Source organism: Cnephaeus nilssonii, assembly GCF_951640355.1.
Source record: "Cnephaeus nilssonii genome assembly, chromosome: 3".
Taxonomy (NCBI): domain Eukaryota; kingdom Metazoa; phylum Chordata; class Mammalia; order Chiroptera; family Vespertilionidae; genus Cnephaeus; species Cnephaeus nilssonii.
In genome coordinates, this window is record NC_137074.1 from 16,035,862 (window position 1) to 16,160,166 (window position 124,305).

Sequence of the window (124,305 nt, forward strand, 5' to 3'; positions counted from 1 at the left end):
TAAAAGCAGAAATGTCCAAAATCTTGAAGCTATCTTTTTGAGGAGTTTTATGTAAAACCTGGTGGAAATGTTACAATCAATATGACTTTTCTTCCATCTCAGTCTGTTCTATATTGACTCTGTTAAGATAGCTACAACACATAAGCATTAATCTTATAATCAATCATTATCTGTATAGAGCTGATTAGCATGTCTTATTTCAAATCAATCTAGTATGAGTAGATAGGCTTTGTCTTCAGCACTAATGTCTTATAACCTCATTTAAACAAAATAAAAATCAGAGATAAGTACTTCCAAGGTTTTAATAGGACATGACATGTGTATATTCTTGAATGAATGAGATTATCATGCTCAATAACAAGGGAGAAAGAAATCAAAGCCACGTGGATATTTTAAAGCAAAAAAAACGAACAACAGGAAGACTAATTTTTAAAATGCTTTAGAATATGCTGCAAATAGTCTCTAAATACATCAAAGGATTTCACATTTTAGCTCAATATCAGCACTTCACAAATTAAACAATATTATCTCCATGTTATTAATGATAGAGATAAGTCACAGTGAGACAATGTCTTTAAGAGACCACTGCAAACTAGGATATGCCACATTGGGCTCTCCAAGCAAATGCCTTATGTTAGTAATACGGCCACCTAGTTCCACTGTCCAAAGGATATGTAAAATGATTTTAATTTTAATCTAGAATATTGCAGAAAACTAAAGATTAAAATGGGATATAAAGACTTTTAAATTGTTTTATTTAAATAATAAAAATTAGGAAAAATTTTTAAAGAAACAAAGAAAAAACTTACATGGATCTCTTAATTACTATTCTTGTGGAAGTCACTTAAATTTAGAACTAATACATTCTTCCACTGGAATAATTACGGAAAAGAAAAAAATGTCATTAAAATATTGTCATTAAAGAATTGTTACTCTCGAATAAACAAGTAGCACTTTCTAAAGAAATTCTTTTTAAAGTGTTTTAAAGCACACCATTAATTAGATTTAAATTTTCTTTATCACAACTCATAGTTAGTGTTTTTCAATACAATATCCACCCCCTACTTTTATCCATAAGGAATATGTCTCAAGATCCTCCAGTGGAAGTCTAAAATCATAGATTGTACAGGAACTATATGTAGTATGTTTTCTCCTATATATACAGATCTATGATAAAATTTAATTAAAGAATTAGACACAGTAAGATATTAACAAAACAAATAATAATAAAATAAAACAATTATGATAATCTACTATAATAAAAGTTATGTTAATAGCTTTAAGGCCATTATTAAGCAAAATAAAGGTGGCTTTAACACAAGTACTGCTATAGGATAACAGTTGATCTGATAACTGAGACGGCTAGTAAGTGTCTAGTTGGTGGGCCTACAGCACGGATATTCTAGACAAAGGGTGATTCATGTCCTGGGAAGGACAAAGCAGAAAGCCACGAGATATCATCACACTATTCAGATCAGCACGCAGTAGAAAACTTATGAATTGTTTATTTCTGGAATTTTTCATTTAATGTTTTTGGGCAATGGTGACCAGGGGCAAAAGAAACTATGGATAAGGGGAGACTATTGTAAAAGCAAGGTAGAGGAGTAGTAAGCTGATTAAATAAAATGGATGTTGGTTTTAATCTCGCGTAATAGTGCAGATATGAAAAAGCCAGGGCATGTGGCTTGGCTCTGCCATTCACAGCAAATACCTGCTCAGTCGCTTTTCCTCATTTCACAGCCTTCAGAAGAAAAGCAGGACATTCCAGCAAGCGTCCTCACAGAGATGGTCCAGAGGCTGCACAGACCTTTTTCTCCACACCCCGTCGTCCCTGATCCCAGTCATATGGGCACCAAACTGAAGAGAAGCCTGACAACCATGGCTGTCGCTGGTGCCCACGGGTAACACTCAGGGCGTCCCATCACCATGAGGACGAAGAGAGAAGGATCAGCACAATTACGTTCACATAAAAGTTTGCTTGTTTTTACACACTTTCCCCAAGGATCTAATGTAAGGAATTCCTTGTAACATGTTATTATCCTGTTTAATTCCTTATGTCTGTCTAACTGGCTTTTCACCAAGCGCGTGCCTCTCTCATTGATTGTATGGTCCTTAAACAATGACTTAACAATAAAGTTACATTTCTGGTTACTGTTACTTCATTGTGAATCTTTATTCCCCACTTTTAGCAGTCACAGCAGCATTACTTGAAGCAGTCATTAAACCCACAATTCTGGCTACAGTACAACATTATTTAACCAAAAGCACACTACATACCAGACCACTTTCATGTAGGAGCTGACACTCTTAGTAATAAAGAAGAAGCAGACAAGAGTGGTATAAAGAAGCCATGCATTTACCTAGAAAAAATAATATACGGTAGATTTATTCAGGTGGTGTCTAAAGAGACATAGTCATCAAAACCAAGAGCAAGTCTTAACTGGGGAATTTTGAGGCCCAGACCAGCCCAGGAAATTTCAGTTTCCTAACTCTGTGATCTTTTAATTGGATCTTATCTTTATTCTTTCAGTTAGGGAAGAAAAAAAAAAAGCATGAGCTTTCTGGAACTCTCTTTATGATAAGACAGTGAAAATTAGGCATGCTGATGTGGAAAACTTGTCCTATGGAAAAAGCCACACTTGAGACAATACTTTGGCGATGATAGCAGGGCAATTAGACAAAGGAGCACTGGGAAAATTTGACAAGTAGACAGCCTCTCATTCAATACAAAAAAAAAAAAATATTTTGACCCCCAGGCACTAGTATGATTAAAGTTAAAAAGTAACATGGTGAGAAGATAAGTCCTGCCTGCGCTATAGTTGTGGCTGACACAACAATATAAAATCGTGGGGCTGTGAATTGGTTAGAATCCTGTATACACGGGGGGTTTCTTTGAAAATGACCTAAACTAACAACTGATAGGGAGGAACATGCTGATATTTTTTCAAAGCTCCCTACTAACCAACTAAGATGCTATAAAAAGGGTGGTAACCCCCCACTAGGAAAAACCAATCTCTCCTAGCCTCGTCCATTTTTCTTTCCTGAAATGCAGGTCTATTTGTGAATACCGCCATGAATAGAGATTTCTCTCCGAAACAGTTAAGTGTTATGCAGTTCAGCATGTTCTGGTATAATATGCCTTTTATCCAGAAGTTTCATAATCCACTTTACAGACAAAAGTAGATTAGAGAGATAGGTTTGGTGAGAGTGACTTTCATGTGGCCAGGTAAGAAGCCACCTGTGGGGTGGGAACAAAGGAAGAGGAGCTAGGAAGCAGCATTTGCATTAGCCCTGGAAGAGTAAATATGGCTTTACTGTCTCAGACAAAGGAAGGATAAAGGGAAGCCTCAATGAGAATGAAAGGTCAGTCACAGACATGAAGGAAAAGATCTTAAGAAAATGTCTTGAAAGACATTGTCTCACATGGGTGATTGTTTAGGTGAATATCTGAAAGAAATCTGGCGAAGAAAGGCTTTTTAATGTGAAGAGACATAAATCATATACTTGCCTTTGGAAGGGACCATGGAAATCATAAAGTCAGAACATTTTAGAAATGAAAGCGATTTGAAGATCAATAACTTTATTCTCCAGCTGAGAAAACTGAAACTCAAAAAGAGTTTGAGTGAAATGTCCATGGTTGTCAAGGAAGGGACAATGTCCATATGTAAAGGAGGCTCTACGGTCTACTCATCTAGTGCTTTTTCCATAATAGCTTACTACCCTCTCTGCATGGCAAATACATTTTCTAGCAATTCAAGGAGTGCAGTTTTGCAATTAATTTCAAACAGAATATTCCACTAGGAGGCATTACATACGGCTTTCTTTATTATGAACCTGAAAGTAGTAGAGGAATCCAACTCTCCTTAGACAATGCAAGAGATTACTATTAATCCAAAGGATTCTTAATCTGTTTATTTTGTTTTTATGCATCCTTCTGCAAAATAGTATTCAGCTGTTAAAATAAAAAAGACAAACGCATATCAACCTTGAAAATTCCCTGCACAGACTAATCAGTAGTCATAAACAAAACTTAATTTAGCTTATTTTGCAAGACTAACTTGACCTGGGTAATTTCTTGCTTATGCTTCTGGAAGTATCAGCAAAACTTAAACTGTTTCCCAAGGTCAATATGAGGTAAGCACTGAAAAGTGTAATAGGATAACCAATCACTGTGAAGAGTAAACAGTCACTGCTTTCTTACTATACGTACTGCTTTATAAAGACATACCCCTGAGCCTTCTCCAGGTTTTGGTTTGAGTGCTCCCAGTTTGCAAACTGTCTTCCTGGTGTATGCACAATAAACTTTTATTAATTGCTACCTCAGTGATTCATTGGTTTCACTGCAGCTATCTCTGAACTTTTGAAACAGCTGAAAATATTTTTACATAAATTAACTAATTTATATTGTTTACGCAGACATGTTCAGAGCCAGGAAGCTTTAATATGACATGTAAGTTAATTTTCAGGTAGAGTTTTAGTTGAATAAAATTGATGTGGTCTTTAGGTCATAAATTATATTGGATGGATTTGGGGGAAAAGTCTAAATTGAAGCTGAAGTTTAAAGCATCATTCTCTAGAATCATTTAATTAAGTGACTTATAAATTAGTTATAAGGTGGTCAAAAATTCACCAGCTGGAAAAATAAAAGCACAAGCAAAACAAAACAGAACAACAATAAAAACAAAGTTCATGGCACAAACTTTGTCCAATACAAGGATATTAAGAGACCCGTTATGGCTCTTTTTCTGTCATTCACCTACAAACTCTTTCTTCCCCCTCAGTGTGTTGAGAAGAACTCCAAAAGGTTCTAATTTTCATTAGTACCTTGCAATTTGTAGAAAAGTAGGTCCAATTGGTGAGTAGGCAGCCTGAGCAAATATCAGGTCTAGCAACCCTTAATGGCTAGTGCCTGCTAGGGGATCTCAGTAGGAATGAGAGGAAACCAAAGGGACTTGTGATTGTCTCAATGTTACTCATCAAATGGTAGGGAAGAGTGTGCAGCATAGTGGCATCCCACACACATTCACGAACAGAAAATTAGTGCAAGGAAAAGGTGTTTAACAAAATTGCAGGCGAGAGAAAGGAATATGAACCATCATACAAAGGTTGGGTATAGCCTCACATGAGTTTGTCCTCCTCCCTCACCACCTTCCCCCACCACCTCAGATTACAGAGAATAAAAAATAAAAAAAGCTGCCCTGGCCAGTTTGGCTCAGTAGATAGAGTGTCGGCCTATGGACTGAAGGGTCCCAGGTTCAGTTCCGGCCAAGGACACATGCCTGGGTTGCAGGCTCGATCCCCAGTGGGGGGCATGCAGGAGGCAGCTGATCAATGATTCACTCTCATCATTCATGTTTCTATCTCTCTCTATCCCTCTCCCTTCCTCTCTAAAATCAATAAAAATATTTTTTTATAAAAGCATTAGTATGCATTCCTCAAACTGTAGCTTATACGAATGCAAGGAGAATTTACCAGCTCTATGGGAAAACCACAGGAAAGCTAATCAGTTTCTCTAAGTGAAGCATGAACCAGAGAAAAGAAATAGCATGGAAGCCATGTAAATATACCTCAAAAGGACAGAAGCAATGAAGAAAGGGAAGAAAGAATAAAAATAATCCTATATAATAAAAGGCTAATATGCAAATTGTCCCCTCAACAGGAGTTCGACTGGGAGTTCGATCAGGGGGCGGGGCCAGCCCGCCAACAGCCTGCAGCTCCTCCCCCCAGCCAAACCTGGCCCAATTGGCCACGATTGGGGCAGGCTGGCTGGACCCCACCCATGCATGAATTCTTGCACTGGGCCTCTAATACTGTATAAAATGCTGCCAAAAAATTTGATTCTAGAAGAAAATTTAACCAAAGGAAAATTTTCTACCTTACTATTTGTTATAAAATATGTCAATAAGAAAATGAGTTCAGGACAATAAGAATTCAATAATAAGATAATAAAGTAGAATTAGATTAAAACAAAATTATTATCATTAAGAGAATCAGTTGCAATCCGAATCAGCATCATTATACAAATAATCAATATATTAGAAGCAGCAGAGAAAAAAAGCAGAGTTGAACATCACATATAATTAAAATGTATGAGGTAGTTACAGACATTGTGACAATTAGATGAAAAGTATAGATATAGAGAAATTACTAAGAGAATCCAACCTAAGGAAGATTGGACCTCAACCCCAGTAAGATATCTAGTAAATCTATAATAATAAAAGCATAATATGCTAATTAGACTGGATGTCCTTCCAGACAAAGCCAGGGAAGAGGGAAGCCTGGGTCCCAAATGCCAGAGGGAAGCCAGTGCCGGCAGCCGGAGGAAAGAAGGCCTACTCTTGCATGAATTTCATGCATCAGGCCTCTAGTTGAACAATAAAATTCAAAACTTTAATAAGGAAATAATTTTTAGATAAAGTGAAAAATATAAAAGGTGCACCACATTTCAAGAAAACTCAGTTCAGAATAATCAATGCCAATTTATTCTCTATTGATGCTCAAATATAAAGAAAAGAATTATCTAGGTATTCAGGCAGACATAAAACATGTCACATACAAAATAAGATATAGGGTTAGTTAGCTTTAGACATTTCCACAATAATGTTCTGTGTCAAAAACAACAGTATTTTTAAAATATCTACAGAATTCAAAAAAAATGTCATTTGCCCATGCATATAATCCCCATAAGAGTATCATTCAAGTGTAAATGAAAGAGAAATATTTCTCACTTATGAATGAACTCTATCAGCCTTTCTAAAAATAACCTCCTCAAAAAATAAACTGGTTGATAATGATACACATGAAATCAAAAGACGAATGGAACACTTATAAAGAGAACTAATTCAGTACTCAATGCCAGAGAACAGCAGAAGAATATCTACTAGATTCTTAGGGAAAGACAATATGGCACCAAATTTTTATATCCAGCCAAATTTTCCTCAGTGACAAAACAGTAATATACAATATCCAGTAAACAAATCTCAGATGATAATACTTAAAGGTCCTCACTAACAAAGATAGTTAATAATGTTTAAAGGCCTACCCTACCTTTTTTTAACCCAATAAGATATTTCTCAATCTTCAGACTTTGTACAAAGGAAGATTACCGTCTTCTAGCAACAACTAAAATTTAAAGAGGTTTACCTATTAGATATTAGAATAGTATATAAAATTATATAGGAAGTCAAAGAAAAGAAATATACCAGCCTTAGAGATAAGCAAATGTGTATTTCGTAAGGGTCTGTCATCTTCAAACCATGAAGCACAGGAGTAAGCTCAGTGTGAATTGACTTAATAATGCTTTTGGGCCTTCGGACACAATTTCAGAGAGAAAAATCACTTGTAGAATTTCCAAAAATATTCCAAAAATCACTTGTAGAATTTCCAAAAATATTAATAAGCAATATAGATTTTTTTGGTATTTTACAAATATGTTTAAAGGCAATATTTCATTTGAATTCTATAATTACTACCAAATTTAAACATTTACTAAAGTTGAGTACCTAGAGACATTTGAGAGTTCATTTTGTTTCCTTGGGGGAGGTTGTTTGTTTTATGTTTTTATTAATTGCCTAAAGTTTGTCTTTTATGTGTAGGAATTAGTAGGAATTCTTAATATTCTCCTTCCTGATTTGTCCTTTTTTCTTTTAATTAAAAAAAAAAACTCCTTCAGTATCCCATTATTAGAAAGATACCTTCCTACATTTTCTTTAAATTTTTCTGTACTTTTTATGTAACTTAACCCACCTGAAATTTGTCTTTACCATGTGAGATAAGGATATAATTTTATCTATCATGAGAGAGATAACCAAGCAACCAGAATTATTTATTTCATAGTCATCCTTTCTTCACCCATTATAAGTAACACTGTCATGATACATGAAGTTTCCATACGTCAATCATGTTGTCTGTGGGCCCTTTAATCTATTCCACAGGTATTTTTCTATTCCTGGGCCACAATCACATACTCTTTTTTTTTTTTAACTTTTTTTTTTAAATATATTTTATTGATTTTTTACAGAGAGGAAGGGAGAAGGATAGAGAGCTAGAAACATCGATGAGAGAGAATCATCGACCAGCTGCCTCCTGCACACCTCCTACTGGGGATGTGCCCGCAACCAAGGTATGTGCCCTTGACCGGAATCGAACCTGGGACCTTTCAGTCCGCAGACCGACGCTCTATCCATTGAGCCAAACCGGTTTCGGCACATACTCTTTATTATAACTCTGTAATGGGTTTTGTTCTCTGACAGGGCAAGTTCTGTTTCATTTTAATAACTTTTAAAATTTTTAAGACATATGATTTGTCCTTTTTCACATTAACCAGTTTGTTTGCTTTTGGTAGGTCTTTCATAATTGTTGCATTTTTTAAAAAGGAATTTATTCTTCCACTCATTTATTTGAATGTATGAAGTACACTCAAAAAATAAATAATTTGAGGAGGATTTATGCTGATTTTATTTCTGAGCCTAACTATATAATTTTTTGGTTTTCAATCTTATATTTAATATATTATTACCCTGTGCTTAGAGCGGAACATGTAAACTCATTTTTGCTATCTTCTCCTTCCCTTATAAATATTCAAAAGAAATATACTAAAGTTTTTCTTGATTTCCCGAACAGTAATTGCAACTGCATCATCTATAAAGAAGAAAATAGTAATTGCATTTCCATCTTTTCGGCTTCCCAGATTCAAGGGTCACTGTCCAGTTTCCAATTATAGATGGTCTGTCATCATATAGAAGTAAAATGAGCCTCTCCCCTCTCCACTAATGGTATCTCTCATTCCTGTATATTTTAAAGTAATAATATAATTAACATTAACCTGGTTAAATAAATATATGTGTGTATATATATATATATATATATATATATATATATATATATATATCTCCTATGAGATACATTTTTAAAATTTATATTCTGCTTTTTATGAGTGGGGATTTTAGACTGCAATGCTCCAGTCTCTTCTTTCAATGGTAAAGAAGCAAGAAAGGTAGCTATTGCTCATTTTAGCCCATTGTAATATGGCACAATTTTAGTGTATTAAGCACCTGTGATCTGGGACTTCATTACCCGCGGCCACTTTTGCTTACCAGAGCAAAAGGCTAATGGGATTACTTCAACATAGGTTTGATTTTATTTACAGGAAGGGGAGTGGGGGGGGGAGCAAAAGTAAAGTTTATTATTATTTATTATTTTCCATATGAACAACTGTAAACCTACTTTTGCCCCACCCTGTATTTGTTTTTTTTAATTCTAGACTCATTGTTAGTCAAGGTGTGGAAGTTCCAATGATAACCTGGTTGTAACTCGTCAGAAAACAGTCTTGATATTCCCAGGAAGTCTAGGTCTATAGTTACGAGTGCAGTTATCATAACCTGTTCTCTTGTTCTAATTGGCGTGTTTACCGAGATAAGGTCCAGGGCAAGTGAGCAATACCTCCCCGACCCAGGACACTTCCTTAAAATAGAAGCAAATGCTTGATTCTTCTGGCAACAGTGACACTCATGGTGGATAACTGCACGAAGCCATAAAGTGTTGCCATTTGATGCCTTAAGTGGACTTTCCTTTACATTAAATCAATACTGCTTTACATTGCATAACTTCACTTGCGTGATATAATGGAGAATTCAAAATTTGTGATTGTTTCAATAAGAAATACACACACAAATGTAAATATTAATATATATGTTAGGCTTTCTATATACCTGTGCATAAAAGTTATTTTTAGAATGTCTACACCGACATTGAACAGGAGAAATGCCTTAACAATGAGTCAGAGCATGGAATGTTGATCTGTTAGGAACTCTCTACAAATATCATACGCCTAGTGACTAATTTGTCCAGCATGAATATTATATTTTTCCTAATGGTTTTCAAAATGATGAAGTGCCACTTTTGTTTACAACACGCATTTACTGCCATTCATCTCAACAAATGTCCTGTGTAGATGATTAATATTTACAACTCTAGGTATCTCTTTGCTCATTTATATCTTCTTAAAGATTAACTTCCCTTTTAAATCTGCTTAATGTATAGAGACATAATATTGCCCTTTGGGCACGCACAAAGGCATTTACACTGACTAGTGAGACTAGTGTAGTCTTTCGCTGTTGCTTTCCCAATCTTTTTTGAAAACTTAGATTTTCCTCTTCAGTGGGTGCAGGTTTATATATTCTCTCACAGTGTTTAGATGAGCATTTCTTCAAAAGCCAAAAATGGTGTCAAAAAGAAGCGCTCCTTCCAGGCATCATCCTCTCAACACCTATGAAGTCACGTTTGTAGCTCTCTTTGCCATTTTGCTGGTTCTCTGTGCTGGGTTAATTGCAGTGTCCTGGCTGGCAATCAAGGAATCAGAAAAAGGTGAGTCCGAGGGAGCTGGCTACCGAAGGCACTCTCAGCGGAATGTGCCCACTTCAATCTCGTTATCCTGTCAGGACCTTGTATTCATTGCTGTCTTTCATGACAAGATATTTATTTGGTATTCAGATGCTTTGCTGTAGTTCACTTCATAGAATATTAGAAAAATTATTTGGTCTATAATTAAAAACTTACTTCAGAATTCAAACATGAAACTAAATTTTTTAAATAAAAAAATGTTAAGTATGTTTCTCAGTTTCAACATATAACAAAGTAGGTTTTATAGCCTGTGGGTTAATTCTGATAGGACTTAAATCACAAACAATTAAAGTGTTGTTGACTATACAAATTGATAAATAAATAGTTAAAGAAAAGTACTATTTATTTCTGGAGAATGATATATTCATCCTCTTTTTAGGCTAACAATTTTCATTGCAACAATATAAGGGAATGTGGATGTAAATGTAGAATTATAAAGATCTGAAGCTGCCTGAGTAGCAAACTGTGATAAACAGGAAAAAAAAAAAGAAGAGGTAACTATTATTTAGAGCAGTGGTTCTCAACCTTTCTAATGCTAGCAGGCAACCCTAGCAGGCTAGCAGGCGAACTGCTAGCAAGTGACCCACAGGTTGAGAACCGCTGCTGTAGAGCCTAAGACCATTGGAAAACACAGATATTTACATTACGATTCATAACAGTAGCAAAATTACAGTTATGAAGTAGCAACGAAAATAATTTTATGGTTGGGGGTCACCACAACATGAGGAACTGTATTAAAGGGTGCTGGCATTAGAAAGGTTGAGAACTACTGATTTAGAGTGAAATTATATGCACCAACAACTTTTTAAGGATCTCCAAATGTATTCTGTCATTACAACAAATCTATAAGTTACCTTCACTTTATAGATGATGAATCAGAGACAGAGAATTTAGGTAACTTGATTAAATTTGCATCATTACCAGGTAGTGGAAGATTCCAAACTAGACAATCCAAATCTAGGACTTATGCGCTTATGTACTATTTACTCATTTATACAGTAAATTTTAAAATAGTGACAGCACAGCAACAACCTGAGTATTGGATTCATTTTTTCGGAGAAAATTTTTACAGTTTTTAAGTTATGAATTTCTGTATATATGATTAGATTAATTTTTTTTTGAAAACTCACAAAGGTAAAACCTTTTCAAGTGAGTGATTTTGGTTTTACTAAGAAAATTCTCAGTCTTTGAGTAGCTGTTTTTCTCTAGTAGATAAGTTTAAGTAAGAATTTTATAAATATAATTTGTAGTTTTACAAAATAATTACTAGTTTATTTAAATACTATAGTTATATATGAGGGATATATTTTAAAGTGAAAGAGGTCTTGTGGATATTTATATGATTATATGAACAATTAAATAAATTATAGACCTTCTCTTACACTTATAGAAAAGCAGCTACTTTGGTCTTATTTAAACACTGTGAATAACTTCAAGGATATATAATCATTTGGAAGTCCACTGGACTCTTAGATCTCAAAAAATAAACAAAAGTAAGTTATCTTACAAGTAAAATAGAAAATAAACATTTATAAATGTGAGCATGGCCTAATAGTGAACAACTTACAAAAAAGGATTCGAGTTAAATCTATAGTAAAGCACAAGAAGACATAAGACATACTACTTTTAATACACATTGTTTTGCTTTTTATTGGAGATCATTTTAGAGTTACAAAAAGATTGTAAAATGGTTGAGTTTATATAACCATTGCCCAGCTTCCCCTAATGTCAATATCTTGTATATTCATAGCACAATTGTTATGGCTAAGAAATGAACTTAGTACAGTTATTAACTGAACTGCACATTTCATTTAAATTCCATAGGTTTTTTTTTTTCATTAATGTCCTTTATCTGTTGAGGATCCAGTGCGGACTCCTACATAAGATTTAATGATCATGCTTCCTCAGTCTGATTCATGACTTATTTTCTAGCCTTTTCTTGTCTCAGTTTTTCCTTGTCTTTCACATTTAAGCGTGAAAATCCCAATGTAATTTTGAGTATTAAAAAGACAAAATAGTATAAATAATGTGTTACATCAATTATGCAATTATAACTATTTAAACTCAATGTGCATTTATTGTTTGAAATATTATTTCTAGTGTTTCTACTGAACTGGGAAATTTGTTGTTAATATATAATAGATTCTGGCTTCTAGAGTCAGCCAATTCTGTGCCCAAATTCCATACCTGCCACTTATGACCTCTATTAGTTTGGGAATTTTTCTTAGTGAATCTAAGCTCCAGTTTTCTCATCAGGGAAAAGAAGAAATAACATCTTGTCATAACAGATCAATGTGAGAATTCGTATCATTGTTATTACATGTATAATGATTTCATTGTTGTGCAAGTTTTAATTGAACGGATTCATTTTAAATATGAATCTATAGCAAAGGGAGTATTCTGATAAAGGCATTATGCAGGACACTTTTAATTAAAAATTTTAATGTTGACATTATTGTAGGTGTCCACCTTTTGCCCCCCCCCCCTTTGCCCACATCCACCTTCCCACACCTCCCCCTCCCTTGGCCTTCCCCACACTATTGCCCATGTCCATGGGATCTGCATAGAAGTTCTTTAGCTAATCCCTTCACCTTCTTTATCCAGTCATCCCCACGCCCCTCCTCTCAGGCACCAGCCAGTGTGTTCCGTGTATCCATGTTTCTGGTTCCATTTTCTTCATCAGTTGTTTTGGTTTTTTTTTCATTAGATTCCACATATTAGTGAGATCATATGGTATTTGTCTTCTTCTGCCTGGCTTATTTTACTTAGCATAATACTATCTAGGTCGATCCATGCTGTCACAAAGGTTAAGCATTCCTTCTTTTTTGCATCCACATAGTATTCCGCCGTGTAAATGTATTACAGCTTTTTTATCCACTCATCTGTTGATGGGCACTTGGGCTGTTTCCAGATCTTGGTTATTATAAACAAGGTTGCTATAAACATAGGGATGATTATATTCTTTCTGATTGGTGTTTTGGGATTCTTAGGTTATATTCCCAGAAGTGGAATCACTAGGTAAAAAAGGTAGCTTCATTTTTAATTTTTTGAGGAATCTCCATATTGTTTTCCACAGTGGCTGCACCAGTCTGCATTCCCACCAACAGTGTATGAGGGTTCCCTTTTCTCCACGTCCTCGCCAACACTTGCTGTTTGTTGATTTATTGATGATAGCCATTCTGACAGGTGTGAGATGGTACCTCATTGGAGTTTTTGTTTGCATCTCTCTGATGATTAATGACCTTGAGCATCGTTACATGTGTCTACTAGCCAATTATTCAGGCCTTAATGGCACATTTTAGTACCCATGTTTATATTCAATTTATTAGCTTTAATTCCTTACACTTTTAAATATTGAGATAATATATTTTCTGCAGCTTTCTCAATAACTTCCCTAATAACAACATTCACCATCTAATGGCAAAAGGTCACACATGCCAATTTTGTAATTATTAGAATGAAAGAAGTAGCTTCAAAGTTATGTTTCAAAGTAGCTCACACAGAAATATGCACAGCAGTCCACAAGCAGAAAACCAGCAGAGACCCTGGATGCTAGGTGTTCAAGAAATAACTGAAAGCAACTACAAAACTTTTAATGGTCCAGTTCTCACCATGTTTCCCTGAATCAGTATCATAATTGGTGGAAGTTGATCATCCCTGTATTTTCCAACAAGAATCTCAATAGCAAAAAAAAAAAAAAAAAAAAAAAAAAAAAAAAAAAAAAAAAAAAGCTTGAAAGCGTGGAGTATAGGTTAGACTTCAAAGAACGTAAAAAAATAAATAGGGCAGAGAAGTTTAATATTTAATCTTTTAAAATAACCAGATAGGAGGGAAAAAAGGAGCTGATTGTGAAATATGAAGGCTGCAAAGTAAACCAGAAAAACTACAGCACAAACACATCAAGCAAGTACTTTATGTCTTAACCAGGATGTGCATATTCTCTTATACTTCACATTTTAAGTATTTTATTTCTTATTAATTTATTTAGATGCAGTATTTGGAAACAGTTATGAAGCCAGAGGGACTCTGAAAATAACATCAGGAGCTACATATAATCCTAATTTGCAAGACAAACTCTCAGCGGATTTCAAAGTTCTTGCTTTTGACTTTCAACAAATGGTAGGAGACTGTCTCTCTTCAGCTGGTTTAAAATTTCGTAACATAGTTTCACTAACTACTTGCCAAAAGACACATGATCTCTAAATGCATAATAATCTGGCCACTCAGTGTGTGTGTGTGTGTGTGTGTGTGTGTGTGTGTGTGTGTGCGCGCACGTGTGTGTGTGTGTGTGTGTGTGTGTGTGTGTGTGTGTGTGTGTGTATTAGAGGCCTGGTGCATGAATTCGTGCATGGGTGGGGTCCGGCCAACCTCGCTTTCTTTCTTGCTTTGAAAAAAATTAGTAAATAAATTTAATATGCCCAGGATGCTTAAATGTATGAGCCTCATCACTGAAGAGAAGGAAATTACCCCTAATCCAGTTCTACGCAGAACTTAACAATTACTATTTAAATTTTTAAACAAAAGTTCAAATCTTAAATTTAATATATTTTTTAAACCCTTTCTCTTTTTAGATAGATGAGATCTTTCAATCAAGTAATCTGAAAAATGAATATAAAAACTCAAGAGTTTCACAATTTGAGTGAGTACAGCTCAAATTTTTCTGTTGGTAGAAAAGGAAGCACAGCATCACAAAATAATGATCTATTTGCTCATATTTGTAAAATAATGTCACTACTTTTAGGAGAAAAGGGAACTGTCAACATTGTTATGAGGATTGATAACCTTTCATATTAGTAGCAAATAATAATAATTACTGAATAATTGATCTTACGTTAACATGTTTCTCTCTCCTGAGGGTGAAATCTGCAGAGACACATGGAGGGTGCTGAGGTGAAGGTGTGCAGATACAAATACAGTATCTGATTTGCTATGAACGTATGGAGGAAGCTTGCTTATTTCACTTCATTTACACTTTAAGTCACAAGGGACCTGTTTAGTTGTATCCAGAGAACATAAGACTGTGCCTAGAATATAGTTAAGTGCTCAATAAATGAATGAATCTTAGATGAATAGGACCATGACATAATTCTTCTGTGGATGCTTGTATCAGGAGTTTTCTTCACTGCAATCTACCAAAAGGCCTGAGGAATAAGAATATGAGCCAGCAGGAAATTGTGATGCCAGTTAGAATCTATAAAACCAAGTTAATAGGGAAAATTCAAAGAGAGGGAGTTTCATTTAAAAAGAAAATAGAGGAAACTTCTCTTTTCTACAGAAATGAAATGGAGGAAAGCAAGCAACGAAAGCCAAGCTAAGCCTCAGGGAACCTGACTTTTGCCCTTTAAACACTTAAGTAAGCCGGGCCGACGGCAGGACACCTTAGTTACAAATGTCCATCTCACGTTTTCTTTCACCTGGCGGTAAATACGTGTTAGCTTTAGGGCTGCTGGTGCCCTGCAATTGAAAGTAATTATCACAGTCAGGGAAGATGGGCAATGAGAAACCTCCAAGCCTACAACTTGAAATGAAATACCAATGGAAGACTTCCAGACCAGAGAGCAGTGGCCTCATTGTACGTTTTCGTGACAACTCAAAGTCACTGCCTATAAAACGTAAATAGCCATTCATTTTACTTTTATTCATGTATCATTTAATACATGTGCATCATTATAAAGTGCTAACTAATGTTACTAGGTAGCTATACACTCAGTGGCCAGATTATTATGATCTCTAAATGCATAATAATCTGGCCACTCGTGTGTGTGTGTGTGTATTAGAGGCCTGGTGCATGAATTCATGCATGGGTGGGGTCTGGCCAGCCTCACCAGGGGGAGGGGACATGGGCGGTTGGCTGGCCTGCCTGCTGGTGGAACTCCTGGTCGAGGGGACAATTTGCAAATTAGCCTTTTATTATATAGGATACACACTGAGTGGCCACATTATTATGCGTTCAGAGATCATAATAATCTGGCCACTCAGTGTATATACAGAGGTGGGCAAAAGTGGGTTTTAGTGGTTTGTATGGAAAGAGACACGCAGGTTATGATTATTACAATAGTTTTATTAACTCAAAAGAATGTCACAATATAACCATAACCCTCCTTTTGCCCACCCCTGTACAATGTGTGTTGTAGGCATGCAGGAGAAAGAAAGATCTTAAAGGGACATAGTCTAGTATTTGCTTGCCTGCTTTGGCCAGGAATACCCACAGCCTCAGAAGGAAGTTCACCCTCATCCAACAAAAAAAAGAGATTCGTCCTCTTTAAAATAGTTCCTCATGTGAAGGTATCTGAAAAAATTAGGAATCCATTTACAAGGTCACTGTGAACATCATTATTACTACTGTTTTATTTTTTCTTTATAACTTCAGTTGCTAGAAAATTATTTCATATTCTCAATGAAGTCTTTATTTTCTTAGCTCTCACCCACTGATCCTAGTGGTAGTTATTAATATTTTATAGGAGAGAGATATTTCTATTTTCATATCTCAGTCTTTCAAATACCTGAAGACTATTTCCAGAGTTGTTATACTAAAATTAGGTACTCTCTCAGGTTTTGCCTCAAAAACTCACTCTCGCCTTCTATTTCTGCTTCCCCTCCACCCCCGCAAGGGGTTTCAACACCAGACCTACCTGTACACCCTCAAAAGCATCCTGCCTACTTCTTCACTGCCTGGACCTCATTTCTTCCTTATTATCTACTAGAGGCCTGGTGCACGAAATCCATGCATGGGAGAGTGTCCCCTCAGCCCAGCCCCAATCCAGGACCCCTCGGGGGATGTCTGACTGCTGGTTTAGGCCTGATCCCAGGGATACGCCTAAACCGGCAGTCAGACATCCCTCTCACAATCCAGGAATGCAGACTCTTAACTGCTCACCTACCTGCCTGCCATATCACTCCTAACTGGCCCCCCTGCCAACCTGATCACCCCTAACTGCCCCCTCTTCTGGCCTGGTCGCCCCCAAGTGCCCTCCCTGCCAACCTGGTCACCCCCAACTGCCCCCCGCCAGCATGATCACCCCTTACTGCCACCCCTGCTGGCCTGGTCGCCCTCAACAGCCCCCCTCTGCCAGCTTGGTTGTCCCTAACTGCCCCGCCTGCCAGCCTGATAGCCCCTTACTGCCCCTCCTGGTGGCCTGGTCACCCCCAACTGCCCTCCTCTGCCAGCCTGGTTGCCCCCTGCCGGCCTGGTCGCCCCTCACTGGCCCCCCTGCCAGCCTGGTTGCCCCACGCAGCCTGCTATTCAGTTGTTTGGTCGGCCCTCACTAACCCCTCTGCTGGTCTGGTCGCACCACTCAGCCTGTTTGGTTGTCCATTCGGTTGCTTCGGATGCGATGGCCCCTGGCTCTTTATATATAGAGATGATAGATAGATGATAGATAGATAGATGATAGATAGATAAATAGATAGATAGATAGATAGATAGATAGATAGATAGATTGCATTATCCTTAGGATTCGTCCTTACATGCCATTAAGAACCAGTCCATGTTGCCTCCTCAGGGGATGCCCATCTGCCAATGTAGTCCTGGTTAGCACCTCATACCTACAAATAAAGTAACAATCCTCATACTGTAATGTAATTGTCAGTTTGCCTGTCATCTTACTAGACTATGAGCTCCCTCAGGGCATAGAATGTGTCCTTGACATCTGTATTTTCAGAATCTAGTTAATGTCTGGCTCAGAGTATGGGTTCTATAAAGTCCTAGCAAATGAATGAGCCATTTATTTAACACCTGATTTTGATATATTGAGTACTATGTTAGGTGTTACATGTTTTCCTTTGACCCGTGTTTGATAGATATAAAAATCAGTATACTCTTACTTTGGCTTTAACTTTCTGTTAGAAAATAATCCTACATAATAAAATGGTAATATGTAAATTACCACCACTCCGCTACGCCCACGATTGGGCCAGCAGGAGGCGCAGGGGGCGGGACTCAGGGTGGCCGGGGTAGCTGATTGGGCCAGCAGGACGCTGAGCTCGCGGCGCCACTGGCGCCGCAAGCTCAGCGTCTGTGCCATGGCTGCGCCGGAGGCTTTCGGAAGGCCTGGGGCACCGGCGGACAGCCGGCCAGGTCCCCCGCGATCAAAGGCCAAAGCGGGGGACCTGGCCGGCTGTCTGCTCCGGCGCAAGGCCTTTCGAAAGCCTCCGCAGCGCCGGAGGCTTTCGGAAGGCCTGGGGCACCGGCGGACAGCCAGCCCGCTGGTGCACCAGGTGCATGATTAAATCATGCACTGGGCCTCTAGTTTTAATTAAAAAAAAATAAATTCTAAACTAGTTCTCATTGTATATCCATGACAACTCAGTGCAGTAGGCAGCCAGCCCTATCCCCACCTACTATATCTGCAATGCCGAGGCTTCTGCTCCTGTTTGCCAGGGTTTATTATTGCTGATAGCAGCCTCTTTTATTGGCCCCCTGTCACGGCTGGGCGGAGACACCTGGGCTCTCAGGAAAGGTTAACTTGTCTTCCTCAAAGTGCTATTTTTTTCTTAATATTTATTCAATATTTATTCTGTGAGGGTAAAAGCATGCATGCAAGATTTTTTTAAAAAAACTTTAAGCTATTTGCCTACTTTGAAGTGAGTGGAACTAATACCTCTTTTCCAGTTTTGTAGAGGATTGAGTGTGGAGATCTGCATTAAACCATCAACTCAGACTTATTTCTCCAGTGTGAATGCTCCTTGAGGAGAGGTATCTCAGGCCCTGGCCTCTCCTTCCCTGGGTTCTGCACAGTGAAATCTTTACAAAGCATGATATCCATCGCAGAGCTCATTGGGATAGTTTTCTGAATGGGACTTTTCATTTCACATATTATAATGTGCCGGGTAACTTTATTTTTACTAGATTGAGAACATTTGCTGAGTATAGACATTTATATATATTAGGCCTGGTGGGTTATTAAAACCCCAGCCTTTTCTTCAATATTTAATAAGTAATGTTTATTTCTCTGGATGCTAAAGTCACTATATTTGAAACTACATTATTTCAGCTGAGGAATTTTTTTTCTCCTTCTTTATAGTTACCTAGGAGACCAATATAGTCCCTAAACCTTGATGCACATTTTATAATGGTTCTCAAATAATATACTTCATCCGTGTAAAAATACCTCTCTTAGTTGTATCTGAATGACTTTTAAATCAGAAGTGAGTTTTTAAAAGATGCAAAGACATTTTATGCAAATGTCTGTAAGATACTGTAAATTGCAGGTCAGTACTTTGGGAGCCTGAGAAAGATAGGGAAAGTCAGAAGCAGGGAATAAAGTAACAAGCAAACATGCAAACATTTAAGTTTACTTGGAATAACTCACATGCAAAATGGCATATTTCACTCACAGGAAAAGTGGCTGATTCCTAATTAGCTTTATAAATTATTTTAATTTTAAATTCCTATTGATAAAATCAAGAAACCAATAAGTGAGGTCTGACCTAGCAATACCCACACTCATTGTGGAAATGCATCTAAAAATCCTTTAAAATACCTATTTTCTTTGTTGTTACTGATTCTAATTACACTCACACCACATGCTTGTGTGTGTTTCTGTGAGTGTGTGTGTGTGTGTGTGTGTGTGTGCGCGCGCGCGCGTGTGTGGCCACTCCGCAGGTCAAGCAAATGGTTGGCTCCCCTGTGGGAACACTTTCTGTTATTCTGCTGTATGGGAAGTGCTTTGACTCAGAGAGCATTTAGCAGTGGGTTCTTTTAATGAAGCGCTGTTTACCCTCAGTGGCAATACGCCGCTTACTCTGCCCTTTGAGCACAGATGAGTCACAAAGTTAGCAAAGAAAAGACTTCTGTTTAGTCAGCAACCCCAGAGGTTATCAATGTCATTAAGGAAAATAAGAGATAAGAAACATGTTGATTTATTGCACACAAGCTCTCTGTACAATGATAGGATTTATCTGCTTTTACAAAAAAAAAAAACCCTCAGATATTTTACTGGAACAAGTACTTTGAAGTGAAGACGGCTATTGTTTCTTTGTTATTTTCCTAAAGGAAAAATTCTCATTTACCATAATAAATAAAATCAATCTCAGAGCTGTGCTATAGAGATCATTACTAAACTACTAAAATAACAGCTTTAGCATTCTTATTGGGTGAAACACAAATGTTTATTATGGTTTTCCTATTTCTCCTATATACCTCTCTTATCTCAACATTTCCATTGAATAAGAAAGCAAATGTTATAGAATACAACTATAAGTGGACATAGGATCTGTAACTCCTGTCCTTGCAAAGCATAAATTATTAAGTGCAATGTATAATTCACAAGTAAGAAAACACATCTTTCATACAAAGGTGTTTTATGCCTGAGGATGAACTAATCCAGTTACTTTCAAGTCAGTGAAGGAAAATTCCATATTTGTACTTTCTCTACCAAAAATATCTTCCCTCTCTTATTGCCTTAAAAAAATAAAAGCAAGTGTTCAGTCAAATTAAACATGTGGAAATTACATAAAGAGAAAACTCAGATTCGGTCAAAATAAAACTACTGTGCAACCAAGGAGAAGGAGACATGGAATTGAAGGCAGAGAAATTAATGGATTTGTTCACTCTCATTTTATTTTAATCATATTTAATCCTGTCCATTTAACTATTTGAGGGGTGAGGATGTCAAAGAGACAAAAGAAGAAGGAGAAGGCAAGGAGGGAAAGGGCTGGAGACAGGAAGGAAGAGAGAAGAGGGAAGACTCTCTCTCTTGAAAGTATGGAGGTTATCTATATATAAAAAAAGCCTATCAACCATTAAAGCAGAATGACCAGAACTACCAGTCACAATAATGCTCACTGACCACCAGGGGGCAGACACTCAACGCATGAGCTGCCCCTGGTAGTCTGTGCACTCCCACAGGGGGAAGTGCCACTCAGCCAGAAGCTGGGCTCATGGCTGGAGAACGCAGCGGTGGTGGCTGGAGCCTCTCCTGCCTCCGCAGCATTGCTAAGGAGCAGTGAGCCGAGCATTAAGAAGCAGTGAGAAGGTGGGTGGAAAGGAGCAAGGGGTCCTGGACTGCAAGAGGTCGCAGGCCAGGCTGAGCCTCCCCACCAGTGCACGAATTTCATGCGCCGGGCCTCTAGTAAAATATAAATATATTTCGCATATGGGTAAGTTTGAGGAACCCTCAACTAAATAGGTACTAAGGAGCCTTGTAGCTTGCAATATTTGGTTACTATGACTTAAGCAAATAATTGGAAAGTTAAACATTGTAAGATTTTTAAATTATTCAATAGAGGTGAAATGTGTAATTTATTGTATCAGAGTATCCTGTTTACTTCAAAAATGAAAAACCACCTACATAGAAAGGAATCACTTCTGCTAAACTGTGAACCTAAATAGCAGCACAGACATTAAGAAGGAATATGCTACCAAGTGCAGATGCTGGTCTACCCTGATTTTGCAGGAACATTTTGATTCTGTGTATAATCATGGAGGGAGAAAACAACACTTATTCTAAGTTCTACCAAGATAGATATATGGACAGATGCATAAAGAACTCTTCTGGAGTTGACGAACTCCTTCAAGAAGATCATTAACTTGATATAGTAAGGATATGAGTGAGGCTGCCTAAATTTGAAACTAGTAAACATAACTTGCAAAATTTGGCTCTCCCTGGTCTAGCTTTTAAGGTTCCAAGTATACCCTGAGTGCCCCCATTTTACCAAGGGCTACAGAATGAAAAGCAGCTAAAGTTTGTCTCCCAAGTGGTAGTATCCTGAAAACAGAGCATGAAAGCAACAGAAAGGTAGGCAGGAGAAGAAAAGTCTCTCAACTATCCCTCCTGGGCCAAAAATGTATTCTTTTGTTGTTGTTGCTGTTGTTTCTTTAAACTGTAAATAACCAGTGAATAAAACTTTTTAAGTGCATGCTGCAGAACAGGGGATAAAATAAAAAGGAAGGTGAATTGGGCTGTATAATTGAACTCTAATGTTATGGTCTGAGATGGTGTAGGCCAGGTAATCCTGACCCTTGACAGTAAGAAAGAATACCTGCAAATCTCTGATAATCCAGGTATGCTTAATGTCTTTCTCTCCCTTAAAAATAGAGCATATTTGGATATCTTCTGTTAGAATAGAGTAAAGTATAGATACAGGTTCGTTGCTATAAGCTTGCTATCAGGTCTTCATAAACCATACATGAAAATTTTCTCTGAAATCAGTGAAACTACCTTAGACTTTTCTCTACTAAGAAATTATCTGTGAGAAATCACAAATCCAGACTCTCCATTCATTCAAAATGTAAAATAAGAATAAATCTCACACAAAAAAGGAATAAATCTCACAAAACTACTTGATTTGGCTTAATTTAAAACAGGGGACCCTGGGAAACAGCCGGCCCTGAAAATTTGTGTGCTAATGTGGAACTCGGAAAACTCAGATTCCCATTCTATATCTGTCTGTGTTGTTGGTAAAATATGTCGACTTTTAATTCATTTTTCTTCCATCTGTAAAATGAAAATAATATTTGATATTGCCTACCTTGTACAGTTATAATGAGGATTAACAAGGTGATAAATGTAAAGAATTTCAAAAACATATTACATGAGTTGAGCACAAATCACCCCCAAAATGCTGACTTTTTCCTCTTGTGTCATTTTTTGCTTTGCAGAAATGGCAGCATTATAGTCAAATTTGACCTTTTCTTTGACCAGTGGGTTTCAGATAAAACTGTAAAAGAAGAACTCATTCAAGGCATCAAAGCAAATAAATCCAGCCAACTGGTCATTTTCCATATTGACTTGAACAGCATTGATATCACAGGTATCTGTGAACATTATTTGATTTCTTTGAATCATTAAGCTATGAAATTAAAATCCTAGCGCTATACCAGGAAGCAATGGGATCACCCTTGACTTCAGGAACATGTCTTATTGCTTGAAGTAACACATTTATCTGAGAAATGTGAAATATGGAAAAACCATATTTGAAGAAACATATCAGTGAGGGAAAGTTTATAAAATATAAAATATCAAAAAAGGTCCTATAAATATTGGCATGCATAAATGTTTATGGGTCTCATCATATTCTTGGCATTAGTCTGGCACACCCTGATTTCCCAGAAACCCTTCCTCAGAAAGTGATACTCATTGGTTTCTGAGTCATAGACATTAGATTACAAAGTCAGGTGGCAAGTGCAGTCTCTAATTGAGAACCTAAAGGGGGAAAGGAACATGAGGAGTCAATGAGTTTCATTCATCCTTGTTACTTATTTATATAATAAGATTCTATTTTCAAAATAACAAATAATATAAGGTACTAATAAGTCAAAGGTGAAGAAGATTAGAGGTTCAAAAATAATAACAGACTATATATCTATCAATGCTTATTCTAAATTTTTCATTCTAGATATCCCCATTCAATTCAACAAGCATTAATTACACTGTGTGCTTATTTTGGCTGAGAACAGTAATAATGCCCCGGCCCATCCAGGTCCACAATCCCTCATGTGTAAACCTTGGGGCCAAGTATGTTTTTGGAATTCAGAAGTTTGGGGATGTTAGAAAACTAATCAACATACAAATATCCACATCAAGTGGAATAAAGGCAAACTCCAAATAGCCTAATGTCAGTTGAAAAAGTTTCACAACGGAATGAGATCAGTCAATATAATTTTGCCTCTGAATCAAATATATAAAAACATGCAGAATTTTTAAAGTTTGTTTTATTTCAATTTTGTAATAGTAGGTATGAAATTATGGACCTTGCTCTCCTTTACAACATCAACCACAGTTTCCTCTTTTATTAAGTTTCCAGCTTTATCCTGTGGTACTGTTCAGGGAGAAGACAGCCAATGTTAGTGCCTCCTCTACTGATGGTTTGGTACCCCGGGGCACTGCTGCCTGAGCAGCGACTGTTTTAGGTATTTGTCTGCTTCAGATGCACTGAAAACCGCCACTATTATTAGCTGGCACAGATGCATTACCTATCAGCACATTTATTCCTCATCTCGATCCTATTACATGATGTCTTCACTACGCCCATTTTGCAGAGATGACCAACGCAGATGTTGGTAAACTGCCTTAAAGCACACAGCTCTTTAGAATTGTATCAAGGTTTCTGACCCAGGAGATTGAACCCTTGTGTCTGTGCTCTTAACCATTATATTAGAGTTTGTTCATAATGGTTTGATCTTTGAACAATGTGGACTGATTTTTTTTCAATAGTCTATTTTCTTCTAGAAAGTTAATTTCTTGCTATCTTTATTTGAATGTGCATCAGTTTCTGTAGGTCTACTGTGGCAAAGGAATTGACAGGTGTGCTTAAAACTTACTTTCATGACTCCTTGCAGTTGGGCTATTTGAGAGAGGAAAGTTTGTGGTTTTAAAAGGTATTTATTTAGTCAATAAAAACCATATCCTTTAAGCTAACTTAGAATAAGTACCATGAATACAATCAACTATATCACAACATCAACTCAAGAATATACTCTTGAAATTACATTTAGTTTGTTGAATTATATTACAACATTTCATAAGCTTAATTGTAGGTATTTAAGTTCAATACTCACTTGATCATATGAATTTTCCAATTTATTACATTTTAAAATTGGTTAAGATTTTCACAAATACCGTGGATCTTTACATAGTATACTGTGTAACTACACATAATAGAAATTAAAATATATTCTTTGTGAAAACATGGTCTAAACCTTGTTATCTTCTTCATTAATAAGCTACCATGTATCATTTATAAAACTGTTATAGCTCTTATGAAAATAAGACAATGCAGAAATAAAGAAATACTGTAATAAACAGCATAGTTAGTAGAAAAGAACATACCCCTTTACACACTTACCATAAATACAGTTTGGAACAAAAACAAATTCATCAAATGAGGGGTTTTCATAAGACATGCTTTGGTTTCCTTCAGGTCTTATGTAGTTGTCATAGTTTTGTTAAGGAAAAAAATACATATATTTTTAAAACTATTAAATATGTTAAAGGGTGAAGAAATAGCTATTTTTTTAAGTGAAAAGCACTGTATATTCAGTCAGGACTTAGTTCCCAGAAGATATTATGTACAAGATTATTTTGGTGCCTTCCATAAGTTTCAGAGCAACACCTTTGGTTCTATGTCTGACAAGATCTGGTGTGTAATATCATACTAGCTACCTTAAATATAAGTTATTCTATATAACTATGATAAATAAACAGATATTTTATTAAATGATTAAAATAAAGCAAACTTTTTACATAAGCAAATTTTACAGAGAAAATATACAGATTCTGGAAATTTATCAAATGTATCACAATCAAATAATAATAGCGACATTTAACATGAGATAAGATAAAACAGGAACCTTAATTGAATGAATATTCCAACTGCACTCAATGTTTTGTAAGTCCAAGCTTCAAATCCACTTTGCTTTATTATAGCATCTTCGGAGAGTTTCCCTACGGTGAGCCCTGCAACACCTTCAGGTCAGTACTATGACATTTTAAAAATGAACTTGGTGACCATCAAACTCCATGACATTACAGAAGGATTCTTCTGTTTTTTTAGTAGCTGTTTCTGAGACTCTTAGTCTTTATATTAAAACTAGAGGCCCAGTACACAAAAATTTGTGCACTGGAGGGAGTCCCTCAGCCCGCCCTGCCCCCTCTCACAGTCTAGGAGCCCTCAGTGGATGTCCTACTGACAGCAGTCTGGCCTCCCTCTGTGGGAGGCGACCAGGTCGATCAGGGGAAGACACCGCCCCCATCACCCCACTGCTGCTGCCACTGCCGGCCACCATGGCTGCCTGCCCTCCTTGGCCCTCACAGCCGCTGTGGCTTTGTCTGGAAGATGTCTGGTTTATCCTGTCTAATTAGCATATTACCCTTTTATTAGTATAAATGTAAGAAGCAGACTTTGGTAAGAAATAATGTAGTTCATAATATGGCAGATTTCCTATCGCCTAGTTATATCTGCCAAGGATATGCATTTCCAATTCCATATTTTAAACTCTATATATATTGGTATACATGTATGGGTGTGAGTGAGTGTGTGAGTCACTGAGCATGTCTCTTTACCTCTCTGAAAATCTGTTTCTCATAAATCATGAATGACATAATTTTTCTGAATATTTCAGAAGTCATCCCAAATATAAAATTTCTATATGTGATTTTTAAAGTGAAAAGTGTGTGTGTGACCCCAAAATAAAGCTCAGATCATACAGTCTTAGAGATGAAAGCATAACATTTATGCGGTCACTAGGAATGAGGGAAAGAAGGTTTCAAAATGAATTGCACAGCTTGGAAAGGACACTGTAAGTTTGAATGTTAACTTTGCTCTCTTCCAACATGTTCTTCACCCCATCTTTCTAACTACAATTGGTCACTACTGCTCTTTAAAAGTAGAACTTGGTTTTATCAAGATCACACCACTATCAAAAGAGTTTGCTTTGGAAAATTATCAATAATTTTAGAATTAACTGAGTTATCTTAAAATGTAAAATTATTATTTTATAGAAAAATCACTTAAATTGAAGTCATAGACATGAATATTAATCCTGGCTCTGCCAACTCTTTACCTCTCTGAAAATCTTTTTCTCATAAATTGTAACTAATACAATTTTTCTAAATGTTTCAAAAGGAATCCCAAATATCAAATTTTATATAAATGATTTTTAAGTCGAAACTTGTTATAGAACCATAAAGACACCAATAATGTTGGTATTCTCTATACTCATGACCATTTTTGTAATATTTGAAAGCCCCTTTTTTTAAAATATCTACTTGGGCCAGGTACTATATTTTACAAGCATTACTTCATTTAGTTCTCAAAATGATCCTGTACAGAAGTAATAATTTTTTCACTTAAAAAGAGTCACACAGCTATTTAGTGTCAAACTCAGGAACTGAAAGCAAGTCCTTTGTACTCCAAAGCCTATGGTCTAAGCATATCCCAAGCTTCTATTTCAAATAACAGCAGATTAACCTAGGACATTTAAGTCTACAGCCAGTACAAAATTAATGAATCCCATATTTAACTACTATTAATAACTTTAAAACATCATCTTTTATACTTAAAACCTCAAAGATGGCCTTGCCAGCATGGCTTGGTGGTTGAGCATGGACCTATGAACCAGGAGGTTGGGGTTCAATTCCCAGTAGGGACACATGCCCGGGTTGCGGGTTCGATCCACAGTGTGGGATGTGCAGGAGGCAGTCGATCAGTGATTCTCTCATCATTGATATTCCTATCTCTCTCTCCTTCCTCTCCCTTCCTCTCTGCAATCAATAAAAATACATTTTTTTAAAAAATAGATAAAAGATAACTTGAAAAATCTAATAACTTCCACTCTACAATTCTAAAGATCAATGAAAAGACTTATTCTTAGATCCAGGAATAAATGATATATTCTCAAGTTAATAGGTACTAATAATTCAAAGTAACTTAAAAGCTGTCGAGTTGAATGTTAAACAGGAAGAATATACAACAAATTCCTAATAATCAGTTTAAACTATAATAGTTGTTTTAATGTCATTTCTTTTATTTACAGGCAAGCTAACAACCAACAGTCCTCTGACAACCACAGGTCAGTTTTGATAATATTATCTTTTTTGTTTTAAAAAAGTTTTCACTAATGTTTCATTCTAGGCTTCTGAGAATTCTCTGATAACATAGTAGTTAATATTACTCCTTTTATAGATAAGAAAACCAGAGCTTTAAAATGTGCACTTTTAGCTTTAAATTTCACCAAAAGTTAACAACATATTTTATGCTAAAGCCTAGATTGTCTGACCTCACTCCAGTCCTCTATGAGAACAGAGGTTATTATCTATTGCTAAGAATGCCACCAATGGGATAAAAATGTAGCTTTCAGACATGCTTGCTCCCTCCTATGTTAACTTTAAAAGTAAAACAGTCAGTTATTTTTACACAAAATTGGCTTACACGGGAATTGCAATTTGGGACATGCAAGCTATGACAAAGCCAAGAGAATGTTACTTTCAAAAAAAAAAAAGGGGGGGGAGGAGCTGTAAAAACAAGATGCCATTGGAAGATAGGGGAGTTTGAAGTGTAGTGGCTTCCCATTGGCTGATTCATGGTGGTTTATTATTGGCTGAGCCTGTTGCTAGACAAGGAGAAAATCTTTCTCCTGCTAAAATCTGCAAGGTACATTGAGTGGTTGTGTGTGAGAGAGCTCCTCCTGCAGGGCTTTCTGACTTCATCTTAAATGAGATTTTTAATTTATCTTTATTGTTAAAAGTAGTACAGCTGTCACCCTTTTTTCCCCCATTGACCCCCTCCACTCCAGGCCTTTGAGGTGTGAAAATACAAATACATTTTAAATGAGATTTTTTTAAATGTATTTGTATTTTCACACCTAGTAACACCCACAGGTACTGGTTGCCAAACCAGGACCAAAGTAGCCTTGATTCACTCATTCAACAATTTTTCATTAAGTGCCTATTTTGTGCAAACTCTCGGTGTGTATCTTTGATGTGACAATTTATCTGAATTTCTAGCAATTATCTACTGTGCTTTTGTCTATCTGCTGGTTCACTAAAGCAACTTCTCTGGTCCTAACTTAACCGTCATATGGAATGGCCTGTGTGTGTCCCCAGTCTCATCCAGTAAACTCCATACAGGCAAGATTTCATAGATCTTCAGCTCCTAAAATAATAATGCCATTTTTGTGTTATTGTTATATACTTACATGAAGAGGACATTTCTGTGTAAATACCTTTCTGAGTAAGATTGAATAATTCTTGTATGAAATGGTTGATGTGATGTTTGAAAACCAAAGTGATACATAAATCATTAGAATACTTTATGAAACACACTATCACACCTCCAAACCCATACAGGTCTTTCATGGTAGGATAAACCTGCCTGCTGTTGTATTTACTTGTTATTTTTTTTTTTTTTTAAATTTCTTTATTGATTAAGGTGTCACATATTTGTCCTCATCCCCACATTCCCATCCCACACCCCTCCCCTTGGATGCCCCAACCCTCTGTTGAAGTTAAGCATTGGTTAGGCTCATATGCATGCACACAAGACCTTTGGTTGATCTCTCCCCCCTCCCCCCACCCTCCCCTATCCTCCCTCTGAGGCCCGATAGTCCGATCGATGCCTCCTTGTTTCTGGTTCTGTTCTTGTTCATCAGTCTATGTTGTTCATCATTTCCCCTAGATGAGCGAAATCATGTGTCACTAGAGATATACTTATAAGAATTGAATGTGCGACGAGCAATAATAGTTATGCTGACAGGCAAATGAATCAGTCTGTAGTGAGTTTCTTTCTGGACCAACAGTTCTTTTGAGACCCAATATCAATGTCCACCAGTTTCCTATGAGTACATGTCGGCACTGACCCCTCAGCTCTGGATGGTGGACAAATGGTGGTAATGCAGGTCCGACTCCCTCTGGTTTGGTCTCGGCCGGACCCAGGGGCACTGCTTCACCCGGATCCAGGGGCCCACGGCCTCACCCGGACCCGGGGCCCAGGCCCACCCGGATCCAGGGGCCCATGGCTTCACCCGGACCCGGGCCCCAGGCCCTCCCGGATCCAGGGGCCCACGGCCTCACCCGGACCCGGGGCCAGGCTCACCCGGATCCAGGGGCCCACGGCCTCACCCGGACCCAGGACCCAGGCCCACCCGGATCCAGGGGCCCACGGCCTCACCCGGACCCGGGACCCAGGCTCACCCGGATCCAGGGGCCCACGGCCTCACCCGGACCCGGGACCCAGGCTCGCCCGGATCCAGGGGCCCACGGCCTCACCCGGACCTGGGGCCAGACTCACCCGGATCCAGGGGCCCACGGCTTCACCCGGACCCGGGACCCAGGCTCACCCAGATCCAGGGGCCCTCGGCCTCACCCGGACCCGGGGCCAGGCTCACCCGGTTCCAGGGACCCGCGGCCTCACCCGGACCCGGGGCCAGGCTCACCTGGATCCAGGGGCCCGCGGCCTCACCCGGACCCAGGGCCAGGCTCACCCGGATCCAGGGGTCCGCGGCCTCACCCGGACCCGGGGCCAGGCTCACCCGGATCCAGGGGCCCGCGGCCTCACCCGGACCCGGGACCCAGGCTCACCCGGATCCAGGGGCCCACGGCCTCACCCGGACCCGGGACCCAGGCTCACCCGGACCCAGGGGCCCAAGGCCTCACCCGGACCCGGGACCCAGGCTCACCCGGATCCAGGGGCCTACGGCCTCGCCCGGACCCGAGGCCAGGCTCACCCGGATCCAGGGGCACACGGCCTCGCCCAGGCGCAGGATTCAGCCTCACCCGGACCCAGGGGCGCATGGCCTCGCCCGGACCCAGGGGCACGTGGCCTCACCCGGACCCGGGGCCCAGCCTCACCCTGACCCAGTTCCCAGCCTCACCCGGACCCAGGGGTACACGGCTTCACCCGGATCCGGGACCCAGCGGGGTTTCGTCTTCTTGATCCCAATTCCTGTTGGTCAATTCCCTCTCAGCAATTCCTTCGGCCATTTTCTCAGAGTTCCAGGGCAGCCACCGCAGAACTCGTTGGGCGGCGGGCTCGGCGAAGCTCCGGTGTGCCCGGTGCGCGGCGGCGGGCTGGTCCGGGGTGGCTGCGTCGGCCCTTGGGTCTGCAGCGGTGGCCGGTCGCCGAGCGTGCGCACCTGGCCGCTTCCGGGGCGTTGAGATTCTTGAAGGACTCGGAGGTCAGCAAGCGCGTAGTCTCCCGCCCCATGTCTCCCAGGGGCTCGTCTGTCCGTGCTCGGCAGCGAGTGAAGCCTTCCCCTCAGCCGGAGACCGCTGGGGGAACTGCGCCGAGCACGTTCCAAGCCGCCATTGTGTCGCCTGAGCCGTAGTTTTTAAAGTGTGGTCTTTGGGTCACCGGCATCAGCTTCATCCCGCGTACCCCTCTCTTTTATTCTAGTTGTATAGCATCCGCTCAGTTAGCCCTCCGGTGGTTCTGGATGGTGTCCGCTCTGCTCTCCCGTTGTAGTCTCAAAACCGTTGTGGTAGGCAGCAATCAGGCTTCTGCCCTATGCCTCCATCTTGGTCCTTGTTTGTATAGTTAAGTCTTGATTGTTGTTGGTGTCACTGGGAGGAATTGTCCTCCAGGCCTATTGGCCGTGCGGACCCTCTGTGTCTATAAAGAAAGAGTTGCTGTGCGGGAGACACGCCTATGTGCCGGGTCTTGGTGCAGCAAGGCTTCGGCGCTCACTGTGTCTGCCTCTTGAATGTGTCCCTTATGGGAGTGGTCGAAATCTGGTGTCATCTCACACCGACCACTAGATGCCCTCGTTTCTGGGTCTCCAATGGAGTGTAGGTCAGCTACTGCCTGTGGCCCCTCAGCAGGAATTACATCATCCCTTATATTCATGACCTGTTTCGGTGTCTTCCCCTTTTGGCTGCCTCCCTATCGCTCAGCTTCCCCAATCTCCCTAGGTGGTCGCTCTTTATACCCCCCTTTGTGGGCTGAGTGCAAAGTCTTGGTGTTGTTAAGCCTTGATTGCTGTTGGTACACTGGGAGGATGTGACCTCCAGTCCAATTGGCTGTGAGGATCAGCTGTGTCTATGCCGGGAGACAGCCCCATTCAACTAGACTTGCAAAATTGTAAAAGCCTCTGTGTTCAGCTTGGATGGGGCGGAGTTACAGGGCGGAGCCTTCCGCCGTGGCTTCCCTTCAGCCCCGCCCTATGAGGTTCCTGTGTCCCTCTGTACTCCCAGCAAACACCTCTGAGAGAAAAGCGCCCTGGAGTTTCGCGCGCTGCCAAACAGTCTAGTCTCTCCCCCAATGAATCTGGATTCCCAGATTCTCTCCCGGAACTGGGTTTCTGTGTAGTCAGAATTGGGGCTCACCTCAGTCTGGCGCTTTTGTCTCCTTCCCTCCAGGGCGACTCAGCGGCACAGTCAGCAGCCCATCCTCCTCGCACAATCCCCTGCGCGCCTCCGGTGCTCTGCTCTTCGCCGCCTCTCTGCATCTCTGCCTTACAGCCCAGCTTTCCCCAGTATGAGCATGGCTTCCCCGGGTCTTTCCCAGAACTGGGGTTCAGTGCAGTTGGAACTAGGGGTTCAGCACAGTCCGGAGCTTTTGTCTCCTTCCCGCTAGGGCAATCCAGCGGCACAGGCAACAGACCCTCCTCTGCGCACATTCCCGTGCGCGGCTCCGGCGCAGCTCCTCTGTGTCTCCGTCCCACCGCCCAGACTCCCCCAGCCTGAGCCCGGCTTCCCCGGGTTTCGCCGGGAACTGGGGTTCAGTGCAGTCGGAGCTGGGGTTCAGCACAATCTGGCGCTTTTATCTCCTTCCCGCCAGAGAACGCCAGCCAGGCCGCCAGCCGCCCCTTCCTCTCCGGCTCCGTCTTCCCCGCAGGCGCGCGGGCTCGTGTCTCCGCCCGTGTCTCCATACCTCAAGCTTTTACGGCTTCTCTGATTTTCCTTGTGGTTTTCTTTTTCCTTCTAATTGTGGGCATTTCAGTCAGCCAGCTTTCCCGTGGTTCTGGATGATGTCCGTTTTGACTTTTGGTTGTGTTTTTTATATTGTTGTGCCCGGCTGTAGGTTAGGTGTTTAACCTATGCCGCCATCTTGGTTTCTCCCAGGAGTTCTTTTCTATTTACTTGTTATTCATATAGTCGTACAACATATCCTCTCTAATAAAATGGTAATATGCAAATTAACCATCACTCCGCTACATAAGCCACGCCCACCAGCCAATCAGGGCGAGTATGCAAATTAACCCAAATCCAAGATGGCTACAGCCACAGAGAGCAAGGTTTCCCAGGTAACAGAGGAAGCCAAACTTTCCATAGCTGTTGCAGGCCTAAGCCTCCACTCAAGCTACAAAGTTTCAATTATAGAAGGTAAACAAATTCAAACAAATGGCGGCAGAATGGAGCTTGAGAGAGCAGGCCAGGGTTGCCGGCAGCAACAGGGGAAGCAAAGCTTTCCGCACACCCTGGCCGGGCTCACCCGCTTAAGGCTACAAAGTTTCAATTGTAGAAGGTGAATTAACTGCCACAGAAATGGCTGCCGCCCCAGAAATGGCTGCCACCCCAGGCTACAAAGTTTCAATTGTAGAAGGAAAATAAATTCCAGATACCAGGGCCTCCCCTTGGGGTGCCAGGAGGCGTGGCAGGCCTGCAAACCACCACAGGCCCCTCGCTCAGGCCGCCCCACACCCCAAGGGAACTCCCACCCTTATCTGTGACACCCTTCAGGGCAAACCAGCTGGCCCCCACCCCTGTACTAGGCCTCTATCCTATCTTATAAAAGAGTAATATACAGATTGATCATCACTGCAACACAATATAGATGCCCCCATGTGGTCAAAGATCCTGCCCCCATGTGGACACAAGATGGCCACTACAAGATGGCCAGCAGGGGAGGGCAGTTGGGAGGCACCCGGCCTGCAAGGAAGGGCAGTTGTGAGGGACCAGGCCTGCAAGGGAGGGCAGTTGAGAGGGACCAGGCTTGCAAGGGAGGGCAGTTGGAGGTGATCAACCCTGCAGGAGAGGGCAGTTAGGGGTGACCAGGCTGGCAGAGGAGGGAAGTTGGGGGCAAACCGGCTGGCAGGGGAGCAGTTAAGCATCAACCAGGCTGACAGGGGAGTGGTTAGGGGGTGATCAGGCTGGCAGGCAGAAGCGGTTAAGGGCAATCAGGAAGGCAGGCAGGCAAGCAGTTTGGAGCCAGCAGTCCTGGATTGTGAGAGGGATGTCCGACTGCCCGTTTAGGCCCGATCCCACCAGGATCGGGCCTAAACGAGCAGTCGGACATCCCTCCAGGAGTCCCAGATTGGAGAGGGTACAGGCTGGGCTGAGGGACAACCCCCCGCCGTACACGAATTTCGTGCACCGGGCTTCTAGTAGAAAAATAAAACTGCACTTCAGGCCATAGTCCCTTCTCCAAAGTGAAAGACTATGGCATCTACAATCATCTTTCAACACACTTTCAAAGCATGGTCTTAGAATTGATAAAGGTTAATTTGTTTAGCCTAAAAGTAAACTGGAAAAAACATTGAATATATTAAGATTAATTTATTTTCAAAACGTTGAAAGTCAGCAACAAATATTCAAATTAGCGTCCTGTTTTCTATTTGTCTGTCTGTGTATTGATTCACTGAATGATTCATATAATCCAAGTTATTGGGGACCACTTAGGTTTATAAAATATCCAAAGAGAAATATGTGGAAAGACTGAGGGGAGAAAAATCAATGTCAAAGCAAGAAATCCTTGGACTCAACTTTTTCACCCTTACTCTCCTGAAGATATACCCATCAAAAATATAAGAAGTGGCTGAACCATATGCCCAGTTTTCTCTGGCCAAAGAAATGATGAATGGGGGGGCAGAGAACATAGGGTAATACTCCTCCCACACTTTTCTCTCCTGGGGAGTAGAGCAGAAGTCTCCTTTCCTACAAGAAAACCACAGGAGCGGGTTAAGCATACAGTTAGTCTTAGCTTTCACATTTTAAACAGTTGTTATTCAAAATGAAAAGGAAAGAAGTAACATACAACTCTCAGTCACTAAAAAGGCATGGTAAACCCACCACTATCTAAATTCACCACTTACTCTATCTGTAGTACTTGGCAAGCTACCTAGTCTTTTTAAACTTTATATTAATTGTCCGAAAGATAATTAAAATACATGTCTTAGAGAGTGGTCATGAGAATTGAGATAAAACAGATACCACAGTACTGTCTCCATTCATGCCTAGCATAAAGAGGGACACAACCAATGTTACATCCCCTCTCCCTTTCCCATTCTGAGTTTTTAAAAAAATACAGTTGGATACATTTTTAACAGAACTTTCAAAAACTAAACTAAGGTTAAAATGAGATGATTATACTCAGTAATATTCATTTCAATCTGATCATTTATTTGACCAAAAAAATAAAAATAAAACACAAAAAAAAACAAACTCCATTTCTGAAGCTTCCTGTTATTGGAGACTGTATAGAATTACCTTAATCAGTCCTCACAGAATTATAAGGTAAGTAGGTGGCAAAATATCATATTTCCTCTTTTACTGGATCCACGAGTTCCAAATCATATTTCCCATTTATTCCTCTCAGCCGGCAAGATACTATAGATTTATAGAGGGGAACGAGGCAATTAAACTTGAAAACCGCAGTTTCCAAGCCATAATATATTATGAATATGCTTTTCAAGGATGTTAAGTTTATTCTCATGTTTGAGAAAAATCAACAAATGCATGCATCATATACCTGCCGTTAATACTATTATAAATTATGCCAAAGAAAATTTTTGTATGATAGCGGGTTCAAAGTCCATGAAGACTATGTTCTATTGTTCAGCTGCCTTTGTTGTCAATTACCATAAAGTTTTACTAACCCATTTGGAACACTAGAGGAGAGAGATAAGAACTAAAGTTACATTTCACTGGTTGATTTCTGGGCTGCTAAAGAGTACCTAGAGGGGTGGTTTTGGGCAATTGTTCAAATGCTTGCAGGGTTTGTAGCATACAGCTTGTCCTAGTCTTTGGTTACTTACTGTGTAGGCAATTACTGCAGAAAAACAAAGTTTCGCTATCATGGGCTTTCTCAGCCTTATACAAAAAAATGCAATCTTGCTACCATTCCACTACGTGCAAGAGTTTTGGGACTGAAGAAAAATAATTGGCTGATTTAATGAAATTGGGTCAGGAGAAGCTAAGGTGGAATTATGTTCCTCAGTTGAATTGCCCCAAGACTATATATAACACAGGGACTTTTTCTGACACCAAATGCATTATGACTTTAAGTGTGCTTCTTTCTCTACATTTAAGAGAACAATATTAATATATTGCTAAGCACTGAAGACCCTTCTGTGCACGTGATATCAGAACTGTTAAAGTACCTTTCCACTGTAATTTCATTTGGATTGACCCACTACGGTCTTGCTGAAGAGATTAAATTTGTTCTATCAAAGTGGATGAGAATTTCTGTAAGGTGATAGCTATTTTTCCAATACCGTGTAGTGAAATGCAGTTGGTCTCTAAAGGCAGGTGTTCTAAGATTCAGATTCTACTGCCACTGCTAAGCAAGCTATAAGGCTCTTGGGCTCAATTTGTCTCAAACAGCATCGCTTGACTGCTTAGTATTATTACTCCCATTTAAATAACAGGGAAAATAGCCCAGCCAACATGGCTTAGTGGTTGATCATTGACCTATAAACCAGGAGGTTGAGGTTCGGTTCCTAGTCAGGGGGCTGTGGGCTTGATCCTCATTGGGGAGCATGCAGGAGGCAGCTGATCAATGACTCCTTCATCATTGATGATTCTCTCTCTCTCCCTCTTCCTTCCTCTCTGAAATCAATAAAAATGTATTTTTTAAAAATAAATAAATAACAGGGAAAATAAAAATCTAGGATTTCCAAAATGTGATTTTCAAATTATTATCTTGCATTAACACTTTTTATAACTGGTTTGAAAGGAAAAAAATGGATTTCAGTCTTTCATCCTCCATATGCCAAGCACAGGGCCTGCCCAAGTAGGCACAGGAGGTTCCTTACCCCAAATCACTAGAAATTATTATGACTTTGGAGCACGCTGAAGTAATCACACTGAGTTTATACTGAATCTTTCATGATACAGATGTAAATGGATAATTCGAATTTTTCATTTGCAGAACTCCAATTAATACTAGTTTATTATTGGGTTTTCATAATATGCCAGGAAATTAACATCCTGAAGATAAAATATCATATAGATATAAAAATATGTGCAGGTGTTTTTCCACTCAAGATAACAGTAACTAATATCCAGGGAATTTGATCAGCCTCTAATAAACAAAACCAATTAATATTCTCTTAAAATATAATTATTTAGCCCAGTCAGCATGGCTCAGGGGTTAAGCATCTACCTATGAACCAAGAGATCAGGTTCAATTCCCAGTCAGGGCACATGCCCAGGTTGCGGGCTCAATCCCCAGTGGAGAGCATGCGGAGGCACCTGATCAATGATTCTCTCTCATCACTGATGTTTCTATCTCTCCCTCTCTGAAATCAATAAAAATAAGGAAAAATCACACAATTATTTAACTTCTTTCCTGAAAATTCTCTATTGAGAAGTACAGTGCAGACTTAGAAAAGGAGAAAGACCAGAGTAAAAATTAAGGAATGAAATGGCAAATAGAGTAGTCCACAACTCAAAGAACTCTAGTTTTAAAAATGAAAGGTCATTTTTTAAAAAACTGGCATCTGGCTAATTTCTGTAACAGTTAATGCTTTAATCAATTATTTTGTTGGAAATTGTCACCATGTATGTGTATGTAAAATGAGGTAAAAATGCAATCTAGTAAAAAGCTAAACCATACTGCCCTTATATAACAATTATATTTTCCATATTGGTTTCAAAATGAGGAACTTCTCGCCTTAGTGGTTTGGCTCAGTGGATAGAGTGTCGGCCTGCAGACCAAAGGGTCCCAGGTTTGATTCTGGTCAAGGGCACAAGTCTCATATTTGATTCTGGTCAAGGGCATGTACCTCAGTTGCAGACTTCTCCCCAGCCTGGGCCCTGGTCAGGCTCATGCAGGAGGCAACCAATTCTCACATTGATGTTTCTCTCTGTCTTTCCCTTTCTCTCCCACTTTGTCTAAAAATCAATGGAAAAATATCCTCGGGTGAGGATTAAAAATACATACATATTCTCTTTCTTCATTGACCAAGGCAGCTGAAAAGTGTTTATGAAAAAATCTATAGAAATATAATACAAAATAAGCTAGAGTTCCTAATATTTCCACTTTCAAATCAAAATACTTCAAACTAGAGTCATTTTCTAATCTCATCAGCTGTTGCTCTTATATTCACTACTAGGGGCCCAGTGCACGAATTTGTGCACCTTGAAAAGAACTGTGGGCCATGAGGCTGCAGTGGGCACAAGGGCAGGTCTTGGCCCATCCTCCATGCCCCGCCCAGCCCCTCCCACCACAGCCCCTGTCCCCTGTCTGCTGGAAGTCCCGCTCATGCAGCCACTGCTCCCACGCACTGACAGCACAGAGCAATTGGGGCCGGCGCCAGCAGTGGGTGCAAGCCAGGGCCGGTACCATCAGCGGGTGCCAACGGCCAGCGGGACTGCGGTGCACAGGAGCAAAGAATTTTCAGTAACCACCAGAGGCTCGCCCCAATGACAGCAACCAGTGCCCCACCTTGGTCTGGCACCCCCGCTCACCTGCCCCACCATCCTGCCACGGCCGATGCCCGCCATGTTCCGCATGCACCCTGTGGTGGTCAGCACACGTCATAGTGACTGGTTGTTTGGTTGTTCCACTGTTCAGTCTATTTGCATATTAGGGTTTTATATAGAGAGATATATATAGATATAGATTGTAACTAAGGACCCTTAGTAATTTAACTGGCCAATCCAGAATGATGCCAGTGTAGGTATCATTCTTAACACCCCTTCTCCCCACCCCTTTGGTCAGGAGCACATCTGGCCACTAAAGCTCACCAATTTTATTTGTAAAATAACAACTGAGTCCATGTCCCATCTCCTCTGCTAGCACAAGAGTTCTAACCCTCACTAACTTTCTCCTTGATTATTGTAACAGTTTATCTTGTTCTCTTTCTACATGACTCTGACTCTCCAGGTGGCTCCAGAATTGTGTTATTGAGACATAGACTGGTCATATCACATAGATATCTAAAAACTTTCCATGTCATTGCCTATAGAAAAAGTATTTCTAACATTTTACAAAGACAAAATCAGTCCCCTAGTATTTGGCACCACATTCCCTGCCTTCTGTGGCTTTCACTAACATCCTACCATCTGGAGAAGTTAGATTCACCTGTTGTTCATATATTGTTATGCTCCTAACACACAGTGTATACATTCCATATGCCTCTCGTCCTGGGACATTTCTAGGCATCCTTCAAAACCTACTTTATGTAAAGATGTTTATAACCTCTATCTCAAAAGGAAACAAATTGCCTAATCCTTGGTGTTCCCATAGCACATTTTTAGATCTCTTTTTAAAAACTAACTAGAGGCCCAGTGCATGAAATTCGTACATGGATAGGGTCCCTAGTGGCTGCCAGCCACCAGCCGGGACCTTCCTTCGTTCCACGCCAACCTCTGGTGGTCAACACACATCATAGCAAGCGATCGAACTCCTAGTCAGTCGAACTCCCTAAGGGACACTTTGCATATTGGCTTTTATATAGAGAGATTAGTAATGACCCAGTCTCTCACTAAACTCCAAGCTCCATGAAACTAGAGTCTCTGTCTTACTCTTCCCTTTACCTCCATCCCTTAAAAATGTGTTACACAAATAAATAGACAATAAATACTTATGGGGTGCGTGAATAATCGCTAATGACATCAAAGGATCCCATGTGTTTTTGAGGTTGGATCTACAGCATTTAATAGGTCATAGATAGAGATATGGAGCATCAGGGAGTGAAGTTCCCAGGGGAAGTATTAGGACAGACAAAGTATACATCTTCCTAACTATATCCCCAAATCTGAATAGCTAGAATTCTATTAACTACTATTAAAATGAGACCTATAGTGTCTAAAATAAAACTTTTTTGTTGTTTATTTATTTAGCAAGCATTTATGGCATACTATTGACACTCCACCTTTCATGGGTCAGGGACTTAATGATTAAGGACTTTTTGATTATTATCTCATAGATATCAATGGTTATAGTATGCATTTGGATTTATTCAGTATTCTTTTTATCATTCTTTTTTAATGTCTTATATGAGAATATTCTGTCATTTGTGAACAGCTCTGATCTTTATCCTGTTCTATTTTTAGATGTTAGGTGATCCATGAATTTCCCAAATGTTTATATCCTTTTTAATTGGAGATAATTATAAAAATCTAATTTAGTTCTATATAGACTCAGCAACTCTGTCCATAAATGTTCCAAATTAGGTATTACCTTAGTAGATTCATTGACATAAGCACTTTTATTTTTGCAATTAATTTCATAGAGCATTAGGAGACATTTCAGTGTAAAATATGATTTTAGAGCCCAGCAGATGGCAGTGCAGTGCTGGTTTTAAGGTTAAGAACAATAACCCCAAAAAAATGCTATTGAGTTTAAAGATTTTCAAAAACTTTAAACCATCATTGTCATTCTAATCATAGACGAAAATAATCAGATTATCACACTGATCTGAAAAATAGAAACGTATGTCTTTATCTAGTGAGCATAAAACATGTCATTTTTAGAATCACACCTAAAATTTCCAAGTTAATTTCTAGAGTAAAATGTGTTTCTTGCTGTACCTCTATGTGTAGGCTGAGAAGTGCACATTGATCAGATCCAGGCAAGAGATGGCATAGAACTCTTCAGGGGCATGTCTTTCCTGTAAGAACCCCTGACCCAAGAAGCAAACAAATATTGAAGGAAATAGTCATTGGATTTTTTTCCACTGTTCAATATAGCTTTGTGCTGGGAATTTTAAGTATCTTATTTTACTATAAAATGGCTTTCGTTGACAAATTTTGCTCTACAGAATGCAAACCTTGATTTCAGCCACAATATTTTTGAATAATATGTTTACGAGTAAATGAAATGATTACCAATGATGCAGATGCTGTGGAAAACATTCCAACAAATTGTCCCATATAACATATATAACAATCCTAGGAGTTGTAAACATTAAGGGCCAAATGTCAAAACTGTAGTGTTGATTTATCAAGGTTAAAATAAAATAAACATTCATATTTAACATCTATGAAGAATTTGTTTAATATAAAGTTCTAAATTTTTACAAATAACTGATATATTAAATGAAATAAATATTTCCAGGGGAAATTGAAATATGTGCTTATAAGTAAGAATCTAAATGATAAAAATGCATAATAAATATCCAAACATTGTACATATGGTAAGGAATTAAATCTGATACGTATGCAGTACATTTACAAACTCAATCTTTTTTCCTTAAGGCAATGTCTCAGTGAAGTGTCCGCCTGGTTCAAGGCCTTGTGCTGATGCTCTAAAATGTATCGCAAGTGACTTATTTTGTGATGGAGAATTAAACTGCCCAGATGGTTCTGATGAAGACAATAAAACTTGTGGTAAGTAATATTCTCTCCCTATTCTCTTCCCCCCTTGCTTGGAGACCATGTACACATACTGTTGACCTTAGAAACACCCAAACCTGTGGAGAATTTCTAGAAGAGTTTATTTGAGCCAAATTGACAACATGTGCAAGGGAGCAAGATCTCAAATGCTCTGGGGATGAGCAGTTTAGTTTTTCAGTGTCTTTCATGCATTTGAAATGAAGGAGGGAACATAAGGAAGATGACACAAAAGTTGGAAAAAGCAAGCCAGGCATTGATTACAGGATAGTTACAGTCATGTTTTTCTTGTACTTGAGAAGAAGAGGTTTGAAGGAGAGTCACATATTAGGAAGAGTGGTCTGAAAGAGGGGTAATTTCAAAGGTATATACACTGAGTGGCCAGATTATTATGATCTCTGAACGCATATAATCTGGCCACTCAGTGTATATCCTATATAATAAAAAGCTAATATGCAAATTGTCCCCTCGACCAGGAGTTTGACCAGCAGGCAGGCCGGCCAGCCAACCACCCATGTCCCCTCCCCCTGGCCAGGCTGGCTGGACCCCACCCATGCACGAATTCATGCACCGGGCCTCTAATATATATATACATATATATGCATTCAGAGATCATAATAATCTGGCCACTCAGCGTATATTAACTTAGGTGCCCAGAAAGTATGGGCAGGACTTACTTAAGGCAAAGACAAGCCTTTTACTAAAGAAGTTATATACTAGGGGTAACTACCCACTGTGACCTGCCCAGTTATGAATTTATAATCAGATCATCCTGTGAGGTTACTTGCATAGAACCCCTTTTCCCATCCACAATACATAGATCCAGACCATATATATATACATCATGCATATGTATGTAGACTATATACAAGTACATAGATCCTCACTGTGTGTGTGTGTGTGCGCGCGCGCGCGCACACACACACACACACACACACACACACCTCAGATACCAGAAACTATTGGAGAATAAGATTTCCCTATAGCCATGATTATAATTTAACACAAAATCTAAAACATAATTATACTATTTTCCTAAACTTTATTTTATACAATATTAATATTAATAAAACAGAATTTCATTTGATGATGATGGAAAGGATGGAAAGGATGCTGTGGTTAGAAATGACTGTCATAAGTGGGGCAAAAGAATGGCATTCTTTTCCATCCCATATTAAACTATTCCAAAGTGATTGTTATGTATTTGAGTGCTTTTCATTTTTTTCCACCATCATAATATCACTCTTTGTTGTCCATTCTAATGGTCCCTAACTCAGTACTTGCTATTCTTTCATTTTGATTGTTGCTTTTATTTGCCTTTTGCATAGAAACAACAAATAGACCCCAAAAATAATGTACTTGAGCTGTAGATCTGTGAATAATGGAAATCAGTTGTGAATAAGATCTTAAAGTCTCATGAATAAAACATCTGTGTTTTATTTGTAAATGTTGGCATCTGTTAATAATAACAGTTTCTATCATTATTAATTAGCACTTAAGTAGTACATACTATATGCCAAGCATGCTCCTAAGTTATTTAAACATGTTTACTCTTTGACTTATTTCTTCATTGTATAGTTGTATAGTTGAGTAACATATACATGAAAGATTACCACATAAATATAGATTAATAAGCAATGTGAAGACCTATTAAATAATTCTAACTTATAATTTGTTTTTGAAAAATTAAACAGAAAACATGAATTGAATAGTTTTTGATGTGATTCATGATCAATGTCAACATTGATCCTGAGAACAATTAGCTCCTGAAGTGTGTAAAGGCTGTAGTTGCTATTTGCTACACTTTGCTTTCCTAGTATTTGTTTTAATTTGCTCTTCTTGGGTGCTATTAATTGAAGATGAACACTCCAATAATAACCAAAGTTTTAAAAATTACCTATCCACTTGAAACATACTTTAAAAGATAGGAAGTTGGTCTGTTTCCCATCACCAACTCAAAGAGAAAAAAAAAAGAGGCAACTTGACCAAAGAGGCTTCTTTTACTAAGAAATCCTAATTCAAATGTTCTTGGATAAAATTCAAACCTTCAAAGTTTAAGTACATACTTTGAAGTGCACTCATAGCATATTGGAAGAAAGTGCAGGCTACAGAATATTTTTAATCTATTTTATGTAACTAAGTTACTCAAAGCAGAAGAAAGAAACCTATTTTTCTTTTGCTATGGTTTCCAGGCAGTTTTCAAAACCTTTTCAGAGAGAATATAACACAAGTGTGCCATCATGAGGTAATACAGGTGATGTTGATTTACATTTCAAAAATAATAGTGTAGGCCAAAGTGAGACACATGTCTTTAAGTCTGTATAATGATGATCAATAATTTTACATTGGGGGAGGGAGGGTGGGTGTATATAATCATGAAATGAACCACACCTATAATTTGATCTTTACTGTCATGGAGTTAATAATTTTCATGATAAATTAATAACAATGCATATCAAAAAATCACCATAGGTAAGTATGAAACTTGTCCTAAAATAAGTTATAAAGCCATGAATTACTTTTCTGAGCCACTATAAATTCATGGCATGAGCCTCACTCACTATTAGAACTGAATTAATTCCCTAAATTTGTGTTAAGGACCAAATGCATTATTACTTTTCAGTCTCTTGGAAATTTTGTGTTAATTGAACTTTAGTATCAACTTGCCATTTGTATCACTAACTTTCTTAATACCCTCAATTCCCATTTTCTGTTTTTCTTGATTCTCTTCATTATTTGTAATTTAGCATTGTATTGTTAGTAGAATTGTATCTATTTTGGAAAATAAATATGAAGAATTTATAGATGAGGAATTGGACAAATCAATCAATTAATCTATATTAATCCAGCTAGAATTCAGGTATATACGTTATTTTATTTATCATTTAATTATTAAGTGGTGAGCCCAAAAGCAGTGACTTCACCTCAGCATCAAATCAGGTAGCATTTCTGCCTGAAAGCCCTGGTCCATCAATCTACATTCACAGCAAAATTAATTTAAGGGAATTCTTTCCATATGAAATTGACCTATACTCTCCCTCTATTTCTCTTCCCCCCACCCCCAGTTGTGAGCTCTATTCTAGTTTATGTTATTAAGAGAGTCACATTAATATTGACTTCCCCACACAGCTTCCTCGTTTAGTATTTAGTTATTTAGGCTTGCACAACTTAGAGCTGACTATAGCTGAACCAAGATTTCTTTAAATTGTTTTTTTCCTTCCGATTAGAATCACATCAGCAGGAAAGTTTACTTTTTAGCTGACTCACAGCCTCCAGCTCAATGTTCAGGTCTATTTGGAAGTTGGCAAGTGTCTCCACAGATTGTTTGCATGCTTCTCTGTGTGTGCACCACAGACCAGACTGAGGGTCATAGAAGCTATCCACCAAAGTTGGACTTGAACATCCTGGAGAATTCAATGCCCTGCACAAACATGTAAATATTGAGCCTACAGAGGGCGCTCTCAGCAGGTCCTAAGAGTATATACCCTTGTAAATCCCATCCCACCACAGACATTTTGGTAGCTCAAAAGAACTGCTGATATTACTTGACAGACTCATTTATCTACCACTCAGAGTTTTTTCTGATACTGCCCTGGAAAGCATTTTGTAGACTAAAAAGTTATTACCCTGAACCCCCAGTAATCCTACTCAGCCACAGCTGCGTTATACCTGTTTTCCCAAAAGGTTATCTTGCTTCATTGCCTTATGTAAAATTAGGTTCTCTAGAAACAGCCTGAAATTAACTGAGAGAATACATAAGAAAGTCCCTAGCACAAACCTCTACCTTGAAATAATATTTTGACATTGTGAGCTTTGCTATTATGAGTAGTTTAATCATACTGTAATTTTATTTTAAATATTATAAAAAATATTCTTCTCCACCTTTACTTGCATGCAAGAATTCACCGAAGGCCCTTCAGTGTAGAGTGTCCCTCCCCACTAACACTCAGCACTTGCATAGACCACTGGACAGTCAGATTGGAGAGGGTGCAGGCTGGGCTGAGGGACACACACCCCCTGTGCACGAATTTCGTGCACCGGGCCTCTAGTCCTATATAATAAAAGCCTGATATGCAAATTGACCAAACGGTTGAACAACCGGTAGCTATGACATGTACTGACCACCAAGTGGCAGACACTCAACACAGGAGCTGCCCCCTGGTGGTCAGTGTTCTCCCATAGGGGGAGTGCCGCTCAGCCAGAAGCTGGGCTCATGGCTGGTGAGTGCAGCAACAGTGGCGGGAGCCTCTCCCACCTCCACTGCAGGCAGGCAGTAAGGAGCAAGGGGTTCCAGACTACAAGAGCCCCAGACTGCAAGAGGTATGTCTGACTGCCAGCTTAGGCTCGTTGGCAGACATCCCCCGAGGGGTCCCAGACTGCGAGAGGGTGCAGGCTGGACTAAGGGACCCCTCCCCCAGTGCACAAATCTTATGCACTGGGCCTTTAATGACTTTATAACTGTCTGGCACACAGAAAATTCTTTATACATTCCAGCAGTGATATTTTAGGGCTGGTAGGATTGATCGCCCCACCTCATTAAATACCAAGTATTTACAATAGCAGTGGACTGTCTCACATTGCTTATAATCTTGGAGTACATAGATTTCTTGACAAACTGCAATTAAAAAGCTCTATATATCACATAAAATACAGGCAGACAGTATTCTTACTTTTACGGTCATTGAAGATAAGTGATTCATCGTCCCAATTGTTTGGCATGAATTGTGGTGGGCAGGGTTGAAAGTGAAGGAGATTTTCTTTTGTGTCTTGAAAATTATTAAGCTCTGCATTAAAAAGTCACATATTTTACTGTTTATCTTTAAAACATATAAATTAGCTCTACGTTTATACAAAAGGAGATTTCATTCTCTCGACAGGCCACAATTTTCTCTATTTCCTTTCCTGATGTCTGTGACGGCCCGTGCAGAGTTGAATCCTTGCACTTGGGTGGTTATCTTTTCTGTTCTCAGTGTGTTGTTATTTTTTGTTGTTGTCTTCGGCTTGGAATCAGGCTATCAAGTCATAATCCAATGCAATCAATCCCTGGGTCATTGTTATTAGAAATACTTTTAGTCTAAACATTTATTTACCAAAGTATTTTTTATGCTTTATAAAAATGATACCCCAAATTGCTAAAAGTTAACCAAAAACATTTGATTTTTTTTTACCAAGATTTTTAAGTGCTGGTCAATTCTTTAATTCTTTTGCCCATTAAATTATCTTATATCATATCATAGCTTGCATTTTATAACTTAGCACCGTTTCTGTGTAATATTACAATGGGCTTTTCCATCCTTACTTTAGAATTAGCTTATTCAGCACTAAGATTCCAGGGATAGCGATTTAATTTTGTTAAATTTATTCCATTTCTATACCCCCTGCCAATGCTTCTGGCATATAAGGAATTAACAATATACTAGGAGAAAAGGACACATTCTAGGAGTCATTTGAAAATAGCCAGTGGATTTTAAGCATGAGATCTGATCTCCTGTTGCATCATTCAGTTTTATAAAATAGCCTCGCACAGATTCAGTCATGAGCACTCTATAAAGTGTTCATTAACCTATTTAAATCACATTTCATTTGGGAAATCCTCCCAAGATGGTTTTTGTATAACATTAATTGTCATTTTAACAGCCACAACTTGTGATGGAAGATTTTTGTTGACCGGATCTTCCGGCTTCTTCGAGGCTACCAACTATCCAAAGCCTTCTAAATCAAATGCCGTTTGCCAGTGGATTATACGGTAATATGCCATCTTCTATTCCCCATTCTTAAGTCGTAAAGTCACTCTCTGATTCAATAAGTCTTACCACCTTTAGCAATGTATTAATTTTTCCAAAAATTGTTTTCATTAGCTATGAAGCAAAGCCTTCCCAACTGATAATCTGCCCAAGAAGTTTCCTTCTTATTCTTAACCTTTTAAAAAGGCCTCCTGCCAGCCCAGCGGGCCTGGCTCAGTGGTTGAGGATCAACCCATGAACCAGGAGGTCATGGTTTGATTCCCAGTCTGGGTTGCAGGCTCAGTCTCCAGTGTGCTGCATGCAGGAGGCAGCTGATCAATGATTCTCTCTCATCATTGATGTTTCTATCTCTCTCTCCCTCTCCCTACTTCTCTGAAATCGATTTAAAAGAAATAATAACAAAATAAAAAGGCCTCCTGTCTAATAATTAGGCCATCTTATGGGCCCTGTAGCCAGTTCTTTTCTGTGGTTGCCACAGATCAAGTACTGCCAAATTAAACAGTACATGTGTATGTCTGTGTATCACAGGAAATGGTGAATCACATCACATGCATCCTGATGCCAGACTAGTTCCTTTCTCTTTATGTCAGCATCTGTAGGAAAATCTCCTTTGGTGTGACTCGGTCATGGGAGATAAAGAGCTGCATACAACCTTTTCACTGTATCTTGAATAATACTTGGACCCGTTGCTATATATTTGACCTCCAAGCTTATAATTCAGTTAACCAATCCAATCATTATGATGGTCAAAGTAATCAAACTGCTGATGGATGGTCTACCTTAATGTTCACCTGAGCGTTTTTCACAGAGGAGTGCTACCTGATGTTCCTCCCAGATATTCTAAGGAACAAATCATTTTACTCAAATATAAAGAAAATTGAAATAAACACCTTGCAATTTTTTAAGTGTTCAGGACTTCTCACACATGCTATGTCAATCTCCAAAAAATATATATTTCCTATTAAGCCACTGAACATTTTCTCCCCACAGCCTTCAGTCTAACTGTTCTATGGAAATTTACTTTGAGAAATGACTTTCTAGTTAGTTCATTTCTCTTAACAGCTGGATGAGATAATGGATTCACAACCTACCTACTGTAAAATAGTTTTAATCATTGTAATGATTCACTAGAAAACTAGGGGAATCAATATAACAGCTGATTAAAGAAGATTAAAAGGCAGAGCTTCGGGTTCTTGCCAAACCAATGGTAGGAAATGGCCCCATAAAGATTCACTAGGGTTGTTTCCCTATGCAGACACATCCCAGAGATGAGATGGGCTGTGAAGGGAAAATTGTTCTAAACACATTTAATTGGCAATATTCAGGGAAAGAGCAACGTCCTGTCTCTTTAAATAATTTCTATTTTGGAGCTAAGCTCTATGGAAGTCATGTAATATGACTGGAGCATAATTTCCTCTGTTTTCATGTTCTATACAACATGTTACTTGTGTGCCAAACATATGATTTTGTATTTAAAATGGCATTGTTGATAAAATGAAAAATATCCTATTCCTTACTCTAAAGGTCATCAGAAAGCCTTAGAAAAAAATCTTAGATTACTTCTGAAAAATCCTAACTGTCTTCATGCAATCTTTCAAATTTTATTAATGCCAAATAAAAATAATGTAATTGTTATAGCCACTGAACATCTTAATAAAGGTAGGTCAAATTCACAGGGCTTATAAGCAGAGCCCAATAAACTTTTACTATAATCATAATATCCTTTCTGACACTGTTAATTAAGGAATTGTATGGTTCTGTTCTTTTAACTTCCTTTCCATTACTTAATTTTTTTAAAAAAAAACTATTTTTAAAAAAGTCATCATTGCCCTAGCTGGTTTGGCTCAGTGGATAGAGCATTGGCCTGCGGACTGAAGGGTCCCAGATTCAATTCCGGTCAAGGGCACATGCCTGGGTTGCGGGTCAATCCCCAATAGGGGGCGTGCAGGAGGAAGCCGATCAATGATTCTCTCTCAACATTGATGTTTCTGTCTCTCTCTCTCTCCTTTCCTCTCTGAAATCAATAAAAATATTTTTTAAAAAGTCATCATTACTGCATAGATAATTTTAAAATCCTAAGAGTCAAAAACATTACCCCAGCAAATACTGTACTTCATGATAAAACTACGATTTAACTAATTATGTAAATAATATAACTATTTTTTCTTCTCAAAAATTGACTGTCAGATGAGAGGCACATTGTACCAGGTGGTTTCTTTTCCCTATTGGTGATGGAAGTCGGAGTAAGCACAATACTTTTCCCTACAAGCTTAGGAGACCAATTAGGCCTTGTTCAGGGCACATTCCCACAGCCACAACATCAGGAGAACATCTGGTCTTGGCTCACTGCTTCTCACTGGGAAGGAAAGAGAAGAGTGGAGCATGCGTCCAAAAGATTAGTTTTTCCAAGGGCTGCCGAAGTCTCTTTGCCTCCTGGGGAGCACTGAGGGAACCATAGTTCAGATGCCTGGGGGTGCTGAGAGCCAAGGGGAACTGGGGCGACTTGCTGTGGCCAGCATGGCTTGACGTAATTGGGAGATGGCGCGCAATCAAAGCTTCTCCCTGAGGATGGACGGTGAGCAGTGCAGCATGCTTCCAACATTGCAGCTGTTCGAAGGGCTCTCCCAGGGACTGCCATGCGTCTCCCATGGCTCAAGCTGCTGAACCTGCACAGTTTGAATGGCTGGGGGCCTCAGGGAACCAGGGAGAATGGGGTGGCTTGCGGCTATAGAACCAGAGAACTTGCAGTGCCACATATAGACACCAGAGGGAGCAAAACATTAGAAACTCCTGAAATAAACCTGCAAGCCTCTATGGCTTTTGAATGAATAATCAATGGGTCTTAGAAAATTAGAAAATATCTTTAGACAAATGAAAACAAAGGCACTATATACTAAAAATAATGGGATGGATAAAAATCAGTACTAAGTGGAAAGTTTATAACAATAAATGCCTATATTAAGAAAGAACAAAGATCTCAAATGATCAACTTAACTTTATACCTCAAGGAACTGGTAAAAGAACAAATTGAGGCCAGAGTTAGCAGAAGGAAGATACGATTAATATTAGAGAATAAATAAATTAAAAGGGGAATAGGGAGACAACTTTAAATAATGACACTGAGTTGTTTTTTAATATTAACAAAATTGACAAACATTTAGCTAGAGTAAGAAAAAGAGACTAGTTGAACAAATAAAATAAAAAATGAAAGAGGAGGATTACAGCTGATGATGCTACAGAAACTAAAAGAATAATAAGAAACTAGTATGAATAATGATGCACCAACAAATTGGGTAAAAGAAATGGATAAATTCCTACAAACATACAATCTACCAACACTGAATTATGAAGAAATGCAAAATTTGAACAGACCAATTAAAGGAGATTGATCAGACATAACACATCCAAAGTATTCAAACTCCTAGAGAGAGAATGTAGAATGGTGATTGCCAGGGACTGGGGGAGGGTAAAATGGGGAGTTACTGTTCATTGGGTACAGTTTCAGTCATGCCAGTTGAAAAAGTTCTGGAGATCTCCCACACGACATTGTAATAGCTATCAACACCATACCATGCACTAAAAATGTTATTAAGAGTGTTGATCTTAGGTTGTTTACTATGTACAATGAGAAAAATGCATTCAAATTCTAGACTGCATTAAGAGTTGTAACAATTGTTCAACCTATTTTTTGCTTTTACTTTAGTGTGAAACAAGGACTTTCCATTAAACTGAGCTTCGATTCCTTTAACATATATTATACAGATATATTAAATATCTATGAAGGTGTGGGTTCAAGCAAGATTTTGAGAGGTAAGTTAAAACAAAAATACAATCCATTATTAGAATGAAAATGAGAAACTGGAGGGATGTGTTTTCTCTTTATTTTGAACTACATGTAGACTCAAACTTCAAGTTTCTGAAATAAACAAAACTGGTCCTCGTTAAAAAAATTAATAATTTAGTGCTCTATGCAATCAGTCTTCCTAGTAGTAAAATAGTTACTATCTCACTTGATTCTATTCTATTTTATGTTATTTAAAAGCATGTAGAATTTTCCAAAAATATACATGATTATATCTTTGTACTATGCTTTGTTTGAGTGTTACTTCTTTCCATTAAGCAAAACACAGGCAAACACTAAAAAATACCATGGTATATTTTTCTGACATTGCCTAAGTTATAAATTCATGGAACTCTTTTTCCTATTTTCAATATGCACTGTGTTCCTCTGTGTCTCTTGGGGCTATTACTAACAAAGTGGGTAAGACAATGACTAGCAAGGATAGTAGGCTCAGTAATTGGTAGATGTGGCTAGTGTTGTTATCACATAACCTTTTGTCATTAAATACCTGGGTATTGATGGAAACTGAGGGGAGGGCAGGGAATGCACTAACTTAAATGTACCCTCCCCACTTTATTCTATATAACCCCAAAATGGTAGCCAACAAAGGAGTGAAATTCCAAGGGGAAATAAGCATGAAGAAGAGAATATGGAAGTGGAGTGAAAGGTTTCCTCACACTTTGGAGGAAAAGTCAAATAAAGAGCTAAGATGAGGTTGCAAATGACTCCTGTTATTATAACTGCATTAATTTTAAAAATTTCAGCTTTCAAATTGTGCTTGTAGGACATGAGAAATGGATTCTATCTAATGAATGTTTTTGATTGATATATATAGACTTGAGAAATATTTAAGATATGATAATAATATGTATTTGTTCATCCTCACACGAGGATACTTTTCTATTGATTTTTAGAGAGAATGGAAGAGAGAGAGGGAAAGGCAGAGAGAAATATCGATGTGTTTACATTGATTGGTTGTCTCCTGGGGGAGGAGCCTGCAAGTGAGGTATGTGCCCTTGACTGGAATTGAACCCAGGACCCTTTGGTCCACAAGCCTACACTCTATCCACTGAGCCAAACTGGCTAGGACAATAATATAGACTTTTTATTGGGTATTATTGGTGTAACACTCATGATACTGAGTGCTGTTTGTGGGTATTCTTATTTAGTATTTTCAATAAATATACAAATATGCATCACAGGAGAGGAAAATGAGGTATAAGAAATTAAGTAACCACAGGTCCACGAAGCTAGTTAACGCTGGAGGCAGGAATCAAACCCCAAATCTCTGACTTCAAACACAATGCATTTCTTCATTGTGCTTTAAAAGTCCCAAGTACAAATTCAATAATGAGCGTACATAAAACAGATGAACTCATGGTAAGTCACATTTGGTTTAATAAATGGGCCAAGCCATTTCATAATCTACTTATTTCTGTAGCTGATAAATCCAGTTCCTTAATATTATGTCAACATAAATATTTACTTAGATGGACAAATAAGCCAGTTCATATAAAATTCTCCAAAGGCTAATGTGATAATAATAATAAATTTTAGTGTACATCAATCACTGGCAATGTGCAAAGTAGTATTCTCAGCACTTTAATTTAACTCAATAAATGTTCTCTAAAACCATATTGTGTAGGCGCTGTAAATGCTATACATGATAAAAGCTAATGTTGTAGAGATTAGCTGCCCAAATGTGAAAGGTGTAAAGAACTCTTGTTCTTTTACTCTTCAAATACCTTGATTTGCCTAAATGATATTTTTATTTATTTCATATGGTTAGATTATCAGTCATTCATAAATAAATCTTGGAATCATTAGGCATAATGATATGAATAACACACAATTATAATAAATACAATAAAGAAACAAATATCCAAATATAAAAAAATATGACAGTATATCCTATCTAATAAGAGTAATATGCAAATTGACTGTACCTCATCTACATCCACAAGCCACGCCCACCAGCCAATCAGGAGCAAGTATGCAAATTAACCCAACCAAGATGGCTGTGGCCATGGAGTGAGCAGGAGGCTTGGGTTTCCTTGGCAATGGAGAAAGCCAAGTTTCCTGCACACCCTGACCAGCCCAAGCCTCCGGTCAAGGCTACAAAGTTTCAATTATAGAAGTTAAATAAATTCCAACAAAAATGGCTGCGGCCACAGGGGGAGCAGGAGGCTTGGGTTTCCCTGGAGATGAAGGAAGCCAAGTTCCTAGCCTGCCCTGGTCTCCGCTGAAGGCTACAAAGTTTCAATTATAGAAGATAAATAAATCCCAGATACCAGGACCTCTGCTTGGGTCACTGGGGGGCGTGGCCTGCCTGCAAACTACCACAGGCCCCTCACCCAGGCTGCCCCATGCCCCAAGGGAACCCCCACCCTGATCCAGGACACCCTTCAGGGCAAACCAGCTGGCCCCCACCCGTGCACCAGGCCTCTATCCTTTCTAATAAAAGAGTAATATGCAGATTGACCATCACTCCAACACACAGATGGCTGGCCTCATGTGGTCAATGATGGCTGCCCCCATGTGGACACAAGATGGCCACCACAAGATGGCCAGCAGGGGAGGGCAGTTGGGAGGGAACCAGGCCAGCAGGGGAGGGCAGTTAGGGGTGACCAGGCTGGCAGAGGAGGGAAGTTGGGAGCAACTGGGCCTTCAGGGAAGGGCAGTTTGGGGGGACCCAGGTCTGCAGGGGAGGGCAGTTGGGAGGGACCAGGCCTGCAGGGGAGGGCAGTTGGGAGGGACCAGGCCTGCAGGGGAGGGCAGTTAGGGGTGACCAGGCCTGCAGGGGAAAGCAGTTAAGGGCAATCAGGGGAGCAGTTAGGCATTAATCAGGCTGGCAGGGGAGTGGTTAGGGGGTGATCAGGCTGGCAGGCAGAAGCAGTTAGGAGCAGTCAGAAAGGCAGGCAGGTGAGCAGTTGGGAGCCAGCAGTCCTGGATTTTGAGAGGGATGTCCGACTGCCTGTTTAGGCCCGATCCTACTGGGATCGGGCCTAAACAGGCAGTCAGACATCCCTCGCGGGGTCCCAGATTGTAGAGAGTGCAGGCTGGGCTGAGGGACACACACCCCCATGTATGAATTTCATGCACCAGGCCTCTAGTATTTAAATAATAACAAATAGGTAGTTTAAGGTCTTTTTGAAATATAAATCTATTTTAAATTTTTGAAAGCTAAATAATTTAATTTTAACTTGGAAATTACATGAGAAATGACATTGACTACTAAAATTACATTTAAAAATTTTTAATTATACCTTTTCTCAAGAAAGGCAATAATATCTTACCCTAGCATCTAGCACAAAGCCTGACAAAAACTTCATATATGTTGATTTGAGTTTAAACAACAGGTTTATATATAATGATATTATTGTATGTAATTAATGAACAACAATATTATTTCTCATAACTCTGAAGTTACTTTTAGAATAATGCCAAGACCTGCATTTCTGATTCACAATCCCATATTTTTCTAAATATTTTAGCAAGTTTCTTTATGTAAGAGATGCATACAAGATTCACTTTCATTAAAATTCCAGTTCAGAATGTATGTCTCAAATACTATTATTATCCTACTCACATTGAAAATATATAAATATTTTCATTAAAATCAGGAAAATAACATTGTCTAGAGAAAGTACAAGAAAGTATAAGTATCCAGTACTGTAAAATAGTTCTTATATATTTGATTAGGAGTAAGTTAGTATAAACAAATTCTAAAGGCATTACTCAGTCATTATTACATGAAATCATGATGTAAAAATTCTCTAACTGGTAAAAAAGTGTCAGAGGAAGGTAGGCATTAGATAAAAGAAGATGATTTTGAGTGCAGTAGAGTTTTTCTAAATAATTATAGGAATTGATGTAAGTCAGAATAGGTTGATGGAGAAGTATTTCAAAAGTGTTTTAGGTGCAATATTCTATACGGTGATGGTAATAATTATCAATACTGGGTATGAAAGTGGTGGAAGATTATAAGTTCCAAGTGTGCTAATTTAATGTTTTGTTCAGAAAAATACATAGATATTTTGTACATCCTCAAAGAAATTGAATAAAAATAGCCTGGGTGAGCACACTGAAATTGATTTCAAATTGCCAAGCTGAGAAAATGTATTTCTGAGTGTGTGGTTGACATGCCGTTCTTTTTATCCCAAGCACTTAGCTGTCATTCAATTCCCAAATAATTGCTGACAACATATCCGTCCATCTGCCAGCTTAGGCCCGAGGGGATCAGTCCTAAGCCGGCTTAGTGGCGCTCCCCCTGTGAGCAGCTCATGCATTGAGCATCTGCCCTGACCACCAGGGAGCAGCTCTTGCATTGAGCACCTGCCCTCTGGTGGTCAGTGTGCGTAATAGTGACCGGTTGATCCGCCATTCGGTCAATTTGCATATTAAGGTTTTATTATATAGGATATGAGTGAGATGATGTGATATTTATCTTTCTCTGACTAGCTTATTTCACTTAACATAATGCTCTCCAGGTCCATCCATGCTGTTGCAAATGGTGAAAATTCCTTCTTTTTTACAGCAGCGTAGTATTCCATTGTGTAGATGTACCACTGATTTTTAATGGACTCATCTGCTGATGGACACTTAGGCTGTTTCCAAATCTTAACTATTGTAAATTGTGCTGCTATGAACATAGGGATTCATATGTCTTTTCTGTTTTCTTGGGATATATTTCTAGAAGTGGGATTACTGGGTCAAATGGGAGCTCCATTTTTAATTTTCTGAGGAAACGCCATACTGTTTTCCACAGTGGCTGTTTTTAAAAGTTAAGCACACATGAGTATAATAAACATAGTGGATCTTCCTGAATTGTCAACTTACCCTACAACAAAAATAATCATATTGCGGATATGGGATTAAATAATACATGCAAATATTTTTCAAAGTCAAGCATTTTGATTGACTTTGTACTTTGATTCAAACACTTTTTTGTTAACTTAGAAGTGGCCATTCACTCACTTCTGTTGATAGGATTACTTATATAAAAAAGTTTAACAAGCACTGATTTAAAGTGTTGGTCTTCCCAGAGGCTCTCAAAGACTCTCCAATCATAGTTCCCCGATAAATTAAAGATGATTTCCTCATACACCTTCTTGATGCCCCTATGGCATTTTTCCCATATAGATTAATTCCAAAGTTATTTTCCTATAACTCACCAATCTGAACTTTTCTAATAGGGGGACTTGGTTATTTCTTCCCCATGTCACCGGCACTTAACACCATACCAAATTAATCATGAGCACTCAACAAAATGTTTATAACGTACAAAGACCATACTCCAATGGCAGAATTTCTTCTCTTGTAGATTGGATGGAATCAATATTTTGGGGCTATGTCTTTAGACTCATACTCTGTAGAAAGTGTCTTTCCTGCCCATTGCTCTCCTTTCAAATTCCCTTGTATCTTATTCATGCTTCCATGCCGTTCTCTTTCACAAGACCTACTCTCCAGGGGCTTTGCTGTTAAAAGACAAATGATGAGTTTATTCATATTTAAATATGACGGTTTGGCCAGTATATGGAAATTAATATTTATAGACGTGTAAGATGGTTTCAGTAGAAGCCAGTGGATTTTTGTAAGGAATTATTGTCTAAAAATGTATTTGCTCTAGAAAAATCCAGCCTTTAAAAATCACTAGGAAACTTCTTTTCTTTCAACTTCAGACCTGATTCTTTTATGTAGGCAAACTCTGTCACTCTGGTTACTCATATATTGATCTGGCACCCAAATTTGCTTAAACGTTTCTGATGCTCTGGCAGAATGGCAGAGGCACGGAAAGCATTAGGTATAAACTCTGTGTTTTCAGGGCTTACAACCCATTTAGGGAGAAGGAGGCACGATAGTATTTATTGAGCATTTACTATACACCAGTCACTGTAACACAGGAAAGTTACTCGTTTCCTTTTTATTGCAAACCTCTATGGGAAGCATTACGATGTTATAACAGAGGACCCTGAGACACGGAGAAGGCTAGTAAGATATGGAGTCAGAACTAACTCTCCTGCTGACTCTGGAGCCCCTCCTCTTAACCACTACCTGCTGCTATCTTCCTGGAGGCATCGGGTACGTGCCTTCCACTGGATCCACGTTCTGAGATTCCTTCTAGTCAAGGAGGCTTTATGAATCTGATGGAAGTTTATAAAGTCTCTACAGACACAAACAAGCTACACCATTTCCAGAAGTGTGTGTGTATCTCTGGAGCATGGTAATGGACCTCAAGGACATAAGTCTCTGAACTATCGAGGCTAGTACAATACCATTAGAAAGCCTGAGGATCCACCACAGTACAAGCATCCAGGGTGCCACTGAACCGCATTCAGACCCAACCAGAAGCCATTGTCCAAAAACAGTCCCATTGCTAAGCAAAGGAAAGCCAGAAAGAGAGAGTTAGATGGGTTTGAAGCAAAGTTTCTAGGAGAGTCGCATCCTTTAAGCAACTGGACACTTATGGACTACCAAGATTTTCAATATTAGGGTTATTTGGGTGGTACAGTTATATAAAAGTCATGGTGGGAGGAGTCTAAATCAATGTAGTTCTTTGTGAGAAAATACTGGAAGAGTGACATGCAACATTTTTGAGGCAAAGAGCAAGATGTGAATCAACACTTGTCCATGATGTTCTTGCTTTTATTTCTATTGAAATCATCATTTATGTATCACTTTCTTTACTAAGTTCTACGTGATAAGCACAGAATTTTCAATAGTTCATAAAAGGGTCTTTCTTTAGAACTCAATAAGGTGCTTTCTCTCTAACCTGCAGGTGTGCTACTTTTCAGAAACCTAAATCAGATACCCAGTTCAGATTATCAAACAAAAATGCTAAACCTTTATTTTTAACCTAGTTGCTCTCCCATGATAGTTTGATGTTTTAGATAGTCTGTATATCTGTTTACACATTATATGCATATCTTGGCTTCATACATTTAAAAATTCAGATTTTCCCCCTGAGAACCAAATTTTACCCCTTTAGAAGCAATATCATCCCCTTTGTGAATGTATATGTTAAATTATACATTTGCTTAAAAACAAATTTCATATAACAATAATTTTTTTAAATCGTCATATGAGTATTTTCTATATCCCAAGCACTATTCTAACTCTTGAGAATCACAAGTCTGTAAAAATATTCCTTACATAGGTTAAAGTCAAGACAAAAAAATGATAAAACCAATATGCAATAGAAATAATGTAATCAATGTAAGTCAATATTACAAAATCAACATAAAGTAGAAAAAATCCTGAAGTCACCACGTAATATTTTGAGGTCCTACGTTTACTAGTATATGGACAGAGATCCAAAGAAGTGCTCTTGTTTCTATTATTGTGACAGAGTTTAGCCCCTGTTAGCATAGCATGTTTCTTAGAGAAAATTTTTTCAGTAAAGAATGCATATATTTATGTGTATGTGGTGTAGCTAAGTAATTAAAAATTAAAATGTGGTTTTTTCAAGCCATAAACATGTATAATAATTTGTTTTTCTAATGTTTAGAAGAAGAGTCATTTAAAATAAAATTAATTAATCCTATGATTAATTTTTTTAGTTACCTGAGTGGCATTAGATAGATTGATAGTAGATTGGTAGATCAATAGGTGCATGGATGGATGGATAAATAGATATGTACTTTCATTTTCTTTTGTAGCTTCTCTCTCGGAAACTAATCCTGGCACAATTAGAATTTTTTCCAACCAAGTTACTGCCACCTTTCTTATAGAATCAGATGAAAATGATTATATTGGCTTTCGTGCAGCATACAGTGCATTTAACAGCAGAGAACTTACTAGTAAGTATTGTTTATTCTTTAGCCTTCGCATCTCCAGATACTTTAATATTGTAATGGAATTTTAAAAGTAGCAGAACCTAACACTTTAGAACAAGTTTGTAATCTGTTTTATTAGACAAGTTTTTTAATGAATATCTCTTATGTATACCTCTCTCTACTAAATACTTAGAAAAGAATGAGCAATTAGAAGATAGTTAATATTCTTCAAAAAGAATCAAATAACTAATTTGAGGAAAAATAGAAATCAATAAAATAATTAAATTTTATATACTGCAAGAATTCAAAGTAAAGTTTTTAAATTAGCTTAAAACTGATTCTGTGGATGTTCTACACTAACTTCTTTTTTACTAGAGTACCAAAGTTAGTAATAGGGAGAAAGCAAAATATGGGACAAAGTTTATGTAGGTAAGCCAGTGGAGGTCAGATGTAAAATAAAAAACCAAGAAGCTTATCTTTGCTAAAGTTTTAATGGAGTATAAGAAAGATATTATTCTAAAACTGTTGGCAAAAAGCTGGATTTTTTTAACTAAAATGGAGTGAAACGGAGTTAAGAAAGATTTTGTGCATGCCACTTAATTATAACCTCTATAAGTTTAGATTATTTTCAATGCAATCTGTTACAACTAGTCCCATGTGGACTAAATTTGAAATGTTTTCTTTTTTTTAATTCACAGATTATGAGAAAATTAACTGTGATTTTGAAGATGGCTTTTGTTTCTGGATCCAGGATCTCACTGATGATAATGAATGGGAAAGGGTTCAGGGCAACACCTTTCCTCCTTTCACTGGACCGGATTGGGACCACACTTTGGGCAATGTTTCAGGTATAATTCATATTTAGTTCATAAACCAAGAGGAAAGTGCTGTGTGTTGTTTACTAGTGTAAAATGCAAGACAGTCTTTTCAGATTTTCTTCCGTTTATAAATCATAAACTAACAAATGCATTTAAATGAAAATGGTTACCAAATATTCAGGCAAGTAAAAGTGGGTGTTTTCAGAATATATTATTTTCCCTATATATGCACAAGATGTTGAAAAGTGTACAAAGTCCATTAGAGACAAGGAGGCTTGGGTTGTCACCCTAGATTTGGCCCCTATTATCAATTAAGTGGACTTGTGGTCATTAACTTTTCTGAACTTTGGTCTACTTTGCCTTAACTTCATTTTCTGATTGTTCATTGTTAGCGATAGAAATACAATTCATTTTTATATCATCTTGTACCCTGTGGACTTGTTGAACTTACTATTAGCTGTAATAGTTTTTAAGAATGCTTTAATAGTTTTTAAGAATAGTTCTTAGAATTTTTAATGTACTATATCATGCTATCTTAAAATAGAGACAGGTTTACTTATGAGAAGCTGTTTTAGTCCTTTCATGCTGTTATAATGAACTAGAGGCCCTGTGCACGAAATTCGTGCATGGGGTGGGGGTGTGTGTCCCTCAGCCCAGCCTGCACCCTCTCCAATCTGGGACCCATCAAGGGATGTCCAACTGCCCGTTTAGACCTGATCCCGGTAGAATTGGGCCTAAATGGGCAGTTGAACATCCCTCTCACAATCCAGGACTGCTCGCCTGCCCGCCTGCCTTCCTGATTGCCTCTAACCGCTTCTGCCTGCCAGCCTGATCACCCCCAAAACACTCCCCTGCCAGGCTGATTGATGCCTAACTGCTCCCCTGCAAGCCCATTTGCCCCTAACTGCCCTCCCCTGCCAGCCTGGTCACCCCTAACTACCCTCCCCTGCAGGCCTGTTTGCCCCCAACTTCCCTCCCCTGCAGGCCTGGTCCCCCCCAACTGTCCTCTCCTGCTGGCCCGGTAACCCCTAACTTCCCTCCCCTGACAGCCTCATTGCCCCTAACTGCTTTCCCCTGCTGGTCTGGTCCCCCCCGCGCAACTGCCCTCACCTGCAGGCCTGGTCCCCCCAACTGCTCTGCCCTGCAAGCTTGATCACCCCCAACTGCCCTCCCTTGCAGGCCTGGTCCCTCCAACTGCCCTCCCCTGCTGGCCATCTTGTGGTGGCCATCTTGTGTCCACATGAGGGCAGCCATCTTGTGTGTTGGAGTGACAGTCAATTTGCATATTACTTTTTTATTAGATAAGATAGAGGCCTAGTGCACAGGTGGGGGCTGGCTGGTTTGCCCTGAAGGGTGTCCCGAATTAGGGTGGGGGTTCCCTTGGGGCGTGGAGCAGCCTGGGCGAGGGGCCTGTGGTGGTTTGCAGGCCAACCACGCCCTCTGGCGACCCAAGCATAGGCTGGAAGCAGGTATCTGGGATTTATTTATCTTCTATAATTGAAACTTTGTAGCCTTGAGCGGAGGCCAGGGCAGCCCAGGGTGGGGGAAGCTTGGCTTCCTCCATCGCCAGGGGCAACCGCCTCCTGCTTGTTCCAGCTCTGTGGCCGCTGCCATCTTGGTTCGGTTAATTTGCATACTTGCTCCTGACTGGCTGGTGGGTGTGGCTTGTGTGTGTAGCGGAGGTACAAGCAATTTGCATGTTTCTCTTTTATTAGATAGGATACCACCAGTTGATTGACTTAAACAACAAACATTTATTTTTTACAGTTCTGAAGTCTGGAAGTCCAAGGTCAGGGTGCCAGCATGGTAGGGGTCTCGTGAGAACCCTTTTTCTGGTTCACAGACAGATGTCTTGATGGGGGGGGGGGTAGAGGGAGGGAGGGGGGAGGAAGAAGGGAGGGAGGAAGGAAGGAAGGAAGGCAGGCAAGGCAAAGGCAAGGCAAGCTCTCTCCCTGTCTCTTTCTGTAAGACACTGATCCCACCATGAAGGTTCCAACCTAAAGACTTAATTACCTCCCATCTCCAAATACCATCATATTGGGGATTAGCTTTTCAACACATAAATTGGGGGGCAGGGGAAAGCTGGGGATACAATCATTCAGTCCATAACTGAAGGACTAGGGAAGGGCTCATTCTAAAGAAGTGTTGTGATTTGTACGTACATTTTTCATGTGAATGTGATATTAGAATTGGACTTCTGGTGAGAACATTAACATTGGAGATAATAATATGTGACTGATAAAACCAGAAATCACAAGGATTATCATGAGATAAGGAACTCATAGTAGAAAGACCACCCATAAAAACCTTGGAAGCGTGTACTCATAATACCAAATGTAATCACTGAACAGAAAGTTACAAATCTAGGTAATGTAGATCTTACAAAGTAAGGAAAATTACAAAACGAATGGAAATTTGTGCATTTAGATAATTTTCTTAGACAAAATTCCATCTTACAATATGATTTGTGTGTAGGTTACTGATTAGAGTATGATTCAATTAAAAAAGCATAAAAATCTTCATCTAATCATGCATTAATCTAGGCATCAAGGACACAGATTATGTATCACTACTTTTAAGAAGTCTGTCCAGCCCTGGCTGGTTTGGCTTAGTGGATGGAGCATCAGCCTGCAGATTGAAGGGTCCCAGATTCCATTCCAGCCAAGGGTGCATGCTAGGGTTGCCGGCTCGATCCCTCCCAGTAGGGTTGTGCAGGAGGCAGCCAATAGACTCTCTCTCATCATTGATGTTTATATCTCTCTATCACTCTCCTTTCCTCTCTGAAATCAATAAAAATATATTTTAAAAAAGAAGTCTGGTCAGAACCTCCAAGTTAAAACCCTCCTTTCTGTTAAGTATTATAAGCACCTCTTTTGTTTTTCTTATTACATGGCATTATATTTGCTTTCTTATTTGTTTCTTTTCACCATAGTGCTCTTTTCATGAGCAAGAATATTGTCTTTTTTAAATCTTTTAATTCTTAGTACATTTTCAGTACCTGACTCTAATTAATATATATATATAATAATTTTTGAAAATATAAATGAATGTACAACTTTGACTCAATAAATCATTTCTGAATGAGTGAGTTATTGACTAAATGAAATTGCTTATAACATAAAAAGGATCTGAGCATATGTGCATTATAATTGATTATCAATGCCCACTTCTTTTACAAAGATCAATAGTCTCCTTTTTATAACCTGAAAAGTAAATGGCTGATTTAATGTCAAATGTGAATTTCATCTAGTAAGAGGACACTAAAGGATTAATTTTCTTTCAGGGTAGAAATATACCTGACTAATCTGTATTCTTTAAACAATGGCATTCCTAGAATAACACAATATGGTACATCACACTACTTCAATTTGATCATCATATTTCTTAATAGAAAATAATTACTTTTCATCTATTTCCATGCTCAAAGCTAAAAGACCCATTCAAGTTCTTCTTCTACTCCTTTATTCAAGAAGAATCTGTTGAGCCCCAGGCCCTATTCAGGCTCTCAAAATATATCTGTGAACAAAATAAACCAGCTTTTCTGCTGTCATGGAACAGATTCTAACAAAGAAAATGAGAAAATAAGGCATATGCATGACATCTGATTACATTTTGGGGGTATATTAAACTTGAATGAGTACTCTGGGACAATATACAGTTTTGTAAGGGCAAGGGGGAAAGGCAGGTGTTAAGGTGCTATATTGCAAATTTAAATAGGGTGATCATGTGAGGGCTCATGGAAAAAGTGACATTTGAATCAAAACTTTAAGGAATTGAAGGAATTAAAAATATAGATTATTCCAGACAGAGGGACCAAACCAGAGCAAAGGGAGCATGCCTGACCAGTTTGAAGAAAAGCCAGAGGACATGCAAATAGACAGAGCCCGTAGGCTTCAGATAAAATGGGTCTTCCGTGGCTTTGGCTTTTTTCCTCAGTGAAATGGGGAGCTATGGAAGGTTCTTGAGCATAGAAGTGACAAGATTCACACTGACTGGTAAAATAGTTTGAAGGGCAAGAATGATGTCAGAGAGACTAGTGGAAGGCGATTGCCTGAGCCCGAGAGGAGAACATGGGATTGTCAGATCAGTGGGAGCAGATATGGTGAGAAGAAGGTCAGATTCTGTACAAAATCTGAAAGTTAACAGGATCCTGCTAAGTGAGTTACCAGTGTGGACCTATGAACAAAACAATATGTACTCTGCATAGATGGGCAATCCCAATAAACCAAACATGTTTAATATTAAAAATTATGACATTCATAGTCTTAATTAATCTTCTTTGAATAAGTTATTTCTCGGGGCCCAGTTCTCTGTGGATGCATTTGTCATCTACACAGCTGAAGACTAACTCTGAAGTGATAATCACCCCGACTCTCTAAAGACTGACCTAAAACAGTCAAATAATTGGACCACTTTTTCCCTTTACTATAATAAAAAAAGTCTCTCCCCCACTTGAACAGGAGTAGTTAGAGGGAAGTGCAGAAAGCATTTATAGCTATTCACAGTGACAGGCGCCTTTTATGTAGTTGAAATCTTTGATGTTCAAATTATGATTTTTCTACTTTTATGTCATCAGAATAAGAGATAAAATAATTTCACTGATATGTGAAGACTGTAAGTATGTTACAGGAGAGACATGGTGCGGCTTGCGAACAGATTAAATAACTGAAGAAACAAGATGAAACTGACCAAAGTGAAGCAGGTCGAATGTCAGGTGGAGGTTTTAAATAGTCGGGTCAGAAGTGAAGTCTCTGGAGAAAGTCGTGTAGCGGGAGTTATTTAAAGGGAGACCAGTCGGAGCAGTTCAGAGCCCAACAGAGGCAGCCGTGTAATGAGAATGGATGAGAGGGCTTAATAGGTCTTCTCCAACGCACAGACCAGCGATTTTCTAATCTACCAGTCATTTCCTCCCCACCCCACCCACCCCACTGGGGCATTTTTCTTCCAACCTGCTTTTTATGTCAAAACATCCTACCTCTGAAGTGGAAGAGAATTCAGTCTCTCCTGCTGTGTGTTCCCCTTATCCTTGCAGGGGTTTTTGTTCTCTGCCTCCACTTCAGATGACAGGAACGTCTGAATGGAGCAGATAACCTTTGAATTGACATTGCTTTGGGGAGGCACTTCGAAGCCCCTTTACTTTTGGAGTTTTTGTGAAGCACTCTCTCCTGGTGGAGCCCCAGCTCCTAAATCTCTGCACTAAAGACTCAGCGTGCCTCTGACCCTCTCAGAAGCAAAGGGGATTGATGGAGACTCTGGGCAGCATCTCGGGATGGTCCGAGTAGCCCATTTGTTCAGAACAATTAAAGAAAATGAGGTTAGTAACGTGAAAACTTCTGAAATGTAGAGGTCACTAAAGAAGACAGACGTGGCTGGCCTTTGTCAGTGAAATCACAGTTGTGTCTGGTGCTGGGAGGTTCGCAGAGTGTAGTAGGAAAGATCATTACAATAGAGAGCCTGGAGTCTTAGCGAGGTTTAAGTCTCAGCTCTGCCATTTCAGCGAGTTATCTGTCTTCTCTTCTCAGCTCCCTCATGGGGACAGTGGGGCTGATGGCAATAGACACTGACTTTAGAGGCATGTTATGAGCATTAAACTGATTATTATGTTTTAAAAATAGAAAAATACCTGGCACGTGAAATGTACTATATAAAATTTTGGTATTATGATGAGTTTCTTTTCATGCCACAGGACTCAACAGATACATATTAGCTGTGGTATTGTTCTAAGTGGTGGGCTGGGGAGGAAAATATTATACTGTTGAATTTTTAAAAATAATTTAAGTCATTTAGGTATCTGCATTTCATTTAGCATATAAACGTTTTTATAAAATAAGTATAACTCTGGTGATTTCAAAGTAATTATCTTTATTTCTTTATGTGTCCTGTAATGTTGAATTTTAGAAAATAATATTACTTTTTAATATGAGTAGAATCTAAATTTGGATCATTCTCCAATCTAAAACTTTCAATATTTATCTACTGGGTTCAGTTGGTTTTACATATGCATTCACAACTTACAAAGTGGTTTATATCAACCTATTTTCTTCTTGAGAAGGATTTCTAAATTTCCAGAAAGTTCTACTATCTCTTGAGTTGCTGCTGTCTCTACATCAGCTTCAGCATGTATCCTGTGCTTTTTCTCTTTAATTGGGATCCTGAGCGGGGGAAGGCTAGAGTCAGTTCATGGACAAATTAGCAGAAAAGAGAGAAGGAAGACCCAATGGCTCAAGAAAGCGGTTCACTGTGTGCTTAAATTGACAAAATGTTCAATTTTCTGGGTTTTAAGCTGACTCTCAGTTAATTCCAAGAGCTCTCAAAGACATTTAAGAAAGTTGAAGGATTTTAAAATAAATTATCATGTGAGTATAGAAATGCTCATATAGTAATGAAAAATATCTATTTAATCATTGTGTATTACTTCAACAAATTTAAAAATGAAAAAGCAAGTCAAATTAGTGTGACATGAATCTACATAGTATAACATGTAGTTACAGACTCCTTCCTTGGTTGGAACCTGTGTGGGAGGCAACCAATCAATGTGTCTCTCTCACATCGATGTTTCTCTGTCTCTCCTCCTCCCTTCCACTCTCTCTAAAAATCAATGGGAAAATATACTCAGGTGAAGATTAACATTAAAAAAATTACCAAATGTCTTTCCTTTTTGTAAAGTTTTAGCAAATTTAAAAAGTCACATTTGGACATAAACATACACGAGTTTTAAGTGACATCAGAGAAGTACACTTGTAACTGAGAATCAAAAAAAAAGGAGTGGCCACATCTAATTACAAAGACCAAGAGAGGCCTTCTGAAGGAGATAGTAATCTGATTTAAATTACCTCAAAAATTAATAGGATTTGACAGGTACAATTGGAAGAGAAAGTTTTAGCCTTGATAAAATACTTACTGTCTCACTGTTCTAAATATACTCCGATATATGTATTGGTAGTTCTACTAGCATTTTTATTCATGCCTTGTCCTTTTTATGTGTGTTATAAATAAATGTCAATTTTATATACCACATTGCCTATAAAAAATTACGTTAGAAAGCACAAGAGAGAAGATGCTTGATTTCAAATAAACACTAAATTTTAGCATTTTACAAAGAACTAGAGGCCTGGTGCATGAAATTCATGAACCCAGGGAGGTCCTTCAGCCCAGCCTGTACCCACTTGCAGTCCGGGAGCCTTCTGGGGATGTCCGACTGTAGGCTAAGGCTTGCTCCCTGGGCCGCAGCCAGCAGTCAGACAGCCTTAGCACTGTTGCTCACCAGCCGTGAGCATCTGCCCTCTGGTGGTCAGTGCACATCATAGGAACCAGTCATTCCACCATTTGGTAAATTTGCATATTAGCCTTTTATTATATAGGATTATATTTCAATAAAATTAGATTTATCTAATATTTGTTTTATATTTTGTTATATGATTCTTATTTTCTGTCATAATGTCTGAACTACAAACTAAGAATTAAACTATTTAAATTCCCCTAAAAAAATGTTCCAAGTTAGTCTCACCCCAAAAACTCTTTCCACACTTCATATGACTAAAATCATTGGTTGGAATAATAAATTTCACATCTGAGAGTACTTTTTTCAGTAACCTGAGCTATTTAAAAAGCTTTTATGTGGATTAGCATGCTATCTGCTTCTCTGTGATCTGATTAGTTATCATTCAAAGGAATATGGAAGATGAAACCATTATAAAATTAGGTAATTTCTTATTTAGAGAAATACAGTATAGTCGATGGACTAAAAATCTGATGGCCTTTGAAACTCTCGACTTTGTCTTCAAATTTGTAAATACTTGCATGTATCAGGAGTTATTCCACTGGTATATCTAAATGCCCTCATGGATTGATGGTCTCTAAGGAGTGAAATAATTAAAACATCTAATAAATGGGAAATAAAGAGGTATCTGGACGTGATAATATGATGAAACAATCACATCAAGCCAATCAGTAAGTCAGACTTTGATATATTCTTGGTAGTGCTCCCGTGCAAGGCTCTTGTTTTATAAATTGGAAGGTCCAGAGTTGAGAAGTGACTCTCCTAAATAACTATTTGTTATGCCAGAGACAGTGCCTTCTGGGTTTCAGTCTAATGTCCTTTGTGCTCTACCTAAATATATTTTCTCAGATTTTCACTTTAAAGTTGTTCTTTTCTGCTTATGAATATCTCACATAATGAAAATACTAATATTTAAGTGAAGAAAAACTATTTTTGTTGGTTTTACAGGATTTTACATTTCCACCCCAACTGGACCAGGAGGGAGACCAGAAAGAGTAGGACTTTTAAGCCTCCCTTTGAACCCCACTTTGGAACCAGTCTGCCTTAGTTTCTGGTATGTTGTAGGCCCATGTTAAATACCATATTATTTAATGAGTAGCATTGCCTTTCTCATGTTGCCAGGCTCAGATTTCTCTAAGATGTTATCCCAAGTTTTGATAAATTCACCATTACTTTTCCAATTGATAAAGAAGTAAGATGTTGGGAGACTCTCCACCCTTTCTCCATCAACTCCCTCACAAGGGAAAAGGGGGTATTTCAAAGATAGTTAAGGATTTAGAAGAACCCATAAATGCCTTTATTCTAATGTTGTAGAAATCGAATCATTTTTGCTTGTTTCCAAACTAGGTATCACATGTATGGTGAAAATGTCTATAAATTAAGCATTAATATCAGCAGTGACCAAAACATGGAGAAGAACATTTTCCAAAAGGAAGGAAATTATGGGAATAATTGGAATTATGGACAAGTAACAATAAATGAAACCGTGGAATTTAAGGTCGGCAAAATATTTTCTGTTTTAAAATCACTTATATGTATTCTAAAAATGGTGATATGATTATAGTTTATGGTGATATGATGAAAAACTTAATTTATTTTCTAAATATAGCGAAGACACTTTCCTTTCCTAATCCACCTTCTATTTTTAATCTTTGAGTGCCTCTATTTTTACTTATTCATTGACTTATTAAAAACCACTCATTGAGGAACAATTTGCTTCAGGATAGTACTAATTATAAAGAGCCATACAATCCATGGAAACTTTGTAGGATAGTTCAGCTTTTTTCAGCAATATCCTAGCACAAGCTGACCATGTCCTCCTATGACCCTGCCTAATTAGACTTCCAACTTTTTACAAATACCACCCATATCAGCCATGCATTTTTCTGGGAATGTCCTTTCCTATCCGCATATCCACACCTGTCAGTATCCATCCACCCTGCCTCCCTGTGACTTAATCTGCATTTCCTTTAAAAACAAACTCTATGGGCTGTGTCATTGGGAAATCTCCAATCGTTTATTTCACATTAGGGTGAGTTAATTTTTCAGATAACAGCTTCATGTGTTCTCTTCCTAAGGGCACTTGCAATTAAAATATGGGGTGATATAGGCTAATAGTTTGACCAAATTAACAATGTTTTAATTGGGCAACTTCAGACAAGAGAGTGTAACTTTTAGAAGATGTATTTTTGGATCGAGGTTGTCCTTGAAAGCCTTCAGTTTTCTCCTGTGACTTTGTATAAAGTGGGCAATAATCAATGACCCTCGCCTGTATTTCTTCCATTCTTCTTTCCTTTTTTTGGAGTCTATCCTTCCATTCTAAGAAGTCCTTTTTTTCCTCTCCATCTTTGGTGGCTTTGTGGTAATTTAAGGAAGGATAAAGAAAATGGAACCTCAAGGGAACACAGAAACCAGCAGAAGCAGGGACGTAAGCACTGCAGTGGCCAGTTCTGGCTCCAACGCACTGAACATGTTTTTTTAAAGTAATAAAACTGGAGCCACTTTTTCAAAGGTAGCTCTTCAAGCAGGGTGACAGCATGAAACTTTATAAATACTGTCACCTTGGTCTTGGCACTTTGTTGTGACATCTTGAACAAATCACGTACGTGTCTTTGAAATTCAGCTTGCACAAACATGAAAGGGACAGAATCATCTTGATTTGGAATAGCACCTGCCATGAAGTAGGTGGAATGAATGAACGAATGAGTGAATAGATGACTGTATAATGTTGGGAAAACGAAATACGATGAAGTATAAAGTATGTACCTTGCATAGCAATTAGCATAAAACAGATATTCAGTTATATTTATTTATTTCATATGGACCTTTCTCTCCAGTCTAGTTCTATGTCCTTTGGGCATCACCCTCACGCAGTGTCTCACACTTTTTGGGGTAAACTACAACCAGTATCAGCTGGCCCTAAATGATCAAATTGTACTCAGATTTTCCCTTGTCCCCCTCTTCCCAATGTCAATGATCAAATCAGGGCTTATATGCTCTGAGAAGGCAGACAGCTACTTGGATATATAATATTGTTGGAAGAATCTGGAAGAAGTTTGCTTCCCCCTGTCGGACATTGTATATACAATACAGAGTACAATGGAGTAGGACAACATCATGAGAGAGAGGGGAAGAGACAGAAACTGTGGCAATATTACCTAACTCAGAAGGGAAAACACTATTGAAAATTTAGACTAGCATGAACACAGAGTGAGGGAGCTGGTTGCAGAACAAAGACCTTGAGAAATATGATCCACCAACGTTTCCCTGTGCAGTAACCTGTTCTCAGATATTTGGAGATGGCAGTATTGGTTCTGCAGAAAATATTGGGCCATAAGAAGAATCAAGTCAGAGAATGTTAGAGTAGAATCCTTTCATATGCCTCTCTGAATTACAGGTGTCTTTTAATGCTTTTAAAAACAAGTTCCTGAGTGATATCGCATTGGATGACATTAGCCTAACATATGGGATTTGCAATGTCAGTCTTTATCCAGAGCCAACTTTGGTTCCAACTCTTCCACCAGAACTTCCTAGTAAGTAACCTTAATGTGTATTTTCCCTAATTAAGTCATTCATATTTTCAGGAAGATCTTTTTTGACTTATTTTTTTAAACTTGGCCTAGTATTTTTCACTGGAGATTTAAGCTTTTGCACTCGGATGTCGAGTGTGACTCGACACAGTTAGCATTAGAATAAAGGAATCGAGAAAAAAGCAAGCGAGTGCAAAGGGTTAAGATTTTAAAATATAAGTAAAGTGGAAGCCAGCAAAATAGTACATATGATATACATAAAACCATAATTAAAATCACTCAGTACATTGTTATGCATCACCTTTATGATAATTTTGAGACGTTTTTGATTTTGAAAACAATGAAGGTGCTCATTCCCAGTTTGTTTTCACTAAAATACAAGCCAACACTCTATTGTCCATGTGGCATGGCCTATAGTCTTTTGGGAAGAAGCTTTAAGATTTTTATACTCTTCTGGAGCAGTAAAGTCCTTAAAAGAAGTTTGATTTAGCCTGAAACCCACCAAGCCTATTTCCAGTATAATTTAATTGTAGTGAGTGGGCCTGGACTCTGACTATACAGACCTAGGTCACAGAAATGGTGACCGGAAAGCCTTGCACTGTGCTCCTTCCACGAAGCCACTAACATGTGCAGTTGAGCAGTGACCAAGCTTTCTGATGCCCTAAGGGATCTTTTAACTCAAAAGAATAAAAAGGCCCTGGCTGGTTTGGCTCAATGGATAGAGCATTGGCCTGCAGACTGAAGGGTCCCAGGTTTGATTCCAGTCAAGGGCACATGCCCGGGTTGTGGGCTCAATCCCCAGTAGTGGACATGCAGGAGACAGCCGATCAATGATTCTCTCTCTTCATTGATGTTTCTATCTCTCTCTCTCCCTCTCCCTTCCTCTCTGAAATCAATAAAAATATTTTTTTAAAAAAAAGAAAAAAATGGAGCCTCTTTGTACCTTTGCTCTTAACACAAACTGGAAACACAATTTAGAGGCAAAGGGACATCACCATTCATCTTATCCATGTCAAAGGAGACAATCACTTTCAGACTATGGTATTTGACAGGGAAATAACAATAATAATAATGGATGAAATAAAACACCCGTTTTCCCTTAATTGGGATGTTTTCACTGCATTGTAGTTTTTTTTATTTGTTTTTTTATTGTATTTATAAGAGGCCTTCTTGGGAACATCCAGCGGTTTTTTGTTTTATTTTTTTTAATATGTTCTTATTGATTTTTTTTTTAAGAGAGAGAGGGATGGAGAGATAGAAACATTGATGACAGAGAAACATCACCGATAGGCTGCCTCCTGCACACCCCCTATTATGAAAAATCAACATAAACACTGGTGATCAAGCCTGCAACTCAGGCCTGTGCCCTGACTGTAATCGAACCTGTAACCTCGGATCACACAGGCCGGGCCGCATTGTAGTTTTAATGTAAAACTTCCCTTTTGCGTTTGGAGTACGGTGGTTGGAAGCTGCTCCGGCTCCACAGCTTTGCTTGTGTCAAACTGTATGGATGTTTCTGTTCTGTCATGGAGCTGAGCTCACAACCAGCACTTGTGCCAATTCCCATTTCCTTCCAAGCACACTTGAAACTCTCCCCGTGGTCACATCAGCAAAGCGATTTGGCGAAACTGTCCAAATCTGGTTTAATTCCAAAACTATATGTTTTCCTCCTTTCCAATCTTAAAGTTAAAAAAAAATAGACTTTTTAGATGAGTGGTGTTGACAACTCAAAAGCTCAAAAGGTAAATGACTGCTATTGGAGAACACATTACAAATGAGCTGCTGTTAAGATGAGGCTAGTATTTACATGGTCATACTGATCTCCTGAGACCATATCGAAAGTGCACTTATATCCCACCAGAAGGCTAATTTATAATTACTGTCCTGTGTATTAACATGTTTAGATGCTTGTAGGGGTTATACGTAAATTCCTTAATAGTTCAAACACTCTTTCAAATTTTATAAATATCTACTATGTACAAAGTACCACATAAGAAATGTGAAATGTAGCAATAACCATTGATACATGGAAAAATAAATATATAATTAATATAAATAAAAATTAAAAGCAATATATAGTTATGTGCCCTTAAAATTAATAGATGAGAGATGTAAGTGATAGAGGACTTTGGAAGAGAGCGACTGGAAAAGGCTTTAGAGAAGCATTAAATAAGACACAGAAAGACACTCAAAAAGTGAAACAAAAGCAGAAAGTACCATGCATCCTCACTTAATAATATTGGCCATAAACTTGTGGCAAGAAGTGAAATTCTATTTTTTTAAATATATTTTTATTGATTTTAGATAGGAAAGGAGAGGGAGAAAGAGATAGAAACATCAATGATGAGAAAAATCATGGATCAGCTGCCTCCTGCACACCCCCTACTGGGGACTGAGCCCACAACCCAGGAACTGAACCGTTACATCCTGGTTCATGGGTCGACGCTCAACCACTGAGCCACACCAGCTGAGCAGAAGTGAAATTCTTGGCAATGGGGATAAGAGTGGAGAAAATATCAACATAAACACAATCATTTGGGCTTTGGGACATTGTTTAAAAATTACTGTCTCACTTTATTTTGTGTAGGTGCCCCACACCCAACTAAAACATTTTCATGCAAAAAACAAATTATAATTATTAAAATCACTGCTGGTTTGATAAATAATTCTTATGGATACCAAGTATTAGCAATATCTTGCTATTTTGATATTAGAATCATTTAAAACAATGGATTTCCTATGTAATCCTTTCTGCCAGCATTTTCTTCTATTCATCAGTAAGTCGTCAAGAAGAAAACAATTTTAGGTGGAAGCAACATAGCCATAGGCTTGATATTTTAAAAGTAACAAATCTCACTACCTAAAATAGGAAATTTGAGATCATTTTTGTACATAATATTATATACATAAATAACACTTTAAATATTATTTCCCATTTTAAAACCTCATACAAGTCATGCTGTCCTCATATCTATTCCAGTCAAAAGAGAGAAAGAAGATACCTCAATACCAAGGAGCTAAGATATCCCTGCATATTTTAACAATAGGGAAACGATAAGGGTAGAATAACCCATCTGATTTTAACATATAAACTTCAGAACTTTCCCAGAGAATACTCGTTCCAGTTTCCAAATGCTTCACTGCAGGGCAATATTTAGCACAGCAGAAAATGTTAATTACCATCAAATGCATTCCGAACAATTTCATCCTAATGCCATTTGCAATTGGTGCGGTGAAATTCTGATTTGAGCAGAGCTTTCCTGGTTCCAGATCACTGATTTGTTTAAGCAGAAAGAAAAGGAAACCTTGGCTGACTGGCTAATAGCCTTTCTTTAGCTCTTATTGTGCATTTAAATAAGAAAGTAATCCCAGACAAGTAACTGAGTAGAAAAAAATCAGTTTCCTCCTGTATTTCCAGTTTGGGGACATGTAAGTTCCGTTTTCATAAATGCAGGAATTCTTCCATTTTATGACTTCAATCACTCTATAATCCATCCTTGACCTCTGACACTGGCACAATTCATTCAAATGTGGGTATTGTATGGAGAACACTTTAAAAAGTAAACATGTTATTGCACAAATATCAAGCTAATTTGCAGCACAATTGGGATGATTCATGACAAAACACCTACTAAATAGAATAGGTACATACAAAAAGAAATACACATTTTAATCCTCTGACTTGTTTTTGTGACTGTTAAAAGTAATTAAGGGGGAAAAAAGAAAAAAAAAAACTATAGTTTTAGCTATTTTAATAGTCACCCTTTATTTCTACAGGTTTTGCTCTACTTGGTCACTCTTAAGCCATTTTCCATTTCCCAGGACAAAACAAATGTTTACTTGTAGAGTTTTATAGGAATGACATTATACTTAGAGCTAAATAATCTAATTTTAGTTCTTCATGTAGAAATGAATCAGTACCTATCTACCTCTCTTATAATTGACTAGAGGCCCAGTGCACAAAATTCATGCACAGGTAGAGTCCCTAGCAGCTGCTGGCTGCCAGCCAGGGCCTCCCTTCTCATATTTCAGCAGAACTGCTTGCCTTTTTTATTATTAGTGTGACTTGATATTCAAACCCCTAGCAAATGCATGTTAAGTTTACTCATATACTTTGGTATAAGTGTGTTTTGCGCTACTTTATTTTTTTATCTTTTTACTTTTAAAATGAATTACCTACTTATTAGAGCTATCATTGGCTGCATTGCTATTACAAGTACAATGTAAACCATAAGGAATGACAATTGAACTTTATTGTCATAAATTGAATACAAATATTACCATTATGGTTGGGCCCTAGAACCTGTTCATAGAAATATTTATTGTCATAAACTAAGCACAGATTTGGATGAGAGATTTTATATTGCAACTTTAAGTTTCAAAGTATTTTCTGCAATACTGTATGACTGTGTATTACTATGATAATGATGTTTATTTTAACAAACATTTTTAATTTGAACCCTCTTATCTTAAATGAAAGTTGGGCTCTCCACCTTTTCACCTGATAATAAATGTCTCTACATTGACACATATCTCATACATGTCAGAGGCCCCTGTTGGCATAGTAAGAAATTAATCAAAAGAACAGCTCGAAGAAAAAAGTAATGAAAGAGTTTAACAAGTGTAGTTGAATTGAGTTCCCTGTACCAGACAGGCTGTTTAACTCTTTCTCGGGATGGAGATGGTTTATCTAATAACACAGCATGACTGTGATATCCCGAATTACATTTCATGAGTCTTTGGCTCCTCTACTAAGAAGCACAAGCTGCATTTCCATTACAGCAACACCCCATTAAAATAAATGGTGTCATCAGAAAGAGAATGGCTGAAAGTGCTTTTGTCAATTCCTTGCAGTTATTTGTATTCAGGGTAATTGAAACTTGTTATCAAGTTAAGGATCAGAGATGTATCCCACTGGTTAGTTATTTGATATATTTGAAATGCATTTCAAAAAGTACTTCTTAAGTATTTTAAAGGAATGAATTTTCCAAGACTTCTGTTCAGCAGAGAAATGCTATCTAAATTGTCTGCCTTGACAGCTTAACAGCTACACTGGACAACATTTGGGTTCTGGTTATATGTTCATTTAACCAGGTTGTATGTTTATCTGCTCATTGACATATAATGTACTTTTATGCGTTTAGTTATGTGAAAATTCAATACATTCTCTAAAATGCCAGCTAGTAGGAGTAGCTGATTTTGAAATTTTCCTATTCCCTGAAGAGAAAATGAGAATGATCATCAAAAACAACAAACAAAATAAAACAAAAACCCCACTGGCCACACTGGCCATGGCTGAACTTGTGAAGTAGGAGGAACTGGTTTTCTCAAGTCTTCACTAAGCAGTGTTTTTTGTTGTTTGTTTGTTTGTTTTTGTCTCTGCAGTTACACTCTCTTCTCCCTGAGTTTCATTGAGAATTGAAGGAAATTCATGGCACTTAGATTCATTAAAATTAAGTGAATGGGAGATAGGAGGTTGTAGTAGATTCTTCTACAGAAACTTTTGCAAGACAATTATTCAAAAAATCAAGGAGAGGAATGCCGCTGTGGGAGCATAAGAGTTTCTCAGCCTCTCTCTCTCACCCTTTCCAGGGGGAGAACCTGTCCTTATTCCCATTATCACTCTTTCTATGTCTCAAATACCTTCTTCAGTGTCCTGTGTACAGGACTGTCCTCCCTTCTGATCTATTCATAATTGACCTTAATTGTTAATGCTTTCATTTATGTTCCCTTCTTCCCTCCTTCTCTGTCTATACCCATCAAGAATATGTCATATACACATCAAGCGCCACTTATTGAGGCTCAGTCTAAACTCTGCCTGTGGCTCGGACCAGATGGTCAAAATGATTCAGAGTTTAATCAACCCAATAGGAGATAGGAACGTGCTGTGGGATGAACTTGTGATTAACTGAGTTGAAGTTTTGACTTTGACACTAAGTGAATGTACACAGCGTTCACAAGCAATTGAATACCTCAAATGCTCAAGTTATCCATTTAAAATAGAAATAGTAGTTTCCTAATTTACAAGTATGCATTGAAAACCAATACTGAATATTCCAGGTAATATGTAGGCAATTGTCATAAATTGCCTACGTATTACCTGTAGATAGGTAATTGTCCAGTAGATAGCATTTCTCTGCTGAACAGAAGTCTTGGAAAATTCATTCCTTTAAAATACTTAAGAAGTTGTTGATTTTTAAAACAACCTTGAAAATCTCTAATGTATATCTATTTTATATATGATAAAACCAAGTCTCTAACACACAACTAACTCAGAGAGACAATTTTATTTTATTTTTAATATATTTTTATTGATATCAGAGAGGAAGGGAGAGGAAGAGAGAGATAGAAACATCAATGATGAGAGAGAATCATTGATCGGCTGCCTTCTGCACACCCCACACCGGGGATCGAGCCCGCAACCCGGGCATGTGCCCTAGGTCAACGTTCAACCACTGAGCCACACCAGTGTGAGAAACAATTTTAATCCACCAGCTCTAACACATCTTCCCAAATACCCATGTTCTTTCCCCAAGTGAGACAATGTTTATGGAAACATTTTGCAAAAGATAAGTTTTTGTAAGAGGTTTTATTATTCTTACTAAGCTCATCTGGGTTCAGTCAAGCCTGGCCCAGGAGGGTATGGAAGGTAGACCAGGACCTGCCACCAAGAAGAACATGATAGTGTTGTATTGTAAGTCATGGAATGAGATACAAGACGCTTTAATGAGCCAATTAATTAGGAGTCTTTTATAGCGTGTGGCCCAGAGGGAGGTGTCTCTTCCAAATATCTGAGCCCCGACATGGAGGAAGTGTCTCATATTTATACCTTTTGAGCTTCTTTGTTTGCAGATTTCTCAAAGACCTCTGTGTAGGTTATTGTTACAGTTAGTTTGTAACCTTGAATACATAATGAGTTAGTACTTGGAATTATTATCAGTATTAGTCTATTACATTAGATGGCTAGCTTGCAAGGTCAGACAGTTAAGTTTATCTTTTTCTATTATTTGAACTAAAAAACAAAGTCATTTTACAGAATAACAGACTGTCTTAAAATGACAGAGTTTATAATGAGAGAGTTTACAGGACTAGGGACTATCTAACAATAGCATAGAATTCAAACAGCAGGTTTTTTTATACAAGATGGAGGTTACTATGCTTCAATAGGTTGGCAATGATGCTACTCTCAAGCCACAGCCACGGCATCTCTGTCCCATCAGGTACATCATGAACCCAAATATAAGAGGCTTATTACAGACATATTTGGAAGATGCACATGACTTCCCAAGGATCTGTGTAAATAAGACAGATGATATATAAAAGATGGATGAAAGAAGAGGGAATGACTGAGGCATTGCCATAGGTGTAGAGATGTTTAATCATCCCTCCTATAATCTGATTTCTATTTTACTGGGAGTAAATAATTCCAGTGGAGAGCCTGCTTTAATGATAGGAAAAATATATACTTATCTTAGTTTTCCATATTTTTCAATAGGTTACTCTTATTTTTTTATCTTAAATGTAGCATGATAATAAAAATAAGAATTGGGATACTAACAGTAGTTTATGAATTTTTACATGAGAATTTTCTTCTAATAAGCAAGAAGATGACAATATAAGTATGCGAACAATTATAAATTTAATCTACCTACTTAAAGTATCATACTTTTAAATGGAAATCTGTGCTCCCTTTTGCTAATTAATTTGCATTAAGCCCAGTCCTAACTTGTCTCCTGGACAGTATTGGGTAACAGATCACTTTATGGCAATTATTAAGCAAGTGGAGTTTCAGTTTATGTCCCTTTTCTGACAGTCAAATACCTCAATAAACAGGATGGTGAGACTTCCTCTCTACATGCCCCCCCCCCCAAAAAAAAAAGTAGGAAAAATAAAAATGGCAAGATTAGTGATTTACTAGCCTTCTCATGAGAGAGTGGCAGATATGAGATTTGTTCCATTATGATCATTTTCTTCTTTACTGCAGAGGGCTGATACCTTTCTCATGCAGTCTATTTATAAAATACGTTCAGCAAAACTATTTTCTTGCCCAAATAATTCTGGAAAATGCTACACACTATTATGCTCTCCACAAAGAACAGTGGAATATTTAAGGTTTTATGACACTCTTCAGTAAAGAGACCTGTTTGCCTGTGTTTTTCCTTTACTTAAGTTGCAAGATTTTCCCATTCACGTACTCTAAAATGTATCTGTCAAAACCAAGAAATGTAATTGGAAATTTTCTAGCAAATAGTATTAATTAATATTACGTTACTAGTGACTTTTCATTGTTTTCCTTTTCAGCGGACTGTGGAGGACCTTTTGAACTGTGGGAGCCAAATACAACGTTTACTTCTATGAACTTTCCAAACAACTACCCTAACCAGGCTTTCTGTGAGTAATCTTTTCCAGGCCATGGGAAACAATTGTATTTATTAAAGTGTCCCCTTGAGGCAGCAAAGTAGATTACAAAGGTGTTACATCTGGATACACCTACATTTATGAGATTGCTTAATATAATGTTAACGACAAGAATAACAATAATAAATTGCTATTTTAAGCAATTATTTCAGGTGCTGTGTTAGTGCTTAATATAATTTTTCAGTCACTTCTCACAACAGTTCTTTCAAGCAGGTGCTATCCTATCTAATAAAGAAGGAATATGCAAATTGACCATCACGCCATCACAAAGATGGTGGCACCCATAGCCACAAGATGGCAGTGCCCAGTCCCCTCAGCCCCACCGGAGTCCCCCAGTCCTTTCAGCCCCACTGGGGAGGGGGTGTGGCAGGTGCATGGTGAGGTCGGACCTATCCTCAGCCCCCCAGCTGCCCAGGGCCAGCTCGAGGTGCAGGCAAGCCTCAGATGGCGCTGCTCAACTGATGCCCGAGGCACAGGCAAACCTCAGATATTGGCTGCCCAGCCACCTAGGGCCGGCCCAAGGCATAGGCAAGCCTCAGATGTTGGCTGCTCAGCCACCCAGGGCCAGCCCGAGGCTCGGGTAACCAGGGCCAGCCGAGGCTTGTGCTGCCGGGAGTGGCAGCAGCAGAGGTGTGATGGAGGCATCGCTTTCCCCTGATCGCCTGGTCACCTCCCACCCTTGAGGGCTCCCAGACTGTGAGAGTGGGCAGGCTGGGCTGAGGAACTCCCCCTCCAGTGCATGAATTTTCATGCACCGGGCCTCTAGTTACTATTATAATTCTGAAATTTAAAATGGGAATAAAGTCAGTAAATGAAAGAGCCAGGCTTACTCCAGGTACTACTCTCTCTTTAAAAAGAAAAAGAATAGTTTGTTTATTTTTAGAGAGAGACACATCCATGTGAGAGTGCAACATCAACGGCTGCCTCCTGCACAACCCCCACCAGGGATTGGGTGGAGCCCACAACCTGGGCATGTGCCCTTGACTGAGAATTGAACTGGCAACCCCCTGGTACACGGGACAATGCCCAACCAACTGCACCACTATGGCCAGGCCAGATACCGCTCTTTTAGTCACTCTCTTTGATTATACATATGATGCCTGTGGTGTATATAACAAGGTTGCAATTCCATAGAATAAAGTCAGTGAAAAGTATAAAGAGCAAAGAGTCAATTGTAACATCCTTACCTTTTGTAGTTATAGCCTAGAGCCAATAAAGCAGCTAGAGTAATGTGATTAGATCCCCAGTAAAATAATAATAATAATAATAATAATAATAATAATAACAACAACAACAACAATAACAATAAGTTACTAAAAAGAAATCTAAGTCTAGTGAGAAGATGAGTTAGCTGAAACTGCATGAATTCTATCTATAGATCATTACTCCTAAAAGGAGAAGTTCATTAGAGCTGGGTAGAGATTGTGTTAAAGATGCAGTTCCCAGCTCCTCCTACAAAGATTCCACTTTGGTGGGAGAAAAAGACATGTTTTTCCCATGGCCACACCTGGTTAGCACCATGGATCTAAACAGAGACTTCTACCAGTAAAAGAAATAGCCCGTGACAGTGAAAAATGTGCTGTTAGAAAATGTCAACTGCTCTTGCTTCAAATGATCCAGAGATAAGTATCACTTCCATAGAATAATAGAGTCACTATTTTAGGGAGATATCTGATTTTTAAAAAAAAATAAACAGCCATTAATTTAATGTGACTTGTTTGGGGAACCAGAGATTATCATCTCCACTTCACACTGAAAACATCTTTTAAACATATCACTTGTACAAAGTAATGCTTTGAAAAATCTGAAAACTGGCGGAACACTGAAAGAACAATTTGGAGAAATCTATTAAATGTATTGATTTATTCAACAAACATATACTGAGCACTTTATTTGTTAGGCACTGAAGTACGTAAAGAAGAAACAAACATAATTCATCCTAGAGGAAGTTTCAGATAAATTGTCAGGGGTTACAAAATACCCAGGGTACTGTTATAATAAGGATAAAGGCAGAATGCTATGGAGGGACAAGAAAGGTACGTAACACATGGGAAGTTCAGAGGTTAGAAGACATGATTTTTTTCTTGCACCTTCAAGCAAAATTAAGGAGTAGTAAACAATGAAATTGGGGAGGGGAGGAATCTTGCACCGTGTTAAGCAGTTTGGATTTCATTCTGAGCACTGGGGAGGCTTCCAATGGTTCACATGAAAATAGTGGTAAAATCAAGCTTGCATTTTAGATGAACCCATCTGGCTTGTAGGATCAGAGATAGACGGCAAGGGAAGAGAGCCATCAGCATCACCAATTAGGTAATGAAAAACAAGTGACTTAAACTCAGAGAGTGGCAATGGGGACTCAGAAGTAAATGAGACCAAGGGATTTAGGAGATAGGATTGGCTGGCCTGGGTGATTGATTGGCTGTGGTAGGAGAGAGGAGGTCAAGGAAGATGCAGAGGTTTCTGGTGTAGACAATTGTGAGTGAATGATTAGTGGTGCCATTTACTGAGATAGAAAGGATAAGAAGAGAAATGAGCTTACGGAGGAAATAATTCCGTATTCTATTTATTACATGTATGAGTCTGAGATACTAGTACATACATTCATACACAATAAATAGTTTATATACTTCATAAGAAAAGCGCAGAAAATAAAAACTGGAAGTCATTACTACATCGATGAAATGATCTTCTTTACGAGTGAATAAAAACACATACAGCATGAGGAAAGGACCTAGAACGGAATCTAAAGAATAAATTGTGTAAGGAATCAATAAAGAACAAGGAGTGTTTCTTGATACAAAGGCTGGTAATGTTCTTTTGTGTGTGGGTGGTTTTTTTCCCCAAAATGAACTACCAGTAAACAACATGTTTAAATAATGGCAAAATCACTTAAAGAAATACCAAAGTTTCCTTGTCCTACAAACTGCATTTTAATCACCCTGTTTTCCTGTAAAATGAATCATGAGAAATAAGATAATGAAACTAGAATATTAATACCTTTGATGTTTATTAAATGTAGATTGTAGGAGCAAAATACTATTTGTAAGCTTTGATTGAAGTATGCCATTTTATATAAAATAAAACAAATTCAGTTTCAGTAAATCACTTCAAATTTTGCTGAAACTTTACTATAAATACTCATCACTAGACCAATATATTTCCTCACATACACAGAAAAAAACAACAGTTTGGAGTATTGGTTTTCATAAAATAGAAAAAAAATCTTTGAAAGTGATTTGAAATTCTCAATAGAGTTAAGCTTTTAAGAAAAATAAAAAGAAGCATGTTCTATGCTAAGTGTTATTATTTATTACTTTTAAGGTGTTTGGAATCTAAATGCACAAAAGGGAAAGAACATACAACTTCATTTTCAAGAATTTGACTTAGAAAATATTGCGGATGTAGTTGAAATCAGAGATGGTGGAGGAAATGAGTCCTTGCTCTTAGGTAAGTCTGTAGTTTAAATATTGTGACGGTTGTATGGCTCAAGATGTTGGACTGATGGAGAGAGCATTTCTCAATAAATGAAATAATGCTTTTAGTTCCTACTAGCAGGTGTTAATTCCCTACAATAAACATTACACCTTGGAGACTAAGAGCTAAGAACACTTTTTTTAAAAAAATATATTTTATTGATTTTTTACAGAGAGGAAAGGAGAGGGATAGAGAGTTAGAAACATCGATGAGAGAGAAACATCGATCAGCTGCCTCCTGCACACCCCCTACTGGGGATATGCCAGCAACCAAGGTAGATGCCCTTGACCGGAATCGAACCTGGGACCTTTCAGTCCGCAGGCCGATGCTCTATCCACTGAGCCAAAACGGCTTCAGCTAAGAACACTTTTTATGCAGTTTTCTATGCATTGTGTGCACATCAGGTGCCCAGATATAACTATCAAATCAAATTTTATTTCATATCAAACTAACAAAACAAATTGCATTTTTATTATTTTAATTGTATTTGTCTCTAATTTACTAGCTGCTTCTAATAAGTTTCTAAAAATTTGACCAAAGTCGGTTTTCCCCCACAATCTATTGATCAGTAATTTTTAAATAAACGTGGGGAAAATGTACATTCTAATGGAAATTATTGTACCTAGATTATAAAATACATGTTAACCTAGTAAAAAATCTATCTGTCAAATATAATAATTGATATCTTATTGAACTACTACCAATTTTTAAGGAAGATGTATCTCTAGCTAAGTCATATATTAAAGTATAAAAATGTATAATGGGTCAACTGGAATGCATGAACAGCACACTTCTCAAGTAAAAGTGTTTTATAACTGTGCTTTGCACTCATTTAAACCATTTTCTACAAAATCTGGCCTGATGCAATCAGGTTGCAATCACATGAAAATGTGACCAACGAATGAAGACTATAGAGGGCACTTTCCACAGTAATGAAGGGGCAGAGTGGTGGCGAGGGCTCCCTAGTTATACTAATCCAGCACCCATTACCTGGGTTTCTTCAGCAAAATCCCACAAAGTTCTAGATTGAGAGCTTCCTGTGAAAGGCTTTTGAGAGCCACACGCAGGACAAATAAGCAATGAAACATGCAGTGGGGCCAGGAGGTCAGTGCTGGAAGAACTGAGGAACTTCACAAGTGACTTTCTTATGTACAATTATAAAAACATTTTCATTACGTTGTCCTTCTAATAAAAACTTCAGTGTTCTCGTGATCTAAGAAAAATCATTTTTTAATATATTTTATTGATTTTTTACAGAGAGGAAGGGAGAGGGATAGAGAGTTAGAAACATCGATGAGAGAGAAACATCAATCAGCTGCCTCCTGCACACCCCCTACTGGGGATGTGCCCGCAACCAAGGTACATGCCCTTGACCGGAATTGAACCTGGGACCTTTCAGTCCACAGGCTGACGCTCTATCCACTGAGTCAAATCGGTTTCAGCTAAGAAAAATCATTTTTTAACATTTCACCACTTATATGTACAAAAATCATTGAAAAGTGATAATTCCTAAAGCACCTCAGAATCCTAGTTTTCACATTTGTAGGCAAACAGTTCTTTTGAAACAGACTTGCTTTCAGGGACCCAAAATATAAATTATTTAATCATATGAATGTATTTTTAATTTGCTTAAGCCTTTAATGTTTAGTAGAGTATTTCATTGTTTATGCAACCCCCAAATCACAGGATTTATTGAAAACTACCATTTAGGTTTACATAATCTGTTTCTAATTAATCCACCCTTCAGATTAGGTAAATGATTCGACTCACAAAAAAATGTCAAATAAGTTTGGACGAAGTTATTAAGAGAGACTATATTCTCCACTGTTTCATAACGGTCTTTAGAAGCACCCAAATAATCATATTTCTGGGATAACATGAGCTTGAATAGTAGTGGTGCTAATCAGCCAGAGAATGTTATGAGTAATTCGTCATTAAATTATAGAGCCACAGAAACCTCAAGTAATATTGGAAAAGATCATTAGAGAAGTTAGCTTCCAAGAAGCAGTGTCTAGAATGTAGAAGAATGTACCCATTGCATAGAACTGAGAAAATGGATATATTTCTTTCTAGACCCAAAAGATCATCTCACCGATTCTCTTGTTTTCCTTTGGAGCAGCTGTGTACACAGGGCCTGGCCCAGTAAAGGATGTGTTTTCAACCACTAACAGAATGACTGTGCTTTTCATCACTAACGATGCACTGACGAAACGGGGGTTTAAAGCCAACTTCACTACCGGCTATGGCTTGGGTATTCCAGGTAAGTGCACTTGGGATTATGTGTTGCATTGTAACTTTTGGAGCAAAACGATAAAAGCATATAGGACTTCAAGGCCTAAATACGTTTCAATGTTTGCATTCTATAAAACACTAATTTTCCTCATCTTAACAAAGATTTTTCTTTCTCCCTTTACATCTATTTAACCACTACCTGAATATGTTCAAAGCAGGAATCCACATCGTTTTTCAACAAATCTATTTGGCCCTTCGCTGGTGTGTGAAGAGTCAGTGGATTTTACTCACTGAAGTGGGCCATTTTAAATGTTACAAATGGGGTTGTTGGCACTGTGAGGAAGGAGGACTGTCTGTCACATTCCCTTTGCCAAGAGCATTTTTAGAGAACAGCAGGGAGACAGGCAAGTGAGCTGTTTGAATGCCAACAACATCCAATTAAAAGATTAACATCGTTAACTTCTTAGAGACAAGCAGGGTAAAGCCAGTTCTATGAAGGATGAAGGAATTTGATGCTGATTTTTGCTGGTATGCACAACCTTCTAACCTTCTATTTTTATTATATTCATGTCATAATTAGCAGGGGCATAAAGAACAAAATTGTTTCCTGCCTGCCCATCACGGATACATCTATCCTATATAATAAAAGGGTAATATGCAAATTGACCCTAATGGTGGAACAACCGGTCGTTATGATGCGCACTGACCACCAGGGGGCAGACACTCAATGCAGGAGCTGCCCCCTGGCGGTCAGTGCGCTTCCACAGGGGGGAGCACTGCTCAGCTAGAAGCTGGTTCATGGCTGGCCAGCACAGCAGCAGTGGAAGGAGCCTCTTCCACCGCTGCAGCAGCGCTAAAGATGCCCAACTAACGGCCCAAGCTGGCAGGTGGACATCCCCTGAGGGCTCCCAGGCTGCCAGAGGGATGTCTGACTGCCAGCTTAGGCCCAACCCCCCAGGGAGCAGGCCTAAGCTGGCAGGTGGACATCCCCCAAGGGCTCCTGGACTGAGAGAGGGTGCAGGCCAGGCTGAGGGGGACACCCCCATGCTGAGTGCACAAATTTTTGTGCACCAGGCCTCTAGTATCTTTATATTCATCTATGATATAACTCTCTGCATTCAACAATCCACAGGGAACTTTTTCTCACTTGCTGCTCCTCTTGGACTATGATTTTTCTTATGCTACTGCCCACAACTCTATGGTTCTCTCTGGGTGCAAATACATCAGAAAGACAGAATACAGGTTATTGTCTCTATCTATCTTTCCCTTCCCTAGGAGAGCGTGGCCAGTTTGTCTTTAATTAGAATGTCTAGAAAAGAGGTAGGGTGGGAGCTTTGATCCTCATCTGGCCTATTATCCAATCCCAGATCCATCTGTGCAAATACCTGTCCTCCCCTCACACCTGGCCTGGACCTGTGACTGCATCACAGAGAGCTGTATGCTTTCAGCTTTATAGCGAATATGAAAATTGACCTGTATGTTATCTATCCTCCCCCTGAATAGAAGTGAAAACAATTGTGAGAGTCTGTAATGGATGTGCAGGAAAAACATAAAGCCACAATTTGAAAACATAGGCATCTCTAAAGGGAAAGAACCAATCAAAGCTAACAGTGAAAGGTATAATGGGGGGAAATTTTATAAATCCTGGATATGATTGAAGTGACATAAAAATCATGAAATCTTACTGTTGGCTGTAAAAAATTAATAAGCAGGTCAGCGCTGTAACTCTCTTGTTTAAATTTTAAAATTTCAAAAGGAAGACTTTGAGTCAAAAGTTAGACAAGCTTTATATGTTGCTGATTTCATAATAAATACTTAAAAACAGTAGAGTGGCATTTCTACGTCTTTAAGGAGAAACTGCTGCAATAAAAAAATGTATAGGCATCAATAACATTCATATTTGAATGAAACTGAATTATGTGCTCAGTTCTGCAAAGTATCTTCAAATACAGCAAGCAAATGCCTAATACCTATTGTACTGGAGGGGAGAGCCTCCCAACTTTTTTCTAAGAACAATGTCATGGAAAGAACTTTTGAAAAAAGTATTATATTTTCAAAGAAATGGAGGTGAGCATTAAAACCAACCGAACTATAAAAAATATATATTTCTAACCAAAAGGGAGAAAATGTATTCAGAACTCCAAACAATTGAAATGATTGTTGGCCATTCCACCACCTGCAACAGAGAAAGCATCTAAAAACAAAATTTTAGAGAATAGTTAGTCTTTAAACCCACATTTTAAATTTTAAGTGAGGAGGGAAGAAAGAAGTGGAAAAAGAATAAGTTGTGGAAAGGCAGGCAGCAATACTAGTAAATCTCTTCTATTAAAAATATTACAGTCACTGGTTTTTATCAGAGTTTCATAATGAGATAAATACCCCACCAAGGATTTTGAAAAATATTACAAGCAATTTCTATTCATGATAAAAGCCGAAAGAGCATAAACTATTGCTTCCCACACAAAATAGAGACCGGATTTTACGGTGTGGAGGTGGGTTATATTTGTTTGCCCATTTGCTAGATTTCAGCTACTATGATGATGTTATTTAGGGAGTAAATCATTTAGAGAAAATTCCCTTGATTGAAGTTAGAGCAGAGTCTTCCATGACCATCGCTGTGTGGTGTGTATGCTGGGAATGTGTTTTCTCATTCCTCCTGGACACGGGACAGATGCTGCTGGGGAGCAGAAAATTGAGTGATTGAGTTGTCATCAGCACAATCTTCTCCCAGAGAGATTTTTAACACCAGAAAAAACTGAAAAGCAATTATAGGAACAGGGAATTGGCAGCGGAAGATAATCAAGCTGGTAATGGAAAGAGAGGTTGGGCACACATATCTGTTTATATTGGTGCTCTGCTTGGCTGGTCATTTTGGGAAGAGTGTAAAAGGGATATCATAAATGTTCAGCATTTTTGTGCTTCATTTATCTTCTGAGATATTTTTGGGACACCTTCCAAAGTCTGTATTTGAAATGTAAAACAATTATATACCATGTTTTTGTATCTCCTTGATCCTATTTTTAACATTTCCAGTTACATTCAACTGGAATATAGGAAGTATAGATTTATTAAGATGGGTCGCCTTCAAATGTCCCCTTATTGCTCTTTTCTGATATCGAGAGTCTTCATTTGGAAGTTAGCTGTACTTATCAGGCAACTGTGGAAGTGGCAGCTGATCACATTGAAGGTTTAGAGCCCTCTCTAGATTGTGTGGCATGTGCCTTAGAGATCAATTGTGTTTCACCTAAAACTGAGCATATGTTGACTAAATGAGGCAGGGTTACTGGAGACTTCATAAAAAGGATATGGGGAAATTCATTTCTTAGCAATATTTTTTCTCTCTCTTGCCACTATGAGTATAAAACTATCAGAAATAAGATTTCAGAGACCACAGAGAATTAAACTTTTGAACTAAAGACTTCTTAATGAAGCTGAACTGCTATATGTTATTGAAAAGAATAAGAATCCAACTCATGCATGTAAAGAAAATTTTAAAGAGTTTATTTAGACATCTCCTCAGAATTTATTACTTCTAGTCAGTTCAGTAACAATAGACTATTTTGCCCCATTCAGCAATTTTTTATTCAATGCATTCCTCTTACAGAAACAAGTTAATCTTTCTAGACTCCTAGCATATAACCTTTAACATCTTTCACTAGAGCACAAAAAGGAATTACAATTTTCAAATCTTTACAAATGTTTTTATTCATATTTTAATTCAGATATTTAAACTTCCATTCAACAAATATGTGTTTTTCTAATTAAATAAAGTTCGACTATACTAGTAAAAGAGTAAAATTATCAATCAGTTTATCTATGGTTAAATTACTGGCATTGAGACATAATGATTTTGCATAATGATTTTAACAAGCTATGAAAACAAGATAATGAGATAATTTAAAAATAACTAGTGGTGACTAACATTTTATAAGTATATTAAGATATTTGATCATAGATATGTAATTAGGCTTCAACTTTTTAAATAAATATAATCAATATTAAAGTACGGATTTCAAATAGAATATGGAAATACAAACACATGTACACCACGTTTTAAACCTTCCATTTTCTAAAGGAGAAGTAATACTAGAAAGATAAAATATAAAGTTAACTAAAATATTAATGTTTGCCTGTAGAATATTTAGTTGTCTTCACCCATTTATTATCTCGCTAATCTGGTTAAAAAATATGTGTTCAAGAAACAAATTGATAATTACATTTACAAGAACCCCCTTAATAGTATTACATTTGATATATGTAACCTACTTCTCTCATAGGGCAAAGATTTATAGAAATAACCAGCCAGGCCATGTCTTCCTTAAAATATTCTTTTATTAAGATAACTTAGATTTGGGTTGAAAAACATAATTTTTCAAAGTTGAAAATAAGGTATACAAATAGCTCCAATTATTGTTGTAAGATACCCAGAGGAATGGATTAGGTATGATTTCTTGTTGTTTATAGTTATCTGGAGGGGAAAGAAATACAGTTGGCATCTGGAAGAAAAAATATTAACTTAAAATTATCAATGCAAAGGATGACTTTTAAATGTTACTATTTTTGTTGTTAAGAATGTTATTTATTGAGTATTCAATGTATTCATATTAATATGCTAAATACATTTTATTTTTTTAACTTACTTTCATGATACACATAAGACATAAATAAGACTTGTTTCCATTAGAGAGTCAAGGAAACTGATTCTCAGAAAGATTTTATTTGTTCCAGGTCAAAAATAAATAAAAAGGAAATGGCTAAATTGCAGATCAAACCAAGGTCATATGATTAGTAAGCCCATGGTTTAACCACCATTCAACTTCAAGTAAAATGTATTTGTATATTAATATGAATACATTGAACGCTCAGTGAGGAGGAATCGGTTGTGGTGGACCACCCCTCACTTGCTGTGCTGAATGGCACCATTTTCTCCTCTCCCACATGAAAGCACTCCTCCTCAATAACTACATGTAGACTATTTTTTAGAAAAAGAAACTCTAATCATTGTTCTAAAATAGCTTGAAATAGGTGATGGGTATTGATAGTTGCTGGACCAGTTTTTTGTTTTGGTTCGTTGTTTTAGTAAGTATACTATAACTATAGTAACTCTCTTTATTAGAGCGTAATAGTATCATCGGTGCTCTCAGATTTGGGGCTTCAACCTAGATTCTTAAACGACACAAATGATTCTTTCTTTTCAAGTGCCGTTACATGTGGTCATCATAAATTGAGAAAGTCTATGGAGATTAGTACAATTTAGCTTTGAAACCATTTTAACTTAAATTGTGTCTCCTTGAAAACAATATAATAGTTCATGATTAATTTTCTCTTATAGCTTTTAAAATACAGGTTTCCCTCTTCCTTATTTTTTCAAATGCTCAGGCTTCCTGATTATGCCTGTCCATGTGCAGTGCAGGGAAAGAGGCATTAGGCCTCTCCATACCCAACCATCATCTTCCTTCCAAATCCCACGTGGCCCCCCACAGAGACCCTGATATCAGCATGTAGCTATGCCTCCTAAGCCATAATTCAAAAACACTTTGAGCCCGGCCGGGTGGCTCAGGGGTTGAGCGTCCACCTGTGAACCAGGAGGTCACAGTTCGATTCCCAGTCAGGGCACATGCCCGGGTTGTGGGCTCAATCCCCAGTGTGGGGCATGCAGGAGGCAGCCAATCAATGATTCTCTCTCATCATTGCTGTTTCTATCTCTCTCTCCCTCTCTCTTCCTCTCTGAAATCAATAAAAATATATTTTTAAAAAAAAAACACTTTGAGGGAAGTAAACCCTTCTCTGTGTGTCAGATTACAGATGTCTCCTTAAAACGAAACAAACAATTCCAGGACACAGCAGCACCCACTCCTTTCAAACAATGAATCTTTCCAGTAGATGTCTTTCTGTTCAACTCAAACTCTGGAAACCACCTCCAGCCTCCAGAACTACTTAGTTGCTTCTTGTCCAATCTCTTCATTTTTCTCCTATTTCTTCATGTGTAAGCACATTCCGTGACTCTAACGCTGCGTTTGGAGTTCAGCCCCCAAATTCCTTTGCTGAGTTCCCATTTCCTTTTTACTATTTTCTCCCAGCTGGCTACACTTTGAGTTTCCAGCCTGGTCCAACTTTGGTCCCACCAAAAGGCAACATCCACATTTCTATAAAATAAAGGTTTGGAGGTATCATTTTCATGGTGAAGCCAAGAGTTCTCTCTATGCTTGGGTAGCACTCCAGTGGTTGTTGCTTGTATGTTCATTTTGGGATGGAGGAATGGATTGAAGAAAGATTAACAAAGATTGTGAGGGAGGGCTGTGTCATGACCCATGCTCTGACGCCAAGGAGATGCTTAAGGTTCTGTCCACAGTCTTCTCAAGTCCTGTCTCTGGCTTTGACACTATTCTTTCTGAGACATTCTGAGCAACGATGTGTATAGTCTTATTCAATAGCAAAGCTGGCTCAACCATGTGCTGCTTAAAGGGGCTTGTTTAAAGGAACAGAAATGGGGTGGATACTCCACAATCCTCTATTTGTCATTGCTTTATCTTATACAATAAATATTATTTCCCCATAGAGCCCTGCAAGGAAGACAGTTTTCAGTGTAAGAATGGGGAGTGCATTCCACTGGTTAATCTCTGTGACCGTCTCCCACACTGTCAGGATGGCTCCGATGAAGCACACTGTGGTATGTATGCTTTACTTTTAGGAAAATCGTTTTATCACTTTAGCCTCGAAATTTGGATTCTACAATTGTGAAAGGAAGATTATGAATGTGTTTCTTAGGACATGTTTTAATGCTTCGGCATATGGACATCTCCCAATGATGTCAGCACCTCTGTAGAGAAAAGTTACAATGCAGGCCCTAATTATTTATTTTTTGTTTAAATTTACTACACTTAATAACTAAGTCGAGGACAACCCATATTTAGGGAGAAAGCATAAAATACCACGGAGAGACAATAGCCCACAACACTTGAGCACCACTCCTATTGAAGATCATACTCTGAGCATTGCCTATACGTAGAGGCACCCTCATCTTTATTTATAACTGATTTTCTTAGGCATGGTTCTTTCATTCCTGTTTCTTCATAATCTACTACTCCTGCATTGAGTCTAAGTGGGTCAGCCCCACTCCAAATCTTTATAATATCATGAGTAATGGCTACTTTTACTATGTCTTACTTTTGTTTCTAAGCAAATATTGAATGCTACTTATTCTGTGCCATGCACTATAACTAAGTGCAGTAAAACAATCTTACCATATAAGAATTAGCTCTATTTCAGCCATGAGAAAACTGTTATATAAAGAGGAAAATGAAGTCTACCAAATTTGTATTTTCAACTTGGGCCTTTCAACATGCTCTAAAGAAAAATTACAACCAATCTCTAAACTAAATAATAAGAACATTGCACATTTAGTTCAGAGTCCATCCTTTACTTGTATCAACTTCTGTCAAAATGACCCTGTGTCTAATCTCTTTAGTGCGTCTCTTCAATGGCACGCTGAGCAACAATGGTTTGGTGCAGTTCAGGATCCAGAGCAAATGGCATGTAGCTTGTGCTGAGAACTGGACCACACAGATTTCAAATGATGTTTGTCAGCTGCTGGGACTAGGGTAAGTAATTCTACTCAGCTCTCCTTTTGAGATTTTCAGACTTTTGAATTGGTATCAAACTGGGTTTATTAAGATACTTAAAATTTATGGAATTTATGAATTTAGAAAGTACACACAAGCAAAAGGGAGAAAAAATCTTGATTACCCCATTTTCAAAATACATTCCACTATTAATAGCTTTTCAATAAATATGACATAAATATCAGTATATAGAAAGATTATAAAATCATGCAAACTAATACATTATGTTCTACTTTATAGCCTACTTATACATGCGTATTTCTGATATCATTAACTATATTCTATAGATTATTATTTTAAAGAAATTAACTATTTCATTGTATGCTATATCATAATATATATAATTAATTACAAGCATGCAGAGAACATACTTTTCTTATATCTTTGTAACATGTTTACAATATTTTTCTTGTTGTTGTTGTTTTGGAAAATTTATAGCAGTGTAATTGTTATGAGAAAAGATATGTAAAAGTTTAAGACTTTCCCAAGAAGTATGTCAAAAGTATCTCAAAAGATGTCCAATTATGTCATTTTTTTTCTGTCCTGAATTGGGAAATGATTTTTCTAATTTGTTCTAAAAGATCATATAAAGTTACAAAGAGATATAATTTCAGTCCACATCTACAAATACCCTCAGTATTTGGCAATTATCTCAGCTTTTCCTAATTCATAAAAAATAGAATTGATTGCTTTCCTCATAAGGGGCCCTTCTTTCTAATTGATTAATAAGTCATATAATAGTCTTCAAGCTACACAACACAGATTTTTTAAATTTATTTTCAAATGTTTAATTTTTTAACCCAAAACATATTTTCCACTAGAAACACCATCAGTATAATGGTAAGGTCTTCATGCAACCCATAATGGCTAGTCTACAGTAGACTGGGAGAGTTACACTGTGTATTATTGTCAAGTGCCTAGCAACCACATAGACATATTTTACAATAGGAAAATGTGTCGTGGCTCCAGTCAGAGTGTCAGAAATGTTCCGTAACTTTTTACAATTGGATTGAAAGCTATCAACTCCCTTTACCTCCTAAAGTGCTGGTCCTTTAGAATGGGAACTTCCCAACTCCAAGCCTCATTCAAGTGTTGTCAGGCTCAATAGAAAGTCAGTCTCTATCAAGGGAAGCAAATGAGTGTTATCATCCTTTATGTAAAAAATTATCAGTTTGGTTTGTACCTATTCGTTGAAATCTTCCTGCACTTTGTATGTATTATCCTTTTTGCTATACATTGTACCATGTATTCTAACAAAAACCTTTTCAACATGGGGGCTTTGAGACATATAGAGTCTTGAAGGCAGGTGAGTTACAGGGAAATGATGGTTTTTTGATGAAGAGTCAACCAAACACCAAAACTGACAGTTGTTTTTCTTATTCTGACTTCAAGCAAGGCACTGGGTAAATGGTATTGATTCCAGGCTCCCACTTTAATGTTGATTTCAGTTCAGTGGTGCGTTCCTACAGGTGAGGCCCGAGGAAGTCATTTGCTTCCACTACTAGAGTCGCCAATAATGCCGAGGAGCCGTTTTACGGACTCAGGAACTTAGTAAAGAGTAGGCTGAGGAGATTGGTACCTTGACCTCGTTTCCATGGCTGATGAATCCGCAGGATACGTACAATGGGCTTTCACCACGCAGGGGCTTGTGCTCCAATTCACCACCTTTCTAAGCATCCCTATGTGATTATAAACATAAGAGTTTTTTCTACTGTGGTTTGCGAATCTTTAACTAGTTTCCTGGGAAGACATAGGGGATTAAGATGAGTCATTTACAGAAATTTTCTTTTAGTGAATTTGAATGACATTTGTTGAGTGATAGCAGAGTACAGATCCCTACATTGCGTGAGAGAATGTACTGGAAAGGAAACATATATTTTATTACTTTTTAACAGTTGCTAAAATACATATATCATGTTGATTCCTCCCGGATCGGAAATCTAAGCATTAGCAATGATACCGTGTCTGTCCCATGGATGAATAAGACATTATTTCTGCTTCAAATGTGGTAGGGATAGACACATAAATAGATCATTACAATATAATGTGATAAAGTCGGTGTGCTCTAGGAGAACCTGCTCAATTTGTGCATGTCAGGAAAGGCCTCCTAGAAAATGGCCAGGGCTGAGTGAATGACAGCCAATTCCACACACTGTGCACTGTCTATTTGCATGTTTTCCCCAGCCAGATTTTCCTCTCTAGTTCACTGACCTCATTTCCTATGAATCACACTCCTTCCATCTGGAGACAGGGACAGAGAACTAGATTTTTATTTTTTTTAATGTGTATAAAGCAAGCAGTACATCCCACTGCCTTTGATGCAATGTTTTTGGTGAAGGTCAGACACTCGCTTTCTTCAGAAATGAGTCAGGTAATCTCTGCAAAGACTTTAATCTTCGGGCCTGCACCTATTAAATAGTCTCTGTAGTGCCCTGGTAATTGAAAGAAAGTTATAGCCTTAATGAGAATTTGTCTGGACTGGCAACTCAGTGAGTTTAAAATGATGTGTTTGGTACCCTGGAAAGTAATTTAGCAGTCAATTTATTAAAAAGGCACTGTGGTCTCTCAAGATTATTTATGCAGATAGGCTACAAAACGCAATTCCCCAAAGATTCTAGTAAATCGTATGAGGCAGATTTCATCAGCCTTCCCTTTTCAAAATGAAACATTTCCATTCCCTGCCATTTATAGCATGCATAACTAAAAAGTACCTTGGACAACATTTTCATGTCTCTGATCAAAGCGTTTTATTCTGATGCAAGAATAAATGTTCAAAACACTTGAGTGGTGATTTTTAAGGTGATAACTGTAGTTTTTAGTGAAGCACTCTGCGCTGTCGCTTACCCAGTGAATGAACTATGCAATTGATTTGCCTTGCTAAGCCATTAAAAACTAGAAGTCATTATTCTTCTAAAAAAAAGTATTTCCAACTGTTCAACTTTTAAATAATGCTGTATTTCTCTGAAACCAGGAGCAATTTTGATTAAAACTAATAAAATCTAATATATTTTCTTCCTACTTTCTTTCAGTGTTTTTCTTCTTTCTCTTTTCTTATTTTTTTCTTCTGTATTTTTACTCCCTTCCTTATTTCCTTACTCTCTTCCTCCTTTTCTCTCTTATTTCCTTCCATTCTCTTCCTTTTTCTATAAAATTATCTTTTCAAAAGAAAGGGGAGTGACTTACAGAAAAACATATGCAGTAAGATTAACAGAGTGTTAGGTGAAAATAATGCCCAAGGAAAAAAAGAGGCAAATCTATGAAACATTCAGAGTCAGCATAATTACTAATATTTGTGTCTGAGATTTCTGGAAACCCACGCAAAATAGGAAAACATTAAAAATCACATGACTTTAATTCTGAGAAAACACATGCCACCAGTTCCATAGGGAAGACAGGTTTCTCCTGACACTAAATTCTAAAGGAAGTGTTTCATATATGTCCTTATAACATAATAACACATTGAAAGAAATAGGTGCACTGAGAAAACTTCCTAGTAAATGTGGAGGTGTGTGTTGTATGCCTGTTATTCAACAATGAACTCCAATGCCAGCTGAGAAAATAATGTTACAAATTGTTGTAGAGCGGGAGAGAATTCACCCACTCTCCCCTCCTTTAGTTCTTCTGGCTGGACTAGTTATAAAATAATAAAATTGACACAAGGCTGGATTAGCAGGAGGAAAAAAAAACAAACAATTTAATACATGTGCACAGGAGAGTCACAATATGATGCCCAAATCATAAAATGAGGCTTGAAGAAGTGAGGAAACTAGGAACCTTCCTATACTTTTTAGACAATAAATTTGTGAGAAACTGACAAGACAAAGCAAGTTGGTGCTCATTAGAAAGGAATCTAAGCAGGTTTGGATATTCCTTAGAGAGGAATCTAAACGAAGTTTGGGCTTGGGTAGTAAATCAGTAAAGGCGTTTGTTTACACAGGCTTTCCAGCTCTGGATTTTATAACTCTGGTGACAAGGTTGTCTCTCAGCCCTTCAGAAGGGAGGGCATCTATCATGGAGATTTATTTCCTGCTTTTAGGGGGACAGAGGAGAGTCGGAGAGCTCTTCTTGCTCTTGCTGTTTCTCTGGTGATTTTAGTTCTAAACAGTCAGTATGCCTTTGTAGAATATCTTGGGGCAGCCTACCCTGGGCCCCAACAAAGTGAATCAAGGATATACAACAATGGATTAAGGCCAAGTTGTCCAAGGTGTTGTCCATAGATCCTGTTTCTGACAGTCTCCCCTCAGTATCACTTCCTTCAGCTATATTTTTGGATAACCGAGAGCAGCTACAGACTGACCCATCAATCTCCCGCTTGTTCTTCATACAGTAGCGTTACCCATTGGACCAGCTGGGACCTCGGTTCTTTTCATCGATGTAGAAGGGATTTTAAGGTCAATGAAAATGAAAGTAAAGCAAAATGGGGTTTATTGAAGATACATTCCAAAAGAGAGGACCAGTCCAGAGAGAGTGCATGGCCCCAACCCCTGCGCTTCAAAGAGGGATTTTCTGGGTGGAGACTTCCATTTGCATTCAGGGATGATTGACAGAAACTACCTTTCTTCTGGGCATGCCCTTACCCATAATGCATATAGGAAAAACCTCACAGGGGGCGGGGTCAAAAGGAAAATGCAAATTTTATGATAATTAGTCCAGGATCCTAGTAAGGTCACATTAAGGTCATGTCCTTTTCCTCTGAGCTTGGTCAAAGAACCTGCCCGCTGGTGGTCTGCTGGGCCCCGCATAAACAGGCGGTCTGAAGGCAATGTTGGCCCGTCTCCTGTTCAGGACACCAGGTCCGGCCCCACCCCAGCCGCTCAAGTCTAACTTCCTACCTAACAGTAGGTTGCACAAAGGAGGAAATGGATGAAGTGAAGATCATTTCTTCTCTTGGTATTTCTTTCCTTCTGTGTGCCACAGAATTTTAAGAGTCGAGGTCAGAAAACCTAAAATGAATCAAGCTTACCTGTTGGCTAAAAGCTATCACAGTGCTGGGGGAGTGCTAGGCGTGTTGCTCTAAATGTGGCAAATGAACAAGCAATTGTAGTTGAAATGTGCCTGGTGCTTAAGGGGAGGCTTCGTCACCCTTTGCCTTAAATCCTTTTAATTCACTGATCCCTCGCCTATTAAAATGCTCTCCCTTACCTTCTGCCCTGCCAAATCAATCCTCATTCTTTCCCTCCAATCTGAAAAGGAACGTCCATTCTTCTCTTTAAAAAATCCTTTTCAGCCTAATCCCACCTGGCTCAATTCATTACGTAAACCTTTCGGGAGTGTGAAATGAGCCCCAGGGCCTGGCTGCTGCTTTCACAGCATCGGTTATTCTTTTTAGCTTTAATGTGTCCCAAAGCTTCAAACATCCCTACCTAAGCTCCTGCTTTAGGGAGGAATGCTTATCACAGCTAACAGTCTGGGGGGGAGACAAAGAGCGAAACCTAAGCAGGGCCTGAGAAGAAAGGCAGATTTAATGCTGTGCAGGACGCCTTGGGAGAGCCTTCTTTCTCTCTCTAGAATTCATCCCTGAGTGTAAGTATTTTATATACTCGGTATACAACCTCAAAAATAATAATAATGAGTTGCATCTGTGTGCTTTTTTTACTCATACAGAATAAGGTTCCTCTGAAGCCAGGGAGCCCTGTGAGGGTGCACAGCCCATAAAAATGGAAATAAAGATTTAGAAGTAGGTAGTCAGGAGCCATTAGCATGTCAAAAAGGCAGTGCTATCTGGGTTTTTCTATGTGATACCAAACTCCTGATTTCCGGCAGCTATGCAAATATGTGATAGAGTTATTTGAATCTGCAGAGCTGGACCGGTTTTCAGGATTTAAAATATGCCAACTCTAGTTGTAATCTGGACAGAGTGCCTCTCTAAAAATTAACAACTAATTTCCTTGCAGGAAAAAGAAACTGAGGCAGGAATTTAGTTGCATGTTTAATATTCGCAGAACTTAATATAACGTATTCTCTCTCAACAGTTTAAGTTTTTAGTTCTGAGATTTTGTTTTTCAAAGAATGACCGCATAAAATTGCTAACCTTTTATTTTGCCAAGAACATTTTAAATGTATTTTTATTATTTCTTTTTTTTAATATATTTTTATTGATTTCAGAGACAAAGGGAGAGGGAGAGAGAGAGAGAGAAACAACAATGTGAGAGAGAGTCATTGATTGGTTGCCTCCTACACGTTCCCTACTGGGGATCAAGCTCATAACCCAGGCATGTGCCCTTGACCGGAATCGAACATGAGACCCTTTCAGTCTGCAGACCGACACTCTATCCACTGAGCCAAACCAGCGAGGGCTCCATTATTTCTTAAAATAAAAAATAAGTTGTTTTAATTTTTTTTTTTTTTTGCCACTAATGTTCTGTTTACTGTGAATACAAACTGGAATAAATTGTGTTCAGCCTAGAAAAGGATGAGTTCACCTTGGCAGGATTTCAAATGCAGGTAGTCTGTCTCAAATTAATTTCCCAGTTCTGACATCCAGCACTGACTCCAGAAAATGTTCGCATGAACTAATAGACTGTATACACCACTCTTGGGTTGCTGATACCAATATTTCCTGCAAAAATTTAATTAATTATGTGATTATGTTGTTTTTTCCTAAAAAAAGGTTTTGTCTAATTATTCCCAATAACCTCAAACAACATATCTGTACCATTCACTGCAGTTTATTTTCTCATGGAAAGTTTGAGACTAAAAATGTAGAGAGGACAATCTCAGAATATAAAATAATGTGTGTGTGTGTGTATGTGTGTGTGTGTGTTCATATGCATATGTAATCTCTATTTTTCTCATCCAGAAAGTGAAAACATCCCTAAGGATCAGTATTTAAGCATTCCAGGGCAGAATAATTAGCATTTACTAAATTCTTTATTCTTTAAATACATTCTTTATTTACTATGTTCTTTATTCTTAAGGCTTTGTCTCTAGTCTTCTTTTATCTGGAATAGGCTTATGGTAAATATATACCCGCCAGTCCCAACATAGGGCAATGCCAATGGTAGGTGTGTAATAAATAGATGCTAGATAAACAGACCCGGAGACAGGGAAGCATCGATCAGACTGTCAAACCTCAGAGGGAAGGTAGAGGAGGGTGGGGGAAAGGGGGAGAAATCAACCAAAGGACTTGTATGCATGCATATAAGCCTAACCAGTGGTCACGGACAACAGGGGGGTGGGGGCATGCATGGGGAGAGGTTTGGGATGGGAATGGGGGGATTAGGACAAATAAGTGATACCTTAATCAATAAAGAAATTTAAAAAAATAAAGATTAAAAAGCCCTTTAAAAATTTTTAAAAAATAAATAGATGATAGATAAAAACTGATTTCTAAATAAATTTTCAATGTTTTTCCAATTTAAGTTTGTCCAGATTTTGTTTTAGAGAAATTAATGCATCTCTCCCATCCAGGGCCTGTCTCAAAAGAGATAGGCAAGGGATAGAATAAAATCAGCTAGAGATAATAGAAGCATCTTAAATCCACATCTTTGAGGTGGGTTTATTCTAAAAACAACAATATTCTAAATCCTATATAATAAAAGGCTAATATGCAAATCGACCTAACAGTAGAACGACTGGTCACACTGACCACCAGGGGGCAGACGCTCAAGGCAGGAGCTGCCCCCTGGTGATCAGTGTGCTCCCACGGGGGAGTACCACTGAGCCAAAAGCCAGGTTCATAGCTGGCGAGTGCAGGGGCAGTGGCGGGAGCCTCTCCTGCCCCCGCAGCAGCGCTAAGGATGTCCAACTCCAGGGGGGAGTAGGCCTAAGCCATCAGTCAGACATCCCCCAAGGGCTCCTGGACTGCGAGAGGGTGCAGGCCAGGCTGAGGGACCCCCCTCCCCAGCCCCAGTAAATGACTTTCCTGTACCAGGCTTCTAGTCTACACTAATAAAAGAGAAAGATGCAAATTGACCATACCTTCACGACGCCCACCAGCCAATCAGGAGTGAGTATGCAAATCAACACAACAAATATGGCAGGTTTAATTTGCATACACAGGTGCCTAGTGCTGGGGGCGGGCGGGAGCTTGCATTGTCGCCATGGCGATGATGCAGGCGTTCCGAACCGCCCCAGCAGCTCCAGGCCTCTGGGCAATGTGGGAAGGCGGAAAGGTGGCTCTGGGCTGGAGCCAAGGCAGAAAGGTGGCTCCAGCCAGAGCTAAGGCAATGCCAGCAACCAGGGGAAGGAAGGCCCATTCTTTCATGAATCTTCATGCATCAGGCCTCTAGTATAATATAATCTATATAATAAAAGCCTAAGCGACCACAACAACTGGTTGCTATGATGGGTACTGACCACCAGAGGGCAGATGGTCAATGCAAGAGCTGCCCCCTGGTGCTCAGTGCGCTCCCATGGGGGAGCGCTGTTCAGCCTGAAGCCAGGCTCACGGCTGGTGAGTGAGCTGAGCAGATAGGAGCAGCAAGCAGGCGGGCGGTAAGGAGCGAGCATCCCCTGAGGGGTCCTGGACTGTGAGGGGGCGCAGGCCGGGCTGAGGGACGCACCCTCCCTCCTCCCCCAGTGCATGAATTTCATGCACCGGACCTCTACTCCAATAATAATATCCAAAACCACTTACTGAGCACTTTGTATGCTAAGGGCTTCATGTCTCATGTTATTTAATCTTCACAACAACCCTATAAGGTTAAAATGATCATTTTATCCCCATTGTAAAGATGAGGTAACAAAAGAACCTACTAATTGAGAATTTGTCTAATTGTACTCCTGGTAGGGCCAGGGTTTTAAGCCTATAACCTGACTCAAAGCTCAAGCCTCTTACCCACTAATTACTAATCATTAAATCAATCTTTGACTATTGCAGTCTTAATCAATCATTTTAAAACCTTGTTAAAATCTGCAATAAAATAAAATCCAATATTTCAGATGAAAAAATAAAAAGAAGTACAAGATACTAAATTCTGAGGCTTTACATATAGACTCTATTGTTCCAGCTCTCTAGTCAGTGAATCAATGGTATAGGACAAATACTCCTGTTTCTTTAAGGCATTGTCTCCCTTGAAAAAGAAAAAATAACCTCTACTGAGATTTCCTCCTCTTATTGGTCATAACATCAATGAGTATTCTTGGAAATTCCCTACACAGATAGAAAAGGGTGAGTGTTAGCTTAGTCTGTAGAAGACATTGAACTTGCTTTGGAAAAGGCAATGGGTGAGTTCATCATGCTACCCAAAAAGGTAGGATCTGCATCATCTCCCTGCTAACCAGTAAATGATAGCAGGAATGGGTTTCCACCCCAAAGGCATAGTTTTATATGAAAACTAAAATCTAGAGTAAATAAAGGGCAGAAAATAAGATTAGGAGTTGAGAAGCTGAGCGTCTCCGGCTGAGCCTCCAGAAGAAAGTCAGAATAATTGAGAGAAATCTTCAATTAAAACTCGCAGTTGAGAGCAGGGATGTAAAAGATTTTCAGGGAAAATGAAGACTAGGGATTGAATTACTTCTGTCACATCCCATTCTGGCTCACCAGGTGACATTTGGAAGTCCAGGCTGGCTTTTTCAGAGCAACACATATCTGATGGCTTTACATTAGGGCTTGTTAGGCTTTGAATTGAATGGAATGCTAAGCATGAAAGATTTTCTTTTTCTAGATTGTTCTTTGGCAACATGCATTTTTTTAAAGGATGAATTATGCAACAATATGATGCAATGATTCTGTGAGGTTGTCATTATATTGACCCTTAGGGAAAACTATTGGACAATATAAATAAGTCAATATAAAGAAGTCAAAATCAGATGCCCAAGGTATATATACACTAATTTTAACTTTAAGTAACATATAAGCATGCAAACAAGAACTTGAGGTATTAAGCAAAAATTAAAATTATACCTACGTCATTATGGTAATTCTATTAATTTGTACCATCTTTTAGATAGCAAAACACTTGAAGTTTTATATTAAAATGTTCATTTATGTGTATGGAATTCCATAATTTCTTTCAGTATCCACCGTTTACAGTTTTTTATTTGTGCTTTGTTTTGTTTCTATGTGTGTTTTCCCTAGGAGTGGAAATTCATCAATGCCAGTCTTCTCTACTGGAGGTGGACCATTTGTAAAACTAAACACAGCATCTAATGGCAGCTTAATACTAACACCAAGGTGGGTCCCAAAATCTGTTCTTGAATAAGTTGCACATAGACTGGAAAGAAGATAGATTTCGAAGCCAATCAGATTTTAATTCCACCACATACTAGCCACATAATCTTGGAAGTTCTTTATCTTTTTTATTCTTCAGGTAATCTCAAACAATCTCTAATTGATCCTATCTGATAACATTGCCTAACCCCCATAGAAATGGTAAGACAGTCAAACAAGATATTGTATATGTAATTGTTTAGCACACTGACAGCTATCCAGTAGGTTCCAATTGCATGTCCTTTTCATCCTTACTCTCAGATTCATAAACAAGTAAGTCCTATTGAAAGAAATTGTGAGCCCTAGCCAGTTTTGCTCAGTGGCTAGAGTGTGGGCCTGCTGAATGAAGGGTCTGGGGTTCAATTTCAGTCAAGGGCACATACCTCAGTTGCAGGCCCGATCCCTGGACCTGATTGGGGCATGTGAAGGAGGCAACCAATCGATGTGTCTCTCTCACATCCATGTTTCTCTCTCTCTGTCTCTCCCCTCCCTTCCACTCCCTCTAAAAATTAATGGAAAAATATCCTCCAGTGAGGATCCACAACAAAAAGAAAAAAAAAGAAAGAAATTGTGGGAGTTGGGATAAATTGGTCCAATGTGGATCAGGTTAAAAAGAGCAACACAAGTTAGCTATCATCAAAAGAGGAGAATGAGGAAAAAGTCATGGGAATCTTTTCTCTGTCTTAGCAAATAGAACCTGGATACAAAGTGAGGCAGTCCAGACTTCTAGTTGTGCCTACATATTCTCTTTTGCTCTTTAAAATTAGATTCACTTTTATAGCTTTTACTAATGTTTTACAAAGCAACGTTCTTTTCATATTCAAAGATCTGTTTTAGCTTAGATTATGTCATTTCCCCTGTCTGAGCATTAATGGTAATTTTTGTTGAAATTGACTTCTGAATCTCACAGTTCCATTAAAGGCCAGCTGTGGGTGGGAAGAAGTAACTGCAGGACGAAGCCATCACTACACACAGGGTTTAGGATGTCATCGTTGGTGCATTAGCTTGTTTAACAAACTTAATGGTGAAAAATGAAATTATAAAATTATTCAGCTATTCATGAAAAGGTACCGTTTCTGTGAGGTCAACCAGTAACAAACTGATAAAGGAGGATTTTTTGTACCCAAGGACTTTGCAGGGGCATGTTTTATATGAATGTTTGCTGGGCCTTGAGATTATCAGTCTCATGGGATGAAGCAAGCAGACTTCTAGATTTCCTTTCTATATGGCAGGTCTAAATTTACATTACTGTTATAGATCTTGAGCAGTCTGCACTTTGAGAATTTCTTTTATTTATATCTTATGGACATTTCAAATGATAAAAAGGGCAGAATATAAAAAACCAGTCATCTTACTTAGATGCATGTTTCAGAGAAAAACTAGGTTATTCTATGCATATCATTAAAATGCCAGTATCACCTTATTTTGATGTCCCTATTGTGTGTGGGTTTATGTTATTTGAAAGAGACACCATTTACACACATAGATACTTTAAACTTTCAAAACATCCATGAGCCAGAGAGGTCCTTAATCCCTTCCTTAATTAGCCATGTTATACTGGGTTAGTGAAAATTGAAAATACATACATTTATTCAGTTAGGTAGTTTATTTATGTATGTACTTATGTATTACATTTATTACCCTTTGAAAATTGGTGTTTTTGAAAACACCCTTGCATTAGTGATTGTGATTTAAAAAAAGAAAAGAGGAAAGGAAGAGAATATCAAAGAAGATCATTCTTCCAACTATGAAAATCTACCAATTATATCCCCATTTTTTTCTCCTATTGTGAGGCATATGCGAGATTCCGATACTACTTCCCACCACAGGGAAAGGCCACTCAATGAGATACCAGCCATCTGACCTGATATAATTGGAAATGTACAATCCATGCAGTTGCCAATACTGGACTTCCCCTTCTTCCAATTATTCAGATCACTTCTGTAGCAGTCCTCAAAGTCAAAGAAACTTTGACTTAATATATATCGATCGACACTGTGTTCTAAGCATGGTACTAGACACAGGATACACAGTGCTCATCAAACACTTTATTGAATGCCTATCATGTGACAGACACTGTGGTAGGAATATTGCAGAGGTTATTTCCAATCCATGTAAAAGCTATTACATAGGCAATATTGCTCCACTAGAAAGACGAGGCCACAGCAGCCTGGTGATGGTAACTGACTTGGACGAGTTCACAAGGCCTGCAGGCAACACAGAGACTCTAACCCAGCTCAGTCTGACTTCAAAGTGCTCTACTTTTTCTCTCTGCTGCACTATTTTCCAAAGTCCCCAAAGCAACAACTTGCTTTAAATAGCAGTTCTGGAAAGGAGAAGGGAAAGGAAAGGCTTTTCAATAACAAAACAAAAAAAGGGCCATGTTGCTGAGCATATATTGGGAGAGAAATGAGTTCCTGTTGTCAGTACAACAGATATAAACCCATCCATTTATATCACAGCATTGCTCCCACTGGGCTGAGAGAAAGACACAGGATAGTGGCATTGTCTTTCTTCCTATCCAGAGGGCTAACCTAGCTCTGACTCCGCTGCCAAAGGCCAGGACAGCAATTCTGTTTCTCTCCAGTCTCTCCAAATATACCTGGACAAAGAGAGTGGATTCAATGCTCATTCTGACCACAGGTTAAGCAACTACTCCTTTGACACTGCATGTGTGTGTGTGTGTGTGTGTGTGTGTGTATGTTTGTGCATGAAATTTTTGACTAGCCAAAATGCATGGAGAGAAAGTGTAAGGTTCAGTTTAAATTTTTGGTTAACTATTAAGTTAACTAGAAACGTTTCTGTGCTTACGAAAAATATAATTCATCAGTGTTATACATACCACAGAGCAATAAGCATTTTCCAATATCTAAGAATGATGAACTCGTTTGAATATGGATTTTCACTGATGAGTACAATAGATGCAGAAAGAGTTAGGATAAAACTTGACACATCTCAGAAATTGCAGCTCTCCCAACTACGAGTAGATAACAGAAGCGGAGTTAATTGAGGGTTCTTCTTTGTATAGTTCTGAATATGTTTTGATATATCTATATCTAGATGGATACACATGCATGCATATTGCTTATTAATAAAATATAAATATATTTCCTTATATTTGCATTGAAATTATCTTCTACTCTAAAGAATATGTCAGTCAGACCACATGAATGCATGTGGTTTCAAATTAACCTTATCAGGAATTTTCCAGAAACACTGATTTGCTTTGGCTGTATTTATGATCTCCTATGGTTCTTGGGTCTTATTTTATGTGTTTTTTGTTTTGTCCTAAAACTTCAAGACCTAAACAACATGAACAATAGATGTAGTTAAATATATAAATAGAAATCCTTAAAATGATTAAATATAATCATTAAAATGTGTGCATGTGTGTGTTTTAATGTGACTAATATCTGCAGTGGCTGCATCAGGAAATATGGGGCAAATGCTTTAATTCCTTGTATTAGACTGATCTCTAGTGGTTGGTAAGTATAACACATTTTAAAACAAATCTTTTGTCCTTTAAAATAGAATTCTTGGCTTTAAATAAAGTTTGTGTCCAAATATTTAAACAGGTAGTGAGTTTTTATTTTCTTAAGTGTATTTTTATTGATTTCAAAGAGGAAAGGAGAGGGAGAGAGAGATAGGAACATCGATGACGAGAGAGAACCATTCATTGGCTGCCTCCTGCACACCCCACACTGGGGATCGAGCCTGCAATCTGGGCATGTGACCTGACTGGGAATCAAACTGTGACCTCCTGGTTCATAGGTTGACACTCAACCACTGAGCCACACTGGCAGGGCAGGTAGTGCGCTTTTAAAATATTTATGAATGGACTTTATTTTGTGTTTTCTATGTATACGTTTACCTCTCTTGAAAGCAGGACCTGTGATTAATTCATTTTCAAATTCCCTGAATAAAGTTCACAGTCACACACAGTGTGAGGCACTGACTAGTTGTCTGATAGGAATATGCAGGCATATTCTGTCTTACAGAGGAATGAAATCCAAGGTTAGTTCAAGCAAACGAAGAACAGCTGTCATATATTGAGTGTTCATTGTGTTTAAGGCACAATAATACAAAATAACTTTTACTCTTGGAAAATCCCAATAAAGTAAGTGCATTGTCTCCATTTTATGGATAACAAAAGGAAGTCTCAGGGATATTGAGCAACTTACCCAAATCATGAACTGTAAATGGTAAAGGACGCAAACTCAGTTCCACTTGACTTTAAACTGAGGATTTTCTGCTTTGTATTTCAGCCTCCCCACATTTCATATAGGATACTTACATTTAAAAATTAATTGAACTAATAAAAGGACAACCTACACTATATTATGATTCAAAATGCATAATTTCTGAAATATAATTATTCTTCTATTGCAGTACACAGTGTTTACAGGACTCACTGATTCTGTTACAGTGTAACCATAAACGTAAGTAAATATGTTGTCATGTTTTCCTCCAAGCCTTCATTTAAAATTCTGAATACAGTTGGTGTGTCACCTGAAGTTAGTTTGTAGTGAACCACTCAATTTTCATGACCAGAGGAAAGCCATCAAAATACAATAGATGCTCTTTCTTTCATTATTTTAATAGCGTGTGGGGGAAAGATGGTGGCTCCTGAAGTCGGCCCAAAGATTGTTGGAGGAAATAATGCCAATGAAGGAGCCTGGCCCTGGCTCACTGCTCTCTCGTATAACGGCAAACTGCTCTGTGGTGCTTCTCTCGTCAGCAATGCCTGGCTGGTGACTGCAGCCCACTGCGTGTACGGGTGAGTGTGACAGTACAGTGTCTCTTCCCAAATGGGATGACCACAGCAGACACTGTGCATCCCACCTCATGTGGCCTCGCAAATCCATCTCATCAGGGAAATCTTCCCGCTGCTTATGACATTATAAACGTTCCAATCATTTTCCCATTATAATCATGTATAAAAGAAAGTCCCATTGAAAAATCATTCTTCATTATATATTTGCATCAAGTATTATGTTTCCTACATCCATGATAATTGAAAAGTAAGGATTTTAAAGGTATAAAATCAGTATTTAGTGTATAAATTGTACCGTTATCATTCAATTAGACCAATAGTTATTGTCAGCAAATTGTTAGTATCAAAAAAGCTCTCCAGTTACAAGTAAATTGTGCTCTAAAAATTCATGTGTGAGGGCTTAATTATGAATTAGTATAAAAATGTTTACTTAATTCTCAAGTCTGATCTATTTTGATGCTGCCCATAACTAAAAGTTAGAACTAATGTCAACCATATCTAATATATTTTTTCTTTTGTAACATGACAAAATACATGTTAATTCTAGAATTTATTCTCCATCTAGCAGCAGTCATTTCTAAAGCAATGCCACAGCATAACAGGGTGGGTAGAGGGGGTGGAGAGAACAGGAGGAGAAGATAAATATTCCTGAGCCCAATAACCTGTTAATTCTCATCTGCATAAAAGAAGTTAATCCCATTCTAACATTTGTGAATTAGGTCAGATAAAAATCTGGCTGCTTCATAGAAAACTCATAAACCCTGCCCTAGGGTGATTTCCTGACTCTTTTCCTAAATAGAAGAAAACTCCAGAAAATGCCCTTCCATGTGACTGTTACAACGAGCCTCTCCTAAGGGCATCTAGAATCTCTGAGGAAAACACCTATGTGCTCAGAACGGAAGATGCAACTGTAGTTAATTAAACTAAAAGACTGAACTCCCTATGAACACAAACATTGAAAGTTCTCAGATAGGTGGAAACAAATTGTCACACAGAAGGTTTTGAAAGTTGTTTGGGAGATAGGAAGGACCAGGGTGAATGAGTATTAAAGGGTTAACTCGCCTAAATACCCATTGTATAGAGTGCGGGTAAATGCAAATTCATAATCCTAAGAGCTTTGAAATGGGTACCTTCAGCCAGACCCCAGGTTGGCCAATTACTTGAGCCTCTAGGGAACTGTCCGTGGTACTGATCATCTACATCTAAAGCTCTGTGATTCTATGCGCTGAACTTTATAACTCGGTGACTAAACTACAGCCTCTCCCTTATCTAAAGCACAGCTTCTTGAGTTTGCTGCCTACTGATAAAGTACTAGAGGCCCAGTGCATGATTTAATCATGCACCTGGTGCACCAGCGGGCTGGCTGTCCGCGGGTGCCCCAGGCCTTCCAAAAGCCTCTGGCGCTGAGCAGACAGCCGGCCGGGTCCCCCGCTTTGGCCTTTGATCGCGGGGGACCCGGCCGGCTGTCCGCGGGTGCCCCAGGCCTTCCAAAAGCCTCCGGCGCTGCGGAGGCTTTCGAAAGGCCTTGCGCCGGAGCAGACAGCCGGCCGGGTCCCCCGCTTTGGCCTTGATCGCAGGGGAACCAGCCGGCTGTCCGCGGGTGCCCCAGGCCTTCCGAAAGCCTCCGGCAGCCATGGCACAGACGCTGAGCTCAGCGTCCTGCTGGCCCAATCAGCTACCCCGGCCACCCTGAGTCCCGCCCCCTGCGCCTCCTGCTGGCCCAATCGTGGGCGTAGCGGAGTGATGGTAATTTACATATTACCATTTTATTATGTAGGATGTTTTTATCTGTCTTCAACCAGAGCATAGCAAGCATCTATAGTGGTCAATTTTTCCATCCCCTTCTAAACATGATTTTAACTTTTACCTATACATATTATATGCCTTGGGCATGTCACAGATGTACAATCTATAGCCTAATTGTGTTACAAGTGAAAGTTATCTTTAGCGAAAGATTCAGTGTTTTCTGTTGCACAGGGGTAGATCTTAGTAAGTTAGCAATCTCCAGTATTAACCTAGGATTTGATAAATTCGTCTGTTTGAAGTTCTTGCAGAACATATGCTTTCTTAATGTCAACCAGGCTTGCAATTTTAGCAACATCTTTCAATTATTGACCTTACAGATATACTTTTTACAAGTCAGAGATGCCAATATTATATCTTTTTCAAACCATGAATATACAAAACGCAGTTTCATCTAATATAAACACATGTTCAGTCATATAGGACATAAAATGTCTTTTCACACAGTTTCAGTTTGAACACAAGCAAACAAAGGTAAGCTGTAACAGAACCATGATGAATTCCAGCTTATTCTCACCAAGCTTGCATCTTACCTCTCCTCGGTCACTCAGTGGCATTATTTCTTCTTTCTCCAGTTGATATGAGTTCCAGTTTCTTGCTTTTTACTTCATGCCTCTAACCAAGCAAGGAACTTTCTGCTATGATTTTAGATATTTGGAAAAGATATTTGAGTATGCCTATTTGCCTTTTAAAAATTCTAACTGTGCAGTAAAAGGCTTAATTTTCTAATATGTGAATGGAAGAACCCAAATCAAGCAACTTACTAAAAACATACTACACAAATGACTTGCCCTCAATGTAAATCTGTTCCAAGTGTTTTAGCCTGCAGGCAGTTAAATGGTTTCGATGGACAGCTCTTCTCTGTCTACATTCTTATGGTCCCCACTCTGATTCCCATCCAGCCTCAGTGTTCCTGGATGACCCTAAATATCCCTGTGTTCATTGTTCCTCTGTCATTGACATGTCTTGTTTTTCAACCTTAAAAGAGATATTTGGAAAATATGGCCCAATTTTTCTGTGGTTTAAAGGCAAGGTTGACCTCAAACCAGAAGACAAGATTTTGATCCTACCTATGCTACTAATCTCATGCAACTTAGTATCTCTGCATGCCAATATCCTCATCCAGAGGGTGTTTATAAGATATCTACCTTCTTAAGTGATTTTCAGGAAAAATTAAGATTGCATACTGTGAATATAAATGTGCTGCTGTTTCTACACCTGAAAGGTCCATAAAAAAGGAGTTTAAGTCTTGCCCCAGAAACACTAGCATATTTATTTTACAAATGTTTTATATTGATTTTCAAAATATGCACAAAATTGCAAGTATTAGTATGTAGAACTCTTTTATAACTTGACCCTGATTTACTAATTGTTTAAATTTTATGTTCTAAAATCTTTCTCATTCTTTCTGTCCAACCTGGAGAAATTCTTTCTCAACCATTTGATAGCAGGTTACACATTGTGTTCCTTTACCATTAAATATGTACACATATTTTTACTAAAAACAAGGATATTTTCTTATATAATCACAGATCATGGAAATTTAACATCCACAAAAAACAATGATCCAATCTACAGTATGAATTCATTTTTGTCAATTGTTCCACATATGCCTTTTAGGACATTTTTTGGTTTGTTTGGGATTTAGCCAAGCAAGAATCAATCCAGGGTAAGACACAGAGTTAGTTTCTATGCTTCTTTGGTCTTCTTTAATCTGAAATAACCTTTCTATCTTCTGTCTTTCTTAGCCCTTCTAGCTTTATTATCTGTGATTATATATGTATTTTTAAAGTAAGCAAATTATTTTGTAGAAATGCTTTCTACATATTTTGTCTTCAGAAATAATCACATAGAAATTTAGAGAAATGTAGGTATTTTATTTGATACAGATTTAAATCAATAATAAAATAATGCAGTTCAGGGAAAAAAAGTACCTAACCTCCCAAATTCTTATCTTTTGTAAGTACTATACCCTATGTGATAGCTATACATATAAATGTAAATGATATGAGAGAGCTTGTAGCTAACACAAAGTTTAGTAGTCACTATTTCCTCTCATTATTTTAGGCTTTGAGTAGAAAACCAATGCATGAACCATAAACTGTGAAGATCAAACCTACATGCTTCAAGCTACTGGTCTAATTAAATACAATCTACAACAACATTAAACTGACACATTCTTAGTGATTTCCAAAATTGTTATTGTGTTACATAGAAAATAGCCTGTTTTTCATGTTTTTATTCCTCCTGCATGTGTAAGTAGCATTATGGGAAGGAAATATCTCTCCAACGTGTATCATTTATATTTCTCTCACAAGTCATTCCACAAGTCTATGTCTATGTAATTACCTTATCCCCACCCCCAACAAGTACAACACCACATTAAACTAGACATTTGTAACTATTAAGAATTAAATGACTAATTCTGCAATCATTGCAGTTATTGAATTTTTACTTTATTGTGAATATGACTTAATTCCAGCTGCTCACTGGTAATTTCTTGGGAGTGAAAATGTTGCAGGGCAATAGTACAGTTAAAGTTCCTTGCACACTTTCACTTAAAATATACTCTTTAACTCAATATGTCCTATAACACAAATGTTATTTGTTACCAATGCTTTATTAATGGCCAACATTGTATATGGAACATGATTCATGTTCATTGTAGGTGGAAATTACTCATTTATGTTAGTTTATAAGTTTTACTGTTTACCTTACCCTGTCTGTATGAATTCAATGACACCCCAAATGGGAGAATGTTCCCAAACCTCCTGCCATTACTACAATAGCTGCTGTGGTTGTCTGAAGAAACCCTGGACCAAGATGCCATTTCCCCAGTGGAATGTGCTCTAAAGCAGTCATATCTGGTCATACATTAGCATAAACTTGGAGAGTTCATTTCAAAATTCGTTTAAAATTAAAATACCAGATGCAGACTCATTAAATCAAAGGTAGAGAAGAAAGGGAGAGCAGGTATCAATGTTATTCTAGGTCCGTGGTCGGCAAACCGCGGCTCGTGAGCCACATGCGGCTCTTTGGCCCCTTGAGTGTGGCTCTTCCACAAAATACCATGACCTGGATGAGTCTGTTTTGAAGAAGTGGCATTAGAAGAAGTTTAAGTTTAAAAAATCGGCTCTCAAAAGAAATTTCAATCGTTGTACTATTGATATTTGGCTCTGTTGACTAATGAGTTTGCCTACCACTGATTTAGGTGATTCTAATGTGAAACCAAAGTTGAGAGCCACCGTCTAGAACTTTAGGAGAAGTGATTGAGAGAGTTTAGCAGTAATTAAGGCTTGTTCTGTGATCTGGTAAGAAAAATAAAAAGTAAAGGAATATTTTTAAGGAATAATTCTTTGGAGAAAATCAAGAACATTTTAGGATGGGAGCACATAGTTCTGAAATATCTTTAATGAAGATCTCTAGAAAGATGGGGAGTTTCTTATACCTCTTTATTATAATCTTCAGGAGAAATTTAGAGCCATCCAAGTGGAAAGCAATCCTAGGCCTGCATACGACATCGAATCTGACTTCTCCTCAAGTAGTGACCCGGTTGATAGATCAAATTATCATAAACCCACATTACAATAAACGGAGCAAGGACAGTGACATCGCCATGATGCACCTTGAATTTAAAGTGAATTACACAGGTAAAAGACATCACTTTCAGTCATCTCATCTGCCCAAATTAATTCAAAATTAGATTTGAAATATTTTTATCAGCACCAATGCATTAATAGTCCATAAAAGTTGAATAATCTGTTATAAAAAATTATTATAATTCAAATGGAATTATAGAATGAAAGACAAACATATTAAGTTACCTTCTGGAGCTATTTAAATCCAACTTTTAGAGAGTTGACCACTAGAATTAACTCTCACAGCCCTCTATAAATTCAAAGCAGCAGTCCAGAAAAAAAGTAGGCCATGTTCCAATACATGTCTTCTCTATTTCTCATGTAAAAGAAAGGCGGGTCCATCTGCCACAAAAGCCAGAGTAGGGCAAACTGGGAAAAGAGTGTATGTTCTAAAAGCAAAGTGAGTAAGAATTGTTATCCATAGAATAAAAATTTTTAATGTATTTTTATGGATTTTAGAGAGGAAGGGAGAGGGAGAGAGAGATAGAAACATCAATGATGAGAGAGAATCCTTGATTGGCTGCCTCCTGCACACCCCACAATGGGTATCAAGCAGGCAACCCAGGCATGTGCCCTGACTGGGAATCAAACCCAGACCTTCAGGTTCATAGGTTGATGCTCAACCACTGAGAAATGCCGGCCAGGACATAGAATAAAAATTTTAAAGGTGATTCAATATTAACAAAGTGGCAGATGAAGGACTTTCTCTGAATACCTAGGTCATGTACAAGAAATCACCTGAGGAGTGAGCTTTATCTTGAAGGGCTCTACTCAACTCCAACCTTTACTCTGAAGACCTTTCCCACCCCAGTTAAGGGGGAATGCTGCTATCTCCTTGCTCTTATGGAATTTGGCCTCCACTTGTAGTGCAGCACTTATCAAAGCAGGCGGTGACTGCGGTTAGTTCTATGGCCCTGTCCTTGAGAGTAAGCCCAGTATCTTACTCATTTTTGTGTCCGCCCTGGGAAGGAGAAGCTTTAATAAATGTCAGGTGGCTTGTAAATTGTTGGAGAAGGGCTTTAAAAGCCAGTGACAAATGCTAATGCTTCCATAAGTGCCCAGTAAAACAATTGCCTAAAAGGTTTTTTAATGTGAGATATGTGTGTGTGTCGGGGGGGGGGGGGGGGGGGAGAGAATAAAAAATAAATAAATAAACTCAGAACATTTGCCCAAATTTCTCTTAATTGACCCTGAAAAAACAGCCTTACCAGGATTTTCACAGAACTGGCACTACTTCCTTTTAAGTACCATAATTATTTAAAAATCAAATACAAAATATTAATTCCTGAAGTACAACATTATTTACATCATGAAAGAGTAATTAGGAGGCAATGTAGAGCATCCTAAAAGGCTACCAGGGGTACCTATCTATTGTCCAAAAATTACTGCTCCAAAATGTTTCTTCCCCCAAAGATGGATGTCTACAAAACGTCCAGGCTATCTAAAACAAAAGTACAAGTTGTTCTAGATGAAATGTTTATAATGTTTGATTTTTAAAACATCATTGGAAATTCATGTGCATCTATTCTAGCTCTTGTTTCACTTTGGTTTGTTTTCAGATTATATACAACCTATTTGCTTACCAGAAGAAAATCAAGTTTTCCTTCCAGGAAGAATTTGTTCTATTGCTGGCTGGGGGAGGATTGTTCATAATGGTAAATTATCAGACCCATAAAAAAAGCAAATGGGTCTTTCTTACTAGAAAAAAAAAGTATGCTATTGCACTATCCTGTGACTATTTTCAACATTTTGTGCAACTCTTTTGCTATAACAATTTTATGTGATATCCTTTAAAAGCAGTGTCACGCTTATATTCATATACTGAATATTTGTGTAGTTATGAATTTTTCCAAATTGTAGAGCATATTATAAAACTATAATCCTTATTGGAGGAGAATTCAAGCATTCCCCAAACTCAATCTCTACTTTTTCTATTATAAACACTGATTAAGAGAAAAGATACATCTATTTAAATGAATATAACCAAACGTTTCAAAAATATATTTTTGTAAAGCTCAGGGATGAAGTTTCATCAAAAGCCAAATTATTAGCTGTCACATTTCCCAAATCAATAAAACTATCTTATCATCTAAAGGTCTCACAGTCACATTTTCTAAAATGAGAAAGAAATCCCTTCTAGCTTCAAAAGCCGGTTCTGCCTACTGGCAAGAAAACTCAGATACAGCACACACTGAATACTATAAATTGTTACACCATTGACTCACTAGCATTATTGAGTAGCATGTTTTCCAAACACAGAAACGGTGCATATTAATAATAACCAAACATGATTTTTTTAAAAACATTCCAGTACTTTATGTTCTCTAAGTAACTTCAGGTCTCATTGGCATCTGAATTTCTCACAGGAGTTACTCCATCAAGGACGAGTTTTGACTGCTCGTTAATAGTTAAACAAAAAGGAAAGCACTAACGTCTGAAGGGAGAACCTGGCCCCTGGAGTCACAACAGATCATAGATCATAGCTATGATATTTACATCCTTATTGTATTCAGATGTATTTAAATCTTGTGGAGATGAGTAGGTCCTAGAAGCAAAGCATTCACAGCCAAAATATCCTTACTTCTTGTAAAACAAAGCATAAAGTTTAAGTCAGACCCCTTCCTGATAATTCCGATAAAGGTTCTCCACTACAATTTCATTACGTTGCTGGAAATACCTCATGTCTACTGTCCATAAAACCTATTGAAGTCAAAGACGGTATATTCTTTTATTTCCTCCACTTGAAAAATGTCATGATTTATTGAATTTGAAATCTAAAGAGCAAAAATGACTTCTACATAGATATTTTCTCTATCAGACTTAAAATTATAAGACATTTTTTATGACCACAATGTAGACTCTTCAAAACAAATTATCCAATAATGAATAAATTTAAGACTCTATTCCATAGGAATTGGGTTGTGTGTTGTTGTTTTTTTCAGAGCTGAATCACATTGTTACTAAAGATATGCATTTAATTGACTTAAAAAAGGTCTCTCAGAGTGGTATGGAGCCAAGAAAAAATCTGTATCTGAGGTCAATTTCATTTAGAAATAAATAGATCATATTTAAATAATGCCTGGGTGATGGAAATGGGGGTGAATTTTTAAAGCTCTGTCTTATGGTTTCCAGCTACTTCGTTTTATAAAATCTCCCCCTTTTGAGTATTTGACACTGAGTAATTTTGCTAGAAAAACCATGAACATATTGTTTACCAAGAAGAAATGAAGTTATATTTGTTGATTGAATTAAAGCAATTAGTAAACTTGAAATAAATTTACTGACTTTATTTGTGTGGCAATTCATATTGATAAATACATATCAAATATAAGAACACTGTTCAAATTTTCCTTTACCAAAGAGTTTTATCATATAACCAACCAATTTTTATTCCTTGACAAGCAACAAAATGGGCTTTGATTTTTATTATAAAATCAAATTGATCTTTACAGTATGGATGGCAGTGAGATGCTGAATTTTCTTCTGCATCTTAACCTCTCCAATCCACATTCTTAACTTAAAGCTCCTGGTTAAACTTGAGAAGTCAACTAAGGATGTGCTGCTGGAGTCACTCCACCAGCTGGAAATAGCCATTTGTACGCATCTTCTCCCAACTTCATGTTCACTGTCATGCTGGTACCTTGATTTGGCCATGGTTGTAGTCTTTATACCGGGCAGATGGGCAGGCAATATACATTGGCTTTTTCCCCTTGAAAACCAGTGATTAACCATTTACTAACACACCACTGAGTTATACCTATGTTGCTTTGCACCTAAATTACACACACACACACACACACACACACACACACACACACACACACACAGTTTCCTGCCTTTTTAGCTGGAAATGAGGTCACGTACATTTTGCAACAACACTGGCTGTCAACTTTCTTCTTCTCTTGAGGAGCCAAATAGAATTGCTAATTATTAGAAAGTGCTTATCATGGAGTTTTTTCTGGGCCACTAGATACCTGCTTCATTTCCCTCCTGGGATTAGCATTTCAGTAAACAGAGGTTCATGTTCCCAGTAGATGAGTCATTTTGTAAAAGCCATGGAATTACACTCCGTCACAAAACGCCTCCTTTCTCTTCACCTGCACATGGTGACAAGCTGAATGCCCTTAGATGGGGCACAGTGCATCTGAGCTGTATCTCCTGTCCCGGGTGCACCTGCTCAGTCACACAGCAGCACAAGGAGCTGAATGCCATTATAAGGGAGTACTTCTTCAGGTGCCCAATCAAAAGCTCTTCTGGGTTTCAGAGCCATTGCTAATTTCCATGAATGAAACTCTTTGTGTGGGTGGGTGGGTCCCTCCCCCTCCACCATTGAGCAACACTATAACTGTTTAAAATTACTGAACATGCCTAAGGACTGTCCACTTTCCTGCTAGCCCTTGGGAACCAAAGAAGTGCTTTTCATCCATTTGCAAAACCCACAGATGGGCTTTATTATGTGCTTTGAAGCACAAGGTTAAGCATTCAGTTCCATTATATACACACAGTGCTAGATAAAGAGAGTGAACTGTTGAAATAAATAAGACTGATGGTGCCTCATTCACTGATGCCTGTTGATCACTTCTGACTGGCTGCCTGCATTCTCCGTCTTGAACAGGTCCTACTGCAGACATATTGCAAGAAGCTGAGGTTCCTCTCATATCAAATGAGAAATGCCAACAACAGATGCCAGAATACAGCATCACGGAAAACATGGTGTGTGCAGGCTATGAAGAAGGGGGGATAGATTCTTGTCAGGTAAACCTATCAAACTGCTCAACTTACATTTCCAGAAAGCAATGCTATATAATGATTTTATTGTTTAACCATGATTCAGAAGTCAAGAAATCGTCAGGGCCTTAACTTCATTTATTTTTTTCTGCAAAACTGTGACTTTTGGCTTTTATTTGTGGATTATTAACATAGTTCTCCTGGGTGGACTTGAACATTAGAAACAAAATTAGTGTTTACCAACAAGGTTTATAAAGCAAACTAGAGGCCCGGTGCACAAATTTGTGGGGTCCCTCAGCCTGGCTGGCAGTTGAGGCTTATCTGGGGGCTGGCCGGCCAGGGAGAGGGGCAGAGGGAGTTTGGCCGGCCAAGCAGGGGGAGGGAAAGGGGCTGCAAGAGGTTGACTGTGGGAGCGCACTGACCACCAGGGGGCAGCTCCTGCATTGAGCATCTGCCCCCTGGTGGTCAGTGCGTGTCATAGTGACTAGTCGACTGGTTATTCCAGTTGTTCAGTCATAATGGTTGCTTAGGCTTTTATATATATACCAGAGGCCCGATGCACGAAATTTGTGCAAGAGTAGGCTTTCCTTCCCCTGGCTGCCAGAACCAGCATTCCTCTGGCACCTGGGACCCGAGCTTTCCTCGCAGCCCTGGCTTCATCAGGAAGGTCATCCGGAAGGATGTCCGGTCTAATTAGCATATTATGCTTTTATTATTATAGGCTAGAGGCCTGGTGCACTCAGAAATATTAACAGTTCTATTATGAGACTTTGTAAGTAGATATTCTGGCATGATTTCTGTACTTGAAAATTAATAAAATATTAATGCATTGACATCTACTGGATTAGATTAAACCTGATAGCAGTACTGAGCAAGCACATAACTCACAAATGCAGAAGCAGCAATTTATACTGTGGGAAAATGGTTTCACTTGTTAAAGTGTGAACAATATGTTTATATATTAACACATAAATGTCATAATAATTTGACTTGATACCAAACTTTTAACAGACACTTAAGCAGATGAATCCATATTTATATCCTCCAGTTAAATCAATGTCTCAAGTCATGTAAACTAAACTTTCAGCTTAGTTCTACATTTATTCTGCTTTGCTGAACACTGGCAAATTCAACACAAATAGGTTAGCTTCATATTTATTAAAATTTATCTCTGGATCTTATGCTTTCCTTTTAAAATGAAAAGTGTGTTAAAGGTAAGATATATTGCCACTTAGAGGGAAATTTATAGAATTATTGTTCAGGAGGGAAATCAGCTGTACAACTTCAATTTCCGTTAATGGGGGTTATGTGGCAGACACCTCATGCACGAGAGAGAAAGTATGACTGCCGATGCTATTGATGTTAGAGTTACATTAAGCCAGTAATGCATGCCAGATCTCTGAAATCTTCTATTTGGCTCTGATTGCTAATGTCTAAGCATGTTATTCATTAGCAAGTAAGAAAGCCCCCAAACAAGGCAGGACCTTGTATAATATAACGTTATCATGACTGAGTACTCAGTAGTCTAGAGAGTCATGTGATTTTCTCTGTTCTACTTAATACTATGTTATGCAAGGGGATTGACTGATTAAATAGGAATACATTATTTAAAATTATGAACATGTTATTATTGACTCATCACTTGACTAAGTTCTTTGAAGCATTCTTTTTCCCCTATAGAGTCAAAGATTTTGCCTTATTAGTCATCCACATGTTCTCAAATATCTTTTGGCTTGCCAAAGGCTTACATTGTGAGGTGCTTGTCTGGATTTTAAGCCACCACGAATGGCTGTAGAATGTTTTCTCTACAGAAACCCAAGTGAATGACACTGAGCAAACTTGCTTTGCTCCCCATTCCGAGCCTTGTTCTAGAGCAGGGGGTTGCTAAGTGTGGCCTCCAATCCAGCAGAGCAGCATTTCCTGAGAAGGTGTGATCAATGCTAATTCTCAGGCCCCACCATAGACCTGCTGCATAAAAAACTCTAAGGTGTGTTTTCCCCATGTTATCAGATGATTCTGATGTGCATTAAAGTTAAAGAACAACTACTCTAAATAAAGATGGCCATCCACCTTTACATTCAGATAGCCAAAGAAAGGTGGTGATTTTTTTCTTTTCTTTTTCTTTTTTTTTTATTGTCTAAAGTTTTACATATGTCTTCTTTTTCCCCAATTGACTCCCCGCCCCATCACAGCCATTCCCACCCTGGGCAAGCCCCCACCGCCCCAGTGTCTGTGTCCATTGGTTTTGCTAATATGCATGCATACAAGTCCTTTGGTTGCTCTCTAACATTCCCCCCACCACCACCCATTTGTCTCTGGATTTTTTCTTTTCTTTGTAAATATAGCATTTAAGTGGAAACATAAATGTTAGGCTAATAACTTATGTACTGGACATTCACTCATATTTTTGAAGTGCTTACACATCTCTTGAGATGGTGGGGGAAGGAACTATCTTCATTGAACACATCAGAAAATTAAGACCAGGAGAGGTGATATAACTGAACTGAAATGAGTTAGAAGACTAGAGGCCCGGTGCACACAATTTGCGCACTAAGGGGGTGTCCCTCAGCCCGGCCTGCGCCCTCTCCCAGTCTGGGAGCCCTTGGGGGATATCCAACTGACGGCTGGCACTCAGACATCCTTAGCGCTGCCGTGGAGGCAGGAGAGGCTCGCCAGCTATGAGCCCGGCTCAGGCCTTCTGGCTGAGCAGTGCTCCCCCTGTGGGAGTGCACTGACCACCAGGGGGCAACTCCTGCATTGAGCGTCTGCCCCCTGGTGGTCAGTGCTCATCACAGTGATCGGTCGTTCCCACCGTTTGGTTGATTTGCATAGTAGCCTTTTATTATATAGGATGGGAAGGGACAGAAGTAGATATCAGTCTCTCAACCAGACAGACCACCCAGCAGTCTGGCACCAAGCCTGCTGGTGGATCCTTTGAGTAACTGCAGCTGACCCAGTATGACCTGGGTAACTTAAAATCCTTGTTCGTGCAATCAGTATCTGGTTTCTGCTGTCTATGTACAAAATTAAATTATTTTAGAAAACAAGAAGAAAACCCAACGACTCTTTTTTTTAAAATATCAAAACAGTTGAGGCTTATTTTTAATAATTTCTAGTCATATATTGAGTCTATATTTATTCCTACCTTGGACTGATAGTTTTCCATAAATATTTCTGAGCCCCTATTATGGACTTAATGTGCTTAAAGGCTTAAGATGCAAAAATGAAAACTAAAGACCCTGTTTTCAAACAGTTTACCCACATTTGTTACACCTAGAATAGAGGTAACCTATGTTTGCCAATGCATTTATGCCCCTCTGCACTCAAGAGAGAAAAGGTGCTTTTATAGACCACATTTTTTCCCTTAAATATAAGGCCCAAAGATAGTAACAACAAGCCTGGATTGAAATAATCTATTGTTATCAGTGATTTCAAACAAAATACACAGGCTTTAAATTCCTATTTAAATATATAAAAAGGCAGATTAATTTAAACTTTTTTACACAATTAACATGAAAAAATACTTGTCAATTTTGTCATTAATGCTACTATATGCTTACATTATGTTCATTTGCATTACACATGTGCAAATAAAATCTATGAGATTAACTCTACTAGGATCTGTTATAATTAATGCTTATAAAAATTAAAAACACTTCATCGATTGAAATCTAAGATGAAAACATGTGCACCTATCACTAGAAATTACATCATAGATTTACCTCTTTCTGTTGAAACATTAAGTTTTTTTTCAAATCTGATTGTGTTTGTCTAATGCTGAAAAGTTAATGCTACTCAAGAAAACAAAAATCAACTTTATGTGTGAGTTTTTAGTTATTGTAAAGCATATAATGCAGAATAATTCTTTTCCGCAGATCCCTTCATAATACTTAGAACATAGCTCCTTTAATTATGCAAATCAATTAAGCAATATAAGTTGCATATATTTATATCAATTGACAACACACAATTTTCTTTTGTAATTTATTATTTAGGGGGATTCAGGAGGACCATTAATGTGCCAAGAAAACAACAGATGGCTCCTGGCTGGTGTGACATCATTCGGAAAGGAGTGTGCGCTGCCTAATCGCCCAGGGGTGTATGCCCGGGGCCCGAGGTTCACAGAATGGATACAAAGTTTTCTCCATTAGAATAGTTCCTAAACCAAACACAAAAGTCAGGCACTTTTCCCATTCTACTCTAAAAAGTTTGGAAATTTAGAATTTTGTAAAATATAGTTCTAAAAGTCATTATTCTTATCTATGCCACTGAAATGCTGGGGGGAAGGAAACAAAAAAAAAACTAAATCTTTACAATACTAAGTAACTTTTAAATAATACATTTTGGTTTTTATTGTGAACAGCTATTCTTTCACAGATATAATTCCCTTTGTTCTTAATCATTATTTTTATCATATTCTCCTATTTAAAGAAAAATTAAAAAAAGAAGTGAAATGGACTGTTTTGCACAAGATCTGTTACTGTTCAAAATAAACTGCTGGGAATTACCTACTTTCAGTTAAACTGCTATTATCAAAAACTCAATAGTCTTCCTATGTTTCTATCCAAACACATTTCCAATTCATCTTGAGCATATTCTTAATGGTTCCCCTACTCATAAAAAGTATGTATTCTATGCTCATGTCAGAGACCTGGACTAAGTTGATTGAACATTCCCCCCAAATAAGCTAATTAAACAGCAAACAAGCACAAGTCTATATATTGCCCTATCAAAATAAAAGGTAAATTCACTGATATTGTAGTTTTTTATTGGATCATTTATTACCTGAATTATATTCATACTGTCCATTTCTTACAAGCTGGTATTTTTTTTAACTTTCAAAAATAAGTATACATATTTAAGAAATGCAACTAGTAAAAATTTATTTTTCCCGATTTATGTGTGTTACAGTGGATGTTTCTAACATGTGCAACATTTATTTAAACACAGCTGAATCGCCCATTAGAAGACCAAAAATGTGGAATAAATGAATTTGTTTCACTGCTTTAATCTCTTGGATCATTTCCAGAGTAAGTGCCAACTTCAATTTCGCATGCCACACAAAATATAGTGACTCCTTTGGGAAGACAAAATTCCTACCTACTTAATACAAACACATGCACACACATACACACACATTCTTGCATGGGTCTATATGGTCCAAAGGAATAGAGGAGAGAATAAGGTTTATAGAAACTGAAAGATGGGGTCAATCAGCACAGACTGGCCTTATAGAAGAAATGAAAATTGGGGTACACCTAAAAGGAATGATCATTATTGAAGTACTGAAGAGGGACTCGCAACCACTGGTGAGCAATTGTAGAATTTATTTTGAGGACAGAAAGCCAGAGTCCCTGAAGACACTATTCAAGACCTTTTCAATGATCTGTTCCTGATCGTTAGGAAGGATGGAACAGTAGGGGTAGGGTGTGCTCTTTGATTTTACTACCTGAATATTATTCCAGAATTCACCTGCATTTCAAAACACACATTAAGAACTATGCTCTGAAAACAAACAAACATCCACACCATGTAGTCCTTTTGTATTTTTCAGAGGTCAGCTGCAATGTTAAAAAACCCTTAGGACAGTCTCTTGACCATCTTCTAATAAGTGCAAAGTTCATTTCCAGAGTAAGTGTCCCACCCCTGGTAACGTGTGAGTTTAGTGATGAATGCCAGAAGAGTTATCCAGGCCTGGATCAAGATGAAGGCACAACAAGGCCCTTCCCCACGGCTCTGCCTCTCCTGCGTGCAGCTGTTGTAGTCATGGGAGTAGGAAATAGTGAGGAAAGTCTAGTCTCCTCCCATCGAGTCTTCAAGAAAGGAAGACATGCACGGTGGGAGCTTGGTGAGAGGAGCAGATCCCAGCAGCTGGTCTTCGTTCTGCCCAGAAAGATGGGCGGCCAAGAAAAGAAAGGGGAGTGCTCAACATAGGCCGATCTAAGCCTAGCATGCAGCTTCCCATTCCCTCAGTCTCTGGGCAGCTGAAGAGGGGCCAATGCCCACTAATTTCTATTTTGCCTTTTAGTTTTGTCAACCAACTCTCATTGTGAACTGCCTTAGTGAGATCTCTTGATTAACGGAAAAGGACTGGCTGGAAAAAGCTGAGGTTTAAAACACTCTATAACCACCACTTTCATTTTCACCACCCTTAAACAGTAATTTGTTCACATCTTCATGCACTGATGCACACATAGGTGTATTTTGTCCACTTGAGGGATTTACACAACACGAATGCTCATTCTTCAGAAACAAGAACTTTTTATTTGGTTCAAAGAAGCACAGGGACATGTGAAGACCAGATAGTTACAACTCTCTCTTGAGAAGAAGAAGCCACAAGCATTGAAGAAACCAGGGGATAAGACAGAGGAGCCCCAATTTACTCTCCCAGCCAAAGCCTTAGCAATGAACAGTGATCGATCATCCATGCCTTCCAGTCGTTTTTTCACACTAACTCATACTTTCTTTCCTCGCTGAAATGTTAGTGTACTGTGCTTACCTCCACACCCATGTGACCACTCCCCTGATCCCAACTGTAAATCCCCTTCATTTGCTGATAGAGGCAAATCAGAGCTAGAAGAAAACCTTAGACAAATGATGCAGCTATCTGCCTCCAGTTTTATTCCCAAACCCCAGGCAACCCTTTGTTTTGTGGTCAAGGGAGGGACCAAATTGATTCCAGAGCCCTCAGCGAGCTACTTGTGGTTATATAGGCAACATGTGAAGACATATGATTTATAATGTATATACTACTATTTTCATTCTAGATGCAGTATATCATTTACACCGTTATTAACAAAGTTATTACAAAATCTGTTGAATTTTAAACTAAAAACAATTGTAAGGCACATGTCTTGCACAATTGAACTTAGACAAGTCTTGCCTCTAAGTAAAATATTTGAGTGGATTTATACCACAGTTAATGAAATAACTTCTTATTTCTGAAGAGATCTCCTATACCTTGTCTGATCCAAAGCAGAGAAACTGAAAGATGAACCATTTCTAGAAAGGAAACTTTTTCTCTGTGGTAATATATATATGTTTGTGAATTCAGTTGACCACAGTGATAAATTTCTTTAATCAAAACAGCATGTATTGAAAAATGAAACACCATAAAAATAAATTATTAGAACAGTCCAT

At 38.4% G+C, this 124,305-nt stretch overlaps 1 protein-coding gene across 3 annotated transcripts; it reads left to right on the forward strand.

The window, feature by feature from the left end:
• Positions 1-10,220: 10,220 nt before the first annotated feature.
• TMPRSS15 (transmembrane serine protease 15) lies at positions 10,221-121,316 on the forward strand (the record flags this gene model as incomplete). Of its 3 annotated transcripts, XM_079767362.1 has the most annotated exons (26): positions 10,221-10,365; positions 14,390-14,520; positions 14,973-15,040; positions 23,003-23,154; positions 25,770-25,814; positions 27,878-27,913; positions 41,202-41,333; positions 46,974-47,082; positions 50,784-50,890; positions 58,580-58,720; positions 59,395-59,544; positions 67,742-67,847; positions 68,141-68,291; positions 70,191-70,326; positions 78,625-78,714; positions 82,063-82,188; positions 84,335-84,475; positions 91,007-91,117; positions 91,916-92,048; positions 102,091-102,186; positions 106,612-106,661; positions 106,825-106,999; positions 112,268-112,449; positions 113,997-114,092; positions 117,053-117,192; positions 121,161-121,316. In XM_079767362.1, the coding sequence occupies 26 exons, from the start codon at positions 10,221-10,223 to the stop codon at positions 121,314-121,316; spliced, it is 3,105 nt and encodes a 1,034-aa protein (XP_079623488.1). The 3 variants fall into 3 exon arrangements, with proteins under 3 accessions (XP_079623488.1, XP_079623489.1, XP_079623490.1); XM_079767363.1 differs by lacking the exon at positions 27,878-27,913; XM_079767364.1 differs by lacking the exon at positions 25,770-25,814.
• Between the last annotated feature and the right edge of the window lie 2,989 nt (positions 121,317-124,305).